The sequence below is a fragment of the Helianthus annuus genome, chromosome 8 (assembly GCF_002127325.2).
Source record: "Helianthus annuus cultivar XRQ/B chromosome 8, HanXRQr2.0-SUNRISE, whole genome shotgun sequence".
In the NCBI taxonomy this organism is placed as follows: Eukaryota; Viridiplantae; Streptophyta; class Magnoliopsida; order Asterales; family Asteraceae; genus Helianthus; species Helianthus annuus.
This window is the reverse complement of record NC_035440.2, coordinates 81,516,113-81,660,291: the sequence shown is the minus strand read 5'-3', so window position 1 is coordinate 81,660,291 and position 144,179 is coordinate 81,516,113. Positions and strand designations below refer to the sequence as shown.

Sequence of the window (144,179 nt, the reverse complement as noted above, 5' to 3'; positions counted from 1 at the left end):
AAAACTGGTGGAAAAGTTGAGTTTTTTTTTATACAAGGAGTGTATATATTTTTTTTAAAATGAAAATCTTTTTTTTTTTTAATTTGTGATGTTGGGGTCCAACGGCTACTAACCACGCCAATAGACAAACGCCACGTCAACCTAATCATTGCCTCGACGCCGGTGGAAAACGGTCCGCCCACACACAACGCCGGTCCCAAATGGTGTGTACGGCATGGAAAGGCATAAACGCCCCCAAACCTTGCCCATACCGTATAGTCTAAGAAAGTAATTATATACTCCAAATTAAAGTGGATAGTGTCTTAAGAAATTACGATAGTGTGTGTATAGGAGAAGTCGAATCAAACATCACAAATTGCAATGATAGTGTGTGTTGGAGAATGTGTTTTCTTTTTTTTCCTTTTGTGGTTTCTATTCATGCTTTATGTTTCTTTGGTGTGTTACATTATAAGTGTATGACATAAATTCGATTTACATTACATTTTGATTCTATCGTAATACTTATATAGGTTATACAGGGTTAAACAGAGTACGCTGAAACATATGTTTTCATATGGTTAACGCTTGGATAATCTATTTGATGTTTGCAACGGCCCGCCGGCGCATCGCTCGCGAGTCATAGTACTAGTTGTATTTATTAACTTTAAATTAACAACTTTGGCTGTGATTTGTAGGTTTTATTAAGGTTCAAATTATCTACGTAGCCTATTTGCACACCCTCTGCGTTGTATATGCCTCGTATAGGCCTATACGGGGCGTATAGGGTTACATCAAACTCAGTGTCTGACTCATGTCAGCTCAGGTTTGGCTGCTCCTATACGCCGCGTACACGCCTATACGTCAGTGGCGGACTTACAATGTTATTAGGGGTAGCACGGGCTACCCCTCAACCCCGTCTCCGTAGTGTAAAAATACTCATTAACTCCGTTTCCGTAGTGTAAAAATACCCCGCAACTTCGTCTATGTTATACAAAGGATACTCCTGGTCTAAAAAATAAAAAAAAATTAGGATACCCCTAAATTTTTGGGCTATTTCCGCCGCTGCTATACGTGGCGTATAGTACCCCTCGTATAGGTCTCGTATATAACTCTTGCCCCATATATGCCACGTATAGGTTATTATGGGTGTATATAAGGTTTTTTTACAAACATTTTATACAATATTAACGTTTTAGCAAACTTTTATAAAAAATAAGTTTTCTATTAACAAGTATAGGATATGATATAACGCCTGTATAGGCCTATACGAGACTTATATTATACACTATATGATACGATACGACAATACGATATCATAGGATACGATACAACACACGTATAGGCCTATATGTGTAGTATAGTTCCCGTATAGAATTATAGGTGTGATTTTTGTCCCGTATATGCCTATACAAAACCTATACGATACGATACTATAGGATACAATACAACACCCGTATAGGCATGTAGGTGTAGCATAGGTCCCGAATATGCCTATAAGCATATACAAGACCTATAGGGGACCTATACGAGACTTATAATATACATTATACGATACAATATGATACTATAAGATACGGTACAACACCCGTATAGCACTATAGGTGTAGTTTAGGTCACGTATAGGCCTATACTCTTATACAAGATCTATAGAGGACCTATATAAGACCTATACTACACTATATGATTCAATACTACATCCATAGGCCTATACAATGGCTATACGAGACTTATACTACACTATACGATACAATACAATACAATACGATACGAGACTATATGATAAGACACAACACTCGTATAGGCCTGTAGGTGTAGTATATGCCTCGTATAGGACTATAGGTGTGGTTTAGGTCCTGTATAGGCCTATAGGCATATACAAGACCTATATGGGACCTATATGAGACTTATACTCTACAGTATACAATACGAATGTCGTCCAAAAGACCATTATAGCCATGTTTTGTCCCCGGTCTAGCCCAAACTCAGGGGTATAATAGTCTTTTAAGCAACCCTAGACGTCCAATTTAGCCCTGTATGCGGCGTATATTTTTTTGTTTCTCTTTTTAATATTAGTGTTATTGATATTAAAAAAGAGAAAACAAAAAAAATAAAAATATATGCCGCATACAGGGCTAGACTGGGCGTCTAGTGTGGCCCAAAAGACCATTATAGCCCTGTTTTGCCCCCAGTCTAGCCCTAACTCAAAGGTATAATGGTCTTTTAAACAACCCTAGACGCCCAGTCTAGCCCTGTATGTGGCGTATTTTTTATTATTTTTTTTTTGTTTTCTCTTTTTAATATTAGTGTTATTGATATTAAAAAGAGAAAACAAAAAAAAAAAGAAAAATATATGCCGTATACAGGGCAAGACTGGGCGTCTAGTGTGGTCCAAAAGACCATTATAGCCTTGTGTTGCCCCTAGTCTAGCCCTAACTCAGAGGTATAATAGTTTTTTAAACAACCATAGACGCCCAGTCTAGCCTTGTACGCGGCATATATTTTTTTTGTTTTCTCTTTTTAAAAGTTTGCTAAAACGATTAAAAAATAATAAATAAAATAGCCCTGAGACACCCTCAGTCTAGGCCTAACTCAGGGCTAAAATGGTAATTTGCTATTTATAAAAGTGTTTAAAAAAAAAAACCTTTATAGACATACGCCTCTTATTTATAGGCCTTTACTAGACATATAAGAGAGGCAAAAAAGACAAAATTACCCATGCGTACATCCCTAAATCATGGGTAAAATGGTCTTTTTCGTCTATACGTCCCATAAAGGCCTATACAAGGCATATACGGGGCATACAAGACAAAATATGACATAATCAAAAATTCTCTTGAAAATTGGAAAAGGTTATACGCGACATATAGACCTATACAAAGTGTGTATGAGGATGTGTGAATAGACATTTGGGTGTGTGAATATATACACCCTTTATTTGACTTTGGTAAAAGATTCTTTGAGACTTGTTTAAAAGTTAAATAATTTGATTAAATTATTCGTCTTGTGAGACTTACTTTTGGGAACTAAAAGTAAGTTGCACTTTAACTTTCGTTCAAATTTAAAATAAAAAAGGCTATAACTAAAGCAGGCTTTAGAGCATTCACATCCAAAGAACCAAATTGTGAGTGTGGTGTTTTTAAAATATAAAAAGTATAAAAAATGGTTGTGAGTGGAGGAGAGAGAAAATGTTACTGTTCATCTGTATATTTGGGGCGGCACTGTTCACCCACTATAATTTTTTAATATATATTGATAGTGGTTGTGAGTGAAGGAGAGAGAAAAATGTAATGATAAAGGTATAAAAATATTATTTAATTGAAAAGGAGAGAGAAAAAGTATTTGTTTTTAGTGGAAATATATTGATATATGAGTTGTTTTTTAGTGGAATGTATGTATAATTTTAGGGTGCTGGATGTGAATGCTCTTATGTGTTGGGAATATTGGTGATACAACAAGAAAATACAAAAGTGTAAAGTGTTATAGTGATATCGTTTGCAGTTTTGCTTGCAAAGTCTTGAAATAAGAAACAAATGGAAGATTTAGGCTTGTGATATATTACGATTATTTTATGATAGATTCACATTTTTTTTATTTCGTTTGAGAATCATATAGATATACAGCATACTACAATTACAACTGTTTTAATAAATTATTACATGAACTAGATGTGTATTCGCTCTACTATAAAATATTATTTGTTTAATTAAAGAAAACATGTATCCACTCTATTTTAGAAAATTTAAACACGTGATGAGGAAAGGAAAACTATATCTAATGAAGGTGGCTTCAAAGATTATCATAAATGAGCAAACAACATATGTGGAAGGCATAATATCTTTTATGGTCACATGATGGTTAACAAAGTTCAAACCTAAGTGAAAAAGACAAAAAGAAAATGTATGTTATTCAAGGTGGATTTTGATAAAGCGTTTTGACTCTATTAATTCAAGCTTCCTCTATTCGGTAATGAAGCAAATGGGTTTTGGGGAAAATGGGGAAAATGGCGAAAAATGGATTTTGATAGTTAGGGTGGAGGGATCACTCACAACATGAGATGAGGTTGATGAATTGTAACTTGGGTACTCATGTGAACACCGTCCATCCCTCTTGGTACTGAGAATTAAGAGTGTTCAAAAAAATCCGGATCCGAAACCGAATCCGAAATATCTGAAAATCCGTATCCGAATTATCCGAAATTTCGGATAATCCGATATCCAACAACTATTTTTTTATAGATATATATAATATACGAGCCTTATATTTAGTTTGAAATCTAGTAAAAAATAATCGGATTCAGATGTGGATTTATGAATGTTTTAGTTATCAATGTTGGAAATTTGTATCTTCTTAGCTTCCCTCCGGATTTTATGTAACAACCTTTCACATTTCAAAAAAAAGTTGTTGAGAAGAGGAGATGGAGTTGGAATGGTTGTTAAAAACAATGATTGATTTCAGGCGTTTTCATTTGACAATACATTAATCTCATGTTTGTCTTGTTTATATGTTTGTAGGTCTCGTCATAGTTTTGGTTTGCTTTTTTTAATGTATATTCCACCCACGTTATGTACTACTACAAATTACATTCAACTCACATTTGAACTCCACCGTACCTATACACGTTAAAGAGCCTTTGCTTATAAACCTTTTATTATATATTCGTTTTAAACTTCTTATATACGCTTTAAAAAAATAAAACATATGTAGTAGCACCATAAACAAATCGGTTTACAATAGAGATTCTGTTGGAAACAATAAGTTGTTTGTTAATTCAGTCGCAAACATTATTAGTTTACAGGGTTCGTATATGGTTTAACTTGTTGTGTGTGTTTCGGGATAATGTTGAACAACTCTAAAAGTTCAAGGGATGTGTTTGATAGTATTCACAAAATTAAGGGTTGTAGTTGTGTTTACAGGAGTCTTCAAGGGTTGAAGTTGAAGTTCTTACTCATCATCTTGTGAAAAGATAGTTTGTATTAGTTGTTTCTTGTTACAATGTATGGGTTAATAAACTTGGTTTGGGTATTATCTTGTGTTAATTTCAGAGTTTTTACATAGTCTAGGCTCATTTAGGATGGCTTAAGGCTTTCGTTATATAGTGTCTAACAAATTATGGGATTGTTATTGGTTTCTTGCATTCAAACACCAAAGAAACAAAAGGCTAAATAGCCGATACAAAGAAAAGTAAACCAACTAAAAATAGGAAGCCAAATAATCTAAAAGAAGAATGATATAGGACAGGAGGAAAATCGGGAGAAGATTAAGGAGAACCAAATCTTTCACTCCCCCTCAAGTTGGAGCGTGAAGATCGCGAATGCCCAACTTGTCCAGTAGGTTCTTCAGAGCTTAAGTTCCGAGGGCCTTGGTGAGGAGATCAGCAATCTGTTTCTTTGACTCAACATGGATCGGAACAATTTCATTGGACTCCACGCGTTCCCGGACAAAATAACAGTCCATCTCCACATGCTTTGTTCGTTCATGAAACACGGGATTATTTGCAATATGTTTGGCAACCAGATTATCACAATAAAGGGGGGGGGTGGCAAGAGTTTGGCACACTCCCAGTTCAGCGAGAAGCCAACGGACCCAAAGGATTTCGCTCACCGTGTTAGCCATGGCTCTATATTCTGCCTCTACAGAGGATCGAGACACAATAGTTTGTTTCTTAGTCTTCCAAGAGATGGGCGCACCCCCCAAAGAAAGGAGATAACCGGTTCTGGACCGTCGGGTCATGGGGCAGCCCAACCAGTCGGCATCACAAAAACCCGATAAGACCTCTCCCCCGCTATTAGGTAGCAGAATACCCTGACCGGGAGTGGTTTTAAGATATCGAAGCACACGATGAGCCGCTTCCATGTGCTCCTCTCGCGGGTCCGAGACAAATTGGCTAAGCACATTAACTGAGTAAGCTAGATCCGGGCGAGTCACTTGGAGATAAAGAAGACGACCAACAAGACGTCTATATAAGCTCGCGTCAACCCTTTCACTTTCTTCGCATCTTCCCAATTTTAGATTTTGTTCCATGGGGAAGGGGCTAGGACGACAACCAAGGAGACCACTATCGTCAAGGATGTCCAACGCGTACTTTCATTGGCTCAGAACGATTCCTTCATTCGTCCGCGCTACCTCGATGACTAAAAAATACTTTAGTGGGCCCAAATCTTTAATGCTAAATTTTGCATGCAAATATGCCTTTGTTTCTTCAATTTTGACAGTATCACTTCGGGCAATTATTACGTCGTCGACATAGATCAAGATAGCAACGAATCCGTTTTTGGTTTTGTGGGTAAACAAAGAGTGGTCAGCTTTGGATTGACAATAATTAACTTCCAGGAGAGCCTTGGTAAATTTTTGATACCAGTTTCTAGAAGCCTGCTTGAGGCCATACAACGACTTTTTCAATCGGCAAACTCTCGTCTCGTTTTCTTTGGCAAAACCTTGTGGTACCTTCATGTACACCTCCTCCTTTAATTCGCCATAAAGGAAAGCGTTATTCACATCGAGTTGGTGAATAGACCAGTCTCGTTTCACAGCAATAGAGAGGAGGGTTCTTACGGTTACAAGCTTGGCGACCGGGGCGAACGTTTCATGGTAGTCTACACCCTCCATCTGAGTGAAACCTTTCGCAACTAAGCGGGCCTTGAATCTTTCCACTTCTCCATTCGGTAGAAACTTTATTTTATATACCAACTTTGAGTCGATTGCCCGTTTCCCGTGAGGAAGCTCCTCGAGGGTCCAGGTCTCATTGGCCTCGAGGGCGTTTATCTCCTTTTGCATGGCGTCTCTCCATCTCTTATCCTGCATGGCTTCACAAAAATTTTTCGGCTCATTGGTTTCACTAATGGCCGCTAAATAAGTGCGATGAGTTTCAGTAAAATTTTCGTAAGAGACATAGTTGGCAAGAGGGTGTACCGTCGAGGACGATTGATCGGCTGTAGGACGATTATGGTCTACCGATGGTGGCAATTTTACTTCATACCCTTCAAGCCGTTTGGACGGAATTCTGGTTCGTTTGGTAGGAACGGGTTCCTCATTGAAAGTTTCACTTTGAATCGGAGGATCGACGACGTTTGGAGCCGCGTTATCCATCTGATGGTAATCATTTTCTTCGGCAATATGAATATCACCATCCATATTTGCATTGTTGGGCTCACAGTGGGTTTCTTGATCAATATCACTTGGCCCAATGGGAAAATGGTCCATATTGCTTTGGTTGATTGGGCCTATGGTCGGCCCAGACTCCTCCTCTTGATTGTTGGAATTGGAACTGTGTTCCATAACAGAAGGTTCTTGATTTACAAAATTAGTTTCTTGATCTTTTAAGAAGTCTTCATATGGAGGGACCTCAAATGTAGATTGGTCTTCGACTCGAGGTTTTACTCCTTCGAAAGGAAAGCGGTTCTCGACAAATGTCACATCACGAGAGTTAATGATTTTCCATGTTCAATGTCGTATATCTTGTAACCCTTCGTTCCCGTGGGGTAACCGATAAAAACTCCGGGCCTCCCCCTGAATGCAAACTTGTCTCCCCCCGTTTCGGTGCTCCAATAGTACACAAGGCACCCAAGAACCCTTAATCGATCATAGTTCAGTTTCTCGTTGAGCATGATCTCATAAGGAGTTCGATCGTTTATCGCCTTGGATGGGAGCCGGTTGATCAGAAAAGTGGCACCTTGAATACATTCTCCCCAAAACTTCTTAGGTAAACTTGCTTGGAACATGAGGGCGCGAGCCGTTTCAAGAAGGCGGCGATGCTTTCTTTCTGCCACTCCGTTTTGTTGCGGAGAATGAGGACAACTCGTCTCTAACAGGATGCCTTCATCGGAGTAAAAATTCATCATTTTGTTGGAGGTGAATTCACCTCCATTGTCACACCGGACCCTCTTTATTAGCTTCCCGAACTGTGTCTTCACGAACCTTTGAAATTCAATTAAGCACTCACTAGCGTCACTTTTGTGCTTGATAAGATAGGTCCAAACGCCTCGACTATAGTCGTCAATAATAGTTAGAAAGTAATTGGTGTGAGTCATGGATTGCTTTCTGTATTTGCCCCAAATATCACAGTGTATAAGATCAAAACATGCAACGGTCTTTATTGAACTTTTCGGAAAAGGTAAACGAGTTTGTTTTGCTTTGCAACAAGCATCACAAAAATTGTCTTTAACATGAAAAGAAATATTTTCAAGAAAGCCGATTCTACATAATTTATTATAAGATGCATGACCTAATCTCTTATGCCACACTTCAGCATCCGTCTTGGACATCATAGCCTTCCTTTCTTCTTCGACCACCATACCCATACGGTAGAGACCATTCACGCACCTACCCACGCCAATCAACTTCCTCGAGTGTAAGCCCTGCATAAAGCAAAATTTTGGAAGGAAACAAACAGAACAGTTTAGATCCTTTGCCAATCGGCTGACGGAGAGTAAGTTGCAATTAAAATTCGGGATATAAAGAACTCCTTTAATTTTTATATTTTTTGTTAATTAGCATTCTCCTTTGCCCTTAACGGAGACGTTTTGGCCATTTGGAATCATCACAGGGGTCTCGTTTTTTCCATCAATGATGTTGTTTAGCATGCAAGGATCACAAAGAATGTGATCGGTGGATCCCGAATCAACAATCCAATAATTGGTTTCGAGGAGTTTACCTGTCATGTTGGCCTTAGGGATCTGTTCACCTGAGTTATCGGCCCCCTTTGAGTCCCCGAAGTGTTTGAGGAGACTCTCATAGTGTTCCTCACTGAGTCCGCCGATTCCGGGTTGCTTGGCTTCAACACAGCTAGCCTTTGGCTTTCCCTTCTCTCACTTAGCCTTTCCCGGCCACCACTCGGGATACCCAACGAGCTCAAAACAGCCCCCTTTGTCATGACCCGTTTTCCCACAATGAGTACAAGTTTCTTTGGAATTGGTAGACTTGTTTCGCTGTTGTTGCTGCTTCGTATCACGTCCATAGTTCGAAAGAAAGGCAACACTTTCTCTGGCCGGTTTCATTCCCGCAGCCACTGATCTCTGTTGTTCATCTTCCGAGACGAGCCGATACGCTTCTCTTAGTGTTGGTGGTGGTTTCATGGCTAGTAATTGAGTCCTAATGGTTGAGTAATCTGCATCAAGGCCCATTAGAAACTCGTATAAATTTTCTTTTTCTTTGTGTTCCACCATCCTTTTCTCCATCTCACAAGTGCACCCGTCACAGGAACATGTTGGTGCCGACAACACAGTGTTTATTTCATCCCAGATACCTCGCAACTTGGTATAATAAGTGGAGATCGAGGCCCCTTCTTGTCGCGTCAACGTGAGAGTTTGTTTGAGCTCATAGGCTCTGGGGGCGTTTTCCTTTTCGAACCTTTCCTTCAAATCGTTCCAGATTTCTTCGGCGGTTTTAGCATACTTTACACTTTCTCTAATGTCTTTCTCCATGGTCGTGATTAACCAGCCTTTGATCATGGCATCGCATCTGATGTGAGTAAAATGCAACATATAAATTACATCAAACGAGGCATAAAATTAACCCTTTTTAAGTACTAAAGTTGGAAAAAGTGTGCTTTTGTCTTCCTTTTGTATTTTCAGGGTTAAAAGAGCTTAAATGAACAAAAGAAGCAAAAATGCAGCCAAATCCAACATAAATACAAAGAAAAGGAAGAAACGTGGCATGCCCGACTCCTCGACAGCATCTCCCAAAGCAAAACAAGAAGAAAGCTGAGCATGGGGTTGTGCCAAGCTGAGCATGGGGCTGTGCCCAGCTGAACACGGGGCTGTGTCCAGCGGACACGGGGTGTGTCCAGCTTAACACGGGGCCGTGCTCAGCGAGCACGGGGCCGTGTCCAGGATGGTCAGCCCTGGCAGAAAAGACAAAAGTGATAGAAGCTTCTGTTGCCCACCACGGGGCCGTGCCCAGTGAACACGGGGGCGTGGCGAAAGTACTGCAGGCGCATTAATTGTAATTGCGAATTACAATTAATGAGGAGAGAGATTGTCAGACGGGCACGGGGCCGTGTCTAGCGGACACGGGGCCGTGCCCAGGCTTCTGTTCAGCCTATAAATAGGAGTGATTGGCCTCATTGCTACTCATCCCTTGGCACACCACCTCTCTCACACTTCATCCACCACCCACCACCACCATAACACCATAATCCACCACCATCATCCATTGTCCATCGTAGAGTGTGTGAGTCGTCTTGGTATCCAAGATTGATAGTAAGAGTTCTTGACAATCAAGGCCATGTTTGCCTAAGTCTCTTACATCACTTGGTGAAGACAAGTGTTTAGTATAATACTTTTTATTTTTAATCTTTTGCACTTTTTATTTGGTTTTGTATTAATGACTTTAATAACTAGTTGCTTATGTTGAAGGTGATCTTTCCTTATCGTTTGTCCGTGGTGTCTTGGCATTATTTTACTGTCTATATAAAATAAAAGATTTTCACCATTCATATCTCCACGGTCTATATGGAGGTATGTTGGCTACCTGGTCGGGGGTTAAGGGAACGGTTTGGTAAGGGTCTTGCCCTTGTTCAGCGTTTAGAGGTCCTGCAAGGGACCTGGGTCAAATTTAGTAGGATCTCCTTCAATACCCATAGGTATTGAATGGCGGGGATCCAAACTCTTTGACCCCCTCATAAGTTAACTACTATTAATACTATAACCCGACTATTTAGGACTGTATCCCTGCTGACTCAGACTACTTAGCCGAGGGTAACGTCACCGCCAAAAGCGGGGCCTACCACAATTTGCATTAATAACTTAATTCATTATCTTCCAATAATCCAACCCTTTAGGATTGTATCCTTGCTGACTCAAACTACTGGGTTGAGGGTAACGTCGCCTTCAAAAGAGGGGCCTACTACAATAACTAAGATAATCTCTTAAACAAGTGCGAAAATAATCAAAGGTTATACTAATACACGAGTCGGATCCAAGTGATTCATCTTGTCTATCTGTTTTTATTTTATTTTTATTTTTCAGCATTTAGTTAGTTTTTATTTTTCTAGTTTAAAAACATTTTCTAACTTTTTGATTTGATTAGACGTTGAGGATAAACCGGTACTAAAAGCTCTTGTGTCCTTGGACGACCTCGGTATCTTACCAACACTATACTACGTCCACGATGGGTGCACTTGCCCATATGTGTGTTTAGTGTTAGTGAATATCGTGTTTTATAAATTTAAAACTTGGCTAAAAGTGTAAAAGGGCTTAAAATATACATCAAAAATATAACACACTTCACGCACATCAAGTTTTTGGCGCCGCTGCCGGGGACACAAGGATTTTAAGAAAGCTTAAAATCGACGGCCTAATCAGTTTTTCAAAACCTTTTCAAAAACGCGCGCACATTTTTCTGCATTTTAGTTTAGTTTGCATTTACAGTAACCTGAACACGGGGCCGTGCTCACTGAACACGCCCTCGTGCTGCATATTTTTAGAGTAGATACCCAGATACAGAGTTTGAACACGGGGCCGTGCTCACTAAACACGCCCCCGTGTCCAACGTGACCAGTAACTTTAATTAAAACGCCCAGATACAGACCCTGACCACGGGGCCGTGTTCACTGAACACGGGGCCGTGTCCAGCTTCTGTTTCCGTCTTTATTTTTGTTTTCTGGTCCCGAGACTCAGTTGTGGTCTGCTGAGTGATTCTTATGGATCAATACTCAGGAGGTTACAACTACACCTATGATGAGGATGATTATAGGGGTAATTATTGCACTAATTGTCGTAACACACGCTCAGTTCAATATAATAACTCATATCAACCATCCAATTCATACAACCATTATGAGGAACCCAGGTACGAGCCATCAACTTCATACACACCATATGAAGACCAAAGGTATGAACCTCCTCCCTCATACTCGTATTTTGATGAACCAAGGTATGAACCTTCATATTCATACTTTGAGGACTCAAGATATGAACCAACACCTTCATACTCTTATTATGAGGAACCATGGCGTGAACAACCCACCTCATATGAGTACTATGAAGAACAAAGTTTCGACCCTTATCCATCATATGCTTACAATGAAGAACAATGGTGTGAACCATCTACTTCATATGAGTACTATGAGGAGCCAAGGATCGAACAACCGGATTCAAGCTTTGAGGATCCCAATTCTTTTTCTCTCACCGAAGTGACCAATAGGATATTAGAACACATTAAAACTATCGAACGTTGCATAAAAGAATCTCGCGCAAGGGAAGAGGAGTCCCGCGCAAGAGAAGAATTAAATTGTAATAATAACGTAGAGATAGTTGAAAATGTAAAAATGGAAGAACAAGAAAGTGAAAAACCGACACATGAGTTAAACAACGAAAAAGGTGAGTCCGATAATGTTAAAATTCAAGAAGAGTCTAATTTTGAAGAAATTAACTTGTTACCTACTTTCGAAAATCATTGTTTAGTAACCCCTCATGCCAAGTTTTTAAAAGAGTTAAACACTAGTGCTAAAATCAAAGAAATGGTAAGTGTTAAGTTAACTAATGATCAAACCTCGCTAATAAAAGAAGATCCTTTTGAAATTAACATAACACCGGTTCCATGTTTCTTTCAAAATTCATTTATTAGTAATATCACCATTGATAAAGATCTTTGTGTTAACATAATGCCTAACTACATTTTTGAAAAATTAAGTATTAGTGATTTTGCTCCACTTCAAATACCCATTTTTCTATCCGATCGGAAAGTGCTAAAATCAATCGGTGTAGTTGAAGATGTTTTGGTTCAAACAAATCAAATGGTAATCCCAGCCGACTTTGTCATCCTCGATGACGCTCCTTTAGTCTTGGGAAAACCTTTTGTACAAACTCATAAAGCTTTGAAAAACCGGAAATTCAACAATCTACCTCTTCAGTTAGGGGCATTCAAAAGGAGCATAGATCTTGAGCGTTCAATGAAATATCCTTTTGGCAATAATGACCCCCTAATTGAAGATGAGCCAGAACCACCCGATAAGGAGGGTCTAGCCAAGGACCCTTATAAACGTGGCGCACCCCGGAGGCATTCCGCGGAACTATCCTTAGTTTTAGATTAGTTTAACCTTTATGCTTTCTAGTTTAGTTTTAATTTTCAGGAATAAAACACACTCGGGATGGTGAAGGATGCTAAGGGAAGCTTGAACCAACACCCCATGCACAAAAACAGAGCCTCTCGACAATTTTTCTTCATTACAGCAAGTTCAGCATGGGGTCGTGCTCAACCCAACACGCCCCCGTGCCCAAAACTCTGCAGAAATGCCCAGTTCAGGTATCTGGACACGGGGCCGTGCTCACTGAACACGCCCCCGTGCCCAGCCTTCTGTTTACTTTTGGTACTGGCAGTCTAGACATGGGGCCGTGCTCAGCCAACACCACCCCGTGTTCAGCTACCCAGTACCACAAAATCTTGTTTTTAACCCACTTTTACACATTTTAATCAACTGAAAAACTTATTTTTGGGACACATTGAGGACAATGTGTAATTTAAGTGTGGGGGGATGCTAAAACCTTGAATTTTGCAAGTCCTAATTACAAGCCTTACACAAAACTCTATTGGAACCGCTAAACACCCCAAATTTTTTCAAAAACTTTTCATTTTTTTACTTGTCTTGGTTTAACTTGGGAATAACAAGTTCTAAAAAGGTTATATTTTTACAAATTTACAACCGATAACGTCGTGATAAAAAGAACCAACATAAGAAAATTATGAAACGGCATGACAAGCCTAGTTAAAATTTGATTATATATACTTGATCACATAAAAACTCATTCCCACAAAAGTGAGTTTTGAGCCTTTATTGAGCATACAAATATACATCTTTCAACTAAATGCTCATTTTTTCGTTTCTTGTGTGAATAGCCGCTTGGTTTCTTACGACTCTAGAACTTGCCACGACGATACATTCCCGGTCCTTACCAACTTAAACCCGAGTAAGTAAATGATGGAGGCATTAGGACTAACCCCTTTTTATTTCTACACCATTATTTTTCTTTTTTTTACCACCTACCCAAAATCCCCCTAGTTAACCCCTTTGAGCCTAAACCTTTTCATTTCTTAACCCAAAACAAACACCCTTTTTCCCACCAAAACCCCTTTTTTCATTTTAAACCCTTTATTTTAGTAACAAAGCGCGGTTTTTCTTATGACTTCCTTATCAAAAAAAAAAAAAAAAAAAAGAGAGAGAGAGAAAAATGATGATAATGAAGCCAAAAGAAATAAACAAACAAGGTTATCAAGAAGAACTTTGTTTGAAAATTGCTTCATTAAAATAAAAAGTCAAAAAAAAAAGTCTTACGAAAACCGACGCTTTTTACGCTTTTCACCCTTTTACTAACCACTAACCCAACCACCTACCTTTAGCCCAAGCCTAACCCTTCACCCCAAAAGTCCTCTTGATATTTACAAAGGTTTATAGTTAAAAAGGAGGAGGATTGATTGCTTGGCAAGTGATGTGTGTAAAATGCAACATATAAATCACATCAATTAAGGCATAAAACTAACCCTTTTTAAGTACTAATGTTGGAAAAAGAGTGTTTTTGTCTTCCTTTTGTATTTTCAGGATGAAATGAGCTCAAAATCACAAAAGAAGCAAAAAGACAGCTAATTCTACCATAAATACAAGAAAAGGAACAAAAGTGGACTGCCCGGACCCTCAACGGCATCTCCCAAGGCAAAGGAGAAGAAACAGAGTCTGAACACGCCCCGTGTCCAGCGAACACGGGGGCGTGCCCAGGAAGCAGCAGAAAAGACAAACCAGTAGAAGCTTCCATTGCCCACCACGGGGCCGTGTCCAGCGAGCACGGGGGCGTGGTGAAAGTACAGCAGGCGCATTAATTGTAATTCGCAATTACAATTAATGAAGTGAGAGAATGTCAGACGGGCACGGGGCCGTGTCCAGCGGACACGGGGCCGTGTCCAGCCTTCTGTTCAGCCTATAAATAGAGGAGCTTGGCTTCATTCTCTCTCATCCCTTGGCACACCACCTCTCTCACACTTCATCCACCACCCACCACCACCATAACACCATCATCCACCACCATCATCCATTGTCCATCATAGAGTGTGTGAGTCGTCTCGGGATCCAAGATTGATCGTAAGAGTTCTTGACAATCAAGGCCATGTTTGCCTAAGTCTCTTACATCACTTGGTGAAGACAAGTGTTTAGTATAATACTTTTTATTTTTAATCTTTTGCACTTTTTATTTGCTTTTGTATTAATGACTTTAATAACTAGTTACTTATGTTGAAGGTGATCTTTCCTTATCGTTTGTCCGTGGTGTCTTGGCATTATTTTACTGTCTATATAAAATAAAAGATTTTCACCATTCATATCTCCACGGTCTATATGGAGGTATGTTGGCTACCTGGTCGGGGGTTAAGGGAACGGTTTGGTAAGGGTCTTGCCCTTGTTCAGCGTTTAGAGGTCCTGCTTGGGACCTGGGTCAAATTTAGTAGGATCTCCTTCAATGCCCATAGGTATTGGATGGCGGGGATCCAAACTCTTTGACCCCCTCATAAGTTAACTACTATTAATACTATAACCCGGCTATTTAGGACTGTATCCCTGCTGACTCAGACTACTTAGCCGAGGGTAACGTCACCGCCAGAAGCGGGGCCTACCACAATTTGCATTAATAACTTAATTCATTATCTTTCAATAATCCGACCCTTTAGGATTGTATCCTTGCTGACTCAAACTACTGGGTTGAGGGTAACGTCGCCTTCAAAAGAGGGGCCTACTACAATAACTAAGATAATCTCTTAAACAAGTGCAAAAGTGCGAAAATAATCAAAGGTTATACTAATACACGTGTCGGATCCAAGTGATTCATCTTGTCTATCTGTTTTTATTTTATTTTTATTTTCAGCATTTAGTTAGTTTTTTATTTTCTTAGTTTAAAACATTTTTCTAACCTTTTGATTTGATTAGACGTTGAGGATAAACCGGTATTAAAAGCTCTTGTGTCCTTGGACGACCTCGGTATCTTACCAACACTATACTACGTCCACGATGGGTGCACTTGCCCATATGTGTGTTTAGTGTTAGTAAATATCGTGTTTTATAAATTTAAAACTTGGCTAAAAGTGTAAAAAGGGGCTTAAATATACATCAAAAATATAACACACTTCACGCACATCAAGTTTTTGGCGCCGTTGCCGGGGACACAAGGATTTTAAGAAAGTTAGGAATCAACGGCCTAATCATATTTTTATTTTTCTTTTATTTTTTAGGATTTTTTCTTAGATTTTTAGCTTCTGCAGAGCTCAACACGGGGCCGTGCCCGCTGAACACGCCCCGTGCTCAATCATTGGAACTGGCAATCCTGTTTTAAATCAGACAGTAGGCTGAACACGGGGCCGTGTCCACTCAACACGCCCCCGTGCCCAAGATTCAGTTGCTGAAAACAGAACCGTTAGATCCCGGCGGTTGGTAATTTCTGACACAAACATGAGTGATAGTAATTCTTTTTACTTTCGGCACTCTTATGGTTTGTGGTGTCGAATATGTGGAGGCGAACATGAGGAATTAAAATGTTTTTTCCTCACTTATAGGCCCCACTATATAGACCCACCGATTCCTTGTAACCTTAAGAGGGGCGAAAGTAAAAATAAGCACTATTTCTCCCTCGAATGCGCCCAGCCAGATATTCTAGGAGAAATGCTCCTTGATGAGTTATTTCAACTAGAAGAACTACTTCTCAATTGGTCATAAGAACTTAGGAAGGATTTTTTAGATCCATCCCAAGATGATGACCATGAGGAAATGTTGGAACCGCATTCCGACAACCTCGTTGCTCCCGAAAATACCTTCTTACCTAGAAAAGACGCGGACGATAGTCGTCCCTGTGCTGATTGTGCCGTGAAGGACTCCCCATCGACTTCGTTCGATGCATACATAGACCTGAGCGATTCGGCATACACCTTCTTTAACGAGAGCCCGGGAAAGGGTTGGACTTGTCCACCTAGAATGAAAATAGGAATTACCCTCACCGACAACCTCTTGCGTTCTCGCCTTAGTATAGGACAATTAAGGTATCTTAGGCACTTTGGGGTTGTTCCAACAAGTCAAGAGCCACCCGATATAGATTAGCTCCTTAGTAAAGACAAAACTTCATAAGACAGCTTTCCGACACGGGGCCGTGCCCGGCCAACACGCCCCCGTGTCCACCAAAAGATTCCCCTCTGATCAGAACGTCAGAATACGGACAAACTGTGTCAGAATCTTATCTGCACACGGGGCCGTGTCCAGCGAACACGGGGCCGTGTCCAGCAGGCTATCGTTTTCTATAAATGCAGCCAAAAATCCTGCACATTTGGACCAACTTGGGGACAGAGATTTGAAGGAATCTTCTCTCAAACAATCCTAGGTAAGTCTAAAAGAAGTTTCCAACAACCCATCTTGTCCTTTCCTCTTCTAGACATTTCCTTCTTCTTCATCTTTCTTCAAGAACTACCATGAAAAGTTTGAATTTTCAATCTTTGTGGTAGGAAACAATGAGTTTTGATCATAGAATCTTGGTAAAAACATGTTATGTAACATTGTTTAGAGTTATTTACTGTCAAAAAGCTTGCATAAACTCAGAAAATAACTTAAAAACCCAAGATTCCTTGCTCCAAAATTCTGCAGAAAGATGAACACGGGGCCGTGCTCAATGAGCACGGGGCCGTGTCCAGAAACTGTTTCGTCATATAAACTGCTTTTGGTTTATTTTTCGTAGAATGGCGAGTGAAAACAGCGAAACATCATCCGTTCATTCCTCAAACAGCCGAAGGGGAAGGAGGCCCTCCGTTGAAGCTACACTTGTGCACTACGTGATAGCGCTAAGAGAAGCTCTCGACGAAATGAGTCAGTAGAGGAGGTCCTCATTGACCGTATTAACGATCTTACAATGGGACTTGAAAGCAGCTTCCAAGAGATTAACCTTTTGCACCAAAGGTTAAACATTTTGGTGGCACCCCCTATGGAACCAGTCCTTCCACAACAAGACTGGAACTTGGCACTCGGTGTTAACAACCCTACCGGGTGGGGAGACTTTCCTGCAGAACCTCCTATGGAAAACCCACAAGAAGTTCCAGCGGAAGTTGAAACTCCTCAAACCAATGCGAACGAGCCCTCTTTTCTCCTTCCAAGGGAGGTAGAGGAGTGGCTTGCCGACATATGAGGAGAACCACACCCGAGAGGAGGAGTTCTACAAAGCCTTACCTAACCAAGATTAGTAGCTTCTTGGAAATTTTGCTAAATTAAAATAAAACATAGGGCTAGAACTCCATAAGTCTAATATTTATGTAATTTTTATATTTATGTAATGTCTCTCTATTAGCAATGTTATGATGGTTTTTAAGATTGATGGTTGTTTTGAGAATAAAACACACTCATGGTGGTAATGGATGAAAAGGGGAACGAGAAAAATAGAACCATGCACGAAGAACAGAGCAACCCGACAAAAATCTCCATCACAGAAGGCTCAACACGGGCCGTGCCCAACCAACACGGCCCCGTGCTGAGCCCCTGCAGAAAATCACCCAGTTCAGGTAACTGGACACGGGCCGTGTTCAGCGGACACGCCCCCGTGTCCAGGCTTCTGTTTCAATTCTGCAATTTTTGTTACTGGCACTTGACCACGGGGCCGTGCCCGGTCAACACGGGGCCGTGTCCAGGATGGCAGTAACATAAATCTTTGCTTTTTAACACACTTTTATACATTCTAATCAACCAAAAACTTTATTTTTGGACACATTGAGGACAATGTGTAATTTAAGTGTGGGGGGGGGGGATGCTAAAACCTTGAAATTTTGCAAAATCCTAAACACAAGCCTTACACAAAACTCTATTGGAACCGCTAAACACCCCAAATTTTTTCAAAAACTTTTTCATTTTTTTATTATTTACTTGTCTTAGTTTAAGTTAGGGATAACAAGTTCTAAAAAGGTTATATTTTTACAAGTTTACAACCGATAGCGTCGTGATAAAAAAGAACCAACATAAGAAAATTATGAAACGGTATAACAAGTCTAGTTAAAAATTCGATTATATATGCTTGGTCACATTAAAAACCCATTCCCACAAAAGTGAGTTTTGAGCCTTTATTGAGCATAAAAATATACATATTTAGATTAAATGCTCATTTTTCGTTTCTTGTGTGAATAGCCGCTCGGTCTTTACAAATCTAGAACTTGCCACGACGATACATTCCCGGTCCTTACCAACTTAAACCCAAGTAAGTAAATGATGGAGGCATTAGGACTAACCATTTTTCTTTCAAAACCATTATTTTTCATTTTTTTACCTACCCAAAATCCCCCTAGATAGCCCCTTTGAGCCTAAACCTTTCATTTCATTACCCCAAAACCCTTTTTACCCACCAAAAACCTTTTTAATTTTTTTTTATTTTTTTATTTTAGTAACAAGTTCGCTTTTTCGTAAACTCACCTTTTTTATGTGACGTTTAAAAAAATAATAATAATAATAATAATAATAATAATAATAATAATAAAAATGATGATGATGAAGTCAAAAACAAACAAAAGCTACAAAAGCTTGTTTGGAGAAATACTTCAAAATAAAAAGTCACTAAAAACAAGGTACTTCACGAAAACCGACGCTTGTTACGATTTTCGCCCTTTTTACTAACCACTAACCAACCACCCACCTTTAAACCCAAGCCTTCACCCCAAAAGTCCTCTTGATATTTACAAAGGTAAAAAGTTAAAAAGGAGGAGGATTGATTGCTTGGCAAGCCTATGGAAGACGTAAGTTCCGTGCCGCTCTCGAGTGATTCACTAAAATATACACCTTCGGCCGAGTGTTGAGTGATCTTCCGTGAGGTATGTGAACTTGTATATATATGGAATTTTAATAAGGCATGCTATGCCCAAATAAGTAATTCATCTTATGAAAAGTTCAAAATAAATCATAACGAATAGGATTGTAAATAAATAAAAATAAAACCTATAAAAACCTTGGATTCCCGACACTCTAGGACAAGCTAAAAAACTTCTCTTCTACCTATTCCATTTGGGAGTGTAAGCCACATTTAAAGAGTTTTGCTTGAGGACAAGCAAAAGTTCAAGTGTGGGGGTATTTGATGTGTGTAAAATGCAACATATAAATCACATCAATTAAGGCATAAAACTAACCCTTTTTAAGTACTAATGTTGGAAAATGAGTGTTTTTGTCTTCCTTTTGTATTTTCAGGATGAAATGAGCTCAAAATCACAAAAGAAGCAAAAAGACAGCTAATTCTACCATAAATACAAGAAAAGGAACAAAAGTGGACTGCCCGGACCCTCAACGGCATCTCCCAAGGCAAAGGAGAAGAAACAGAGTCTGAACACGCCCCGTGTCCAGCGAACACGGGGGCGTGCCCAGGAAGCAGCAGAAAAGACAAACCAGTAGAAGCTTCCATTGCCCACCACGGGGCCGTGTCCAGCGAGCACGGGGGCGTGGTGAAAGTACAGCAGGCGCATTAATTGTAATTCGCAATTACAATTAATGAAGTGAGAGAATGTCAGACGGGCACGGGGCCGTGTCCAGCGGACACGGGGCCGTGTCCAGCCTTCTGTTCAGCCTATAAATAGAGGAGCTTGGCTTCATTCTCTCTCATCCCTTGGCACACCACCTCTCTCACACTTCATCCACCACCCACCACCACCATAACACCATCATCCACCACCATCATCCATTGTCCATCATAGAGTGTGTGAGTCGTCTCGGGATCCAAGATTGATCGTAAGAGTTCTTGACAATCAAGGCCATGTTTGCCTAAGTCTCTTACATCACTTGGTGAAGACAAGTGTTTAGTATAATACTTTTTATTTTTAATCTTTTGCACTTTTTATTTGGTTTTGTATTAATGACTTTAATAACTAGTTACTTATGTTGAAGGTGATCTTTCCTTATCGTTTGTCCGTGGTGTCTTGGCATTATTTTACTGTCTATATAAAATAAAAGATTTTCACCATTCATATCTCCACGGTCTATATGGAGGTATGTTGGCTACCTGGTCGGGGGTTAAGGGAACGGTTTGGTAAGGGTCTTGCCCTTGTTCAGCGTTTAGAGGTCCTGCTTGGGACCTGGGTCAAATTTAGTAGGATCTCCTTCAATGCCCATAGGTATTGGATGGCGGGGATCCAAACTCTTTGACCCCCTCATAAGTTAACTACTATTAATACTATAACCCGGCTATTTAGGACTGTATCCCTGCTGACTCAGACTACTTAGCCGAGGGTAACGTCACCGCCAGAAGCGGGGCCTACCACAATTTGCATTAATAACTTAATTCATTATCTTTCAATAATCCGACCCTTTAGGATTGTATCCTTGCTGACTCAAACTACTGGGTTGAGGGTAACGTCGCCTTCAAAAGAGGGGCCTAATACAATAACTAAGATAATCTGTTAAACAAGTGCAAAAGTGCGAAAATAATCAAAGGTTATACTAATACACGTGTCGGATCCAAGTGATTCATCTTGTCTATCTGTTTTTATTTTATTTTTATTTTCAGCATTTAGTTAGTTTTTTATTTTCTTAGTTTAAAACATTTTTCTAACCTTTTGATTTGATTAGACGTTGAGGATAAACCGGTATTAAAAGCTCTTGTGTCCTTGGACGACCTCGGTATCTTACCAACACTATACTACGTCCACGATGGGTGCACTTGCCCATATGTGTGTTTAGTGTTAGTAAATATCGTGTTTTATAAATTTAAAATTTGGCTAAAAGTGTAAAAAGGGGCTTAAATATACATAAAAAATATAACACACTTCACGCACATCAGCAAGCATATGGTAGAAGTAAGTTCCATGCCGGTCTCGAGTGTTTCACAAAAATACATCTTCGGCCGAGTGTTGAGTGATCTCCCGTGAGGTATGTGAACTTGTATATAAATGAAATTTTAAAAAGGCATGTTATGCCCATATAAGTAATTTCTCTTATGAAATGTTCTAAATAAATCATAATGAATAGGATTGTAAATAGTATAAAAATAAAACCCAATAAAGATCTTGGATTCCCGACACTCAAGACAAGCCCAAAACCTTCTCTTCTACCCATTCCATTTGGGAGTGTAAGCCACATATTAAAGAGTTTTGCTTGAGGACAAGCAAAGATTCAAGTGTGGGGGTATTTGATGTGAGTAAAATGCAACATATAAATTACATCAAACGAGGCATAAAATTAACCCTTTTTAAGTACTAATGTTGGAAAAAGTGTGCTTTTGTCTTCCTTTTGTATTTTCAGGGTTAAAAGAGCTTAAATGAACAAAAGAAGCAAAAATGCAGCCAAATCCAACATAAATACAAAGAAAAGGAAGAAACGTGGCATGCCCGACTCCTCGACAGCATCTCCCAAAGCAAAACAAGAAGAAAGCTGAGCATGGGGCTGTGCCCAGCTGAACACGGGGCTGTGTCCAGCGGACACGGGGCGTGTCCAGCTCAACACGGGGTCGTGCTCAGCGAGCACGGGGCCGTGTCCAGGATGGTCAGCCCTGGCAGAAAAGACAAAAGTGATAGAAGCTTCTGTTGCCCACCACGGGGCCGTGCCCAGTGAACACGGGGCGTGGCGAAAGTATTGCAGACGCATTAATTGTAATTGCGAATTACAATTAATGAGGAGAGAGATTGTCAGACGGGCACGGGGCCGTGCCCAGGCTTCTGTTCAGCCTATAAATAGGAGTGATTGGCCTCATTGCTACTCATCCCTTGGCACACCACCTCTCTCACACTTCATCCACCACCCACCACCACCATAACACCATCATCCATTGTTCATCGTAGAGTGTGTGAGTCGTCTCGGTATCCAAGATTGATAGTAAGAGTTCTTGACAATCAAAGCCATGTTTGCCTAAGTCTCTTACATCACTTGGTGAAGACAAGTGTTTAGTATAATACTTTTTATTTTTAATCTTTTGCACTTTTTATTTGGTTTTGTATTAATGACTTTAATAACTAGTTGCTTATGTTGAAGGTGATCTTTCCTTATCGTTTGTCCGTGGTGTCTTGGCATTATTTTACTGTCTATATAAAATAAAAGATTTTCACCATTCATATCTCCACGGTCTATATGGAGGTATGTTGGCTACCTGGTCGGGGGTTAAGGGAACGGTTTGGTAAGAGTCTTGCCCTTGTTCAGCGTTTAGAGGTCCTGCAAGGGACCTGGGTCAAATTTAGTAGGATCTCCTTCAATACCCATAGGTATTGGATGGCGGGGATCCAAACTCTTTGACCCCCTCATAAGTTAACTACTATTAATACTATAACCCGACTATTTAGGACTGTATCCCTGCTGACTCAGACTACTTAGCCGAGGGTAACGTCACCGCCAAAAGCGGGGCCTACCACAATTTGCATTAATAACTTAATTCATTATCTTCCAATAATCCAACCCTTTAGGATTGTATCCTTGCTGACTCAAACTACTGGGTTGAGGGTAACGTCGCCTTCAAAAGAGGGGCCTACTACAATAACTAAGATAATCTCTTAAACAAGTGCAAAAGTGCGAAAATAATCAAAGGTTATACTAATACACGAGTCGGATCCAAGTGATTCATCTTGTCTATCTGTTTTTATTTTATTTTTATTTTTTTTTATTTTTCAGCATTTAGTTAGTTTTTATTTTTCTAGTTTAAAAACCTTTTCTAACTTTTTGATTTGATTAGACGTTGAGGATAAACCGGTACTAAAAGCTCTTGTGTCCTTGGACGACCTCGGTATCTTACCAACACTATACTACGTCCACGATGGGTGCACTTGCCCATATGTGTGTTTAGTGTTACTAAATATCGTGTTTTATAAATTTAAAACTTGGCTAAAAGTGTAAAAGGGCTTAAAATATACATAAAAAATATAACACACTTCACGCACATCAGCATCTCATCCAGGCCGCATATATCTCGTCCGTCACTTTCGGTTTTGGAATGCTTCTATCAACGAACCCCATCTTGTTTTTTGCAAATAGAAAATTGGCCATCTCCTGCGACCAATCGCTATAATTAACGTCGGATAGGCATTCATTAGTTTGCATCTGCCGTGGTGAATCAGAAGGATGAACGTAATAGGATGAGGATGGGTCGATATTGGTTTTCGGTGCCACGGCACTGCCATCTTTGCCGTCGGTCATGTTGGAGACAATTTGGTGAGAGTTTGGATCAGAGAACTTGCTCTGATACCATAACAAATTATGGGATTGTTATTGGTTTCTTGCATTCAAACACCAAAGAAACAAAAGGCTAAATAGCCGATACAAAGAAAAGGAAACCAACTAAAAATAAGAAACCAAATAATCTAAAAGAAGAATGATATAGGACAGGAGGAAAATCGGGAGAAGATTAAGGAGAACCAAATCTTTCAGTGTCAGTGTGTTTTGAATGTCTTGGTTGTCAATGATTGGAGGACCACACGCTTAAACTTATTTGCGTTGGAAGAGGAAAAAGAAGCTTATTAATGCCATTTTTCAAGTGGTGATTTGGAGTATTTGGAGGTTGAGAAACGAGGTCATTTTCCGACAGGTTGACCCAAATATGTCAACGGTGATAGAAGAAACTAAATCAATGTCGTACCTGTGGATCAAAAACAGGCTAAAATCTTCTAATTGGTCTTGGGGTGAGTGGAGAAATTTTAGTTTTGTAATGTAGTTGGTTTGGAGGATTTGTAGTTTGTATCTGGTGGATTTTGGTGTTTCTTTGTATATTTGGTGTCTGGCTTCTTGCTAGTTCGGTAATAAAATTTTCTGTTGGCCGTTCAAAAAAAAAACAAGACAAAAGGCAAACAATTTTATCTGGTATTTAGTACTCGTGCTTTGCGACGAGACTGTTTAACTGAATAAAAAGTAGACCTCATAATGTTAAACCACACACGCACGTTGCGACGTGTCAACTCTAATAAATTAAACCAAAACGTAAAAATAGAAAAAAAAATAACTAAGTCGGCTTAGCACCCGTGAGTTGCGACGGGGCAGTTAAACCACACAAAAAATTGACGTAAAAACGTTGAACCAAACATGTCCATTGCATCGTGTTCATTTGTAAAATTTAGACCGAAACATAATACAAATTTGTAAACGATGAAAAATATAAAGAACCAAATTTGAAAGCAGACAAGCGTTGGGTTAAAAATGAAATATGTTTGTGACAAATGTGTAAAAGATAAAAAGTTAAGTGAGTTTAAAGTAAAAGAAAACTGAATGTGTGAAGTGACTCGCAATATCATACTCATACTCGACTGACCAAAAGAAAAGACACAATAAAATGCACATGGTACGACCAAGTTTTTCAGTCGATGTATATGGCTACACTTTGGTTTATGTTTTTTTTAAGGTAAATTTTATAAACAACCGGCCGGCCTGGCAAAGAAAAACCAGAACCGCACCAAAGAACTACTTTTTGGTTTATGTGATTGGCTAAAAATGCTAGGAGTTTCTCTAGGGAAAGTTAAGTCGTGAGAAGAGGTGTTGGACGACGTTAAGTCTACTTGTTCCTTTGGCTGAAATGCAAGGCATGGATGAAATGTTTAGATTCACATGTTTGTTCTAGCATCTTGCTAGCTTGATTAAAATTTTCCGTAAAAAATAATAAAAACACACACATGATGGCTACTTTTGTTGCTTAATACTCTTTGAACATGAGTTGTCCCAATCAAATCTTGGTGTCAATTCTTATGCTTCCTCCACTTCTATTCATTAGAACTTACACAACATGGCAACTTGCATATTGAAACCTCAATCATAATCATTGTAATCAGATATATGTCTTTTATATTAAGATGCGTATAATTATGAAAACGAAAGAAATGAATGTGCGTTACAATACATGCTTCATGGAAAAGATTATCATAGGTCTAAGACGATGGATTTATCATGGGATAATTGGCGTAGTTTTGATATAGCCTATATGGGCGTGTAATGTTTTTATCTTTCGTGTGTTATTCTGATGTGATTAACAGGTTTTATTGATCCATTATTTAATAAAGTTCTTAGTTGGTCGTTCAAAAAAAGAAAATTCATGTTTCATGGAGTTACAAGCGCAATTTGAATATATTTTTATCAATTTTTAATGGAGTTACTGGCGGACGATTGGAGTATTATCGTGCCACTAGCGGAACCACCCGATCATATTCATCTGCGCCAGGCAATAATGCATATACATCAATTCAGAAAGAAATAAAGCTGTGAAAACTCACTTGTGGTATTCGAACCCAAGACTTAATGGCCGGTCACTAAGGCTTATCTCATCCTTAAGATGTTACTAAGCTATAACTCGGAAGATTTACACATCTAATAAACATTTAAAGAAAAGATTATGATATGTAATAAAACGAGATATAATAATAAAAAGGAGAAACAATCAAACATTTAAAAAAAACAGATTTTTTTGAACGAAAAAAGAAGCCAATTTTATTCAACATAACAACCCACTCTTACCAACGATTACATCGCATAAATGCATCTATAGATTATTAGAGATTAAGGGGAAGGTTCAAATGAAAACCATTAGTGAAAACTCGAAAACTAACTAAAAAAGCCTAAAAAACATATCAATTTTTTTTTGCAGGCCAATTTTCGCTATTTAAATTATATAAAAAAAACTTAAAAAAAATTTTTGTAGTGCACATATGTGTAATATTACACATGTGTATGTGTACTACACATGTGCACTACAAAAAAAAATTTTGAAAAAAGTTTTTTTATATAAAAAACCTACGATTTTTTAATAAAAAAATTGAAAAAAAAATTGTGTGTTTTTTAGGTTTTTTTAGTTAGTTTTTAAGTTTTCACGATAAAAGTGGTTTTCATTTAAACCATCCCTAAAGATTAAAGACACAAACACATATAAAAAACAAAATACCTAGCTAGATGTTTGCAGTTTTCTAAAAACCTTGTAAAAGTTAATTGTTGATTGACGTATGTTCGGATCAAAATCGGTGTTTTGCCCTAGCCTTGGATGTGATCCGGTAAATTGATAGATACTAAACGATAAATCATAAATATATACAATTAAAAAATTTACCACGTGTGATCAAATTAAATTTGAAAATAAAATGAGAGAAAATCAAATATAGAAAGAAAAAAAAGTAAATTGTTTGAAGTTTTTCAATTGAATATGTAAAAAAAATTTGAAAATAAAATGAGAGAAAATCAAATATAGAAAGAAAAAAAAAGTAAATTGTTTGAAGTTTTTCAATTGAACTAGTAATAAGATCCGCGCGCGTTGTGGCGCGGGTACTTCGCAAATATCAAATGGATTAGTCCAAGCGTTATGTGATGTGTTAACCATATGAAAACGCACTTTTTGACATATCCGATTGAACTCAATATATCCTATAGTTGCATTGCGATTGGATCAAAACGTAACGTAAATCGAATTTATATCGTGCAATCATAACGTATTATACGCGACCCAACTAACTCGAATTTATATCGTCAAGCCAAAAACCCTCGAGGGGGTAAAAGTGGCATTTACAAAGTTCATAAAAAGTTAAGTGGTTAAAAATTGCATTTCCTAAACTTAAGGGCTAAGAAAGGGTAAAGATAAAATTTGATAAAGTTTTGGGGTAAGAAGGAAACTATAACAAGGTTGGGGCTGAAAAAGAAACTACCACAAAGTTAGGGTGTCAAAAGCAAACAATTTGTAATATGGAGTAGTAGTTTAGGGACTAAATTTGTCATTTTATGAAACTTTGAAGGTACCAAAGTCAATGGACTAAAATTGCAACATCGTGAAAGTATGGAAGAGTCAAAGTAGCATTTACAAAGTTCATAAAAAGTTAAGTGGTTAAAAGTTTCAATTCCTAAACTTAAGGGCTAAGAAAGGTTAAAGATAAAATTCGATAAAGTTTTAGTGTAAGAAGGAAACTATAAAAAAGTTGGACCTGAAAAGGAAACTGACACAAAATTGGGGTGTCAAAGGCAAACTATTTGTAAAATGAAGTAGCAGTTTAAAGACTAAATTTGTCATTTTATGAAACTTTGAATGTACCAAAATTAAGAGGTTAAAAATGCAATATCGTGAAAGTAGGGGGATGGGAAGGCAAAGCCGGTGGTGTTTCCACCGACTTTGTCCTTTAAGTAGTAGTAGAATATATAAAAGTTAGTGGATGATGGTGTATTTCCGATTAAAAATTCAGTGCTCGGTCTTAGGACCTGATGCGATCCAGTCCATTCGCCTAGTCTGACTCACATTCTCTTCTCTAAACTCTCCATATATACATACCTTTTTTTAACGGCAAATTTGGATCACTGACGGACCACTGGAGTATCGTCGTGCCACCAACGGAACCACCCGATTATATCCATCTCCACTAGGCATAATAACTATACACCAATTCAGGAGAAAACCCGATAAATATGGAAAAAACCCCCTTGTGGGAATCGAACCCAAGACCTATTGGTCCTAAAGTCTTATCTCACCCCCAAAATGCCACTAGGCTATAAAGCCATGGACAAAAGTAATTTCCATATATACATACTATTATGAACTATTTGTGAGTGTTGTAGTGAAGGGTTAATATTATGATACTAACTTGGTTGTCAATGGGAGCCCAGCTGGTTGATGCATTGAAAATGATAGGGAAGGACTTTGGTTCGACCTTTGATTAAACCTGAGTTTTCTACTACAGTGCATTTACTCCAGATGGTCGGCTCTTGTGGAGTGTGCGACTCCTGTCATGTGGCAGGAGGCTGGAAATTTTCTCAGGGACAGCGTAACGTCCCTCTCGACCAGGCGTGGGCCCGGTTTAGACAACTACACTGTCCCTCTCGACCAGGCGTGGGCCCGGTTTAGACAACATAGTCCTGATAATGAGTGGTGGCGGGCCTGCGTCTTACGGGTATGAATTAACCGTCTGTTATAAAGTTCACCTGTCAAAAAAAAAAAAAATGGGCTACTTTAAACTTTCATGTCGTACTTCCATCTCAAATTCTCAAACTCATGCCAATGAGTTAATGGCTCGAACCCAGTCACTTCACTGATGGTTCAACCTTGTGAATGTGTAAAAATATCATAATTCAATAAAAATTGATATGTGAAAGAAAGAATTTGCTAGCAATACAAACCAACACACGTATCATCAAGGATAGAACGGACTATTAAATCAACCCTTAGAAATTTGTAGTTTAATCGATTCTCAAGACTGAAGATGTGCTTCTTAGATTTAATGTAATATTTTGATTATAGCTTTTTAACTTAAAAAATCAAAATAAAGCTAAAATCATTTGTAATTCCATAACAATCCAAAACTACTAAATTCTGTTCAAATACATGATAATTATTTGAACGTATGTATAGAATGCTTATAATTCGGATTCTTACAACTTAATTTTCATGGATACAACTTTAAAGGCTTAAAAGAAAGTAGGTACTATAGATAAACGTCATTTTTTTTTATTAAACGTAAACATAGATTTAACTTAGGGGTTGTTTGTTTACCTTTTAATGAGGCTCTTAATGGTTCAGACATCTTACTGGTTCAGCACTTACTGGTTCAGACTGTTTGTTTCACGAGCAGATGTCTGAATGGTTCAGACATTTGACTTTGAATGGTTAAGATTTATATAAAGTCTGAATGGTTAATACCCGTTTAATCTGAATTGGCCAGACATGTCTAAACGGTTAAACATTATAGGCTCTTAATGGTTCAGACCTCTTACTAGATCAACACTTAATAGTTCAGATATCTTACTAGTTCAGCACTTAACCATTTAGATGTTGCCAAACCGTCTCTTACTATTCATAATCTTTATACCTTATTTTTATTGATTAATGATTAATTAAAAGGAAGAGTTAAAAATGGAAATATCATTTGTGGAAGAGGCATGTGAAGTGTGAACTAAGTCAATTGTCCAAACATAAGTTGTAGGCTAGTACTCCAAGAAATTGAGGGTCCATTGTCCCAACATAAACATACGTTATAGCATTGTGTCCCACAACCCTACTTCTACTTTACACGTCTACAAATGATCAAAGGGGTTGTTTGAACATCTGAATGATTAAGTGCTGAAATAGTAAGAGGTCTGAACCATTAAGTACTTAACCAGTAAGAGGTCTGAACCATTAAGAGCCCGTATAATGTTTAACCGTTCAGAGGCAAATGTCTGACTAATTTAGGTTATAGGTCTTAACCATTCAGACTCTATATAATGCTTAACCATTTAGAGGCAAATGTCTGAACCATTCAGACATCTGCTCATGAAACAAACAGTCTGAACCATTAAGTGTTGAAACAATAAGAGATCTGTACTATTAAAAGACTCATGAAGAAGTAAATAAACAACCCCAAACTCTTATAGAATAGGTTATTACTAAAGAAAAAAATGCGAAACAAATATATTATGATGTGATATACATTTAAAAGTTATGTAGAAGTAAATCATTGATATCTCATGTATCGCCCGTTTATTTCAATTACTATCGCCCATAAATGCCTCTCAAAGTGATCTCTTGTCCTCTATCGATTTAAAAGTGTGTATTTTCTATACAACGTCCTTTCAATGGTGGTTACGTGAAAAATATATGAAATGTCAATGCAATAGCGTGCCGCGTGTTGCACTTTCTAAAGACATATTGTATCAGAAATAACACACAACTCATTTGGTGTATGTACATCCCCACTCTCCGTCCATCCCTATCACAGTTAACAAATGACTTTGCATCCCCATTGGAGACCGAGATTTCTGACGAGGGTTAAGAGCATTTTCTCAATCCTCATATAAACTTAAAATTAATTCCAAGTAGCTCATCAAACCTAATAACATCAACTTATTGTTTATTTCAAATTCCTAAAATTTGTTGTTACGCTATATACATTTTGATTCTAAATGATAGATTGATTACTTTTGAATTTACATCGAGATAGTTGGTAAACGGACAATATTAAAAGTCAATAGAACATAGAAGCAGTGCCGGTAAAAGTCAATATTGATCTTCTGTGATTTAAAAACTAGATACATATACACACATACACAAACACACACACACACACACACACACACATATATACATACATAAATAGTGATTTTTAACCCTGATCAATTGAAGAATTCCAGATGAAACCGTGTTGAATAAGGTTATGTCATACCCATCCCCATCCTTCTTTCTTCACTAATACCTCAACGTCACATAACCACCCCCTTCATCGTTCACCTCCATCTCTCAAGCTATTTTATATCCATCTGATATTCCCAGAATGATCTTCTTCACGTTGATTAGACGTCGTAGGAACACAATTTGAAGTGAGGTATCCAACGAATTATGTGTGAAATTGACAAAGGAAAGCTAAATAAACGTTTTATATATTCCACTGAAAATTTGGCAGAACTTCGTTACAATGAGACTCGTTTCAAAAGCTAGGTTTGCAAAGTTATCACATTGGGGCGCATCACACATCTATATATAGACACACCCACTGACCAACGCATCACAGTAAGCGCATAACACCTTGTGCTGCATTGAAACGATGCGCATAAAGTCATGAGGCGTATCACATCATGCGCTCCTAACAAACACAACCCAAAACATAAAACTCAAACAAACATAAACGACAATAAAACTCTGCCATACATTACATAGACTAAAAAACAAAAGACGTAAACAATAGACATTGTGTACCAACAACATTCATCATCATTCACCCTCTTTTCTATTTCTTTTTAATATATATATATATATATATAGGTGGAGGATCCTGTAAAAAGTGGGACTTTTGTGAGAAGTGTGAGAAAAAATTTGGGAATGACAAGTGTCCTTTATCCTAATTAATTCAAAAGGGTATATTAGTAATTTGACATTTTTATCATTTAATTGATTTCCAGGAATAACTGCCAAAAAAAAACTGCCGATGAGTTTTTTAAGGTTTGAATCGAATTTTGAATTAGGAGAAATTTTAGGAAACATTATACATCTGATTGTTTTCTATTCTTCATCATCTTTTAATCGCAACATCTTTTAATCATACATTGTTCATGGCGTGGTGTTTTAAAAAACTGGAGACATTGACTATGATTCAAGTCATGGTGTTTTATCTGGAGACATTGTTCATGGCGTGGTGTTTTATCTATGACTTGAGTCATACATTGTTTATGGCGTGGTCTTTTAAAAAACTGGAGACATTGACTATGATTCAAGTCATGGTGTTTTATCTGGAGACATTGTTCATGGCGTGGTGTTTTATCTATGACTTGAATCATAGATGTTTAAAACACCACGCCATGAACAATGTCTCCAGATAAAACACCATGACTTGAATCATAGTCATGGTGTTTTAAAATCTGGGAATGTTTTGTTTTGATAAAACACCACGCCATGAACAATGTCTCCAGATAAAACACCATGACTTGAATCATAGATGTTTAAAACACCACGCCATGAACAATGTCTCTAGATAAAACACCATGACTTGAATCATAGATGTTTAAAACACCACGCCATGAACAATGTCTCCAGATAAAACACCATGACTTGAATCATTATCCAGTTGTTTTAAAACATCACGCCATAAATCTGATTACAGTTCTCTTTATGATAATGTATGACGAATATGTAACCAAAGACTTCCTACAATTAAGGTGAATTATTAATTCCTATATTTAAGGAAAAAGGAGTGAATGTAGGAGGTTTTGGTCGTGTATGATATGGTTACCATATTTCAAACATTGAAAAAGACACTCTTGCCCTTCAATTTTACATAAGGTCCCTCTAATTAAAACACAATTTACATTTTCATACCATGTTGATCTCAGCCATTAGATCAAATATCCAATGGTTTAAAACACTCCTTACCCTTCTTACATTTTAGACACTTTTTACCATATCCCTACACTATATATATATATATATATATAGAGAGAGAGAGAGAGAGAGAGAGAGAAGCATGATGAACGAGATGGCGATCCTTCACACCTCGTAAACTCACAAGATGAGAGGAGGGGTGTGGGTTCCCCTTCCATTATTTGATTCCACATTACCATCCTGTGTTTCATCTTTCACCCATAACGCATGGCGTAACAAGTTCCTATTAGGTACGTTATATTTTTTTAACATCACTTAGAGTCACATTTTTTTTTCTAAATATGTATGAAAGATGTTCATTAGAAAAGAAAAAAAACATAATAGCATACTGATTTTCTTTTATCGTTCTAACCATTATTATGGTATTTCATTAAATTAAACAAAGCAAAGTATCTTATTATTATATTTGAAAAGCGTTACCAAATTAAGAAATTGTGGGTCAATTACGAAGATTCCCAAAAGAATATAATCGTTGTATCTGGACAGGTTCCGTGCTTGTTACGGCACGTTAAAGATATCTCGAAATCAGTACATATTTCATTGTTATGGTATTTCATTAAATATATATATTATTATTATATTTGTTTAGTTTTTTTTTTTTTTTTGAACGGCTATTATATTTGTTTAGTAAGTTAAAAGATTTATCCCTTTATGCCCGTAGCTTTATAGTCTAGTGACATCTTAGATGTGAGATAAGGCTTTGAATAGGTTCTGGGTCAATTCCACAAGGGGTTTTTTTCTCATATTTATTGAGTTGTCTTTTGAATTTGTGTATAGACATTATGTCTAGTGCAGATGCATATGATTGGATGGTTCCGCTAATAGCACATTGATACTTCAGTAGTCCGTCAGTTATTCAAATTTGCCCGTTAAAAAAAAAGATTTATCCCTTTATGAGTTTTGCCTTTTTGGTATATACAAATGTTTGGGTGTTGGGAGTGTGAAGCATGATTCATTGACTTGTTGACTTATGTAATATGTTCCCACGAGGCTTGGTCAACGGATTGTTTTGGATACTGGGTAGGTTCGAGAATCGTTTTATTTTACTATAATAAAAAAAAAGTCACTTAATTAACATTTGATAATGAAAAAAACCACTTAATTAACATTTGATTCATCATTGTTCAATATCCACGCAACGTATGACACCGTCATCATACCTTTACAGATGCATATGAAAAAACTTCGACATGTTAATCCTTTGATTATAAATAAATCTGAAGTTTGTGTTGTTTTAATAAAAAATAACTAGCTTTGATCAACCTCCGCCATTAATTCAAGATATTTTCTTTTACGTTGAATTTTAAAAACTCACACATTTTTTGTTGTATAGTGTTTTCTTTTAGGAAAAATTACAAGTTTTGTCCTTTATCTTTATACTACTTTTCAGGCAGTGTCCTTTATAATGAATGTTAACAGGCGTTGTCCTTTACTAGGTATTTTGTTGCAAGTTTAGTCCTTTACACCCAACCCAGTTAAAAAACCCTGTTAATTGTTGGGTGTAAAGGACTAAACTTGCAACAAAATACCTAGGTAAAGGACTAAACTTGCAATAAAATACCTAGTAAAGGACACCGCCTGTCAACAATTAACAGGGTTTTTTAACTGGGTTTGGTGTAAAGACTAAACTTGCAACAAAATACCTAGTAAAGGACACCGCCTGTCAACATTCGTTAAAAAGGACACCGCATGAAAAGTGGTATAAAGATAAAGGACAAAACTTATAATTTTTCCCTTCTTTTATGGAATTATATGTTTTTTTTTTTTTTTTTTTTTGCAATATTGTCTTGTGAAATTATATTGTAACCTTTAAATTTGTATACTAATGCAATGCAATATTTTATTGAATCTCATATATTATTGAAAAGCGTTTTTTGTGATTTTTATAGTAGAAAGACCCAAGATGCATCAAATGCAAGATTTCTCGAAAGAGATGATACATACCATACAAATTAATATAGAGTAAACTTTTGTTTTGCTCCCTGTGGTTTGGTCACTTTAACGATTTTGCCCTAAATATTTTAAAATAGCCATTTTCCTCCCTAATGTTTTCATTTAATTGCCAATTTGCTCCATGACTATAACTCAGTTAAAAATTCAGTTAAAAGTAAGGGTATTTCAGTAACTTTAGATTTAAGTATATAATTTTATTCATTATTAACTCTAAAAATCCATTATACATATTACTATTATATAAATAAGAAAAACCATTTCTCTCAATAATCACCTCTCTTCCTCTCTCTCTACCTCTCAGCTAAACCATTTCTCTCATCATCAGACACCACCACCGGACACCGCCACCACCATCAGACATCGCCACCACCACCACCATCTGACACCCCACCACTACCGGGTTTCATCAATCAGATATAAAAGGAGGCAGCGGCTAGGGTTTCAAACCTGAAAGAATAAGGGCTAGGATTTATGCTCAGATGTTTACCGGGTTCCTAATCTGATTATCAGATGTCTGACATTAATACTGAAAATGATTTGAAGATCTGCAGATCTTACATATTCAGATGATTTTATTGATATTGCTTTTAGATTTAAAAAGATGATTTTATTGATATTGCTTTTAGATTTAAAAGAACTGAATTGGGGGGTTTTAAAGAGTGGAGTAATGGCTTGAATATGGAAGGCATGGGAAATAATGGTGAGGAGAAAGTGGAAAAAGCAATGCCCTTTGTTATAGGTAACATAACACACATCCTTGTTTTAAAACCGGTTTAGCAACGGACCAACCACCGGTTTAAGGGGTCAGCGACTGGTGGTATGGGATGTGGCTGGCGGTTGTGACTAACCAAACGAGAGTTGATTTTTTTTCAAATCGATCATCAACATAAGCCGCCGGAGCAAACGCCGCCGCAGCCTCCGTTTTCCTCCGTTTCCGGCATGTTGTGTACTTGTTTGGGGTCAAATTTGGGGGTGAAATGAGATGAATTTTTGAATGATTTGTGGAAATGAGTGATGGGTTTATGATAATCAAGAACGGTTTGATTTTGAAGGTGGTTTGAAATTGATTTTTGAAAGGTTTGATTCTGATGAACTTACCTGTGGTCTGTAGTTTGAAAGAAGAATGGTGTAGAGAGAGAAAGAAAGTGTGTTAAAATAAAAAAAAGAAATTAATAAGTTTGAGTGGAAAAGACTAAAATGCCCCTCATGTGAGGGGCATGTGACTAGTATTTAACTGTTGAATTGGATGGAGTTAGAGGCGGGGAGTGAAATCATGAAAGGCTTCAGAGATCAGGGAGTAAAATGGCTATTTTAAAAAGTTTGGGGCAAAACCATTAAAGTGACCAAACCACAGGGAGCAAAACGAAAGTTTACTCATTAATATATGTAACATACACATCATACAAAACAATATTGTCGGATTTATTCGCAATAAATGTTTTAGCTGTTTAATAGAAACTTTCTAGAAGGTCATTCACCCTGAACTGCTCCCGTTTGAGCAGCTTAAGTACAGAGTTTTTTCTCTTATCCATGATCTTACGCCCAAAATATGTTCGTAACATTTAAGATGTGACATGTCTTATGACTCAGTATCTCTCATATGAATAATACAAAATGATAATAAATTTACGTATACAATCAATGACGTGTTGAATAATGAATAGAATAACTTGTGTGATATACAAAGGTACGCAAATCAGTGAAATCAACCTCTTATCACTCACATATATATATGTTATGAATATAGGCCGGTTGCTGAAAAAAGAAAACTATAAACTATTTATTGTATTTACTTATGGTAGTATTACCATAAGGTTTTAACCATGTTAATAAATATCTTATACTTTACTTAAAAAAATCAAACAAATTCTATCATACATCAAAATACTGAATGCTAAAAATAAAATCACATGTCTTTTTTAGCATTGTTAATTTGTTTTGATATGTAAAAGATATAACCACGTATTTTTTTTTTGGAACAGGTGAACTTTACAACAGATGGCTAATTCATACCCACAGGCCCGCCACCACTCATTACCAAGACTATGTTGTCTTAATCACATAAATAACCACATAAATAAAGTGTAAAATGTCTTATATAAACAATGATTCATGTAATTGTTTTATGATTTCCCATGAATTTTCGCATTGTTTTATATGTAAAAATAAAGTGTAAAATGTCTTACATAAACAATAATTCATGTAATTGTTTTTATAATTTCCCATGAATGTATGATGATTGAGTTCGAAACATCCCACGTGTCACGTGGTTGGTTAAAACTTAAAACATGGAGATGTGGGATGTTTGATGTCATCATGTTACGAGGGATGGTGTTTTTTTATATACTGAAACAAATCATTGAAGGAAATATTCTAATGATTTTATCCCACAGAATTTGTGATATTTGTTATAAACTAGAATTAAGCACCCCGCGTTGCGGCGGAGGCCTAAAACTAAAACTATAACAAATAACATCAATGCCACACCGCTGGTAGCGACCACCAACACTGAAGTTGCGGCGTGTTAATGTGGAAATATAAGACCGAAACATATAACATGAAAAAAATAACTATGTCGATTTAGGACACACGCGTTGTGACGAACTTGTTACATGGAAAAAATAGACGTAAAAACGTTGAACCACACACGCACGTTGTGCCATGTTAACTCGCAAAATAACGTAGAAAAGAATAACTAAGTCAATGTAGGATCCGCCCGTTGCAGCGAACTTGCCAAAGGGGGAAAATAGACACATTGCGACATACCTGTCAAATGTGAAAAAATAGATGAAAAACGTTGAACCACACACGCACGTTGACGTATTAGCTCGCAAAATTTAGAACGAAACGTAAAATGAAAAACTTGCGAAAGATAAAAAGTATGGGGACCAAAGTTGTAAATAAAAAAGTTTTGGGTTAAATTACAAAAGATGAAAAGTTTTGGGTTAAAACTAAACAAATTAAAAGTGTTAAAATATAAATGATTAAAACTTTTGGGTTAAAAATGAAAAATCACAATTTTTTTTGAAAAACCCCCATGCATGAGGTACAACACATAATGCAACAATTTGTTGCAAATTTATATTATGGAAATATTTATATTTATACTTATGACTAGGTGAAAATTAAATTTTTCAAAACTCAAGTGTACATATATATATAAATGAAAAGTGCGTAAAGAATAAGGTATATTAAGTAACGTTAACAACGTCTTGAAAATTAAATACTTATGAAATATAAGACTAACAGGTCCTTCTAGAGGGCCAACCAAAGCTTCTTGTGAAGTAAAAACTATCATATCAAACTTTGACTAAGAAATCATGTCAAATACAATAAAATGGTCATTTTTTATTAACAGGTCTTGTTTGATACGATCTCATCCAGTATTGATGTAAATACTTTAATCAATTTTTTTTCAGATGAGTGGTTTCGAACCAATGGAATGAATTAATATTCAAACCAACGTGATGAATTAATATGGCATAGAAGTTAACACAATTTTGGTTGGATCATACATGCCCTTGTGGGATCTAAAATTTAATTTCGAAACCAAAGTTCACAGAAAGATAGCACAACCCTTCAGGACTACATGAATTTAGCTACCAATTCAGGCCCAGCTTCACAAATCAACATACAAAAGGCTAACATCAATTTGTCGTTTATTGAGACCAATCACCAATGGGTGAAAGCCACAATTCATCATTGAAAGAGTGTAAACGTGCCAGCTCGAGCTTGGCTCACTTAACTTATGGAGTTCAAACTCATCTCGTTTCAAGCCCTGTATCTAAAGTTGTCTTTCAAACTCGAGCTTTCCGTGGGTTCGACCCGTTTATTATTTATTAGTTAATTTATATATATTTATGATTTTTATGCACATTTTGTAATTATAATTTTTATACATATCTAAATATATTATGTATCATTAGTTATTTCATCATAACTGTTTGTATGATAATTATCATATAAATATATTTAATATGTTAAATCAAAAGTATATAAATAATAGGCTGGTGTAGGCTCGAGAGACGCTTGGGGTTGCTTATTGAACTTGCTTATTTTTTAGCTTGTGGGGTTACGCATGGAAATAGTGTGCAAAGTTGGATTAAGTTTGTAGGCTGCTGTGTTCGTGGGTTAAACAGAAGCTGGGCTGCTTGTGGGCTAAGAAGAGCAAGTTCAAGTTGGGCTGTGGACCATGAAGGCTACGAGTTAAAGTTTGCAGTTTAAAGTAGAGGTGTACAAAACCCGGTTTCCACCCAAACCGGTTCGTTTTATAAACCGGGTTGGTTTTTTGGGGTTGGGCCCAAACCGGTTTGGTTTAAGACTTAAGCACTAACACAGAGAAATTAATTAATTAAATCATGAAAATAATCAAAATATATTTACCTGTCAAGTGTCAACACATGAGCCTCAGAAACAAAATCTGAAATGCAAGCAAAAACTATATAAATGAGAGTATTTCCATTAAATCATTCATATATCAAGTCAGATGTTATAAAAAAAATAGAAATCAATTATGAAACGCCCAACTTTTCTCATTCGACTATTAACATAGAAGTTCTTGAAATTTTACAAAAAAATTTGACATGACCCGTTTGTATTAAGGACCTTTCCCCCTGTTTTAACATCATTTTAATTAAGTACTACGACACTTTCATAATAACAAAGTCGTGACCATAAAAGGTTCACCATAACTATTTTGTACATACTACAACAAAAGGTTTAGAAATCCAAACTACTTACTAACATACTAAACCCAAGTTTGACATCATATTACAAAATGAAAACTTTGACCCATTCATAATTGACAACTTGAACCGGAAGCGTGCAAAAAGGTCGACATTGTGTGTTCGGTCCGAAAGCGCCACTATCAAGCCTGGGATTTACCTATCATTCATAACAACAAGACATTTATTAGTTCTACATGTATATGTAATAACACATCCTTTACCCAACTACCATTATCTGACCCATTAATAAATTCATTACATCTTGTCAACGACCATACTACATTTCATTCTCTTATCCTTCTAGCATAAATTTCTTTATGCTCTTCAACATTTCTTTTAGAAACACTTAACATATATTCTACTCAAACCATCCGCAATGGTTTAATACATTCCTTTCATTAAACATGCTTTCGCCATTTTGACCCATTATCCACAAGTCATTTTCTAGTCTTTTCCATTACACCTTCCCAACAATTTACGACCCATTTGGGTAGTCATTAAACACCCCATGTTCTTTGATTACTGTTGAAGCAACAAATAATAGACCAGCGGTAGTAGCAGGACTGGTTAGGCAAGAGGGTTGAAGGGTTTAGCTTTGCCTAACGCAGGTCGTGGGGTCCCCCCACGTTTGCAAGACGTGGAAGGAGGTTCACTAGTTTATTTTTGCTATTTGCTAAGGATCCTTCTCCTGAATATGTTCAGGCTCGGGCGAAGGAGCAAATGGAATGTGTGTATTGGATGTGAAAGAAAGAGAGTCGCATGAAGCAAACACTCAAGATGAATGACCAGAGATTGAGAGAATCAGGGCTGGTCATGAATGTCTTCTGAAGTAAATGAAGTGTCAATTTATAGGAGAAGACATCTCCCAAAGAAGAATACGTTTGACTAGTGACCTGTGCTTGCAGTGGGGGTTTCCCCTTTTGGGTGTTAAAGCCTTTTGACCCCTGGATAATAGCGTGTGCTCTGTAGACCTGCGTTGCTTTTGCGGCTAGCGAGTTGGTGGAGCTGTTCGGGGATATGACTTATTCACTGTTCCCGTGTTGCTTTACTTCATCTCCTCAGCTTTTCAACCGTTGAGCCCTTTAACCCTTTGAGCGTTTACATATTTAGTCGTTTTATTTAGTCTTGGGCTACCTCCGTCATCAGCCCCCCAAGTCAGAGGTTTTTGGGAAATGAGCTCAAAGACTTCTGACTTTTATACGTGTGTTTTTCTGTCCAAAGGCTTCGAGGATTCAAGGGTTGAAACGTTGAAACGGTTTTTGAATTTTGGAATTTGACAAGACAGTTGACAAGACCCGTGGCAGTTTGTCAGGCGGCGGTTTTAAATTCCGCCTGTTTGATAATTATCCCTAATCTCATTTATTTACACATTTTTCTTATTGAAGAACATAACTTGCTCTTTATTTCTCCCAAGTATCCCCCTTTTTCAAAATCAGGTCAGTTCCGTTTTTCTTATTTTCTATTTAATTGTTCATTGTCATGGGTGCTTGTAAGGATATGGCGAAATCCTTTTCTCGACTGACCCAAGAGGAAGTCGATTTATTTTGTATGGAATGGGGGTATAGGGACAAAGTATAAACCGGTTGCACCGGCTTGCGATAAATCCATCAATGATTGTCCTTCTGGTATGATCGCTTTGTATTGTCGTCATTTTGAGTTTTCCAATCTTCGTTACCCGTTTTCAAACTTTGTCTTGAATATTTTGGAATATTATCGAGTGTCTTTTGGTCAGATTCATCCCCTTGGTATGGCTAGGGTTTTACACTTTGAGATTCTGTGTCGGGCTTGCGGGTATGATCCCACTCTTTTATCATTCCGTCGTTTTTTCCGGCTTGCTAAGAATGGTGATTGGTTCACATTTGAAACCAGTCAAGTTGACACTTATTTAATTTCATCCATGGTTTCTACACTCGGGGTTTGGAAGGATCGGTTTTTCTGGGTGTCGGAGGAAATTGTTCCTTTTAAACTTGTTGGAGACACCCGGATGCTATTCTGAATGAGTCGGAGCCCTTTGATTCCGAGATAAACACTCGCTTTTTAGAAATTCTTAGGGAGTGCCCTTCTAGGCTTCGCCCTTTTCCTGAGCATTTGTTGGTGTTGTTGGGTATAAGTAAAGTTTGGGAAAAGGCTAACCGGGATCCGGTGCTTATTAGAGATGGGAAGGGTATGCATTTATTCTTTTCTTGCTTTTTTGTTCCTTTTTCTTTGTTTGCTTATGTGTTTTTTATATTTGTGTTGCAGTTATGTCTGCCCTTGATTTCATTAAAAGCGATGACACCTCTGATGTTGCCTTTGATGATGTTGCTGCCACTCCTGGTGAAAATGCGGTTGTTAAGGGTTCTGATTACAGGTTTGAGGGTTCTGGTTATGTCAATGTTCCGAATGTTAAAGGCTTTACTAAGGTTACTGCTTCTAAAGGTTCCACCCGTCATTCCCAACGTTATCTGAAGGGTGTTGATCAACCTTCTGGTTCAGAGCCCATCGATGTTAGTCATGATATTGAGGTGTCAGGGGATCAGGCTGTGGATGTTGGCAAGGGTAAGGAAAAGGAGTTAGTTGTTTCCAGCAAGAAGAAGAAATTGATTAAGAAAGGTACCCCTCCTGTTGTTCAAGGTTCGTCAGCCAAAAGTGTTGAGAGCTTCGAAGGTTCAGAGGGTCAAGATGTTTACGTGCCTAACTGGGGGTTAAGGTTGGTGATAATTTTAAGGATCCGGCTGTTTGTGCCGAAGCTTTGGCTCATTTTGCTCCTCCCGGTGTTCGAAGTGCCATATCTGAGATGGAGGCTGATCATCTTATTTCTAGGATGATGTTTAGCTCCTGCAACCTTTCTGGCTTTTTGGCTGAAGGTGTTACTCGTTTTGCTAAAGGGATGCAGGAGTATGAGGAGGCTTCCAAAAAGAAGGAGAAAATGAAGGCTTCACTTGTTGCCATGAAGAAGGAGATCGAGATCTTTTCTGAGAAGGAATTGGCTTGGACCAAGAAAGAGGCGGAGTTAACGAAGAGGCATGAGATTGAGATGGGTGATCTCAAGAAGAGCTTTAAAGCTAGCCTTCTGAAGCTGAAGTCTGACCGGGAGGCCTTAGCTGTGCAACAGAAGGCTTTTGATAAGGAGAAAAATGGTCTGAAAACTTTGGTTGCCCAGGCTACTGGAGATAACCAATGGCTCATTGAGCAGGGTTTTCACCAGGTGGTTACCTATCTCTTGCACTCTAAAGAGTTTAACTCCGCTCTTGGTGATGTTTACACTAAACTACTCAATCTGGGAAAACACCAAGGTCTTGTTGCGGGTTATAAGCTTCACGAGTCTGGCCAACCCTTAGAGAAGTCTCCCCTGTACCGTCCTGAGGCTTCCGATGTTTTTAAGAGTTCTGTTGAACAAATGGAGAGGTTGTCGTACCCGTATGTGAGTCAGGTTGCCTCTTGTTATGGTAAGCCTCTCTCTGTTTTGCAGGAACTGAAGCCCGATGGTTTGAATGAAAAGTTATGTGCTGAGATACTTGGCTCCCTTTCGAGGAAACGTTCCTACTCGGGAGATAGTGAAGATACTTTTCCTGGGGAATCTGATGCTCTGAAGGATGCCAGTTTGGAAGGCTCAGCTGCTGAGGATCTGGGTCCAAAAGCTAAAAAGGTTAAGAAGACTAAGAAGGCCAAAGGTAGCAGTTCTGGGGTCTCTAAGCCTTCTACTGATGCATGAAATTCGTAGCTTTCTTAGCACTTGTTTTAAAACAATTTGTGGTTTGTAACCTTTAAACAATATTAGGTTTTTAGGAACCCTTAAGGTTCCTGCTGGTGGTATTCTAGGCCCTTATGGCCGTTTGAACAATAGCTGACTTTGCAAGTTACTAGGACTTGCCTTAACTCTTGTTTGAAAGTCCTTCATGGCTTTCTTTGCTATGGTATGATGGTTAATTATTTTACTTGTGTTAAGTTCTTATACTTATGTCTGTTTTGTTGAGTTAGTTTGGTTGGCTTTAACCCTTCAAGCCTTTTGGCTACTCGTAGGTGGGTTGAAGCCTTCAAGGTTTCGAGTTGTCATGTAGGTGGCTTGAAGCCTTGACGACTCTTTATGACTTGATTTGGTTTGTATTTTTTGTCAAAAGATTTTTCTTTTTGCTTGTATTTTTCCTTAGATAATTTTCATTCTCTTGTAACTTTGTCTTTGTTGAGTTTGTGTTGCCTTTATGTTTTTTACACCTTAAAGGGTTCAGTGCTGCAGACACTTAGCCTTGGTGTTTTTTAACAAGAGGACATAGCACCTATCCTTTTTATTATTTCTTTGTGATTTATTTGACTTCGTAAACCTGTTTGTTGGTTATATTTCTAAGGCTTAAGGAACAGTTGGTGTAGGTTGTTCAGGCCTGTCTATGAGACAATTTTGCTTTGACTTAATAAGTCTCATGGACTTGTATTGATTTAGGAACTCACCCCTTATATAGGTTCATTCAACCCTTGAACCTATTGAGCGATGTGGCCTGGGAGCTCATCCCCTTACATGGCCCTTGCCATGGAGTTTTTTGCTAGGTTCTCAACCTGACCTTAGGATAGAAAGACAAGTTTGACAAAACAACTTCATTCATTTAAGCAATATTTGCTTTTTACAAAAGGTGTATTCATAGTGTTGTTAGGAATACATTTTAATACAAACCAAACTTTCCTGTCTAAACATGGAACCTTCTCAGGGTCTTGCCCTTCCAATGCCTTGGAAGCCTTTTGCCTTCTGAATCTGCTAGCTTGTAGGATCCACCCTTGTGTGCTTCAAGGATGGTATATGGACCTTCCCATTTTGGGCCAAGCTTTCCATGATTTTCTTTTTTGTTAGCTTCATTGTTTCTAAGGACTAGGTCCCCTGGTTTGAATCGTTCATTCTTGACTTTCTTGTTGTAGTAGGCTTCCATTTGTTGCTTATATTTGGCTTCTTGAATTGCGACTTGATCTCGAGCTTCTTCTAGGAGTTGTAAATTCAACATGGTCTCTTTCTTGTTTGTTTCGGGATCCATGTTGACAATTCGTTGGGTTACAACTCCTATTTCAGCAGGGATTACAGCCTCCGATCCAAATACCAAGCTATAAGGTGTTTTCTTGTGGGTTGTTTTTTCAGTAGTTCTGATTGCCCATAGAACACTAGGCAATTCTTCAAGCCAGTTGCTTTCGTATCTTCCTAATCTTGTCTTGATAACTTCTACTATGCTTCGATTTGCCCTTTCAACTTGGCCATTTGATTGCGGGTAAGCTACTGAGCTGAAGATCTGGTTGATCCTGTACTCTTTACACCAAACGCTGAAAGGCTTTTCAGCAAATTGCTTCCCGTTGTCAGTAACAATCACTCCCGGCAATCCATAGCGGCAGATGATGTTTTCCCAAACGAAGTCAATGACCTGTTTGCCTGTGATCTAAGCGAGTGGTTTAACCTCGGGCCACGTGGTAAAATAATCTATTGCCACTAGCAAGAATTTTACCCCACCTTTGCTTGGAGGGAATGGTCCAACAATGTCCATTCCCCACTTATGGAATGGCCATGCCGAGGTTATTGGGACAAGATCATGCTTGGGATTTTTTGGGATTGGTGCATGAATTTGACAAGCATCACATTTCTTCAATTGCTCAGTGGTGTCACGATGCATCGAGGGCCAGAAGTATCCTAGGTTCATGAATTTTGCAACCACCGACCTAGCTCCAAAATGAGCTCCACATATGCCTTCGTGAATTTCTTTGATCAAATACTTACTTTGCTCGGTCCAAAGACCACAAGACCGTGGACTGCAAGAAGATAAAAGATGCTACCTGCTATAACTGCAGCGAGAAGGGGCACATTAAAAGCAACTGCCCTAAGTATGCCAAGAAGCCTGAAGAGGCCAAGAAGAACAATGCTAGAGTCTTCAGGATGGAGGCGAAAGAAGCAGTGCTGGATGACAACGTAATCACAGGTACTTTTCTCGTAAATGATATCTTTGCAAGAGTACTTTTTGATTCGGGCGCTGATAAGTCTTTCGTAGATCATAAATTTTGTAAATTGCTGAATATGCCTGTCAAAACCTTAAATGTGAATTACGAGGTAGAGCTAGCAGACGGCACCATAGAAACCGTCTCCACTGTGTTAGATGGATGTGTGATATCCATTAAGAACCACTCTTTTCCTCTATCTCTACTTCCCTTTAAATTGGCCGGTTTTGACCTAGTGTTGGGTATGGACCGGTTATCTCACAACCAGGCCCAAATCGTCTGCAACAGAAAGCAGATTGTGATAAAGACTCCGGCTGGTGAATCGCTTACCATTCGGGGAGATACCCAGTACGGATTGCCTGAGCAAGTAACCATGCTCAAGGCTTCAAAATGTCTAAAGAAAGGTTGTGCCATCTACATGGCACAAGTGATTATTGAAGAGCCTAAACCGAAGATAGAAGACATTCCCGTCATTTCGGAGTATCCAGAAGTTTTCCCTGAAGACCTACCTGGTTTGCCACCAGATAGGCAAGTGGAATTCAGGATTGATATCATCCCTGGAGCAGCACCTGTTGCTAGAGCACCTTACAGGCTAGCACCAACCGAGATGAAGGAGTTAAGGACCCAGCTGGATGAACTACTGGCTAAAGGCTTCATCAAACCTAGTTCGTCTCCCTAGGGAGCACCTGTCCTGTTTGTGAAGAAGAAGGACGGATCGATGCGTCTGTGCATCGATTATCGCGAACTGAATAAAGTCACGATAAAGAATAGATATCCCTTGCCGAGGATCGACGAATTGTTCGATCAGTTACAAGGGGCTTTCGAAGATTGATTTGAGGTCAGGCTACCATCAACTGAAAGTCAGAGATGAAGACGTACATAAAACCGCATTTAGGACTCGCTACGGCCACTACGAGTTCCTAGTGATGCCTTTCGGGCTCACTAATGCACCGGCTGCGTTCATGGATCTCATGAATCGCGTCTGCAAGCCGTACTTGGATAAATTCGTCATCGTCTTCATCGACGACATTCTTATATACTCGAAGAACCAAGCTGACCATGAGAAACACCTTCGCTGTATTCTCAAGCTGCTACATCATGAGAAACTCTATGCCAAATTCTCTAAGTGCGAATTCTGGCTACGAGCAGTCCAATTTTTAGGACACGTTGTCAGCGAGCGTGGTATCCAGGTGGATCCCGCCAAAGTAGAGGCTGTCATGAATTGGCAAGAGCCAAAGACGCCTACTGAGATTCGTAGTTTCCTGGGGTTAGCAGGATACTACAGGCGATTCATTGAAAATTTTTCAAGGATTGCTGCGCCCTTAACTTCCCTGACCAAAAAGAAGATAAGATTTGTTTGGGGCCCTAAGCAGCAAGAGTCCTTTGATATTTTAAAGCAAAAGCTGAGCAACGCTCCTGTGCTGACACTACCGGAAGGTACCGAGGAGTTCGTAGTTTACTGCGACGCATCACACACCGGCATGGGATGTGTGCTCATGCAGAAAGGCAAGGTTATTGCCTATGCTTCGAGACAGTTAAAGGTGCACGAAAAGAATTACACCACTCATGACTTAGAGCTGGGTGCCATTGTGTTCGCACTAAAACTGTGGAGGCATTACCTGTACGGTATCAAGTTTGTGATCTATTCTGATCACAAGAGCCTTCAACATCTGTTTAATCAGAAGGAATTAAATATGAGGCAACGCCGCTGGATGGAGACCTTAAATGATTATGATTGTGAAATCAGGTATCATCCCGGCAAAGCGAATATAGTCGCTGATGCCTTAAGTATGAAGGAAAGGGTGAAACCCATCCGAATCAATGCCAAGAGCATTGAAGTGAAGAATAATTTAATTGAAAGGTTGTTAGCTGCACAGCGAGAAGCTGTGTTGGAAGCTAACTATCCTAAAGAGAAGCTGGGAGTAAGTGAGGAGCAGTTAACCCTTAGCAAAGACGGAATATTACGTTTGAATGGACGAATATGGGTTCCGATCTATGGAGGACTACGAGATGTTATCCTCCAGGAAGCCCATAGTTCCAAGTATTCTGTTCATCCTGGAGCAGATAAAATGTATCAGGATCTAAAGGCAAATTATTGGTGGATAGGCTTGAAAAAGTCTGTAGCCGCTTATGTAGCCAAATGCTTAACTTGTGCGCAAGTCAAGGCTGAGCATCAGAAGCCGTCTGGCTTGCTACAACAGCCTGAACTTCCTGAATGGAAGTGGGAATGTGTAACTATGGATTTTATTACCAAGTTACCCAAGACAAGGAAAGGAAATGACACAATATGGGTTATCGTTGATAGGCTGACTAAATCAGCGCATTTTTTACCCATCAAGGAGACTTATAGCTCCGACACGTTAGCCCAGTTATATGTTGACAAGATTGTAGCCTTGCATGGCATACCTGTGTCTATTATCTCCGATAGAGATACTAGATACACGTCCCATTTCTGGAAAAGTTTCCAACAATCTTTGGGCACACGTTTGAATTTTAGTACGGCTTACCATCCTCAGACAGACGGTCAGAGTGAGCGTACTATTCAAACGTTGGAAGACATGCTGCGTGCATGTGCTATCGATTTGGGTGGTAGTTGGGATAAGAACCTACCACTAATCGAATTCTCCTACAACAATAGCTACCATACCAGCATTAAGGCTGCGCCTTTCGAGGCATTATACGGTAGAAAGTGTCGATCGCCTGTTTGTTGGGCGGAAGTTGGAGATGTCCAATTGTCTGGACCAGAGATAGTTTTCGAAACGACGGACAAGATTGTCCAGATTCGAGACCGTCTCAAAGCTGCCCGAGATAGGCAGAAGAGTTACGCTGATCCAAAGCGTAAAGATTTTCACTTCGAAGTAGGTGAAAAAGTGTTACTTAAAGTATCACCCTGGAAAGGGGTGATGCGTTTCGGTAAGAAAGGCAAACTAAGCCCGTGATACATAGGACCTTTCGAGGTTATCGAACGGGTCGGGTCCGTTGCCTATAAGCTAAACTTACCGGAGGAGCTCAATGGAATTCACAATGTGTTCCACATCAGCAATCTAAAGAAGTGCTTCGCTGATGAATCATTGGTGATCCCACACACAGATGTGCATATAGATGAGAGCTTGAAATTTGTAGAGAAGCCTTTGTCGATTGAAGATCGACAGGTGAAGAAGCTTCGAAGGAAGCATGTACCTATAGTAAAGGTCAAGTGGGATGCCCGTAGAGGTCCCGAATTCACGTGGGAAGTTGAAGCCATGATGAAAGAGAAATACCCTTATTTGTTTGAGTAAATCTCGGGTCGAGATTTATTTTAAGGGGGTGAGGATGTAACACCTCGAAATTTTGTGTCCAATAATGTGTTAACACGTGTCATGAGTTTACACGTGGTATTAAATATTAAATAAAGGACTAAAATTGACAGACCTTGAAAGTATGTAAATTCGAGGGATATAAATGTTAACAAAGAGTAAATATACTGTATAGTAACTCTAATCGATGCTCGTACCTTCAAACGAATAAATCATGGATCGTACGGAAGCGAAACGCGGAAGAAAGTGAGAGATTACGAGCTGCAGGGGTTAACTGTGTCAACATGTTTAATTATACCTCTGAATGACCCTTTGACGAACCCGAGGCTTTGTAACAGTAAAATACGCTCACTAGACCATACGATATAAATTTCGCGAAGTGCCGTTTTAAAACGAGAAAGTTATGATCAAATTCGTAGGCGAGGGGTTAAAAGCGTCAATTATAAAAGTTAAGGCTTTTCGGATAGTAATTAAACTAACCGGGGGCTTAACAACGCGAGTAAAAGTCATGAGGCCCTTAATCGTAAATAACCGAGGGCCAAATCGCAAAGTTACCCCTTCAAACCCGAAAGGTCAGGTTAATGATTACGAAAGATTTCGTTAATCATTACAAAAGATTCAAAAAATCTTGGAAATCAGACCTAACGGGGGCCGCGTAAAGGTTAGGGGCCAGTTGATGCGGGCCGCGAGCCACCTGTTAATCCGGTTTCTGACTTATGGATTCAGGCGGCCCGCGTACAAGATGCATGAACTCTCATGCGGGCCGCGTGGGACGCCCAGTAACAGAAAACATGGGCAGATTCAATGATTTGGCTTGTAAACGATCTTGTGAGCAATCAATGAAGCATGGGCGCCCTCTACTTGACCCCTATCACCTTAGGACACCTGCTGATCATCCATGAGCAATGTAGGATGTGTTGTAATGATCTTGTGCACCAAACTTTGCTATAAAAGGGCTTTCATAGTGCATAAGTGAAACACACCTCAAACACTGCTCTCAAGTTCATTTCTGGAGCTGTCAAGTGTTCTTCTATCATCCTAAGTCGTGCACAAGCTTCTGTAAGTTGTCTAACCCTTTTGTGGTTTAGTTCTTGCTTAGTTTAGCTTAAAAGTCAATCCGTCGTAGTTAACGATTGACTTTGTGATAAATCACGAATGGTCCAGTGATTTGTCGAATCAAAGATAGTTATGTGTGGGTATTTATGTGGGTAATAAACCCTTAAAAGGGTTCCCCCTGATCACCACTCTAACTAGGTCAAATGTCGAGTCAAACGTGTACTTAAAAAGTCAACAGAAAGCCATTTTTGCGATTTTACGCATAATCTGTAATGTAGATGATATGCAACCTGTTTAAACACTCATAAAATATGATAATAATTGTATTAACGAATCTAAGCTTGTTTGATCCGACCATTTGTTGTTTTGACCCGGTTCGGAGCCGAAAGTCGCAAAAGTTTGACTTTTGCATTGACTTCAGTTCTGACCCGTTAAAGTTTGATTTAGATATGCCTTAGGACTCTCTTAGGACCAGGTTACATGATGGTATAACCCTCTGTGACCGGTTCGTTGTTTGTCCGAGTCTTTTACACATTTCCGTTAAATGCTTAAAAGTTGACCGTAACGTCCTTTATAAATTAAAACGGGAATTTCGGACATGTGAACGGATCATAACCTTGGTTACTGATTTCTAAGCATGTCCCAAAAATTTCACATTAAACCGAGGTCCAGGATATGAGTTATGCTAAATAGCGCAAATTGCGAAACTTTAGTAATTAAATAGCGCAATTAGCATAACGCCTATCTAAACCCGGATTTCGACGCCAAACCTTTTACTCACTAATGTAAAATAATATTTTGGGATTTTTAAAGATTTTTAATTATTTTTAACCTGCTCATAACCTGCGGTTATGGCAACGGTTCGGTAAATACCGAATATGCCCTTTTCGGCCATAACTTGAGTTCTACAAGGTCTTTGGACCCGATTCCAATTGCTACTGAATTTAAATAATAAATAAAGTATTTTAGACTTTATAAACTGTTCGGGAAACTCAGATTTCCTGTAGAACTCTAAAACCTCTTTTATAATCTTTAAAAAGACCAAAATACCCCTACGGGGCATAATATGAACTTAAACTCGTTACGGGCATTACGGAAGGTATCCTACTGATACCACAACCTCTTTAAGGCATGTTGACTTAGGAAAACAGTGTAGGACTCTTTCGGTTACCCGTTGCGCCTTTTGCGCACACGGTTCGGCTTATGTAACTAGTTTACATAAATTAGCCGAAACGGGTCAAACCATATAGTTTGGACCCCAAAATCCAAAGTATGATTATTATACCCATATAAAACAAGTCTTCAAACTTGTTGGGTCAAAATCACACTCCATTCACGGTTTTCGCCTTTCACGCGATTAAACCGTAACTATACTTTGAAACTAACCGGTCTAGGCTACGGCAAATATAAAGACCCGTTAGGATTCTAATAGGTTATTTTAAAACCTTCGTTCTAGAATAGGAGACCAGTAAAAGTTATCTGTGATTTACTCAATTAAGGATTATACTTGCAAAGGTAAATACTTTAACTTATTTTCCGTTATACGGGCTTGGGTTACGGTATCTAAAATACCGCTTGGTCGGGCAATTGACCCCAACTCATTAGTAGTTGGGTATTATCAATGTGACCCGTTTAAAAACTGTTTTGTTGGCTTAAAGCCTTTGGGGGCTTAATGACCATGTCCCGGATATCCTTGGCAGGATTTATGAATGGCCACGACCTTGACATCCCGGTGTAGGCGTACACCCGACATTATGTCTATGACTATAAAAGTATAGCCGTTGGTTACCCGCCACGGTGTTATATGCTATGTGGTGTGTCTATTAAACTTTAACCCGACACGACTCGGGCGACCAAACGCATAGTAACATGTAATTCTTTACAAGATTTGATTATAAATTATCCCAAGTTATAAAGAGTTTGTGCCTTGAGCATTTAAACCAATTTTATCAAACATTTTACAAAAGTGCCAGTTGAATGTATTTACCAGTGTAAACTGACGTATTTTCCCCCAAAAAGACTAAATGCAGGTACTAGGCGTAATTGGCTGGGATTTCTCCTTAGCATCATTAGAAGTCTCGCAAGCTTAAGATGCCTGAAGTCTGTTGAACAATATTTTTGATATTATTATTTGATCCCCTGTGGATTATTATTTCAACAATGGTGATACACTGATATTACACTAAATGTTGAAATACATTATCTTATTGCTTCCGCTGTGCATTCATATAATTGTGTGGTTTGACTATATTGTTGCCAACTACGTCACGGTAATCCCCCACCGGGCCCACCGGTGAGACACGTGGAAATCGGGGTGTGACAGGTTGGTATCAGAGCCAACGCTGAGTGAATTAAACACTAGCCTTTGTGTTTAATCTCAGTTACACAATTGCACATACTTGAGTCTAGACAAGAACATAGACAAATTCTAATTGCTATTCCAAGTTTGTCTTTTCATTGTTATTGTTATTTAAAGTTTTGAAAGCAGGAAATATGCCGCCTGCAATCAGACGAGGAAGAGGAGGAAGAGGCAGAGGAACGATCATTACTCACCATGATCACGAAGCTGGACCTTCAAACACACGAGCTCCTTCCAGTACAAGGAGTGAAGAACCACAGAGACGAAGAAACCTTTTTGAACCTGCGAGACATTCTACCTCGCATAGCTCAACACCCTCATACCGTCAATCGTTTGGACCAGATTCGGAAAATAATCCCAATAACCCTCAACCATCCTTTTTACCTCTACAGCGATCTGCTTCGCAGCGATCTGCTTCGCACCACTCTTACGGCGATCCATCACCTTTCTTCGTAGGACAGTTTAACCCGGCGGATTATGTCCAAGAGCCTATAGGGTATAACCCTCTAGGACCAGAGGATCACTTTTCTGAAGATAATGCAGTGGATATGGACGAGGATACAGACCCCGCCGAGCCTGCTAGGGGAACTCCCACTCATCCAATCGAGATCTCGGACGGGTCATCCTTCCATGGAACGCCCTATCAAGGTCCCGATAGTTACCAGGCGAGGTTTGACCAATGTAATTGGTACTTTACACCTTCACATCATTACTCGCCTCATGATCAACAGCAACAACAGGATCCTTCTGGGGATTCGCGGTTTGTGGCTGTTACGCCACCACCACCGCCACCGGTTCAACCAGTAATTCCAGATCCGCCAAGGCGTAGAAGATCAGGCGCACGGATGTCTACCCGAGGAGGGGAATTCCATTTCAGCACCCCTCGCCACTCGAGTGCTAGTCACTTTCCGTCAGTACCTGAAGAAGGACCTTCAAGTCCAGTACAGGAGGCGAACTCCGCACCAGTTGCACCATCTTCGCCACCATTTGGGTATGACCACCCAATACCTGCGTACACAGGTCCAACGGCATACAACCCGTTCGAACCGTCGTCGCACGCACATTACAATTACAACTATGATCGCGACCCATATGTGATAGCGGCTAGGTATAATGCCCGCTATCCCGACGGAGCTTTTGGAAACCTAGGGATACCGGACTACTCAGCTCATGGGTATCCAGCACCTCCTAGACCTCCAGTTCCGCAACCGGCGCCACAACCACGTTTCTCTTCTCCTGAGCAAGAAGAGATCCTCCACCGATTAAGTCGTGTGGAACAAGATTTCGAGGAAGAACGAAAGAACAACAGGGGATTCCTTAAGGGTCTAGCAAACCTGTTGAAGGGCAAGAAAAAGAAACGAGACCATTAGTCTCTTTATGTAATGTTGTATTTTCAATTTAGTCCCTGCATGGACATTTATCGTATTTCAGTCCCTACGTGGACTTATCTTTTAGTCCCTGCGCGGACATCTATCTTGTGTTGGTCCCTGCAAGGACTTGTTTTTCTACAAACCTCTGCGTAGGTACTTATTTAATTATGAAGTCCCGTTTAGGGCAGCGTGTAATAGTATTTGAAGTTATGGAATGTTATGTTATAAATTTCATTTTTGTGATTACTATATATGAAATAAATCGAAATCATTCCTTTTAAATTTAAATCTGCCTAAGTAAAGAATCTTAAGAGTGAAACCTAGCGAGGTGTCTTTTTGACCCGGCCAAGATGGTAAGACCTGATTAAAAGATTCAGAATTCCAGTTAACCTCTGTAATCATGTTAACGTTCATGGCAGATGTGATTCGTTAAAATCGCACGCATCATTCTTATATAAGGATCCTTCTAAGGATTTCAAAGCCCAAATTAATAATATAATAAATCATGGGTTAAATCATCAATAAAGATGATCGTTTATTAAACATCCATTGGCGATGTAGTGCCTACGGGCCAACCTTATTAAACATCCATCAGTGATGTAATGCCTACGGGCCATAATTATTGTCATATAAGACAAAAGACAGTGGTGGTTTATGACTCCCTGTCAGAAAGGACAAAAGGACTACGGTTCAAACCTTTAATACCTCGATTCTCTGTAATCTCGGCTAATATTATAATAACGTCCGTGTGACTAGGCATTGTGCCAATAACAATATTATTTGTAATTAGGATAAGTATGTCCAAATCCTAAATAAAAATGAGTAACAAATTAACCATATATGGTCTCTGTTACCATGGTTAATGAATTGCCATAAAAGACAATTCTATAATAAACTCCTAAATAAAATTTTCGTTATCTTCTGTAACAAATTCAAGTTACCATGGTTGACCCTACTGGAGAAAATAGCCACTCGAAGGAAGACGAATATGATAACGCCCAGGTTCATCTGACGGGCGCAGAGTTGAAAGCTCTTGTCGATAATGCTGTCAAGGCAGCTCTGGATCGACAATATGAGGAATATACTGAATCTCGGAGCCGAACTATATCCAAACCACACTCAAAGCCGAAAACCCACACAAAATCTCACAGCAAACTGCTGTCCAAGCCTAAAAAGGACGATGATAATCATTCGTCCAATGAAAACAGTGTCCGTCAAGAAAAAGTATATACTGACGCATCTCGCGCCAGAGGCTGCACCTACAAATACTTTGTATCATGCAAACCCCGAGACTTCACTGGGGAGAAAGAAGCGGTCGATTGTATGACGTGGCTTGACGAGATGGACACCGTAGTGGACATCAGCGGCTGTGCGGAAAGAGACGTGGTAAAGTTTGTGACTCAATCTTTCAAGGGCGAGGCCCTGGCTTGGTGGAGGGCGTTGGTTCAGGCCTCGGGAAAGGCTGTTCTATACAACATGACATGGGAGGAATTCGTTTCTCTCATCAAAGAGAATTACTGCCCTCAACATGAGGTGGAAAAGATAGAATCCGATTTTCTATCATTGGTGATGACAAACCTTGACTGCCAAGCTTACCTAACGAGCTTTAACACGATGTCTCGGTTGGTTCCATATCTGGTAACCCCGGAGCCAAAGAGAATCGCTCGTTTCATCGGCGGGTTAGCCCCCGAAATAAGGCAAGCGTGAAGGCCTCTCAGCCAGCAACCTTTCGATCTGTAGCCGATATATCTTTGTCCCTTACTCTGGATGCGGTCCGACAAAGATCGCTAAGGAACAAAGAAGCTGAAAAGAGAAAGCGTGAAGATGAAACTTCACGGAGGTCGAGCAAGAAACACCGTGGAAACGGTGATAACAAGAGAGGGTCAGAGTCAAGGAAAGATGGGCAACAGACTGGTGAGAAGCCCAAGTGCAAGACTTGCAAGAGGCATCACTTTGGGAAGTGTAGGCTCGACACAAACTCGCAGACTCAGTCGAAGTCGTATACATGCGGGTTGTGCAAGTCCAAAGACCACAAGACCGTGGACTGCAAGAAGATAAAAGATGCTACCTGCTATAACTGCAGCGAGAAGGGGCACATTAAAAGCAACTGCCCTAAGTATGCCAAGAAGCCTGAAGAGGCCAAGAAGAACAATGCTAGAGTCTTCAGGATGGAGGCGAAAGAAGCAGTGCTGGATGACAACGTAATCACAGGTACTTTTCTCGTAAATGATATCTTTGCAAGAGTACTTTTTGATTCGGGCGCTGATAAGTCTTTCGTAGATCATAAATTTTGTAAATTGCTGAATATGCCTGTCAAAACCTTAAATGTGAATTACGAGGTAGAGCTAGCAGACGGCACCATAGAAACCGTCTCCACTGTGTTAGATGGATGTGTGATATCCATTAAGAACCACTCTTTTCCTCTATCTCTACTTCCCTTTAAATTGGCCGGTTTTGACCTAGTGTTGGGTATGGACCGGTTATCTCACAACCAGGCCCAAATCGTCTGCAACAGAAAGCAGATTGTGATAAAGACTCTGGCTGGTGAATCGCTTACCATTCGGGGAGATACCCAGTACGGATTGCCTAAGCAAGTAACCATGCTCAAGGCTTCAAAATGTCTAAAGAAAGGTTGTGCCATCTACATGGCACAAGTGATTATTGAAGAGCCTAAACCGAAGATAGAAGACATTCCCGTCATTTCGGAGTATCCAGAAGTTTTCCCTGAAGACCTACCTGGTTTGCCACCAGATAGGCAAGTGGAATTCAGGATTGATATCATCCCTGGAGCAGCACCTGTTGCTAGAGCACCTTACAGGCTAGCACCAACCGAGATGAAGGAGTTAAGGACCCAACTGGATGAACTACTGGCTAAAGGCTTCATCAAACCTAGTTCGTCTCCCTAGGGAGCACCTGTCCTGTTTGTGAAGAAGAAGGACGGATCGATGCGTCTGTGCATCGATTATCGCGAACTGAATAAAGTCACGATAAAGAATAGATATCCCTTGCCGAGGATCGACGAATTGTTCGATCAGTTACAAGGGGCTTTCGAAGATTGATTTGAGGTCAGGCTACCATCAACTGAAAGTCAGAGATGAAGACGTACATAAAACCGCATTTAGGACTCGCTACGGCCACTACGAGTTCCTAGTGATGCCTTTCGGGCTCACTAATGCACCGGCTGCGTTCATGGATCTCATGAATCGCGTCTGCAAGCCGTACTTGGATAAATTCGTCATCGTCTTCATCGACGACATTCTTATATACTCGAAGAACCAAGCTGACCATGAGAAACACCTTCGCTGTATTCTCAAGCTGCTACATCATGAGAAACTCTATGCCAAATTCTCTAAGTGCGAATTCTGGCTACGAGCAGTCCAATTTTTAGGACACGTTGTCAGCGAGCGTGGTATCCAGGTGGATCCCGCCAAAGTAGAGGCTGTCATGAATTGGCAAGAGCCAAAGACGCCTACTGAGATTCGTAGTTTCCTGGGGTTAGCATGATACTACAGACGATTCATTGAAAAATTTTCAAGGATTGCTGCGCCCTTAACTTCCCTGACCAAAAAGAAGATAAGATTTGTTTGGGGCCCTAAGCAGCAAGAGTCCTTTGATATTTTAAAGCAAAAGCTGAGCAACGCTCCTGTGCTGACACTACCGGAAGGTACCGAGGAGTTCGTAGTTTACTGCGACGCATCACACACCGGCATGGGATGTGTGCTCATGCAGAAAGGCAAGGTTATTGCCTATGCTTCGAGACAGTTAAAGGTGCACGAAAAGAATTACACCACTCATGACTTAGAGCTGGGTGTCGTTGTGTTCGCACTAAAACTGTGGAGGCATTACCTGTACGGTATCAAGTTTGTGATCTATTCTGATCACAAGAGCCTTCAACATCTGTTTAATCAGAAGGAATTAAATATGAGGCAACGCCGCTGGATGGAGACCTTAAATGATTATGATTGTGAAATCAGGTATCATCCCGGCAAAGCGAATATAGTCGCTGATGCCTTAAGTAGGAAGGAAAGGGTGAAACCCATCCGAATCAATGCCAAGAGCATTGAAGTGAAGAATAATTTAATTGAAAGGTTGTTAGCTGCACAGCGAGAAGCTGTGTTGGAAGCTAACTATCCTAAAGAGAAGCTGGGAGTAAGTGAGGAGCAGTTAACCCTTAGCAAAGACGGAATATTACGTTTGAATGGACGAATATGGGTTCCGATCTATGGAGGACTACGAGATGTTATCCTCCAGGAAGCCCATAGTTCCAAGTATTCTGTTCATCCTGGAGCAGATAAAATGTATCAGGATCTAAAGGCAAATTATTGGTGGATAGGCTTGAAAAAGTCTGTAGCCGCTTATGTAGCCAAATGCTTAACTTGTGCGCAAGTCAAGGCTGAGCATCAGAAGCCGTCTGGCTTGCTACAACAGCCTGAACTTCCTGAATGGAAGTGGGAATGTGTAACTATGGATTTTATTACCAAGTTACCCAAGACAAGGAAAGGAAATGACACAATATGGGTTATCGTTGATAGGCTGACTAAATCAGCGCATTTTTTACCCATCAAGGAGACTTATAGCTCCGACACGTTAGCCCAGTTATATGTTGACAAGATTGTAGCCTTGCATGGCATACCTGTGTCTATTATCTCCGATAGAGATACTAGATACACGTCCCATTTCTGGAAAAGTTTCCAACAATCTTTGGGCACACGTTTGAATTTTAGTACGGCTTACCATCCTCAGACAGACGGTCAGAGTGAGCGTACTATTCAAACGTTGGAAGACATGCTGCGTGCATGTGCTATCGATTTGGGTGGTAGTTGGGATAAGAACCTACCACTAATCGATTTCTCCTACAACAATAGCTACCATACCAGCATTAAGGCTGCGCCTTTCGAGGCATTATACGGTAGAAAGTGTCGATCGCCTGTTTGTTGGGCGGAAGTTGGAGATGTCCAATTGTCTGGACCAGAGATAGTTTTCGAAACGACGGACAAGATTGTCCAGATTCGAGACCGTCTCAAAGCTGCCCGAGATAGGCAGAAGAGTTACGCTGATCCAAAGCGTAAAGATTTTCACTTCGAAGTAGGTGAAAAAGTGTTACTTAAAGTATCACCCTGGAAAGGGGTGATGCGTTTCGGTAAGAAAGGCAAACTAAGCCCGTGATACATAGGACCTTTCGAGGTTATCGAACGGGTCGGGTCCGTTGCCTATAAGCTAAACTTACCGGAGGAGCTCAATGGAATTCACAATGTGTTCCACATCAGCAATCTAAAGAAGTGCTTCGCTGATGAATCATTGGTGATCCCACACACAAATGTGCATATAGATGAGAGCTTGAAATTTGTAGAGAAGCCTTTGTCGATTGAAGATCGACAGGTGAAGAAGCTTCGAAGGAAGCATGTACCTATAGTAAAGGTCAAGTGGGATGCCCGTAGAGGTCCCGAATTCACGTGGGAAGTTGAAGCCACGATGAAAGAGAAATACCCTTATTTGTTTGAGTAAATCTCGGGTCGAGATTTATTTTAAGGGGGTGAGGATGTAACACCTCGAAATTTTGTGTCCAATAATGTGTTAACACGTGTCATGAGTTTACACGTGGCATTAAATATTAAATAAAGGACTAAAATTGACAGACCTTGAAAGTATGTAAATTCGAGGGATATAAATGTCAACAAAGAGTAAATATACTGTATAGTAACTCTAATCGATGCTCGTACCTTCAAACGAATAAATCATGGATCGAACGGAAGCGAAACGCGGAAGAAAGTGAGAGATTACGAGCTGCAGGGGTTAACTGTGTCAACATGTTTAATTATACCTCTGAGTGACCCTTTGACGAACCCGAGGCTTTGTAACAGTAAAATACGCTCACTAGACCATACGATATAAATTTCGCGAAGTGCCGTTTTAAAACGAGAAAGTTATGATCAAATTCGTAGGCGAGGGGTTAAAAGCGTCAATTATAAAAGTTAAGGCTTTTCGGATAGTAATTAAACTAACCGGGGGCTTAACAACGCGAGTAAAAGTCACGAGGCCCTTAATCGTAAATAACCGAGGGCCAAATCGCAAAGTTACCCCTTTAAACCCGAAAGGTCAGGTTAATGATTACGAAAGATTTCGTTAATCATTACAAAAGATTCAAAAAATCTTGGAAATCGGACCTAACGGGGGCCGCGTAAAGGTTAGGGGCCAGTTGATGCGGGCCGCGAGCCACCTGTTAATCCGGTTTCTGACTTATGGATTCAGGCGGCCCGCGTACAAGATGCATGAACTCTCATGCGGGCCGCGTGGGACGCCCAGTAACAGAAAACATGGGCAGATTCAATGATTTGGCTTGTAAACGATCTTGTGAGCAATCAATGAAGCATGGGCGCCCTCTACTTGACCCCTAGCACCTTAGGACACCTGCTGATCATCCATGAGCAATGTAGGATGTGTTGTAATGATCTTGTGCACCAAACTTTGCTATAAAAGGGCTTTCATAGTGCATAAGTGAAACACACCTCAAACACTGCTCTCAAGTTCATTTCTGGAGCTGTCAAGTGTTCTTCTATCATCCTAAGTCGTGCACAAGCTTCTGTAAGTTGTCTAACCCTTTTGTGGTTTAGTTCTTGCTTAGTTTAGCTTAAAAGTCAATCCGTCGTAGTTAACGATTGACTTTGTGATAAATCACGAATGGTCCAGTGATTTGTCGAATCAAAGATAGTTATGTGTGGGTATTTATGTGGGTAATAAACCCTTAAAAGGGTTCCCCCTGATCACCACTCTAACTAGGTTAAATGTCGAGTCAAACGTGTACTTAAAAAGTCAACAGAAAGCCATTTTTGCGATTTTACGCATAATCTGTAATGTAGATGATATGCAACCTGTTTAAACACTCATAAAATATGATAATAATTGTATTAACGAATCTAAGCTTGTTTGATCCGACCATTTGTTGTTTTGACCCGGTTCGGAGCCGAAAGTCGCAAAAGTTTGACTTTTGCATTGACTTCAGTTCTGACCCGTTAAAGTTTGATTTAGATATGCCTTAGGACTCTCTTAGGACCAGGTTACATGATGGTATAACCCTCTGTGACCGGTTCGTTGTTTGTCCGAGTCTTTTACACATTTCCGTTAAATGCTTAAAAGTTGACCGTAACGTCCTTTATAAATTAAAACGAGAATTTCGGACATGTGAACGGATCATAACCTTGGTTACTGATTTCTAAGCATGTCCCAAAAATTTCACATTAAACCGAGGTCCAGGATATGAGTTATGCTAAATAGCGCAAATTGCGAAACTTTAGTAATTAAATAGCGCAATTAGCATAACGCCTATCTAAACCCGGATTTCGACGCCAAACCTTTTACTCACTAATGTAAAATAATATTTTGGGATTTTTAAAGATTTTTAATTATTTTTAACCTGCTCATAACCTGCGGTTATGGCAACGGTTCGGTAAATACCGAATATGCCCTTTTCGGCCATAACTTGAGTTCTACAAGGTCTTTGGACCCGATTCCAATTGCTACTGAATTTAAATAATAAATAAAGTATTTTAGACTTTATAAACTGTTTGGGAAACTCAGATTTCCTGTAGAACTCTAAAACCTCTTTTATAATCTTTAAAAAGACCAAAATACCCCTACGGGGCATAATATGAACTTAAACTCGTTACGGGCATTACGGAAGGTATCCTACTGATACCACAACCTCTTTAAGGCATGTTGACTTAGGAAAACAGTGTAGGACTCTTTCGGTTACCCGTTGCGCCTTTTGCGCACACGGTTCGGCTTATGTAACTAGTTTACATAAATTAGCCGAAACGGGTCAAACCATATAGTTTGGACCCCAAAATCCAAAGTATGATTATTATACCCATATAAAACAAGTCTTCAAACTTGTTGGGTCAAAATCACACTCCATTCACGGTTTTCGCCTTTCACGCGATTAAACCGTAACTATACTTTGAAACTAACCGGTCTAGGCTACGGCAAATATAAAGACCCGTTAGGATTCTAATAGGTTATTTTAAAACCTTCGTTCTAGAATAGGAGACCAGTAAAAGCTATCTGTGATTTACTCAATTAAGGATTATACTTGCAAAGGTAAATACTTTAACTTATTTTCCGTTATACGGGCTTGGGTTACGGTATCTAAAATACCGCTTGGTCGGGCAATTGACCCCAACTCATTAGTAGTTGGGTATTATCAATGTGACCCGTTTAAAAACTGTTTTGTTGGCTTAAAGCCTTTGGGGGCTTAATGACCATGTCCCGGATATCCTTGGCAGGATTTATGAATGGCCACGACCTTGACATCCCGGTGTAGGCGTACACCCGGCATTATGTCTATGACTATAAAAGTATAGCCGTTGGTTACCCGCCACGGTGTTATATGCTATGTGGTGTGTCTATTAAACTTTAACCCGACACGACTCGGGCGACCAAACGCATAGTAACATGCAATTCTTTACAAGATTTGATTATAAATTATCCCAAGTTATAAAGAGTTTGTGCCTTGAGCATTTAAACCAATTTTATCAAACATTTTACAAAAGTGCCAGTTGAATGTATTTACCAGTGTAAACTGATGTATTTTCCCCAAAAAGACTAAATGCAGGTACTAGGCGTAATTGGCTGGGATTTCTCCTTAGCATCATTAGAAGTCTCGCAAGCTTAAATTGCCTGAAGTCTGTTGAACAATATTTTTGATATTATTATTTGATCCCCTGTGGATTATTATTTCAACAATGGTGATACACTGATATTACACTAAATGTTGAAATACATTATCTTATTGTTTCCGCTGTGCATTCATATAATTGTGTGGTTTGACTATATTGTTGCCAACTACGTCATGGTAATCCCCCACCGGGCCCACCGGTGAGACACGTGGAAATCGGGGTGTGACATACAACTGGGCAGCTAACTCCAAGGGGTGCTCATAACTGCACTCCGTGCCAATGGGAGCACGGACAGGGCTTGTTCCCATGAGGTTGATGTAGAAGCTGGAAAGCTTGTTACCGAGGACTGTAGGAGCTGATCTAGGGTCAGCTCATGACCCAGAGGAGCACCACCCATGACCGGCTGAGATGAAAAGATAGGACGTGTTGTGGGGTTTGCCATTTTAGGCAAATATGGAACAAGGTTTGGTGGATTACTGGGACCGGCCTCATTTCTGGCTGTAAAAGGTGGAATGGGAGGTCCGGGAGATAGCGTTGGTTCAGGTTCATCATAGTCTAGGCGAATCCTCACTCCCTTATCCTTCTCTTTGTTCACATACTGGTTTAGGAGAGACCTCAACTCAAGAAAATTGTTGGCAACCCCTTCGGGGGTAAGCTCAATACGCGTCGGAGTGTCAGAGATGCCAACATTAGGGGAAGGAACTCCGGATCTGGAAAGAGTTAGAGTGTTAAAGGTAAGAAACTCGGGTGTGCTCCCCGGAGTTGAGAAAGAGGTTGGTATAGCCACATGAGCTTGGCTGCGACCCGGGGTTGAAGTGTTTGGAACCTGATTCACTTCACCCGGGGATCCACTTTCAAACATGGTGATTTCAAGAGAGAAGAGCTACACTACTAGGTCTTTTTGAAGAGAAATAGCGGCGTAGCCCCACGGTGGGCGCCAACTTGTTGAAGCAACAAATAATAGACCAGCGGTAGTAGCAGGACTGGTTAGGCAAGAGGGTTGAAGGGTTCAGCTTTGCCTAACGCAGGTCGTGGGGTCCCCCCACGTTTGCAAGACGCGGAAGGAGGTTCACTAGTTTATTTTTGCTATTTGCTAAGGATCCTTTTCCTGAATATGTTCAGGCTCGGGCGAAGGAGCAAATGGAATGTGTGTATTGGATGTGAAAGAAAGAGAGTCGCATGAAGCAAACACTCAAGATGAATGACCAGAGATTGAGAGAATCAGGGCTGGTCAGGAATGTCTTCTGAAGTAAATGAAGTGTCAATTTATAGGAGAAGACATCTCCCAAAGAAGAATACGTTTGACTAGTGACCTGTGCTTGCAGTGAGGGGTTTCCCCTTTTGGGGGTTAAAGCCTTTTGACCCCTGGATAATAGCGTGTGCTATGCAGACCTGCGTTGCTTTTGCGGCTAGCGAGTTGGTGGAGCTGTTCGGGGATGTGACTTATTCACTGTTCCCGTGTTGCTTTACTTCATCTCCTCAGCTTTTCAACCGTTGAGCCCTTTAACCCTTTGAGCGTTTACATATTTAGTCGTTGTCACACCCCCAAAATCCCACACGCGGAGTACCACCGCTTGGAGGCGTGACATGACCAGGATCAAGCCATCAATCATATCAAACATAGCATTTAAGTGTAAGAGTAGAAAATGTATTTCATCGTGACATGACTGATGTTCATAACCAACATTATTTAAGTAGCGGAAGCATAATAATGAAAACCCAAAATAAGTTATAAGTTCAAATATCGTTCACGATCCGTATCCCACAACGACCTGCTCCTCCCTGTGCAAGCTCCATAATGTACCTAAGGTCCTGCAAGGCATGCAGCAGATAATCAACAACTAGTTGAGCGAGTTCACAGAAAGTAAGTTCATAACAGTATTGCGTAAGTTCATCTAGTGGGGGCTTCCCATGCATGTATGTACTAATGGTGGAGGTTTCCCCTGCCTTGTATATATATTACTAGTGGGGAATTCCCACGTTTATCTTTACTAACGGGGGCTTCCCATTATGGTACTTACTAGACTATTTGCAACCATGTGTTCTTCATAAACCGAGAACAGGAATACGTACTAGGTCACGTAGGATTTACGTGAGTGCCCTTCCCCGAGGACAGTGGTATGCGTGGGGTTTACGTAGGATTTACGTAAGTGTCCTTCCGACCCGGAAGACAGTAGTAGGTATTAGTTTACGTAGGTTTTACGTAAGTGTCCTCCCGACCCGGGAGACAATGGTAGATACTAGTTTACGTAGGTTTTACGTAAGTGTCCTGACTATCCTGAGGACGATGGTCTATAGTCTAGTGATTGCGTAAGTACGAGTAATCATTCCATATCAAACATTCCAACCCAATTCCCAACCCGGGAATCCCATGCCTTGGCTGTGTGAACTCACCTTGGTTTGCTCGGCAGATACACAAAAAGGGTTTCTTGAACTATGATTGGCCAACCACGTCCTAACAGGGTTACCACACAAGTCAGGTTTTGACTTCAAGTAATGCACGTATTAAATCATAGCAAACACGTATTGCACGTTAACAGTCAAGAGCACAACATAACCATACTTGTGTGTTCTAAAATATAAGCCCAATTGTACCCGGCCCAACATAAACAATCTAATATTCTTCTCGGCCCAATAAGATTAAACAGTCCAATTAGCAGTCACATAAACTAGTCCATGTATCCGGCCCAATCGGTTGGGCTGGTAGCAGTGTCAGTCCAATAATAAGGTGCCCGTGCTCACAGTCTCGAGTCGAGACCAAGCGGTCTCGAGTTGGGCTGGTTCCGAAGTCTCGAGTCGCAACAAGAATGATCTCGAGTCGCAACTGGACCCGCAACCTCGGTCTCGGTTGGTGCTGCTGTGTGTCGGTGTGAGGTCTCAAGTCGCAACGGGACTCGCAATGTCGGTCTCGGGTTATCATGCTCAGGTCGAGATCACACGGTCTCGACTCGCAACCGTGTCGAGTCTATCAATTTCTAACAGATTTCCTGATTTCATGCTCATGATTTCCGTGATATCAGTTAACAAGTTTGGCAGTTTCTAAAACAGATCAATCAACACAATATCCAAACATACGGTTAACCTAATATCGATCAAACAAGCAATTTTATTACTAATTCGTATGAACCCTAATCTACGAACATGAGCAATAATCTGAAATACTCGACAATAATCATCTAAGGTTCAATTATCAACAACAATCCAATAACCGGACCTAATATCCGGGTTAACATTTAATCAGTTTCATGTTAGCATACCATCCAATTCATGTGAACCTATATCCGATTAACAAACGTCATTCGGTTTTCATACATCAAACAATTCGATCAAACATATAATCATGCAATCATGTATAAACAAAGTATCATCTATCAATGCAAACAACATCACACTAACCGGATTAGGGAATTGGAACCAGTAGGGTCTCGGGTGAACAAGGGGTTTCCGCCGGCTCCAAGACTTCGAGAGAGAGGGAGAGAGGTATTAGGGTTGATGTGTGTTTGTGGTTTTTACCAATTATCAGAGTCAAAACCCACCTAATGGATATGTGTGTTCGCAAAGGGGAAATGGGCCGAACCCTTCACTGGGCCGTCCTCTTGGTCTCGAGTCCAAGAGTTAGGGTGTGCGATTTGGGCTCAATTACTATACTAACATTCAACACACACATAGCATCTAATCATAACATATCATGTATTCATTCAAATAATATGGTTCACGTAAGCATATAACGTTACACAAGGTAAGTCTAAAGTACGAGTTGTCACATTATCCCCAACTAAAAAGAAATTTCGTCCCGAAATTTGGTATGCACTCACTGAGGAAGCTAGGTAAGTTATATCGTTCACTGGTTTTCCTGGGATGTCACATCCTCCCCCCGTTGATCTGGAATTTCGTCCCGAAATTCCGAAGTAGTAGCTTCAGCCTCAGTAGTGGTTGCATTGGTTTCGAATAACTGGGGGTACTTTTCTGTCATCCTGTCTTCGCGTTCCCAGGTGTACTCTGGGCCACGTCTGGAGTTCCAACGAACTCGGACAAGAGGGATTCTCTTGTGTTTGAGGACCTTCACATCCCGGTCCGTGATTTCAACTGGTTCCTCGACGATCTGCAACCGCTCGTCGATAGTGAGTTCCTTAAAAGGAACGATGAGGGTCTCATTTGATAGGCACTTCTTCAGATTCGACACGTGAAATACATCGTGAACTGCACCGAGTTCAGCTGGTAGGTTTAGCTTGTAGGCCACCTTGCCTATTTTCTCAATAATCTCGAACGGTCCGACATACCGCGGATTTAGTTTGCCCCGTTTGCCAAAACGAACCACACCCTTCCAGGGTGAGACTTTAAGTAAAACCCGGTCCCCGACCTGAAATTCCAATGGCTTTCTACGCTTGTCCGCGTAGGCTTTCTGACGGTCGCGTGCTGCCGCCATGCGTTGTCGTATTTGTGCAATCTTTTCTGTGGCGTCCACTACAATCTCTGGACCCGTGATCTGACTATCCCCCACCTCTGCCCAACAGAGAGGTGACCGGCATTTACGCCCGTACAATGCCTCGAATGGAGCGGCTTGTATGCTGGTGTGATAACTGTTATTATATGAGAACTCCACCAAAGGGAGGTGCTTTTCCCAGCCGTTGCCGAAGTCTATAACGCATGCCCGAAGCATGTCTTAGAGAGTTTGGATCGTTCGCTCAGACTGCCCATCCGTCTGAGGATGATACGCTGTGCTCATGTCTAACCGTGAGCTGAAAGATTTGTGCATCGCTTGCCATAGCTCTGACGTGAATCGTGCATCCCGATCCGAAATGATGGAAGTGGGCACCCCGTGCCTCGAAACAACTTCTTTAAGGTAGATGTCTGCGAGAGTGGAGAACTTATCCGTTTCCTTTATAGCTAGGAAGTGTGCAGACTTGGTGAGTCGATCCACGATCACCCATATGGTATCATTCCCACGCTGGGATCTAGGTAGGCCTGTAACGAAATCAATGGAAATTTCTTCCCATTTCCATTGCGGTATCGTGGGTTGCTGAAGTAGACCCGCTGGTTTCTGATATTCCACCTTGACTCTCGCACAGGTCAAGCACTTGCTGATATAGGTAACGATGTGGGCCTTCATGCTAGGCCACCAATAAATAGTTCTGATGTCGTGGTACATTTTATCCGATCCTGGATGTACTGAGTAGCGAGACTTGTGAGCTTCGTCCATCACAAGTTCGCGTAGATTGCCATAAAATGGGACCCAAATACGCCCCGTTACATAGTAGGCGCCGTCTGCCTTCTGTTCTAATCGTTGCCTTGAGCCGCGTAAGGCTTCAGCCCTGACGTTTTCTGGTTTCAATGCTTCTGCCTGAGCATCTCGTATCTGTGTAGGAAGGCTAGACTGAATCGGAAGCTGTAGCGCTCGCACGCGCTTAGGTAGTGTGTCTTTTCGACTGAGGGCATCAGCCACAACATTGGCTTTGCCCGGATGGTACTTGATGGCGCATTCGTAATCGTTAAGTAATTCAACCCATCGACGTTGACGCATGTTCAATTCCTTCTGCTTGAAGATATGCTCGAGACTCCTGTGATCGGTGTAAATTGTGCACTTGGTACCGTACAGGTAGTGTCACCATATCTTGAGCGCGAAAACAACAGCTCCCAGCTCTAAATCGTGCGTCGTGTAGTTCCGTTCATGAATTTTAAGTTGGCGCGAAGCGTAGGCAATGACCTTGTCGCACTGCATTAACACACATCCCAGACCCTGGATGGATGCATCACAGTATACTACAAAATCGTCCGTGCCCTCTGGCAATGAGAGGATAGGTGCACTGCAAAGTCTATCCTTTAAGTGTTGAAAGGCAGTTTCCTGCGTGTTGCCCCAGCGGTAGGTGACACCCTTCTGTGTCAGTAGTGTAAGCGGCTGAGCAATCTTTGAAAAGTCCTTAATAAACCGTCTGTAGTAACCCGCCAAACCCAAGAATTGGCGTATTTCCGTTGGCGTACGTGGTGCAGGCCAGTTCCTGATCGAGTCTACCTTGGATGGATCGACATGGATCCCATCCTTGTTCACTACGTGGCCTAAGAAGTGGACTTCACGAAGCCAGAAGTCGCATTTCGAAAACTTAGCGTACAGCTGTTCCTTCCGTAGGAGTTCCAAAATAAGGCGTAGGTGTTGCTCGTGTTCCTCCTGACTCTTGGAGTAGATCAGAATGTCGTCGATAAAGACAATGACGAACTTGTCAAGATAGGGTTTGCACACCCTGTTCATAAGGTCCATAAATACGGCAGGCGCGTTCGTTAACCCGAACGGCATGACAAGAAACTCGTAGTGGCCATAACGAGTTCTGAATGCGGTTTTGGAGACGTCCTCATCCCGGACTCTCAGCTGATGATAGCCAGACCTCAAGTCTATCTTGGAGTAATAACACGACCCTTGCAACTGGTCGAATAAATCATCTATGCGTGGAAGAGGATAACGGTTCTTCACCGTCACCTTGTTGAGTTCCCTGTAGTCTATACACATCCTGAAGGTACCATCCTTCTTTTTCACAAATAGTACTGGAGCTCCCCAAGGCGAAGAGCTTGGACGAATGGAGCCCTTTTCCAAGAGCTCTTGTAGCTGCTTTGACAGTTCCTCCAATTCTGATGGAGCTAGACGATATGGTGCGCGAGCTATGGGTGCTGCTCCTGGAGCGAGCTCGATTTGAAATTCGACCTGACGGTGAGGCGGTAAGCCAGGTAAGTCTTCAGGAAACACCTGAGGGTAGTCGCGTACAACTGGAATATCCTCCAGTTTCTTTTCCTTCACTGATGCATCCGAAACGAGTGCCAAGATTGCGGTGTGACCCTTCCGCAGACACTTCTGAGCCTTCAAGAAAGAGATGATGCCTACCACTGCACCACTCTTGTCACCTTGAACTTCGAGGGGTTCTTGACCAGAACGTGGAATACGAATGATCTTCTCACTGCATAAGATCTCTGCCTGATGTTGGGATAACCAATCCATCCCTATGACGATATCGAAACTTCCCAAGACTATGGGAATAAGGTCGATGGAGAAAACTTGACCGGCTAAGACGATACTACAACCCCTGACTATCTGCGTGGCTTCTAAACTCTTACCATTAGCTAGTTCTACGACGTGTTCGGTGTTTAGGGGTGTTGATGTACGTTTTAATAATTTACTGGCGTTCACAGAAATATAACTTGTATCCGCACCCGAATCAAATAAAACAGTAACATAAATATCGTCGAGGAGAAACTTACCCATAACCACATTGGGATCGTTCATTGCGTCTCCTCGTCCTAGCACGAAAGCTCGACCCCTTGCCTCGTTGCCATTGTTGTTGTTGTTTCCCCCGTTGTTGTTGTTCCCGTTGCCCTGGTTATTGTTGTTGCGATTCTGGTTCTGGTTCAGTTGAGGGCAATCGCGTTTGAAATGACCTTCAGCCCCACACTGGAAACATCCCCGGTTTCCACGCTGTGGCTGCTGCTGCTGTGGGTTCTGTGGAGCTGGTTGTTGCGGTTGCTGGTTCTGATTTGCAGGCCGTGGGATCCTACAGTCTTTGGCCTCGTGACCCATCTTGAGACATCTTTGACAACGACCCTTGTTGCACTGGCCGCTGTGATGTCTGTTGCAGTTGTGACACTTGGGGTGAAACCCTTGATACCTTCTCTGTCTATGACCACCAGAGGATTGCTGACTAGGACTCTGGTAGTGGTCAGTCTTCTGCTGCTGAGCTTGAGATTGAACTGTTGCTGAACCTTTGCTAGAATCCCCATCCCACTTTCTTTTGTTGTCACTAGGTGTAGTGGGAGTAGTGGCTGATGCGGTAGCACTGATGCGTTTGGGCAACTTGTTCTGTTCCACCGCCTGATCCGTGAGGCGATGAGCAAGACGCTGGATGTCTTGGATATTGTCGAGGTTAGCCGACATAACATGGCTCTGAATTTCTGAGGCTAGACCCTTGAGGTACAGTTCGATGCGCTTGATCGGAGGGTCTACCATGGTTGGACACAAGATGGCCAGTTCGTTCGACCGCTTCGTGTAAGCTTCAATCTCTGACCCCGTCATTTTCAGATGATAAAACTCATCTTCCAGCTTGTGAATGTCGTCACGCGTGCAGTATTCTCGCTTGATGAGTTCCTTGAAATCGTTCCATGGGGTGGCGTTAGCAGCTGCCAACCCTAAAATCTGAACTTGGGCGTTCCACCAAGTCAGTGCTATTCCTTCCAGCGTGCCAGTGGAGTATTTCACCCTGCGAGCCTCAGGGCATTCACACATCTCGAACACAGACTCGAGCTTTTCAAACCAGTGGAGTAGTCCCACTGCTCCTTCTGTGCCACTGAAAGTACTTGGACGACAGTCCATGAAGTTCTTAAAAGTGTAGACAGGCTGCTGCGCTGGTTGACCTATTGTGTATGAATAGGACGAAGTTAAATACGAGAGTTAATGCAGGATCTAAGGATCCTAGTGTGAGTCTATACTGCAGGGTATACTACCTGCTTGAGCAGCTGCAAGTGCCGCAGCAACTTGAGCTTGAACGAGAGCCTCTAGCTGGGCTTGAGTCATGTTAATTCGTCCAGACATGATCTTCATTGTAAAAGTAGCGTAAGTGAGAATGGTTCGCGAGTAGGGCGATGACAGAAAAGCGTAAGCACGTAGGTATTCTCATGTAGTAAAGTCATGTGTATCTAGTGTACTACGAGCAAAGTTCTATATAGTTCTAGCAAGCAGGTAATAAACATAAACCATATTACCTAGGATGTCGAGTCTTGCACGTGGAGCGAAGCGTCGTTGTGGATCGTTGAGAGCACTGTTCTGGTTATAGTCTGGTTTTAATAAAAACGTTTTCCCATATTAAAACCGAGTTCTCTATAACCAATGGCTCTGATACCAATCTGTCACACCCCCAAAATCTCACACGCGGAGTACCACCGCTTGGAGGCGTGACATGACCAGGATCAAGCCATCAATCATATCAAACATAGCATTTAAGTGTAAGAGTAGAAAATGTATTTCATCGTGACATGACTGATGTTCATAACCAACATTATTTAAGTAGCGGAAGCATAATAATGAAAACCCAAAATAAGTTATAAGTTCAAATATCGTTCACGATCCGTATCCCACAACGACCTGCTCCTCCCTGTGCAAGCTCCATAATGTACCTAAGGTCCTGCAAGGCATGCAGCAGATAATCAACAACTAGTTGAGCGAGTTCACAGAAAGTAAGTTCATAACAGTATTGCGTAAGTTCATCTAGTGGGGGCTTCCCATGCATGTATGTACTAATGGTGGGGGTTTCCCCTGCCTTGTATATATATTACTAGTGGGGGATTCCCACGTTTATCTTTACTAACGGGGGCTTCCCATTATGGTACTTACTAGACTATTTGCAACCATGTGTTCTTCATAAACCGAGAACAGGAATACGTACTAGGTCACGTAGGATTTACGTGAGTGCCCTTCCCCGAGGACAGTGGTACGCGTGGGGTTTACGTAGGATTTACGTAAGTGTCCTTCCGACCCGGAAGACAGTAGTAGGTATTAGTTTACGTAGGTTTTACGTAAGTGTCCTCCCGACCCGGGAGACAATGGTAGATACTAGTTTACGTAGGTTTTACGTAAGTGTCCTGACTATCCTGAGGACGATGGTCTATAGTCTAGTGATTGCGTAAGTACGAGTAATCATTCCATATCAAACATTCCAACCCAATTCCCAACCCGGGAATCCCATGCCTTGGCTGTGTGAACTCACCTTGGTTTGCTCGGCAGATACACAAAAAGGGTTTCTTGAACTATGAGTGGTCAACCACGTCCTAACAGGATTACCACACAAGTCAGGTTTTGACTTCAAGTAATGCACGTATTAAATCATAGCAAACACGTATTGCACGTTAACAGTCAAGAGCACAACATAACCATACTTGTGCGTTCTAAAATATAAGCCCAATTGTACCCGGCCCAACATAAACAATCTAATATTCTTCTCGGCCCAATAAGATTAAACAGTCCAATTAGCAGTCACATAAACTAGTCCATGTATCCGGCCCAATCGGTTGGGCTGGTAGCAGTGTCAGTCCAATAATAAGGTGCCCGTGCTCACAGTCTCGAGTCGAGACCAAGCGGTCTCGAGTTGGGCTGGTTCCGAAGTCTCGAGTCGCAACAAGAATGATCTCGAGTCGCAACTGGACCCGCAACCTTGGTCTCGGTTGGTGCTGCTGTGTGTCGGTGTGAGGTCTCGAGTCGCAACGGGACTCGCAATGTCGGTCTCGGGTTATCATGCTCAGGTCGAGATCACACGGTCTCGACTCGCAACCGTGTCGAGTCTATCAATTTGTAACAGATTTCCTGATTTCATGCTCATGATTTCCATGATATCAGTTAACAAGTTTGGCAGTTTCTAAAACAGATCAATCAACACAATATCCAAACATACGGTTAACCTAATATCGATCAAACAAGCAATTTTATTACTAATTCGTATGAACCCTAATCTACGAACATGAGCAATAATCTGAAATACTCGATCATAATCATCTAAGGTTCAATTATCAACAACAATCCAATAACCGGACCTAATATCCGGGTTAACATTTAATCAGTTTCATGTTAGCATACCATCCAATTCATGTGAACCTATATCCGATTAACAAACATCATCCGGTTTTCATATATCAAACAATTCGATCAAACATATAATCATGCAATCATGTATAAACAAAGTATCATCTATCAATGCAAACAACATCACACTAACCGGATTAGGGAATTGGAACCAGTAGGGTCTCGGGTGAACAAGGGGTTTCCGCCGGCTCCAAGACTTCGAGAGAGAGGGAGAGAGGTATTAGGGTTGATGTGTGTTTGTGGTTTTTACCAATTATCAGAGTCAAAACCCACCTAATGGATATGTGTGTTCGCAAAGGGGAAATGGGCCGAACCCTTCACTGGGCCGTCCTCTTGGTCTCGAGTCCAAGAGTTAGGGTGTGCGATTTGGGCTCAATTACTATACTAACATTCAACACACACATAGCATCTAATCATAACATATCATGTATTCATTCAAATAATATGGTTCACGTAAGCATATAACGTTACACAAGGTAAGTCTAAAGTACGAGTTGTCACAGTCGTTTTATTTAGTCTTGGGCTACCCACGACATCAATTACTTATCCATTTTTTCCAATATAAAACATACCACAACCTCTTCTATAAGAAAACATACAAACATACACCTTAACACTAAGGTTTAAGTAGCTAATATAACATCCGTAGACTACATAATAGAAGAATTAAGTTCATATGAACTTACCGGAGTCGTGCGCTCCTAATGCTTTCGCTTGACTTGATTCTCCTCCTTTTTTCGACCCTAAAGGGTGTATCACAATTGCGTTTAGTTTTCGCATTATACATCATTTACACGCATTTACATCATTCACTCTAACGTTCATTACTCATATTCATATTCCACGCCATCATTAAATCTTTTTAAATCTAAAATTCTTCATATTCATACATAATCAATTCAGCTCAAGCATTTCATCGAACACCTTATGTGCATACTACTTATCTAGCGAAATGTACAAGCCTATTAAGCACATCTCTACCAAGTTTTTTTTCTAAAATCATGGCAAAACATCACAAACACATGAATTCTTCAAATATTCAGATTATTATAACATCATTATGCATATATTAACCTTACTCATCAAACTATATCAAGAATTAGCACATACATCATCATCACTAATCATATCATATCATCACAAATTCAAATGGGTTTCTTATCAAACCATCAATATAGTCAAAAAATCAAGCACATTATGACTTCCTTATGTTGAAATTAACTAACATTTATGCTCAATTTCGCAATACATCCATGGATTACACATAACCCATATCATTAAACATCACTAAAGCATAAAATTCAACTTACTTGATGTTGAGCACACTTAGAGGATCATAAATCTGGATACATGCATCTATTTACACTTCAATTTCTCTTCTAATTTGATGGACTAGTAGTATTTAGGGTTTTGTTCTTCTTGCTTCACCTAATGTCGAACACACACATACGTCTGATGTATGTGTTGTGTTTAGAGATTTTAACTTTTATTATTCCACTTTCAACTTATGCACATTTAGTCCCTCAAGTATTAAGTTTTAAATATATATGGTTAAGTATCTATTTGCATACTTTAATGTCTTAACATAACCATAATCATACAAGTACATAAACTACTTATTAAATTCTTTGGGGTGTTACAAATTCAGACAAAATGAACATCTAGAAATCAAGTGAAGTGGATGATTTCCAACCTGTTTGACCTGTTTCCTTTTAACTTTTAAGCTAATGTTTTTTTTTTACCCTTTGACCCATTAGAGACAAAACATATCGAAATTGCCACCTATACACACAAGATTTGAGTACCTTCTTACCCAGAAACTGTAGTAATTGTCTTGTTCATGACCATCACAAATGCATTTGCGCAGGTTAGAAGGGGGGGGGGGGGGGGGGGGTAACCCCCGAACTTTTCGCTCAATAGGGTAATATATGTGGTTTTTATAGAAATTTTTGGGTATATACGTTTTCGACCCCCCCCCACCCCACCCACGCGTCGAAAATCTCAATCTTCGCCACTGCACAAATGTGTCTCCCCATTGTTGTTTCAAATGATCTGGAACCAATACGCGGTCAACATATTATGCTTTTCTTCCATAAGAGTATGAACCACAATTCTAAGAAAAAACACACAAGTGATAAGTGATCAGCAAACATAAGTTGACCAGTGAAGAAGTCAACCTTAATAAGACTGCTTAATTTGAAACCGGTGGAAAGAGTTAACTTTTTTTTCTTTAATTTCTTTTAGTACAACTGACAATGGTGTGTTATTCCACTTTTTTTCTTCTAATGAACATTAAATATCCGTTTTTTAAAAGACAACTAAAATACTGTAAAAAAGTGTGTGCGCACGTTTTGTACGAAAGAATGAACAAGAGAAACTAGAGATGGGAAAATTGGTTGGGCAAACAAGTAGTTATGTACATGTCGAGACGTGTTGAGTTGGATCGGGTTGAAAACACTTTTTGTCCGGAAACTATAAGGCCAGGGGGTGTGGCTTTGCGCCACCCCGCCACCTCATAAAGTTTAGCGCCCTAAACCACCCCGCCTCTGTTAAAGGGGGCGCTATCCTTGGCCTCCGCCAAAGGAATAGCGCGCACGCCAGAGGAAGATATCAAGGGGCCCCACCTTCATCAACCGATCAAATTTTTTTATTTATTTATTTTTTTAATATAGTTAAAAGGGGCTTTATAGTTTTGGAGCCGAGGGTCTCTCTGGAAGCAGCCTCTCTATCCCTAGGGATAGAGTCAAGGTCTGTCTACATCTCACCCTCCCCAGACCCTATAAGTAGCTTTGCTATATGTGGGATTTACTGGGTATGGTTGTTGTTGTTGTAGTTAAAAGGGGCTTTATGAGGGGCGTTATTCCACACCGTGTAAGTTAGCGATAAAGCCCCCTGTTTATGTGTCGCCTATGTGGCGTAATAAAGCGGGCTTTAAACCACACCCTCTAGCCTAAGCTTTTTTAAAGTAACAAGTGTGTCAAGCATGCTTATAAGATTTGCATTATTTTTATAATAATCCTTTTTTTTTTTCAAATGATCAAAGTGTTTTATGAATTACAAGTTCTCTTTTGAGTACTCTTGGTTGCCTGAATTCACCAAATTGCAAATAATAAAACCTAAATCAACTCTTGTAAATGTACACAAAACAAGTTGATGCCGGCCCGCGCGTTGCAGCGGGATGTCAACTATAAAAAAAGCCTAAATTTATAATTCACCCTGAGCCCTAAAAAGATGACCATTTGGGATCGATTGCTACCAAAACTTCCATCACAAAATTAACAACCAAACTTTATATAACCGAGTTTGAGACCAAACTTTCAAAATCCACGACTAAGCCTTTTACGACCGTGTTTGTGACCAATTTTAGCGTCTGATTTTGTCTATCATCATAAATCTCAGTTGCTTGTGTAATATTTTTAGCACAGATATGAAATATTAATCCATAAAAGATATAACCATGATTTTCGTTTGCGTATATCTATATGATATGTAACTGACTGTTGTGTTAAATAAATAGGGAATGATTATATGTAATAAACAACAAATAGGAGATCTTGTAGATGGGATTAAAAATGGTGTAAAGGTTTCTTATTGGTGTGTGATTTGAGTAATTGGGTTTGTAATATGACTCCCCTCGCACAATTCAAATGTCAACTCCTCTTCCTCTTGTTTGTGGAAACCAAGCATTCAGAGTCTTCGATGACCGGATTTGGATGCGGTGGGAGTTATATACGATGTGAAATAGTGCCAAATAACGACGGTTGGAACAACCCGTGCGTTACGGCGGGTTATTGATTATGAATGACTCTTGCATCAGTATATAAAATGCAAAAATTCTTTAAGTTTTTGCAAAACTTTTTTTTTCCATTTGCCTAACATCTACCTAGCTAACAACACCACATTAAGCATTTAACTTAAGACCATCCGTAATGGGCGTGGATTTTTCAAAATTTGCCACCAAACACGCCCACCCCCTGAGCATTATTGGGCGTTATTGTGCAACTCCCCCCCCCCCCCAGGCGTTTTTAAATCACGCTTTGTTCAAAAATTTGAAGGGCCAATCACATTTAACCTTCCTTTTTTTGGCCAATACTTTTTTTTCGTTGGGTTTTTATTTTTATTTAATTAATTCTCTACCCTTTTTTAACATAATGCCCACATCCCAATACATCAATTTTAGAAAAACGCCCAATAATGCCTCTTTTTGACTGTACTGCCACATGGCGAAAAACGCCCAAAGATGGAGACATTATTCACCCTTACCACTACGCATATTCTTGCACCAATTGCACCACGAAAGTTACCATTCATTTTGTCACATAGAATAATGTAATATTTGAACAATGTAATAAATTATTTTCTGGATGTGTAAAAATTATATTAGTTGATTAAAATATAAATAGTTAGGGTTATTGTAGATGATGTAGAATCTCAAATTTTCCAAAGAACACCAAGAAACTTTAGTGCTTTTGTTTGTATTTTTTTTTTATCAAAAAAGTTGTGGATTTTTTTTTTTATTTACAATAGCAACCAATAAAACGCCCAAAATACCATATCTTTTATTATAAACTTATTACCTATCATGTTTCCTTGATTTATTTTAATCTTCCTGAGATAATTTATTCTAAAACACCCAAGAAACTTTACTAGAAGCATAATCACATGCTTTTTACATTTTAACATAAAAAATGGAGTGCATATTGAAAACTAACCTTCAGTTTTAAAACCATGTTCTCCAACTTCCCGGTTTAAAAAACAGTGTACTGCATGTTGTCGATTAAAACCACTAATAATCTGGATTTCCTCTAGCCACTGTTTCATAAAAACCATTTCAAATCCCAAACTGTAAATCTCAATCAGATATAGCCCCTCTCCACCACTGCAACCTTTAATCGACAGTGTCAAACCACCGACTCAGACGGTTGTGGTGGTGGTTCTCAAGTCCGACAAATTTTTCACGCCAAGGGAGTGGAGGATAATGGCCGGCGGTATACCGTTACTTGCCGGAAACTCACTTCAGGCGATTGTTGTGGTGGATCTCAATCGCCGGTGTGATGAACTTTGTGCCAATTAAGGGACAGACATGTTTTGCAAAGTTTTGGAATTCAAGCATAAAAACATATGAAGCGGTTGAATTGAAAGGGAACTCACAAGCTTTGAGGATTATAACGGGCGTGAAACGGTGGTCAATTACGGGAAACAGTGGTGACGATTGGAGGAGACGCGTCTGAGTATGAAGTTACGGCCATAACGGCGCGTCGGTTTGGTTGCGAACCGTACGTAAAGTCACGTCCTTTGGTTGCACACGTAATCATTTGTAAATGTGTCAGTTTTTTTAATATGGTTGAATTTTAATATATATGTCAATGTCAATGTCAATAGATTTTCTAATCAAACGCATTGCTTAAACGAAGGTAACTTTGAATGAAAGTTATGAAACGGTGCCTTTGTATAATATAATCTGTAATAGCCACGCATCATTTGTGAATGAAACGGTGCCTTCTCCGAAGTGCGATGATGGTTAAAGGCAACTTTAAGTTGCTTTTTGTATAAGGGTATATAATATATTATAAAAATAGCTTGAAGGATTGTGACTTTTTGAAAGGGTGTGATACAAACTATTGTGTCTTAAGTTAATTTTTGTAGTATTATATAATTTGAAAATCTATTTGTGTCTTGGTGGAGTCTAGTTAGTTAAAACTCAAGGTGCAAAGGGTGAGCATGTCGTCTAGGCCAATATTTAGTTGTTTTCGACTTGTTTCCGCCTGGCTTAGACTATTTTAACGCACCTTGCTGAACTCAAGGCAGTTTTGCTTCCCTTCAGATGGTTAAAAAAACTTATCTAATTTTAAGTATGCACACATAGTATTTTAGAAATTGTCTATTCTTCTTTGAACACCCTAAGGTATGTCAAAGAACCGATACCAACTGAACTTTGGACGTAATGCGAGCGAGAATTTCACTAGTTATAGTTATTTATGGTTAGGAATAGTCTACTTAGTTTTGGGATTATATCATGTTTAGTCGTCCGCAACATAAAACTCAACTAATTTTACGAATTAAGCTTGTTTATGATCTACACACACTCTAGTTAGAGATTATCAAAATTGATACTTGTTTCTTGATTAAATGAACTTAGGGAATCAAATCAAATCTATACATATAATAAAAGGAATCATGTTGGGGACACATGGCGTTCTATGAGACAGTCTTAATTATTTTTCTAAATATTTATTATGAAAAGTCAAATATTGATAATATTAAATTTAAAATTTGTAAAAGAGATTTTAATGATAAATACAAGTATAACGGATAATAATATATTAATTATTATAATCATATATTAATTATTAAAATCTTAAAAAATATATTAGCGATTTAAATATTTATAAAGATAAAGATTTTATTTAATTGGTAGTTTTAATTGATAAAAAATAAAAACTCACATACATTTCATCTTTAGTAATATTCATTATTCTTTTATTCAACTTATTTCGAGTATTATACCAAAGGTTCAACAGTGGCATTTTTCTAAACTACCTTTTATTACCCTTCGTTAAATTAATTAAAATTTTATTGTATTAAGATGGAAATTCAAATCTATACATATAATAAAATTTTATTGTTTATCTAATATTAACTAAATAAATAATAAATTAATATTAAATCTTCTCATACTTTAATAAAATATTATCCTTAAATCTAAATTGTTAATTTAATATATTTTTAAAACAAAAACCTCTCTTTCCTACTAATCTTATATTAAATATATAAATAATAAATTAATATTAAATGTTATCTTAATTTATTAAAAATATATTTTTTTTTATTTTTTGGTATACAAAATTATATTTATTCAACTCATGTAAAACGTGAGGTTTTTAAAAATATTTTTTTTTATTATTTTACTATTCAAAGTTATATTTATATAACTCGTGTAATACACGAAGTTTTTAAAGATACAACATTTTTTGTTATTTGCTATGTAAAATTAGATTTATTTAACACGTGTAATACACGGGGTTTTTTAAGAATATAATTTTTTCTTTATTATTTGGTAGATTTTTCAACCCGCCTATACATGGGCTTTTAAAGATACGACGTTTTAGTATTTAATATACAAAATTACATTTATTTAATATGTGTAATACACATGGTTTATTAAGATATAACTCTTTTTAGATCTATTCAAGACGTGTAATATACGGGGTTTTTAAGGATGTAACTTTTTATTATTTGTTAGATTTATTCAACCCGATTATACACGGGTTTTTTTAAGGATACGACGTTTTTAGTATTTAGTATACAAAATTACATTTATTTAATCTGTGTAATACACATGGTTTTTAAAGAAATATTTTTTTATTTGATATAAAAAATTGCATTTATTTAACCCATACAATATACGGGGTTCATAAAGATATAATTTTTTATTATTTGATATATAAAATTACATTTATTCATCCCATGTAATACACGGGGTTCTAACCTAGTATGATATAAATCAATTACTCGTTCTCATCACAAGTACTATATGAATAATAATAATTTCATAATATGTTTGGTCACATATCCTTTATTCACAATTTAGTGATATTGTGTCTAATTTTAAACAGATTTATTTATAGATTAAAATCTTGGTTGAATTTGAAGTAGCGAAAAAGATGTACTGGTTACATTTTAATGATAAAGGTTGGTCATTGTGGCTCTTAATTGACTTGGTGTCAAATGTGATCTCCAGCCCATCTTTTAAGACTTTTTTAACAAGGTTGATGATTTTTTTTTATAACGATAAGATATAGTTTATTTTTGTTTAAACCTCACTTGTCTATTGTACACAAAAAATGCATCCTAACCATCTCTTTGTATTCTTGATGTAACGTATCCAAATTCAAAGTATATATTTTTTTTTTAACGGCAAATTTGGATCACTGACGGACCACTGGAGTATCATCGTGCCACCAGCAGAACCACCCGATCATATCCATCTCCACTAGGCAATAATGCATATACACCAATTCAGGAGGAAACCCAATAAATCTGGGAAAAACCCCCTTTGTGGGAATCGAACCCATGACCTAATGGTCATAAGCCTTATCCCACCACCAAGATACCACTAGGCTATAATGCCATGGGTAAATTCAAAGTATATATACTTATGGATCATGCTAATCACACACAGCCAAAATAATTTTCACACCCTTAAGCGCTCCGCTTTGGCCATAGCGCGGCGCTTAGGGCGACAAAAGGTGATACGAGGTTTCGAATGACTGACTGAGTGACAGACTGACAGACATAAAGCTTCCTAGGTTTCAGTCGTCCCGTGAACCCTAAGCGCCGCGCTTTGGCCATAGCGCGGCGCTTCGATCCCAAATTCTGGCTTTAAATCACTGGCCAGACAACAGATTCATCACTCGAATTGTTTTCTGTCGATCTTCTTTGCTCTATTAGTTAAATTTTTTGAAAAAACGATGTCGTGGTTCAGTAACTATCTTTTCGGTGATTATTCTGACGAGTCGGTTGTTCCTGATTCTTACGAGGGGACCGCTATTTCTGACTCGTTTGAGAAACCGGTGTCGTCCAACTTGAGGGAGACAGAGGTTGTATCTGGCATTCGTTATCGTGATAACACGGTGCAGCTGGATTTGAATACCCCTGTGGAGGACCCTTACGCACAACAAGGTTATTTGAATTTCGGTTACGGTGGCGAGTATAGCTTTGTACAGCAGGAGTGTTATCCAAACGAAAGTTACGGTTGTCAACAAGGTTATTCGAATTTCGGTTACGGTGGCGAGCAAAGCTTTGTACAGCAGGAGTGTTATCCAAACCAGAGTTACGGTTGTGAACAGAGCTTTGAACATCAAGTCTATTCGAATCTCGGTGACGATGGTGAGCCGTAGGATGTGTCTGTTGACGAGGAAGGTTGTTACCCGGTTACATTTTCGTTTGATACAACGCAGACCTTTTCGTCACGTAAAGAGTTGGTGCGTTGGGTACAAGACACGGCAAAAGACAATGGTTACCTCATTGTGACAAAGAGGTCGAATAAAAGAGGAGAGAATTACAAGATTTGGTTTCAATGTACTTTTGGTGGGGAGCATAAGAGTGTAGCTACACAGAGGAAAACGGGTAGCAAGAAAATAGGCTGCCCGTTCGAGATGATCGGGTTTTCGGAATCATCCGGAAGTGTTTGGAGGATCGAGGTGACGAAGGCGAAGCATAACCACACTCCTATTGAAAACTTCGAGGGTCACGCGTATGCGAGAAGGCTTTCTTCGGAGGACAAAAAACTGGTTAAGGAGTTGGCAGAGCAAGATATTCGCAACCAAAGTATTTGGCGAACGCTGACAAAAAACAATCCGGCTAGAAAGCTTATTCCGAAAGATATACACAACGCTGTTCAGAAGATCAACGCCGAAAAAAATGTCGGTAAGTCTCCGATGCAAAAACTTGAAAACATTCTTATCGAAAAAAATTACACTTATTACATGCGCACGAATGAGATATCGAACGAAGTTGAAGACGTCTTCTTTGTTCACGAAAAATCATTCACTATGTGGTGTGCCTTCCCGCATGTGCTAATGATTGACGCCACATACAAAACGAACATGTACAACCTGCCATTTGTTCAGGTCGTAGGCATGACGTCGACAAACAAATCGTTTACGGCTGCTTGTGCTGTAATTTCCGCCGAGAAGTCAGAGAACTACCTATGGGTGTTGCAGAGGATCAAGTCTATGCTGGCAGGATGTATGGAACCGCGCGTGATTTTAACAGACAGGGATTTTGCGCTAATGAACGCGTGTGAACAAGTTTTTCCAAAAGCGCATAAGTATCTTTGTCGGTTCCATATTCAACAAAATATTAATAAGAACAGCAAGAAGAAATTCTCTGACAAGGAGTGGAAAGAATTCGTACGTACATTTTGGACATTGTGCCAGTCCACGACCGAGGAAATATACATGTATAACTTGGAAAACTTTGAAGCACAGCTGAAAGAAGCTGACCGTGAACGTGAGTATTTCTTACATAATTATGTTCAAATTTTATATAATAACAAAAACTGACTATTTACGTTTTTTAATTTTAGAGGTTTATGATTATATGAAGAAATCCTGGTTGGATCCGTACCGTGAAAAGTTTGTATCTTGCTGGATTAACCAAACTATCAACTTTCGCCAGACTACGACCAACAGGGTTGAGAGCATGCATGCAACATTAAAAAGTCACTTTCCAAGTCATCGCAACACACTGGATAAACTTGTACTGTATGTTGATCATGTTGTTGCTAAACAATACGCCGAGATTAGAAGTACCTTTGAAACAAGCCTCCGAAAAGTGATGACGCACCACAAGAAGCAGCCCATGCTTGCATATATTCTCAGAAAGGTTTCAATATATGCGATTGAGCTTTTGAGTATGGAACTAAAGCGTAAGGAAGACGGGTTGAGAGCCTACGGTGCAAGCTGTGGTTGCCAACTTTTTACCAGCTGTGGTTTGCCATGTGCCTGTCGTTTGGAAAAGTTGGAAAATAAAGGTAATTATTATTTTTGAACTTTCTCGTTATGATTTTGCCACCTAATTTGTTTTCATCCACAGGTCAGCAAATCCGGATCACACACATAGACGTGTTTTGGAAGAAGCTTGACTTCAAGCCTGCAAGGAATAAAATAGAGGATATTGATGTAGACGCGGAATTTGAAAAATTGAAAAAACAGATCGATCCAACACCCCCTCAAGTGAAAAGGAGCTTCTTTGAAAAGTTTCAGCAAATCCTCAATCCAGGGAACAATAACAAAAAACCTCCTGCTGTTCTGAAGAAAACTCGTGGTCGACCAACATTGAAAAGGCAGGAAGAAAGAAAGGTTGAAGCTGCTAGACAAAGCTCTTACAATCCGTCAGAAGAAACTTGGGTCGATGCCTCAGACGATCTTCCCCGTCACAGCTCGTACATATCAGCCGAAGATTCTTGCAGAGGAAAGAATACCAAACCGCTCAACCTACACCCTGATTTCCCGAATATCAAGCTCGGTCCTAAGACGGATATAGCGATCCGCAACTACGCATCTCAGATTCCCAACGTGATCCATCCATACATCGTTAAAATAAAGGACGTGAAACCAGATGGTCATTGTGGATTTAGATCGGTGGCTGTTGGGTTAGGATTGAAACAAAATTCATATTTGAAGATCCGGGAACAGCGTCTAAAGGAGTTATGTATGCACGAATCGCTTTGGAGGCAGGTTTCGATCCGGAAAATGTAGGACATTATGATGCGCTGGTTAAACGGATCGATTTTCAAGGGGTGGGACGAGCAGGTATCGAAAATTACATGTCGATGCCTGAGACGGGGTTTCTTATTGCCCAACGATACGGTGTGATTGTTCACACCTTCGACATTCGTGGGAGCGATACAATTTTCCCTATGCTGGGCGGCCCAAACGAAGCTGAGGAACCTCACCTGGTAGTTGCGGTTGTGTTCGTCGACAAGGGGCATTTCATACATGTAGAGCTTGAAGGTTGTTATCCAATGCCTCCCCCAAACCTACTCTGGACATCGAACAGAACAGAGCGCGCAGCAGGCTGGCATACATTATACAGGGATCAGATCGACACGTACGAAATGCTTACGTATCGTGCCCCCGACCTTAATGCAATCCCATATGTTCACGATGTATCTTAAATGTGTTTAATAATAATCACGTTTGTGTTTGTGTATCTTAAATGTGTTTAATAATAACCACGTTTGTGTTTGTTCAATATACACGTTACATCACGTTAAAAACCGAATGTCACCGACACGACCCAATCGGATTCAATACGCACTTGTACGACCCGAAATGACAATATACATCATAATACTGCAATTAATGAAAAAATAAGTCATGTTCATGTACGGTAGGCGGATGTTACACATAACACTTCTCACAGGAGTACTTGTGATTTCAAACCTAAATGACACGAGATAACGGAATAAGACATCACACGTAACCGATTTGATCCGAAACTTGCCGTATAGTCCATATATATTAAAAAATGATGTATAAAAGAAAAAACGGCAAATTTAGACTATTTATTGGCCCGTTTGTTAATTAAATACAATTTTAAAAAATTTAAAAAAACACCAAAACGCCCCGCTATGCCCATAACGCAGCGTTTTGGGACCAAAGCGCCGCGCTATGGCCATAGCGGGGCGCTTTGGTCCCTCGTTATACCCTGAAGCGGGGCGTCTTCCCCCTCACTTCACCCAAACAACAAAAAACACACACAAAGTGCGATTTACACACACTCGAGCCATTTTCGTTGATTTTCCGAGCTTTTCAGCCGCATAAAGGTTAGATCTAAAGCCCTTAATCTTTCGTGTATCATTTCATTCAATTTTATGGCTTGATTGTTGTTGTTTTGAGGTTGATCCGCTGCCATTTTGGCTTCTGTTCTTCAGAATGAAGAACCAAAGCGCCGCGCCGAGGCCATAGCGGGGCGCTTTGGTTCATGTTGATTTTTTTTAATTTGTTTTATTAAATAATCTATTTAATTATTATTATTAGTTTATTAATTTTAATAATTATTTGTTTAATTATTATTATTTGTTTAATTATTATTATTTAATTATTATTTGTTTAATAATTATTATTTGTTTATTTATTATTATTTAATTATTATTTGTTTAATAATTATTATTTGTTTATTTATTATTAGTTTATTAATATTTGTTTAATAATTATTTGTTTATTTATTATTATTTAATTATTATTTGTTTAATTATTATTATTTGTTTAATTATTATTATTTAATTATTATTTGTTTAATAATTATTATTTTTTATTTATTATTATTTAATTATTATTTGTTTAATAATTATTATTTTATTATTATTTGTTTATTTATTATTTGTTTAATTATTAATATTTGTTTAATTGATCAACGTGCAGGGATGGATTTATCCGATGAGGAGATTGAGCATATTGATGAGGGATTGGTGGGGGACGAGGAGGAGCCGGCATGTCCGTATCTTCAGTTTCCGGTGGGGTCGCGGGCGAGGAGGAGATGCGCTAGGTTGCGCACCATACCGATTGGGGAGCACGTAGGCATAGACTGGGAGCTGCTATCTACCGTGGGGGAGATCGAGCGGGCGCGTGACATAGTTGGGCTAGATACTCCCTGGTCGCGCCTATTTGAGTTAGCGATGGAGGACTCGTACCCTGAGCTTACGTACGAGTTTTGCTCTACGTTTACATACGCGCCGCATCCGGCGGATTACGTGGAGGACCCTTTATTTCCGGTACACGAGGTTACATTCCGTCTGGCCGGTCAGCAGTTTGAGATGAGTGTGCGGGAGTTTGCTGTCCACACAGGTTTGTACACTGAGCCTGAGCTTGATACTGATTTATATACGCAGGCTGTTACGATGATGGACAGGCAGACGCTTATTAGTTTCTGGAGGGCCATTTCCAGGGTTCCCTTTGGGAAATCCTGGCAAAAGGCCACCACCATTGTAGATCCCTTGTACCGATACCTGCACCAGGTGATTGCGTCGACTATCGTGCTGCGGGGTTCCAGCAAGGAGAAGGTCAACCTTAGTGACCTTTTCTTTCTTTACTGCCTACTACGCCGCCAGCCCTGCGATCTAGCAGCCGGCCTGGCAGAGTACTTTGCTACTGCATACCACCGGCAGCTCCGCGGGTATCTTCACACTGGCTCGTTTATCACCGCCATTGCACGATCGCTAGGGATCGTGCCCTAGCTAGATCCGCTGCTGTCCGATCCGGTCCCGTCATCCAGGTTGGGCCGCGCGTCAGTATCCGCTATGCAGATCACCCGTACCTTTGATGTCGGTCTGCGGTTCAGGGGTGCTGACGGGCTGATTTTTCAGCCAGTGGAGTTGCCGGAGGTCATCCCGGTTGTTATTGAGGTGAGGCCTGGGATCTTAGCCCCTCCTGATGTTCAGCAGGCCGCTCGGCGGGCTCAGCGACAGGCTCTGGGCATCGATGAGCCTGAGGATCAGCCTGAGGGTCAGGCTCAGGCTCAGGCTCAGCCTCAGCCTCAGGCTCAGGATGATCCGGCGCAGGAGGACCGGGTCGAGGAGGTCCACGTACCACCAGTTGGCCAGCTCCTGAGCCTCCACAGTACCCGCAGCACGTTTACGCTGACCTACCTCCGGTAGCGCGTGAGGTGGCTCGGGACTTCGACCGGCGCCTCAGACGTCAGGGCGCTCTCATTGACTGGATGGTCCAGACGCTCGTTGAGCTACGAGAGCTCGCTGCGTTGCCTCCACGTCCCCTCCCACCGTCCCCACCGCACGAGGATTAGTACATTTAGTTTGTTTGTTTAGTGTTTTGTTATGTATTATGTACTCAGTTGTACCTTTTTGTTGTGTATTGTATGTACAAACTGATATATATATATATATATATATATATATATATATATATATATATATATATATATATATATATATATATATATTGCAGTTAATCTTCTATTTACATCACATTTAATTCTTATGGCTTTCTGTATATTTTATTTAACGTGTTCGTTTTATTTAACGCTCGTTGAACTTATGTTATACACCTTCTATAAAAATAATGACGTAACGACGTAATTATAACGGCAAATTTAATAAAATAAAATAAAATAAACAACGTTTTAATTCAAAAAAGGCAACATTCAATCATTCAAAAACAAATAACGTGTTCGTTTTATTTAACGCTCGTTGAACTTGAACTTATGTTATACACCTTCTGTAAAAATAATGACGTAACGACGTAATTATAACGGCAAATTTAATAAAATAAAATAAACAACGTTTTAATTCAAAAAAGGCAACATTCAATCATTCAAAAACAAATTCCCATTCACAACGGCAAATCTCACATAAAATTTTTTTACTACAAAAATCTCTACCATACTAATTCAACCAAAAATCCCTACCAAACTAACCCACATCAACCCAAATAAACCCCAACCCAAGCTGTTTGTCTTTTTTGCACATCCAAAGCGCCTCGCTATGGCCAAAGCGGGGCGCTTTGGCTTGGTCAACAGACAAGGACTGAAGCGCCCCGCTTTGGCCATAGCGAGGCGCTTTGGATGTGCAAAAAGACAAACAGCGTGTGCGAATAGACCCAGCCATACTTATTTAGGATGTGGATAGTAACTTTGTCAAAACCGAATCTAGTTTCGGTTTATGTTATAAACACAGAAACTAATATCAAATTTTAGCAATATTATATCATTTACCATAAATATCACAAGCCAATCTTCATACAGTCGTTACAAAATGTGCATAAGACCATAGGTAATGGTTAATGGCCACTAAGGGGCATTTTTCACCACATCATCATCATAATGCCCTTTTAAAAAAGGTGTAATGGTTAATGCTCATTTCATTTATTACTTTCCATTATTTTTGTTCTCTTTGGGCATTATTATAGAAATGCCCCTCACTCTTCATGCCCCTATAATGCCCATGAGTAATGGTGTAAGGGCATTATCAAAATCTTTCATGCCCTTATAAAGCCCCATTACATATGGTCTAAGATTTCTAGCAAATCAACATGTATAATTTAGGGTAAATTACACTTTTCGTCTTTTATGTTTGTAGCGGGTTGCAATGGATGACCTTTAACTTTAATAATTACAGTCACAATCATTTATTTGCAAAACCTGTTACACCTTAGGTCCTTTGACCCTAACCTGGTTAAAACTTTCAGTTAAGTGAGGTCATGGGCAACCCACATGAGGGCAAAACAGTCATTTAATACAAAAAAAAGAATGTCAAAATTTAAAAACTTCTATAAAATTTTATTAAATGACTGTTTTGCCCTCACATGGGTTGTAAATGACCTAACTTAACTGAAATTTTTAACTAGGTTAGGGTCAAAGGACCTAAGGTGTAACAGGTTTTGCAAATAAAGGATTATGACTGTAATTATTAAAGTTAAAGGTTATTCATTGCAACCTGCTACAAACATAAAGGACGAAAAGTGTAATTTACCCTATAATTTATTTTGAACGGCGAATGATCACGTTTAAAAAAAGGTATCATTTACAGAATGAGTGAGATTATGCAAAAGATTAAAAAATATAGGTTTTCGAGGGTAGGGGTGACAGTTTAAGACGTGTAAAAAATATACTATGTAATTTTATACTTTTTTTAATAATTAAAATTTCGGAGGCTAGGTTTTTTTTTTGAACGACAAAAAATCTCACGTGTAAATCCACCCTACTCAGGGCTATATCCAAGGTCGACTCCTTAACAACCATGAGACCGTTCGTCCCCCCCCCCGATGCGCGGGAACCGGATGAATTCCATAAACCCTCGCCCCCCGTCAGGTTTGAACAAGGGATTAAAGCCCCGATCCATCCCTTCACCCAAATTTCCCTTGAAAATGGCCCAAGTGAGAATCGAACCTCATCTCCACTAGGGAGGATAGACCAATTTACCACTAGACCAAGTTTCTAGACCAAGTTCCTAGGGCAGGAGGCTAGGCTTTATCATTTCTTCTTCTTGGTACATAAAACATATTGTTGGGTTATAGATAGAGGTGTACAAAAAAAAAACCGATTTTAGAACTGAAACTGAGAAAAAAACCAAAACCAACTTTTTTTAACCGGTTTTTTATAACTGAACCGAACCACCGGTTGTTGACCGATTAGAGATATTCATCTTCGATATAACAACCCTCCTAAATAATTTTCGACACCCCTAATATATTTAAAGTGTCCCTATATGTCTTGAAATATACCCCGTACGTGAAAACCGAGCCTAAAATACCATATGTAATTAAAAATTTATTTAAAACAATAAATAAGGGGTGCTCGCGGGGCGCGACCTCCTTGTCTATAAGTCGTCGCGGGCCGCAACAAGCTAGGCCACCAGGACACCTCCGGTGCCGCCACGTGTCGAGTCTAGTGTCCGAGTCGGACGACCTAGGGCCTACCCTAGCCACCCTCGTGGGCGGCATAGCCCTTGGCTACCACCTTTGCGGGGCACGTCGAAGACTAAATGCAGCCCTATAAATTGAGGGCATCGGCTTCAGTCCCAAACCGCTCACAACTTTCTTCTCTCTCGAATTTCTGCATAATTAAAGTAAGGGGTATAATACCCCCTAAATAACAAAGTTCTGCCTCGTTGTAAGTATCATAACCCCGGTTACGTATTAGATACGCTGCCCGATTGATCTAGGGTTCCGTAACGGCTGTCGAGGTTCTGCCTGACGTAGTCATTGGAATGTCGTCTCGGGGAGGGTATTACTAATGTAAATATTGGGTTATTATACTAACGCGTGTGTATTTGTGTGTAATTAATAGATAATCACCAGGAAATCTTTAAGGAAAACCCTAAGACAGCAAGGTGAGTAATCTCCTTTTTGTAAACTGTTTTCACAAAACCTTTATTTATTTTAAAGTATAATTAGCAGTGATTGAGTCTTTATAATTCTTCAATTACTGCCAGTATGTTGGGTTTTTGTATACAAAATGTGGAACACGTTACCATTGGACAAAGAGTTAGCCAATGGGTAATATGACCCACCAGTCAGGATTGACAGTAGTGAATGAGTAATTGTGTAGATATAAACATTGTAATCGCTCTCAATACTGTTAAATGATAAAACTTTTCTTGATTAAGCTGGAATTCACTCACCAGTATTTCCCATTAACAAAATGTTTTTAAACGCGTTTCAGATAACAAAATGTGAAAGCCAAATAGAAGCCAGCTGGACAGCACTAAAGGCTTGGAAAAGTGGCTATAAAAGTTATCTAAATAAAGAGATGTTTTTATTAAATAAAATAGGGCTTATCCCTATGAAAATGTGTGTACTGAAAACTTGGGATTTTCTCATATGTTTAATATTATAAAAGTGTGGTATTTTACTCTGATAAAATATTTCCTAACTACGGTCCTGATGTAATTTCCACTGCCAAATTGATAATCACCGATACCACTAAAACTGGCCGCGACCGCCCGTTCCCGGGTAATTAGGGGACGGGGGTTGCGACATTCAAAGTCGGTTTAAAACCGAATCCTGTTATAAAGAACCGGTAAAAAAACAGCTTTTTTTTTTGGAATACACTGGTTAAAAACCGGTCGTAACCGGTTGGGCCGGTTATTGTTTTGAGTAAAATTAAAACAGTTAGTAACCGAAACCGTTTATGTTTTTGTTTTTGATGAAAAAAACCGGTTCGGTTAATAACCGGAAGCGGATTTGAAAAAAACCGATTTGTACACCTCTAGTTATAGATATGAGGTATAAAATAGTTAAACGAGTCGTATCTTGTTTGATACATATTTTAATCGCGTCGTCTCTGACATGTTAAACCTGATAAGACATGTTTGGCCAGCCTACTTGGGTGTAACTCTTCATTGATCGATAGTACATCATGTATGTAAAAAAGATATCAAATAAATATGCGTTAACCATATAAATACCCATATTAAAAGATTATTATCGAAAATAAATGAGAAAAATACCCATCTTCAAAATTTTCAAGGTAACTGAAAATTGAAAATCGAATTGGACTTCTTAAAAATGAAAAATTAACGTGTGTATGCACGTTTGATTTCATTGATCTAACCCGAATTGAATTTCTTAAAGTCGAATAATAAATAAATTCACTTAGTTCGGTTTTAAAGGGTTTCGACTTAGTTTTGTTTCCAGTTTAATCGATTTGTAACCAAATATTGAACTCCCGTACATTCTAATCATTATCTTTTTAAGATAATAGAAATCGTAGTACTTTTCCTTTTTCCCTTAAAACGAATCACCAATATTCTGTTTCATTGTGAAGGAAACTAACAAGAACTTCAATTTTGGTTTTCCATCGTACAATATCAGTACCTAAAAATATGACAATTGTTAAATTCGTGAGGCAGAATGATCGGATCAAGTTTTGGAACCGTATTCGATAACCGGTCCTACCCCAAACCAGTTAGGAGACCAACCCGATAAACCCACAAAAAGTTGAATCAACCCTACCTCTCACGATCCAATTCTTAAGTTGGATATTGGCCAATTTTTGGTATTGGTTCCCAGGGCTAGTTTCGACTTTCGAGTTTCGTCACCTTACACACACACACACACACACACATATATATATATACATATATATGTTATGAACATAGCTCTGTTGCTAACAAAAACTATAAACTGAATTTATAATGTAAGGCTGCTAACAAAAAAACTATAAAGGGAAAATTACGAAAATAGTCATTGACCACCATGACATTCAAAAAAGGTCACCTCATACATCCTTGGAGCGACCTCTTAAGCACCTGAAGGGTCCATATACAGACCTCCCAAGCACCCAATAAAACTGGACACATGCCGTTTCAAATGTTGCAGGTGGGCACAGACGCGTCCCATGCACTTCCAAACGCATTTTATGCCCTTCCAGACACATCCTATGCACTTCCAGACGCATCTCATGCCCTTCCAAACACATAAATGAAGGGATTTACAAATACACATTTCATCCATGATATGTCACTCTAAAAATACATGAGGTGATCAAATCTGAAAGTGGTTTTGGAGTATGACATTCTTGTAATTTTCCCAAATTAAAAAAAAAACATGAAAGAAATTTAATCATACATCAAAATACTTGAGCTTTATGCTTTTTTAGTTAATATATAAAAAAAACCAATAAAAGAAATTTAATCATACATCAAAATACTTGAGCTTTTTATGCCTTGAGTTAAACTTTATTGTACTTTATTTTAGTTAATATATAAAAAAACCCAAAAAAGTCTAGAAAGTCCTATTTAGTGTTCACTTTCATCATCATCGTATCCTCCGTCCAAATCAACCCACTTTAACTTCTTCCTCCACCGCCGCCACCACAACTACCACCGCCATGGCCACCGCAACCGCTTCACTCTCCTTCACCAGACTCCTCTCTTCCGCCACCAAACCCCACCGCTCCTTCACCCACCACCACCGCTCCCTCTCCTTCAAACCCCTCAAATTCTCCACCAAAATCTCCGCCACCATCTCCGTCGGCGACAAACTCCCTGACGCCACCTTATCCTACTTCGACTCCTCCGACGAACTCCAAACCACCACCATCTCCGACCTCACCAAATCCAAAAAAACCATCTTATTCGCCGTCCCGGGCGCCTTCACACCCACCTGCTCCCAAAAACACCTTCCGGGATTCGTGGAAAAATCCGGCGAGTTAAAATCAAAGGGTGTGGATACAATCGCGTGTGTTTCGGTTAACGATGCGTTTGTGATGAAGGCTTGGAAGGCTGATTTGGGAATTGGGGATGAAGTGTTGCTACTGTCTGATGGGAATGGGGAGTTTACTCGAGCCATTGGGTGTGAACTGGATTTGAGTGATAAACCGGTTGGGTTAGGGGTGAGGTCCAGGAGGTATGCTATGCTTGTTGAAGATGGGGTTGTTAAGGTGTTGAATCTTGAAGAAGGTGGGGCTTTTACTTCTAGTGGTGCTGAGGATATGCTTAAAGCTGTTTGATTGAGGTTTGTTTTGTAAGTGGTTGTTGCTTACGTGCTTGTTTTTTTTAGGTTAATAATGTGAGTTGTGATGTTGGATGCTTGGTTTAGGATGTTTGGATTGAGAAATAAAACAAAGATTCATGTGATTGTTCGTTAATGAACATGAATGTATGAAGTATGCTGACTGAGAGTTTAAAACATTCTACTATTCTAGCTTATATGTTAAGATTTACGGTTGGTTGATCTACAAACTTTTTTTATGTTTTTTTTCCTTCTAAATTTACATTTTGATATCAATCTATTAGCTATACGCATATAATGTGTGTGTATATATATATATGTATATATGTGGTGTGTGTGTGTGTGTGGGGGGGGGGGAGGGAGTGAAAGTGCACTAATTTTAACGTTATTTTACTAATCGGTCTTTGTCCCGATTGCTGAGTGTTATGTGCCTTATGTCCAAGGCTTGATGCAAAACTACTATCGAGCTGGGGTCTCACTGGAAGCCGCCTCTCTATTCCTACGGGGTAGAGGCAAGGTTGTCTACATCTTACCCTCCTCACACCTTACCTTTGCTTTGCTATTGGTGGGATTTAGTGAGTATGATGATGATGATATCAATCTATTAAGTCTCCAGTCCACAGTTTATACGGGTCGTATAGGAGTAAGAGAATGTCTGAGTTGTTTGGCTGCACAAGTATACGGACAATATACATGTATACGAGCCTTGTATACAACCCATAAACATATCTATGAGCCTTATATATATACGACTAGTATACATGGATACGAGCTTTATATACGATCCATAAACATACGTATGCTCCTTATATATGACCGGTATATATGTATACGAGTTGTGTACTTACATAACCAAACACACTCAAATATTCCCTTAGACCATGGGTATGGTGGGCGTGGGTTTGGGGGCATGAGTTGACACGTGGAAAACAAACCCAAACCCACACCCATGGGGTATGGTGGGGCTTGGGTTGGGGGCATGAGTTTGGTTTGGCTATTGAGAGCCCGTCATGTCACCTTGCTAGCCCGCCCCACGCCCGACTTCAAACCCAAGCCCCAAGGGCCACGCCCAAACCCACGCTCCAACCCAAGCCCCCGGGGTGGTGACTTGGGCGTTTTCCCCCAACCCAAGCCCCATACCCCCATAGCCTTACCAGTATAAGACCGATATGTATGTATAGGAGCCGTAAAATGATAAACTGTTATGATTTTCATCAATCATATTAGATAACGATAATTAGGCTATAGAAACACTCTCATATGTTCAACAGAAACATATAAAAGAAAACTTAAGAAGCCCCAACACAGAGAAATTGAATCAGGAAATATAATCAACATTGGAAGACAGCATTTACCTGTCAACACATGAGAACTCCTTCCAAAAGATGTTACATAATATAGTCATTTGTAGGGTTGCAAATAAACCAAACGTTCGGCAAATAGTTTGTGAACCGTTCGGCGGGAAGTTCGTTTGTGTTCGTTCATTTATTAAACACACGAACATGAACAGAGTCTGTGTTCGTTCAATTATGTTTGTGAACGTTCGGTAACGTGTTTGTTTGTGTTTGATACTTCATTAGTGTTTTTTGAATATATATATATTATTTAAATGCTTCAAAATTCAGACAAATGATATATTTAATAAGTGTCGGTGTATTATATATTATGTTCATGAAGGCTTGTTTGTGTTCATCAACATTAGTTCATCGTCATTTGTGTTCATCAACGTTCGTCTTCATTCGTTATCTGAAATTAACAAAAGAACACGAACAAGTTCATTTATTTAACAAACGAACACAAACATAAAATCGCGTCCGGTAAGTGTTCATCAACAGTTCGTGAACACATATGTTTCTTAAAAAACGAACACGAACAAGGTGTTCGTTCGGTTCATTTGCAGCCCTAGTCATTTGGCCTCAGAACCATAATCTGATATACAATAAAAAACAATCAACATTTGCAGACAGTATGTCCATTATTAAACCATCACAATCATGTCAAATGTTTTTTCATAAAAAAAAATATAGAAATCAGTTAAGACAAAATGACATGAAGAAATCAAGTGAATTGGGTGACTTCCAACACACACTTTCCTTCCTTCTAAGCTATTTTTTTTAAGTTTATTTTACCCTCTTGACCTGTTAGACACAAAACGTTAGCCAAAACGACTCATTCATATTAGTAAACGAGGCGAAAAGCCGCCTATACAAGTTTTCTCTTTTTACCCAGAACTGTAGTATTATGTAATTCTTACATGAACTCTTTGAACCACAAAAAGGATAGCTGATCAATAAACATAAGTTGACCACTGCAGAAGTCAACCTTAATAGGACTGCTTAATTTGAAAGCCTTGGAAGAACTTTTTTTCTTCTAAAGCTAGTACAACTGATAATGGTGAGAGTTCTTCCACTTGTGCTTTGTGTTTTTCAACTGCTATTTTTTAAGTTTATTTTACCCTCTTGACCCAGTAGAATCCTTTTAAACTTATATTTAAAGTGATCATGAAATACATGTTTCATTCTCCTTCACTTTTAACTCCTTTAATGGCAAGTTGTCTTCTTTTCTTGTTAATAAGTACTTTTTTTGTGGTATGAACACTTGCGTAGTTGTCAGTAGCGACAAGTTACCTATATACTCAGTGGCGAAGCTTGAGATTTCCGACCGGGGGTCGAAAACGTATATACCAAAAAATTTCTATAAAACCGGGGGGTCGAAAACGTATATACCAAAAAATTTCTATAAAACCGGGGGTCGAAAACGTATATACTCAAAATTTTCTATACGAAAATTACATACTCTCCATTATTGAGCGAAAAGTTCGGGGGGTCGGCTGCCCCCTCCTGCCCCCACTATGTTGTGCCCCTATATATACTACGTAGCGATAGCGATGAATTAGCGCCCGCTGTTTCATGTTTAGTGAGAAACAAAAAAAAAATACATGTTATTGATTAGTGGAGATGAGGAAAATACATGTTACAATACCAAACCTGAGGTATAGTGCAGTGGAAATGGGAAAAAATATAAAATAAAAATGTCGTTATTTGCCGCTATTTACTATGTAATGACATATGACCTATACGCTACTTAGCGCGCTATAGCAATCGCTATAGCCGCTTTTAACAACTATGAATACGTGTACAAAGGGGCTATCTTTTCTCCTTGCTTATGTGTCTCATTGTTGGAGATTTTTTACAATGTTTTTTGTATGGGTTTATATTGTGATTATTTACCTAATTAAACGAACTAATACTGTTAGTTAATTATAAATGAACACTGAATAATTTTTATAAGACATATGAATGTCTTTTTTATTTAATGCATTGCTGACTACAAGATTTCTTTTCAATCATTCACACTGCCGGCTTTATGGTGTGTAGGAAGGAACTCCGCACAAGGCAGAGGGACACCTGATTTAAAAAAAAAATCAATATGTATATGTTATTTTTTTAAAATAGTAAACACATACAATTCCAATATAGGCTCATTTACAAATATTTTTTATGGTTTAGAATTTAGCTCACTTGGCGTTAGGTTTATTGAGCCAAATACTAATTTGATTATTATTTTTTAAATAACAATAAAACATTACGGAAGCAGGGGCGCAACTTTGTAGGGCCGGGGGGCGCCCGGCCCCCTGAACTTTTTGCTCAGTAGTGTCCGATATGTAGTTTTCGTATATAATTTTTTAGGTATATACGCTTTCGACCCTTGATTTTATAATTTTATTAGGTATATACGTTTTCAACCCCCCGGTCGGAAATCTCAAGCTTCGCCACTATACGGAAGGGCATATTTTTTCAAGCTCGAACATAGTACGTGAATTCTCGGAGACGTCTCTGATCATCCAATACATATATTTAAGTATTTAACCATATTATTTGTTATAAAATGCATCTTCTCTTGATGGCCAACTCTTTCACCTCTCATAGCCGTTATCTGAGTCACAAAAAAATGAGTAAATTAAAAATTACAATGTAAAGATAAAACCATCATAAACAGGAAATGATACATATATATATTTTTTTTACTTCAGTTTTACTAACTTTAATCAAAAGAGTGAAAAAAAAACCTCTACAAATCAAAGTAGGCTTCTATGGTATTCGTCGTTCAACTAGTTAAACAGGATGACATGGTTGAGGGCCTGAGGCACCATGGTTTTACTTTTACCCCAAAGCCATGGTAACATGGTTGAGGTTTAGGGGCAACCTACGTGCCTAAAAGTAATGTTAACTATGGTTGAGGCACTCTGGTTTTACCTCTAAAGCTCGGGTTCGAGTCTCACCCATTGCACTTTGGGTGGAGGCACTTAACTGGCTTGGTAGTCTTTGAGGGGTTTTACCCAGTTGAACGTCGTGTCACTCTCTATGCCAGCATGAGCCCTATTGTAATAACTAATAAACGGCCGTCTGGCCTTGGTGGGACTGAACCTCCAATGGGGAGGTGCGACGAGTCGATGTAGATAATTTGTCGTTAAAAAAACTAGTTAAACAGGGAACTGATTATATTGTTCGTTTAGTTACAACGTGATCAACACGACTCAAATGAAGCGACAATTTTAAGCAAAGTAGACAAAACCAGAATGAAAATTGGTAAAAAATCATTGATTGAGTGGTTCCACTGATGACACGATGATACTTCAATGGTCCGTCAGTAATACATATTTGCTGTTAAAAAAAGATCATTGATGCTTACCTCATCCAATTTCAGGTCCATTAGTTTTAATCCCGGGCAATTGAGCCTTAAAAAGATATTTGTCATGGTTTTAAATTAAAGAAGGTGTATCATATTTAACTATTTATCTTGTTAAGATTTGTGTCCATTAAAGCACATCATGTGACAGAGGATTACAATGAGCAATTATACATATGTGGGTTTAAAAGAGGCATGCACTTCAGCACTTCTATTGTTTATCATTAGGTAGAAGGGTAAATAACCGTGTTTTAACATGTGTAAATATAAGGTTTTAAGTGTTTATCATCATAAAACATGGTTACTTTGAGTGTGTTTCTATTTGTAGGTACCCAAAGCTTAACGGATGGATATTGAAGCTAAACGGGAGGTTTTCGGGAAGATTTATGAAGGTTAGAAGCTTACACACAAGTTGGGAGTTGAAAAATGCAAAAAATGGTGAGAAACCAATACTTGGCGCAAGAAGAAACCAGTTTGGCGCAACCTGGTGTCAGTTTGGGCGCAATACAGATGCTAATCAGTCAGGGGCGCAACCTTGTGCCAGGGGGGGCGCAACCTTGCGCTGACAGCAGATAGTCATGCGAAAATTCAGGATTTCACTTTATTTTAAGATATCTTCAACCCCAAAACGAGATATTCACTAACCCTAGCCGTTTTCCACTTCCCAAGGACGAATTTTTGAGTTCCCAACCTCAATTTTCATCAATCTTTCATGCAATCAAACATCCAAGACAACCAAGAAGATCAAATCATGACTATGAGTGGCTAGATTCTTTTGTGACCACCTCCGGGTGGATGGTTCATGTATGTGAAACTCAAACCTTGTTTATTTAGTTCTTTGAATTGTTTTTCATAACTTGAAGAATACTTGTGGTTTAGTTTTGTTTAAAAGAATTGTGAGTGTTGCAATTATTCATCTTTTACCATTCGCATTCGGTTTTCTTGCATCGTGAGTAGTTTGGTTATTGGGTGGGTTCTTGGCACTTATGATTTGGTAATTAAATTGCATAGGTTATTATTAAAAACTTGTCTTTGATTATCAATCAAACTAAACCGTTAACAAGACCTTTTGGTATCTATCTAATTAAACAGGTTTGGGTGAATCATTGAACCGGAAATCCGGAGGGGGTTGCTTTTCTTTAAAATTGATAACTTTCTTAATTACCCTCGATCAAAAATCTCGAAACGCAATCAAAGCAATAGTTTTTCTTAGTTTTAGTTAATCTAGGTTTCTACAATCAACACTACCCACATATTCCCTGTGGAGACGACCCTACTTACCCTTACTAGTAAAGGTACTTAGGACCAAATTTTAAACTTGTTTTTGACCGACCTTTCGACATCGATCAGAATCTCGTTCTTCTCCGTTCAGCAGTGAAAACTAAAGCTCAGTCATCAACAGTTGCTCAAGATCTTGAACAAGCAACTCACGAAATGGCTGATCAAGAGCCACAAAACCATGCCCAAAACGATCCAATCTCTCCCATTCCAAATCCACCAATCCCTCAAAACCAAAACCAAAATCAAAATCAAAACCAAAACCAGAATCAACCACCACCACAACCATTTCCACAATTCAACCCAGGCCCACAAAACCAACCTGGAAATCTAAATCTCCGACATGGGGAAATTATTCGTCTTAACCAACCACAACATCAACACAGGCATGATGAGGGTTTCCAACACAGAGAAGGCAGCGTGCATACTTGGGAATCCGGTTGGGAAGATGATGATTATCAGAATCAGTATGACGGGAGATACGCAGATTACAGATACGACGAAGGGTATAATGTTAATCAAGGACACCCAGTACAACAGCATGTCAACCAAAGAAATCACATCCAGCGACCGATTCCACAAAATCAAGTTCATAATGTAGTCCCACAGTTTAATGCGGGAAGAGCTAATAATCGGTTTAGGGGTGATCAGATTCAGTTTGTGGATGGTGTCCCACAAGTCGTTCAAGGGGCACCAATTCAAGGCGTTGAAGGTCATTGTCGACCCATTGTAGTACCCAACTCATCAGCTATAGTTACACCGGTTGGGAACAATAATCGACCTTTCGAGGTGAGGCCTCAATACTTAGGCCATTTGCCAGAGTTTTATGGAAAGAGGACCGAAGAGCCATACTTACATATAGCAAGTTTTGATTCAATTTGTCAAACTATAGGAGGTTCGGGGTTTACAAAGGATGAGGTGAAGCTGATGTTGTTTCAGTTCACCTTGAAGGACAAAGCTCGACAATGGTTCGCGACATTACCTCCAGGTAGTATATACACTTGGCAAGAGATACAGCAGGTGTTTTTGGAGGAATACTACACTATGAATAGAACCAGTGAAGCTCGGGATGCAATCAGAGCATTCCAGCAACATTCAGGGGAAGCGTTCCATGAGGCATTCACAAGATTTAAGGAGTTGCTTAGGAAATGCCCACATCATGAAATTCAGACATGGGAATTAATTAAGGCGTTTTATGATGGGCTACTTCCTGATGATGTAAGAGATCTCATCGCTATCAGTAATGGTACGTTTCTCACCAATACAGAAGATGCAGATTGGGCATATTTGGAGAGACAGAGTGCTACTTCTAAGAGACAGGCACAATCTAGCAAGAGGGCAAGATCGAGTTCAGCGAAGTCGGTTGATTATGAAGCTGAGGAACGGGTCGAGAAGTTGAGGCATCAAAACTTGTTGCTTGAGCGTCAGTTAGCTCAAATGAACCTTGGAAAAAGGGGTGAAGTTAAAACCACCAATACGTTTTCAGTGTGCACTGAATGTGGAGAGTTAGGGCATCAAGTCGGAGAATGTGCTGTGTTGGGTGGTCAGACCGATGAAGTGAATCAAATCGATGGTGAACGAAAGAAATATGATATGAAATCGAATACATATCATCCAGGTTTGCGAAACCACCCCAATTTTAGTTATGGTAATTCTGCTAATCAGTTGAACCCCAATTTTCAGGTACCTAACCAAGGAGGTCAGCATTATCAGAATCAGCAAGGAAATTACCAACAAGGAGGTTACCAGAATCAAGGCCAATACAATCAAGGGCCTCAAGCCAACAACCAACAACAAAATCAAAGCAATTATCAAGGGAGTTGGAGGAATCAAGGCAACCAGCAAGGTAATTCTTCAGGTGGTGGAGGCGACTCGAGTGGTTCGAAGCTAGATGCAATCATGTCATTTATGAAGGATATTCAGAAGGATAATGAGGTTAGAGACAAAACTTCGGAAACAATGCAGAAACAGTTGGGGCAGCTAGCAGAAGATCTAGCTCAACTGAGAAGAGATCCAGGTAAGTTGCCAAGCACTACCACAGTTAATCCAGCACATCAGTCATCTAGCTTAAAGAATGGAAGAAATGTGCACATCAATGCGGTAAGTGTTCGTCCAACTTTTGACACTGGTAGCGTTGAGGTAGCTCCACCATCACAAGTAGTTGAGGAGGTGGTGGAGTATGTTAATACTGAATCAGGTTCTCAACATGATCGGGACCCACCAAGGGATGAAAGGTGGGAAAGCTTTAAACAAGCTAAAATTAATCTACCCTTACTTGATGCGATTAAAGAGAGTCCCGATCATGTTGAGTGTTTGAAAGAGTTAAGTACCCAAAAACGACTTCACAAGTTTCCTAAAAAACTTGATTTGACTACAAACGTGAATGCCGCTTTATTAGGTACCCTTCCCCCCAAACTCCAAGATCCAGGAGCACCCATTATTTCCATACAAGTGGGTGAATTTAAAATAAAAAGGGCATTGTTGGATCTTGGAGCGTGTGTTAGTATTCTACCAGGGAGTCTGTATGACCAATATGATTTTGGTCCGCTACAAAAAGTCAACACCACCGTGGTGTTGGCTGATCAGACTCCCATGTGTCCGAGGGGGATTGTGATCGATGTCGTAAGGTCGGTCAAAAATAAAGTTAAAAGTGTCCTATTCACCTTTTACTAGTAAAGGGCAAGTAGGGTGTCGAATCCACGGGGAATCAGTGGAAAGTATGAAAGTTTGTTGCTTTAATTACCATCTACGTCTAAACTAATTGCTTTTTGAAGTTTTTAGAATGATTGTGAAAACAAAATAAATTAAATTTGTAAACAATTATGAGAAAAGGGACCAATCTCCGGGTTTTCAGGTTATGCAGAAAATCGGTTTACTTAGTTACTAACAATTGGAAATCACATAGACATGATTTGAAAACTTGTTTTGATAAATAATTAACGGACAATATATTTGATTGCAATGATCCACGATCGAAACCGAAAGATTGATGCAAATGAATAGTAATCCAGTTAATCACCAATTTTAGATTTCATAAACATAATCAAGTTCAATGATTAAAGGTTTAAAACAATGACATCCTAGAATTTAATCCCGGTTGTTGATGAATAAACCAAATAATTGATGAACTCAAATGATTACGATAATCAAATATTGTTTAATCGAAACAAAAACAATAAGAATAACTAACCGAAAGATTAATCAATTCTCAATCCAAAAAGTTGTAAACATAAGCAAACCCAATGTTCAAACATAAACCCTAGCCCCGGAGACGGTCACGGGACGACTAGCCGCTCATGACGTTCGAACAATCCGCAATAGCTTGATACGAAGTTGAAGACATGATTCGGCGTTGTGCGGAAGATGTGTGTTGATCGATGATGTTGGATTGAGAGTTTCCCCAAAAGATGTGTAATGGCGGCCTCCCTCCACTCGATGATGATGATTCTCATCCGATGATGTTTTTTTTTCTTTTACTAGGGTTTTAAAAGCCCTCTAAGCCCACTAACCAAAAATCACGTGCAGCCATATCTTATTTCTTGTCTTGATCCGTAAACCTCACTTCAAAACGTAAACCACATGTTGAACTTTCTGTTTCTTTTATTTGTGAACCCCTCATGCAATCCGTAAGCCACGAACATCATCCGTAAGCCACATGTCGATGTCACTGTTTCTTTTTCTTTCTTATGTGACAAGAAGTCTCTGCATGTGCTTCTCAAACAAAGTGCCTAATAATGACCTCCACTATTGTTTTATCATCTTTTTTCTTTCTTGGTTTACCTTGTCTGCGATGATGTGATGTTTGTCAAGAAGTCAAGGTGTAGTGTCACTTAACTGATGATGATGTTTGACTATGAATTAATATCTCTATGGATATGTGCTGCCAATCTTTTCGTGAATAATGAAGGATGAAATGAGAGTTACAAATTAATGTTTAATGGCTGCCATCATCGATCCTTTATTGCTTCGTCGTTAAACTCCGTAACTTCACCGAATTTACTTGTTTTGCCTGTAAATATACAATCACTCGCAATTAATCTATTCAACGCATATAATCACATCAAATCACACAAAACATGTAAGATAAACCCTTAAACACTTATATTTCACACTCTACATCACATCCCCACACTTACCTTTGATTGTCCTCAATCAAACCAATCCGTAACTACTCACCACAGTAACAATACCTTTAAACCCCTATACCGATGCAACAGTTTAAGTCCCAAGTCATACCCGTTTCATAGACTAACACAATCAAGATTGACAGTCCGACAAGCAGTTGATGCAATTTTAAAACTCAAGACTTGTTTACTAAGAACTAACATGCCTAGGATTATAACACATGCTACACCCCCCTCACAATTAACTCTCCTCTCGGTTTAACAACTGAACTAGCGTGTAATGTGCTAGTATGTATAACACTCAAAACCAAACATGCAAATCTGTAATCATAGGCTTGTATAACAATCACACCTCCACTGTATCATATAACACGACACGCATCAAAAGGACTTTTGGTTTTTGGCTTAGGCTAAGGGTAGGAATATTTTTTTTTTGGTTTATATTTATATTTTTATATGGCGAACAAACAAACGACCAAACCGTGACAACTTTATTTGCAACATATAACGAACTTTTGGGTTGGTTTCTACCCAAGAACATAAACGATATTCACAAAACTTTCTTTTTCTTTCTTTTCTATTTTTTTCCTTCTTTGTTTTCTTTTTTTTTTCTTTTTTATTAACCTGTCGTTCACGGTCGGTATCAACAATTCACATTAGGTGGACAAACGGAAGGTAAATAAGCTCAACAGGGCTACTAAGTGTGATGGTTCGGTAAACACAAAACAAACACAACTGTGTACGGGATATCCTAATGCCTTTATCATTTACGTGCAGGTATCAAACCACAGTCTCAGCATGTATCAAATCATACAAGTTCTAACACAGGATAACACGTGGCCTGCTCTCAACAAATGAAGTCATAATATAAATCATTCTATCATTCTACAGGCTCAAAATTCTCACCAAGAAAGGGTAAAAAGGCTGCCGACACGTAGCATATGCAATCTAAAGCATGTTACCCCTAAATAGACATCTCTTTTCACTTTTTTTTTAACTAAAAACACCTGTCGGACCTACTCTCATGAAACTTACAGGAACGACCATGACAAGGGACTATATTAGTTTACTACCGGCAAGGGACCCATTAGTGATTGAAACGTTCGGTTTTCGTATCCATTTAGCTCACTTAAGGCGATGAAATTCTTTAAATTTTTCAAAAGTTTCAGTTTTTTTTCAGTTTTTCATCATTTTCAATCATTTTTCAACATCTTTCAAACTTTGTCCCAAATCTTTCCCTTCCCGGGTTTCCATATCCCCACACTTGGGCGACATTGTCCCCAATGTATAGTGCTTTTAACACAAACCCGGGAATACCAACTAACAAACCTCATGAGCGGCCAATCCTAACACAATTAGCAGAAACACATTCCCTAAACACAAATAGTTTAACACCACCAAGAACACGAATAAAAATGCAATAATAAAAGTGGAACAGACTCCCCTGGTTTAAAGCGTAGAATCCTCATGCGTCATGTTCCACCACGACCGTATAGCATTCCATTCGCGGCCGTGTCCACAAGTACTCGGGTCAATCTCTACAATTATTGTTCAGATCATCCCCATCCAAATGGAGATTGAGTATGGACAGTTTTGACTGAACTCTAATCCGTGCATAGTCCACGACTGCAACTAGAACGTATCGGGACTTCACCAAACATCCCCACACTTGGACCATTGCATCCGTAGAGATTAATAACCTGATAACCTGCAAAAATAATCACGCAAAAAACAAAACAAATACACACTACTCTACATCCTCGGGCTGCCTCCCGAGAGCGCTAAGTTTATAGGTCTTCAGCCAGACTGTACCTGATATACCCTCATGGTGGTCGAGTGGGATGTTTGCGTCCCATGGCCTCTAAGTAGGTACCCCGCCAATGCTCTAGTAAGTCATCCACTGTATTCCACATTGGACCGAATAACTTTAACCTCTGTTTTGCATTATCGCATTCCGGCGGTTTCTTTTCCTTCTTCCTCCCTCGTGGCTTCCCTTTTTCTGTCTTGAACTCCTCATGAGCCACACTTTCCTTTTTCCTTACCGCTTTGCTCCCTGCCATTTCAAACCTGTCAACCATAAAACACTCATGTTTGGTATGAATCTCCTTTGCAGGAGAAACACTTTCTTCACCACTTTCAGCTTTTGAGTGTTCACCTGTAATAAGAGGATCAGTAGCATTTGAAAACACATTTAACTGCAATTCACGGTCACCAAACCTCATACTTACCGTTCCATTAACACAATTGATAATGGCATGAGCAGTCGCTAAGAACGGTCTACCCAAAATGACTGGAGGGTGCGTGTTCTTTGAACTTGTGGCACAATCCAGCACTAAGAAGTCAACTGGGTAGTAACAATCTTCTACCTTCACAATTACATCTCTTACAATCCCCCTCGGACATATGGGAGTCTGATCAGCCAACACCACGGTGGTGTTGACTTTTTGTAGCGGACCAAAATCATATTGGTCATACAGACTCCCTGGTAAAATACTAACACACGCTCCAAGGTCCAATAGCGCCCTTTCTATTTTAAATTCACCAACTTGCACGGAAATAATGGGTGCTCCTGGATCTTGGAGTTTCGGGGGAAGGGTACCCAACAAAACGGCATTCACATTTGCAGTCAAATCAAGTTTTTTAGGAAACTTGTGAAGTCGTTTTTGGGTACTTAACTCTTTCAGAAACTCAACTTGATCGGGACTCTCTTTAATCGCATCGAGTAGAGGCAGATTAATTTTAGCTTGTTTAAAGCTTTCCCACATTTCATCCCTTGGTGGGTCCCGGTCATGTTGAGAGTCCGATCTATTACCAACATCCTCCACCACCTCCTCAACTAATTGTGATGGTGGAGTAATTGTGACACTACCAAATTCAGAAGTTGGAAGAATACTTACCGCGTTGATGTGCACATTTCTTCCATTTTTCAAGCTAGATGACTGATGTGCTGGGTTAACTGTGGTAGTGCTTGGCAACTTACCTGGATCTCTTCTCAGCTGAGCTAGATCTTCTGCTAGCTGCCCCAACTGCTTCTGCATTGCTTCAGACGTTTTGTCCCGAACTTCATTCTCTTTCTGGACGTCCTTCATGAACTTCATAATAGCATCCAATTTGTCATCACTCGAGTCGCCTCCACCACCTGAAGAATTACTTTGCTGGTTACCTTGATTCCTCCAACTCCCTTGATAATTGCCTTGATAATTGCTTTGATTTTGCTGTTGGTTGTTGGCTTGAGGCCCTTGATTATATTGGCCCCAATTCTGGTAACCTTCTTGTTGGTAATTTCCTTGCCGATTCTGATATTGTTGACCTCCTTGGTTAGGTACCTGAAAATTGGGGTTCAACTGATTAGCAGAATTACCATAACTAAAATTGGGGTGGTTTCGCAAACCTGGATGATATGTATTCGATTTCATATCATACTGCTTTCGTTCACCGTACAATTGGTTCACTTCATCAGTCTGACCACCCAACACAGCACACTCTCCGACTTGATGCCCTAACTCTCCACACTCAGTACATACCGCAAATGTATTGGCGGTTTTAACTTCACCTCCCTTTCCGGGATTCATTTGAGCTACCTGCCGCTCAAGCAATAAATTTTGGTGCCTCAACTTCTCGACCCGTTCCTCAGCTTCATAATCGACTGACTTTGCTGAACTTGATCTTGCCCTCCTTCTTGATTGTGTCTGTCTCTTTGAAGTGGCACTTTGTCTCTCCAAATATGCCCAATCCGCAGCTTCTGTATTTGTGAGAAACGTACCATTGCTGATGGCTATAAGATCTCTTACATCATCAGGAAGTAGCCCATCATAAAACACCTTAATTAATTCCCATGTCTGAATTTCATGATGTGGGCATTTCCTAAGCAACTCCTTAAACCTTGTGAATGCTTCATGGAACGGTTCCCCTGAATGTTGCTGGAATGCTCTGATTGCATCTCGAGCTTCACTATTTCTATTCATGGTGTAGTATTCCTCCAAAAACACCAGCTGCATCTCTTGCCAAGTGTATATACTACCTGGAGGTAATGTGGCGAACCAGTGGCGTGCTTTGTCTTTCAGGGTGAACTGAAACAGCATCAGTTTCACATCATCTTTTGTAAACCCCGAAACCCCAATCGTCTGACAAATCGAATCAAAACTTGCAATGTGCAAGTATGGTTCTTCGGTCCTTTTTCCATAAAACTCTGGTAAATGGCCTAAGTATTGAGGCCTCACCTCAAAAGGTCTGTTATTGTTTCCAACTGGTGTGACTATAGCCGACGAGTTAGGCACTACAACTGGTCGACAGTGACCTTCAACGCCTTGAATTGGTGCCCCTTGAACGACTTGTGGGACACCATCCACAAACTGAATCTGATCACCCCTAAACCGATTATTAGCTCTTTGATTTCCCGCATTAAACTGCGGAACTCCATTATGAACTTGATTTTGTGGAATCGGCCGCTGGATGTGATTTCTTTGGTTGACTTGCTGTTGTACTGGGTGTCCTTGATTCACATTGTACCCCTCGTCGTATCTGTAATCCGCGTACCTCCCATCATACTGATTCTGATAATCATCTTCTTCCCAACCAGATTCCCAAGTATGCACACTGCCTTCTCTGTGTTGAAAACCCTCGTCATACCCGTGTTGATACTGTGGTTGGTTGAGACGAATAATTTCCCCATGTCGGAGATTCAGATTTCCCGATTGGTTTTGTGGGCCTGGGTTGAATTGTGGAAATGGTTGTGGTGGTGGTTGATTCTGGTTTTGGTTATTGGGCTGGTTTTGGTTTTGAGGGATTGGAGGATCTGGAATGGGCGGGATTGGTTCGTTTTGGGCTTGGTTTTGTGGCTCTTGATCAACCATCTCGTGAGCTGCTTGTTCAAGATCTTGAGCAACTGTTGACGACTGAGCTTTAGCTTTCACTGCTGAACGTAGAAGAACGCGATTCTGTCGAGCAGTCTTTTCTATCTCTGAATCAAACAAAAGCGGTGATGATTTCTTGGAAAACCTGGTATGCATGCAATATGAAATTCTCCTGCATAGACAAACAAGAAACCAAGCGTAATACGGAACAAAACAAATAAACGACAAACAAACGGAAATATTTTTGGATTTTTTGTTTTTTTTTTTCTAATTTTTATTTTATTTTTATTTTTATTTTTTTTAAGAAAAAACAACTAACTAAACTAAGCGCACCGATTCCCCGGCAACGGCGCCATTTTGATCGATGTCGTAAGGTCGGTCAAAAATAAAGTTAAAAGTGTCCTATTCACCTTTTACTAGTAAAGGGCAAGTAGGGTGTCGAATCCACGGGGAATCAGTGGAAAGTATGAAAGTTTGTTGCTTTAATTACCATCTACGTCTAAACTAATTGCTTTTTGAAGTTTTTAGAATGATTGTGAAAACAAAATAAATTAAATTTGTAAACAATTATGAGAAAAGGGACCAATCTCCGGGTTTTCAGGTTATGCAGAAAATCGGTTTACTTAGTTACTAACAATTGGAAATCACATAGACATGATTTGAAAACTTGTTTTGATAAATAATTAACGGACAATATATTTGATTGCAATGATCCACGATCGAAACCGAAAGATTGATGCAAATGAATAGTAATCCAGTTAATCACCAATTTTAGATTTCATAAACATAATCAAGTTCAATGATTAAAGGTTTAAAACAATGACATCCTAGAATTTAATCCCGGTTGTTGATGAACAAACCAAATAATTGATGAACTCAAATGATTACGATAATCAAATATTGTTTAATCGAAACAAAAACAATAAGAATAACTAACCGAAAGATTAATCAATTCTCAATCCAAAAAGTTGTAAACATAAGCAAACCCAATGTTCAAACATAAACCCTAGCCCCGGAGACGGTCACGGGACGACTAGCCGCTCATGACGTTCGAACAATCCGCAATAGCTTGATACGAAGTTGAAGACATGATTCGGCGTTGTGCGGAAGATGTGTGTTGATCGATGATGTTGGATTGAGAGTTTCCCCAAAAGATGTGTAATGGCGGCCTCCCTCCACTCGATGATGATGATTCTCATCCGATGATGTTTTTTTTCTTTTACTAGGGTTTTAAAAGCCCTCTAAGCCCACTAACCAAAAATCACGTGCAGCCATATCTTATTTCTTGTCTTGATCCGTAAACCTCACTTCAAAACGTAAACCACATGTTGAACTTTCTGTTTCTTTTATTTGTGAACCCCTCATGCAATCCGTAAGCCACGAACATCATCCGTAAGCCACATGTCGATGTCACTGTTTCTTTTTCTTTCTTATGTGACAAGAAGTCTCTGCATGTGCTTCTCAAACAAAGTGCCTAATAATGACCTCCACTATTGTTTTATCATCTTTTTTCTTTCTTGGTTTACCTTGTCTGCGATGATGTGATGTTTGTCAAGAAGTCAAGGTGTAGTGTCACTTAATTGATGATGATGTTTGACTATGAATTAATATCTCTATGGATATGTGCTGCCAATCTTTTCGTGAATAATGAAGGATGAAATGAGAGTTACAAATTAATGTTTAATGGCTGCCATCATCGATCCTTTATTGCTTCGTCGTTAAACTCCGTAACTTCACCGAATTTACTTGTTTTGCCTGTAAATATACAATCACTCGCAATTAATCTATTCAACGCATATAATCACATCAAATCACACAAAACATGTAAGATAAACCCTTAAACACTTATATTTCACACTCTACATCAGATTGTTAGGGACGTAATTGTGAAAATAGAAGAGTGTTACTACCCAGTTGACTTCTTAGTTCTTGATTGTGCCACAAGTTCAAAGAACACGCACCCTCCAGTCATTCTGGGTAGACCGTTCTTAGCGACTGCTCATGCAATTATAAACTGCGTTGATGGAACGGTAAGATGAAGTTTGGTGATCGCGAATTACGGTTAAATATGTTTTTGGATGCGACTAATCCTCCTATTTCAGGTGAACGCTCAAAAGCTGAAAATGGTGATGAAAATGTCTCTCCTACAAAGGAGAGTCAAACCAAACAGGAGTGTTTGTTGGTTGACAGGTTTGAAGGGGCAGGATGCGAAGCGGTAAGGAAAAAGGAAAGTGTGGTGCATGAGAAGTTTAAAACAGACAAAGGGAAGCCACGAGGGAAGAAGAAGAAAAAGAAACCGCCTGAAGTTAATAATGCAAAAAGGAGGTTGAAGTTATTCGGTCCAATGTGGAAGACAGTGGACGACTTACTAGAGCGTTGGCGGGGTACCTACGTAGAGGCCATGGGACGCAAGCATCCCACTCGACCACCATAAGGGTATATCAGGTACGGTCCGGCTGAAGACCTATAAACTTAGCGCTCTCGGGAGGCAGCCCGAGGTTGTAGAGTAGTGTATATTTGTTTTGTTTTTGCATTAGTACTGTTGCAGGTTACTAGGTTATTAATCTCTACGGATGCAATGGTCCAAGTGTGGGGATGTTTGGTGAAGTCCTCGTACGTTCTATTTGCAATTGCAGACAATGCATGGATTAGAGTTCAGTCAGAACTGTCCATACTCAATCTCCATTTGGACGGGGATGATTTGCACACTAATTGTAGAGATTGACCCGAATACTTGTTGGACACGACCGCGAATGAAATGCTATACGGTCGTGGTGGAACATGACGCATGAGGCTTCTATGCTTTAAACCAGGGGAGTCTGTTCCACTTTTATTATTGCATTTCTATTCGTGTTTTTGGTGGTGTTAAACTCTATGTGTTAGGGAATGTGTTTTAGTTATTTGTGTTAGGGATTGGCCGCTTATGGGATGGTTTGGTTGTTATTCCCGGGTTTGTTTTAAAAGCACTATACATTGGGGACAATGTCGCCCAAGTGTGGGGATGTGGAAACCCGGGAAGGGAAAGGCTTGGGATAAAGTTTGAAAGAGGTTGAAAAGTGGTTGAAATCAATGAAAATTGAAAAAATTAAAAATTTTGAAAATTTTAAATCATTTTTCATCGCCTTAAGTGAACTAAATGGATATGAAAACCGAATGTTTCAATCACTAATGGGTTCCTTGCCGGTAGTAAACTAACATAGTTCCTTTTCATGGTCATTCCTTTAAGTTTCATGAGAGTAGGTCCGACAAGTGTTTTTTGGATAAAAGAATTGAGAAGAGATGTCTATTTAAGGGTAACATGTTTTAGATTGCATATGCTACGTGTCGGCAACCTTTTTACCCTTCTTTGGTGAGAATTTTGAGCCTGTAGAATGATAGAATGATTTACATAATGACTTCATTTGTTGAGAGCAGGCCATATGTTATTCTGTGTTAGAACTTGTATGATGTGATGCATGCTGAGATTGTGGTTTGACATGTGCACGTAAATGATAAAGGCATTAGGATATCTCTTACATCGTTATGTTTGTTTTATGTTTACCTAACCATTACCCTTAGTAGCCCTGTTGAGCCAATTTACCTTTCGTTTGTCCACCCAATGTGAATGTGTTGATATCGACCGTGAACGACGAGTTTTGAATAATTGAAAAAAAAAAGAAAAAAAAAAACAGAGAAAAGAAAAAAATATAGAAAAAGGAAAAAGAAAGTTTTGTGAATATTGTGTATGTTTTTGGGTAGAAACCAACCCAAAAATTTGTTATGTGTAAATAAAGTTGTCACGGTTTGGTCGTTTATTGTTCGCCACATAAAAATCTATAAATATAAGCCAAATATCTTCCTACCTTTAGCCTAAGCCCAAAACCGAAAGTCCTTTTGATATGTGCCGTGTTATATGATACAATGGAGGTATGATTGTTATACAAGCCTATGATTACATGATTTCATGTTTGGTTTTGAGTGATATAAATGCTAGCACATTACACGCTAGTTCAGATATTAAACCGAGAGGAGAGTTTATTGTGAGAGGCGTGTAGCATGTGTTGTAATCCTAAGCATGTTAGTTTTGAATAGACAAGTCTTAAGTTTTAGAAATTGCACCAATTGCTTGTCGGACTGTCAATCTCGATTGTGTTAGTCTATGGGACGTGTATGACTTGAGACTTAAACGGTTGCATCGGTATAGGGGTTTAGAGGTATTGTTACGATGGTGAGTAATTCCGTAATGGTTTGCTTGAGGGCAAGCAAAGGTGAAGTGTGGGGATGTGATAGAAGGGTAAATAACCGTGTTTTAACATGTGTAAATATAAGGTTTTAAGTGTTTATCATCATAAAACATGGTTACTTTGAGTGTGTTTCTATTTGTAGGTACCCAAAGCTTAACGGATGGATATTGAAGCTAAACGGGAGGTTTTCGGGAAGATTTATGAAGGTTAGAAGCTTACACACAAGTTGGGAGTTGAAAAATGCAAAAAATGGTGAGAAACCAATACTTGGCGCAAGAAGAAACCAGTTTGGCGCAACCTGGTGTCAGTTTGGGTGCAATACAGATGCTAATCAGTCAGGGGCGCAACCTTGTGCCAGGGGGGGGGGGGCGCAACCTTGCGCTGACAGCAGATAGTCACGCGAAAATTCAGGATTTCACTTTATTTTAAGATATCTTCAACCCCAAAACGAGATATTCACTAACCCTAGCCGTTTTCCACTTCCCAAGGACGAATTTTTGAGTTCCCAACCTCAATTTTCATCAATCTTTCATGCAATCAAACATCCAAGACAACCAAGAAGATCAAATCATGACTATGAGTGGCTAGATTCTTTTGTGACCACCCCCGGGTGGATGGTTCATGTATGTGAAACTCAAATCTTGTTTATTTAGTTCTTTGGATTGTTTTTCATAACTTGAAGAATACTTGTGGTTTAGTTTTGTTTAAAAGAATGGTGAGTGTTGCAATTATTCATCTTTTACCATTCACATTCGGTTTTCTTGCATCGTGAGTAGTTTGGTTATTGGGTGGGTTCTTGGCACTTATGATTTGGTAATTAAATTGCATAGGTTATTATTAAAAACTTGTCTTTGATTATCAATCAAACTAAACCGTTAACAAGACCTTTTGGTATCTATCTAATTAAACAGGTTTGGGTGAATCATTGAACCGGAAATCCGGAGGGGGTTGCTTTTCTTTAAAATTGATAACTTTCTTAATTACTCTCGATCAAAAATCTCGAAACGCAATCAAAGCAATAGTTTTTCTTAGTTTTAGTTAATCTAGGTTTCTACAATCAACACTAACCACATATTCCCTGTGGAGACGACCCTACTTACCCTTGCTAGTAAAGGTACTTAGGACCAAATTTTAAACTTGTTTTTGACCGACCTTTCGACATCGATCACTCTTTCTTACTCATATTCCCACTCATATAAGATCGTCAATGCTTCATCCTTAAAAATCAAAAAGAGGTCAACTTTCAATTTTGACTTGAGATGCGACTTATTTTTTTAATTAAAAAAATCATATTTTTGGGGATTTTGCAAAATATAAACCCAAAAATTAGAAACCATCTACGATTTTGCCAAGAACATAATGATTTCACCGAATTAACGTTCTCGATGTGGAAACCAACAATAAAATCATTCGTATATCCATTTGAATCACTAAATTCCTAAAATGTACATCGTGCATTATTTTGATTGAACTATAAAAAGATCTAACCAATTTCGTAAACAATTTAAAAATAAATTGAGCTAATTCCAGGTTAGAAATAAAATGTTCATATTTTAATAATACTCACATCATATGTGAAGAATCGGCTTCAAACTGCATGATATAATACTTAGCACAACGACTACAGTACTTCAAAGGAACACCCGATCTGTGATTCCACGGTGAAAAGAATGAACTATCATAAAACAGGAATGATATCAACGAGAATAGGTTAAATGTTGTTTCTTGACGCAAATTGACGCCACGATCGCCTTTGCTGGAATTTCTCACCATGGCAATGGATAGGTTGGATTGATGGAATTTGGTACTTTTTCTTTACAGTATCTACCATTTATGTAATTATGAGATGTTTATAAACGTCACGTATATTGACGGGTCCTAATTTAATAATATTTATTTATTTGGGTCGACAAAATACTGAATATACGTAGAAGAAATGTACAGGCTAATATAAGATGTGTGAACAGTGATTGTTGTCCACTGTGTCAAATCACATGTTACACATGGTTTAAGCACATGGTACAAACACATAAGGATGCCTTTTTTTTTTAAAAACTTACATTGTGCCCCCTCTTAAAGTTACATTATTACACCCTCAACTTTATGTAGATTTTATCATTCAAACCTTATACTGATTTACTTTTTTTCGCCCAACCAGAAGTTGATACATGATCCATTCATATATTTTCCTTTTGTAACATTAAAGTTTAAGCTCGTATCGATTCTGTCAGGTAGCTTACGAGCGGCTCGACTCGTTTACATCTTGAAAAAACATGACAATATATACACAAGTTTAAGCAACATAAAAGACACCTTATAAATATATACTCAAACCAAAGCAACTGGATCTTTTTACCATCAAACCAATGCTTAACCTTGTTGTAGAACAACTTACACTCTCTAATTCTACTATTAAACTACACCTTTTTTTTGTTCACCACGAGGAATGAAACCCCACCACTTGAAAAGACAAAACCTTATCCAACATCTTTGCACCGGCCGCACCGCCAGACCAAAGACCCTTTATTAACTAGTGGATATGTAACTTACTAAAGAATATCTGATGTTAGTTAGTATAGTTGAGTTTGTAACAGTACTAATAGGCTGGTTACTCTTAAGGCTAGAGGGTATGGGGAGCCTCATCCTCAAGGGGATGGGCCGCCACATCAGCGCCACGTAGGCTCGGCTTGGAGGGGATGGACCTAGGGGGGTGGGGGATGAACCCCTTTATATATATATATATATATATATATATATATATATATATATAGAGAGATGTGTGTGTGTTAGGAGAGAGGAAAGTAGGCACGGCACATCCGACTGTGGGGAGACGATCTTGCCAAGCCGAGCCCAGGGGGGCGGTGTGGGGGACCGGCGCCGGTCCTAGCCGGGCCTCAGCCGACCCCCATACCCTTTAGTCTAACACCCATCCAAAGACAAGAACTCCAAAGCTGCCAATATTCATGTAAGAGTAAACTTCCGTTTTGCTCCCTGTGGTTTGGTCATTTTAACGGTTTTGCTCCAATAGTTTAAAAATAGCCATTTTCCTCCCTGATCTTTTGAGTTTGTCGCCAGTTTCCTCCCTGATGGAGTTAGAGGCTGAGAGCAAAATGAAGATAAGTTAGAAAAATCAGGGAGGAAAATGGCTATTTTTAAACTATTGGAGCAAACCGTTAAAATGACCAAACCATAGGGAGCAAAACGGAAGTTTACTCTTCATGTAAATTCTTCCAATAATCTCACCTACTAACTAGCCATCCCGACTGTTTTAACTACTTCTAACAACTTCAAGTTAGTGGATCAACTACCAGTGGCGAAACTTAAGATTTCCGACGGGAGGGTCGAAAACGTATATACCCAAACATTCTATAGAACCAGGGGGTCAAAAACGTATATACCTAAAAATTTCTATACGAAAACCACTACTGAGCGAAAAGTTCGGAGGGTCGGGCGCCCCCTTCGCCCCTTAATAGCTGTGCCCCTGTCAACTACCCTTTACAACCATAATTTTTATTCTAGCCAAATTATCCCTTCAAATTCCATGTATGACACCATATTAGATAACAAAATCAAGACATAATGATAACGATCTTCAAAAACTCAGCACAAAAATTATAATCATCCAAGAGCGTTCTACTGTCATTTTGACCCATGTTGACTTTAGCAAAGCCTGAGTTCCTGATACCAGTCAAGACCTCTGCACACAATAAATTAAGATAGTAGCAATTATATGGGTTCATATAAACATAAACATAAGAGATATTTTTTATGTCACTATTTTTAGTAGGTATGTTATGTATGAGTATGGACCCAGATCATATACAAACACTCCGACAAATAAGTAACCATTTAAAAGTATATTTTAGTTCATATTAACACATAAACAAAGGACAAATGTTTTATTTTGGGTTCATTATAGCTATTTTCATATAATGAGACAAATAAAACCACACATTACTAGATTGACACGACAATTTGAAATATTTAAAACTGAGTAAATTACTTTTTGAGTCCTGTGTTTTAGTTGTTTTAACAATTTGAGTCCAAAATCAAAAAGTTTAACGCTCTGAGTCCTTAATCATTTATTTTATAACGTTTTGAGTCCAATTTTGTTCATTTTATAATGATTTGAGTCCAAAAAATTGGACTCAAAAGGTTAAAATTTGAACTCAAAATGACTCAAATGGTTAAAGAAAATGCTTATAGGGACTCAGGTCGTTAAGCTTTTTGATTTTGGACTCAACTAGTTAAAACTACTAAAACACAGAGACTCAAAAAGTAATTTACCCTTTAAAACTAGTAGTCATTTATTTTTTCGTCAACTATTATATTTTACAACAATAAGGAGATTATACTTTATAGGCTGTGTTGAAGGCAGAATCACAAAAAACCGTTTCGTGGCTAGCCAGACTGTGTTAAAGTTAGAATCAGGGAAAGTCACTAAGTATGAAAAAACTTGTGCTAAGAATCAACATGTCTTCATTCCCTTTGCCTTTGATGCTTTTGTGTCCCTTGCTCCTAAAGCTGTCAGTTTCCTGGATAGAGTGCGAAAGGCCGTGCACAACAATTTCTAGACGCCGAAGAACCAGATTTTATTTTCAGTAGAATTGGATTTGCTATTCAAAATGGGTGTGCAGCGCACAAACTGTTGGAATCAAAGTAAGAAATGAAAGTTGCACCCCCTTCAATAAAATTCTCTTGGGCATTTGACAAAGCCTTAACCAAGGCCTGTGCCTCATCAATGGAACACCTTCAAACTTCTTAATACAATGAAATACTTGTTTCTATGCTACTTCACTTTTAACTTATTTAGTGGCAAGTTGTCTTCTTTTCTTGTGGTATGAATACTTGCATAGTTGTAAACAACGAATATCGGTCAATAGCGACAAACTACATATATACTACGTAGTGATAGCGACGAAATAGTGTCCGCTTTTCCATGTTTAGCGATAAAGTAGAGAAACCAAAAAACACATGTAATCGAGCAGTGGAGGTGAGGAAAATACAGGAAAAATACATGTTATAAGAATAAACCTAAGGCATCCAACAGTGGAGATAAGAAAAAAATGAAAACAAAAACATACAATAAAAATGCCGCTATATGTTATATACTATATACATATGACATATACGCTACATAGCGCGCAATAGCAACTGTGAATATTTGTAAAGGGGGGCTATCTTTTCTCCTTGCTTAAGTTATTGTATATGCTTGTATTGTGATTATTAAATGAATTAATACTCTTAGTTAATCATAAATGAACGCTCGATAATTTTCATATGACATATTTATGTCTTTTTTATTTATTTATTTAATCTAAAATTTCTTTTCAATCATCCAATACATATATTTTACCATATTATTTGTTATAAAATGCATCATTATAACTTCTCTTCTCTTGATTGCCAACTCTTTCACCTCTCATAAGCCGTTATCTGAGTCACAAAAAAATGAGTAAATTAAAAATTACAATGTAATCAGAAAACCATCAACCATCATAACAGGAAATGATACACACACATATACATAAATATATACATATATATATATATATGTATATACGGTTAGGATCGTGTGAGAAGCACTATGCTAATTGTGAAACTTAAGAAGCATTCTGGACCACACATTTTCCCTAACCTTTTCGTAATATACACATATGTATAGTTTAAAATTGACTATATACATATGTGTATAATTCAAGATTTGGCAATATACATATATGTATATAGTCGATTTTAAACTATACATATGTGTATAATGCGAAAAACTTAGGGAAATGTGTGGTCTAGAATGCTTCTCAAGTTTCTCAAACAGGGTGGACTTCTCTTAGGATCCCTACCCTATATATATATATATATATTACTTTTGATTATAAGTTTTACTAACTCTAATCAAAAGAGTAAAATAAACCTCTACAAGTCAAAGCAGGCTACTAGGGTATTGGTCGTTCAACTAGTTAAACAGTGAACTGATTATATTGTTTGTTTAGTTACAACGTAATCAATACGACACAAATGAAGCGGCAATTTCAAGCAAAGTAGACAAAACCAGAATAAAAATCGGTAAAAAAATTCATTGATCGGGTGATTCCGTTGGTGACACTATAATACTCCAATGGTCCGTCAGTGATCCAAATTTACCGTAAAAAAAATTCATTGATGCTTACCTCATCCACTTTCAGGCCCATTAATTTTAATTCCGGCCAATTGAGCCTTAAAAAATTTGTCATGGTTTTGAATCAAAGAAGGTGTATCATATTAACTATTTATCTTGTTAAGATTTGTGTCCTTAAAAGCACATCATGTGACAGAGGATTACAATGAGCAATTATACATATAGGGTTTAGAAGAGGCATGCACTTCTACTGTTTATCATTAGCCTTCTTTCCTACTCATATAAGATTGTCAATGTTTCATCCTTAAAAATAAAAAAAAAGGTCAACTTTCAATTTTGACTTGAGATGTGACTTGTTTTTTAATTAAAAAAAATCATATTTTGGGGATTTTGCAAAATATAAACCCTAAAATTAAAAACCATCTACGATTTTGGCAAGAACATAATGATTTCACCCAATTAACGTTCTCGATATGGAACACACCAATAATATCGTTCGTATATCCATTCGAATCACTAAATTCCTAAAATGTACATCGTGCAATGTTTTGATTGAACTATAAAGAAGATCTAACCAATTTCGTAAACAACTTAAATATCAATTGAGCTAATTCCAAGTTAGAAATAAAAAGTTCATAATTTTATAATACTCACGTCATATGTGAAGAAGGAATCTGCTTCAAAATGCATGATATAGTGCTTCGCACAACGACTACAGTACTTCGGAGGAACACCCGATCTGTGATTCCACGGTGAAAAGAATGAACCATCATAAAATAAAAACGATATCAATGACAATAGGTTAAATGTTGTTTCTTGACGCAAATTGACGCCACGATCGCCTCTGCTGGAGTTTCTCACCATGGCTATGAATAGGTTGGATTGATGGTATTTGGTACTTTTTATTTATAATATCTACCATTTATATAATTAAGAGATGTTTATAGATGTCACGTATATTGGCGGGTCCTAATTTAATAATATATATTTATTTGGGTCTATATAATATTGAATATATGTAGTAGAAATCCACAAGCTAATATAAAATGCGTGAACGGTGATTGTTGTCCACTGTGTCAAATCACATGTTACACATGGTTTAAGCACATGGTACAAACCCTTAAGGATGGCTTAAAAAAAACCCTTACATTATGCCCCCTCTTAAATGCAGCGCTTGATAATGTATAAATGTGTGGGTGTTCGGGGGCAAAAGTGAAAGTGCACTAATTTTAACGTTATTTTACAAGATGTGAATACCTTGTTACCCAGAACTGTAGTAGTATTATCTTTTTCTAGATACTATGATGTTCTTATATGAACTGTTTGAACCACAGTTCTGAGAAAAACAACAAGTGATAAGCAAAAACGATAGCTGATCAATAAACATAAGTTGACCACTGCAGAAGTCAACCTTAATAGGACTGCGTATGTTGAAAGCCCTGAAGAACTTTTTTCCTGGACTTCTAGTACAAATGATAATTGTGATTTGTGAGAATTCTTTCACTTGTGCTATATGTTTTTTAACTGCTAACAAAGATCTTAACTTTGTCCTGTTCTCGGCTCATAGTAATAGCGCAAAATATGTGGTCAAAATTATGTGATTTGACTTTCAAATCCAACATCTGCAAGTTTTTTGTTTCCATGAACATTGAATTCTAATTAACTAAGGGGACTCGGGGCACCCCCGTGATCAGCAAGTTTAACGCGTTAAAAAGCAACATAACACCGCCGCCTCTCTTTTCATAACGCGTGGAATTTTAAACGCGTTAAACCCAGCACGCGTTAAACTTTTGAGTTTTATAGGGTATGACTTGTACATTGTGCATTAATACTTGTATATTGGAATCCCCATCACTAGTGATTCCACCCCTAGTCCATTTCTATCACTAGTGATGGAAATTGGATTGATGACATGGCATTAGTTGATTGGATAGTGGGAGTGATGGAATCCATCACTAGTGATTCCACCCCTAGTCCCCTAACGGTATTGGGTTAAAAAAACCATTAGGTGCTCCATCGCATTTAGGTCCCAAAAGCCGAAGCGCGAGACACAAGAAGTGTTTCAGCCTTCAGGTATGCGAGTGGGTCAAATGAACAAGAGAGACTAGAGGTGGAAAACGGGTGGGTCAAATTGTAAAATCTTTTTTCCCCAAAATAATAAATTGGGTCAAGCTTACAAGTGCCACACAGTAGACCGAATATTATCTTCACACACTTACCAACTACTAAACCGTCATTTACATACAAGAAACACGACGAATGTAAGGGATTGTTTGGCAACATCTGAATGGTTAAGTGCTGAACCAGTAAGAGGTTTGAACCATTAAGAGCATGTATAATGCTTAACCGTTCAGAGGCAAATGTCTGACCAATTCAGATTAGAGATCTTAACCATTCAGAGGCAAATATCTGAACCATTCAGACATCTGCTCATGAAACAAATAGTCTGAACCACTAAGTGCTGAACCAGTAAGAGGTCTGAACCATTAAGAGGTAAACAAACAAACAGCCCCTAAGTCATTCCCTCCAACATGACTGACCTTAAATAGCCTTGCATCGATTATATCGAGTAAACAAAAACGGAGAGACAATGTCTCTGTCTCAAACCCCTCTGTAAGTCGAATTCCATAGATGAGACTCTCATTCACCAATACTTACAGAAATCCTAGTAGAATGTAGACACCCCCTAACATATTCAGTCCATTTATGCCCAAAACCCATGACTTTTTCTAAGTAGACCCAACAAACCGAGTCGTACGTCTTTAGAAAATCAATTTTGAAAATCATAAACTGTTTTCTCATTTTCTTTCTTGAACCAGTTAACCAACTCATTCGTCATAAGAGGACCTCAAGAATATGACGACTCTTTATGAAGCTGACTGCTCGGAATTACCAATTGAATCTATCACCTTGGACAATCTATTAGCCATAATCTTAGCTATAGTTTGACAAAGCCTTAACTAAGGCATGTGCCCCTTTATAGGAACGCCTACAAACTTCTTAAACTTGTATTTAGGGCATGTTTGGGTAAGCTTTTTGAAACAACTTATTGACTTATTGGCTTTTTGAAAAGTCATAAGCTCTAAAATGATGTTTGGCAAAGAGGGTGTATGTGAGGGGGAAAAGCCAATAAGTCAATAAGTCACAAAATCCTAACTTTTTCAAGAAGCCAATAAGTCAATAAGTTGTTTCAATAAGCTTACCCAAACATGCCCTTAAAGTGATCATGAAATACCTATTTTTATTCTCCTTCACTTTTAACTTCTTTAATGGCAAGTTGTCTTCTTTTCTTGTTAATAAGTACATTCTTCTAGTATGAATACTTGCATAGTTGTCAACAGCAAATAACGATCAACAGCGACAAGCTACGTATATGTTGGTGCACTTTGTGTCTGTACTTTGTCTATATTTTGTAATGTATAAAACGATGTCTTTTGTCGGTTGTGTTTACGTCCTTTATGTGTGTTTATGTATTGTAATGTGTTGTTTGACCAAGTCAACCATCCTCCTGGTTTGACTTGGCCAAACTTCAACACTTAGTATTTGAAAGATAGAGTGTCACGAAGGATGTCTTCGAAGGATGATGTTTATCCTTCGAAGACTTCGAAAGATGTCTTTCGGAGGATCTTTATGGACCTCGAAGGATACACTATCCTTCGAGGTATGTCTAGATCCTTCGAGATCTTTCGATAGGTTTTCTGGTCGACAGATGATCCTTCGACCAGGACATCTATCCTTCGTGCATGGGAATCTGTTTTGGGTATATATATCCATGAAGGGTTTCACTTTCACAATAGTTCTGATAGTTCTGTCCATAGTGTGTGTTCATTGTAGAGAGCTTTTGTGTGTGAAACCCAGGTCTTTGTAAGAGTGTATTTTCAGTTTGGTCAAGGTCTGTAACCGTGTCCACTGAAATACAAGAGAAAACTTTGATACTTGCTTGTCTACTCTTTCTCTTGTTCACTTTGCTTTCATATAAACTCCGGTTTGCTTGCTAGCTTGGATTCCGCACTTGCTAGTGGGTTAAACATAACAAGGAATAGGTTAAACCTCAACCTCCGAGGGACCTTCAAGTGGTATCAGAGCCGTGGCTCTTTTCCTTGTTAAAACCGGGTTTTTGTGCAAGACTTGGTAGTTTTTGGACAAAAAGTTTCTTGGTTTAGCACCCGTTTTTAGTGTGTTTTCTGGATTTTTAACCGTAAAAACGTGTTCTAAACTAACCGGGTGTGTTACGGGAAGGTTTGGGTAAATTAAAAATCACATCCGATAGTTTTTCTGTTTTCCGGCCATTATTCCGGTCAAATTCCGGTTGCCTTGGTGAGGATAAGAAACTTCTATTTTGGGTGTTATTTTTGAAAGTCAAATCTGATTGTGAAAAGGTGTTGTCAGATCATACCCATTTGCCGAAAGTTGGTCACCTACCACATCAACTTTTCACCAACTTTTGTACCTTCTGTACTTGTGTCAGAACCGTCGAAAGATAACTTTCGAACTCGAAAGATCATCCTTCGAACTAGGAGATTCGAAAGATAGCCATCCTTCGAACATCCTTCGAAGTCAGTAGGTTATCCTTCGAATCAAGGAATCTTTTTGAAAGATCATCTTTCGAGCTACTGTTCATTTCGAAAGATAAGGATCCTTCGTGAAGGTGAATCTTTCAAGTTTATCTTTCGAGATCATCGTTCGAATCTCAACAGTGATCCTTCGACCACTGTTGATCCTTCGAACAGGTGTGATCTTTCGTGGATCCTTCGAGTCTTAATTGTTTAGATTTAACAGTTTGTGAATTTCAGGTCTTTCGATACTACATCCTTCGGCTGCTTGTTATCCTTCGAAACTTTTAACATAGTTTGTGAAAATCAATTTTTTATTAAGTTAATTTTCACAGAATATATTAAAATATAAAATGGGAACTAACAGTCAGTGGGACCCATCCGCATGGACGACAACAACCTTGAATCCACAATCATCCTCTACGCAATCTGCGTCAGATTTCGATAAAAATGCATGGATGCGGGCTATCGCTCCACCTCAAACTGCAATGATAACTGCAAGTCAGTGGGCGTTAGTTACAAATCAAAGCAACAGCATTCAAGCCATGATGCAGAACGATAGTGAAACCGGTACAAGTACAAAACCACCAAAATTGAATCATATCAATGACTGGGGATGGTGGAAGGAAAGGCTAAGAACGTATGTACAGGGGCAAGGTCAAGATCTCTGGATGTGTTTCTTCACTCCATTTGAAAATGAATTAGAAGTTGCAGGATCAAATCCAGAAACGTATAGCACCATGTCTGATGACGACAAGAAGAAGTTTGAATTAGAAAAGAAGGCATTCATGATTCTTACGCAAGCTCTTCATAAAGACATATACCACCAATTTGTTTACTGCACAACGACTAAAAGCTTGTGGGATATGTTAACTTTGAGATGTGAAGGAAATGCTCAATCAAGGAAGATTAAACAAGAGCTGCTGAAGAAAGAATTTGAAGGCTTTACATGCATGGAGAATGAGGGTTTAGCTGAGTTATCTACAAGATTTCACCATCTGCTGAGTGAAATGTTTGCTTTCAAAGTCACTGCCTCCCCACAAGAACTAGTGAAGAGATTTGCTGATAGCTTACCAGCAAAGTGGAGCAGTTATCTTGAAATCCTCAAGGAAAACGGTGTTCTAGATACGATTACCGTTTATGAGCTTATTCAGAAGTTAGAAAACAAAGATGTTGAAGAAAAGCTCAAGGCGAAAAGAACAGTCACTCCTCAGAATCCAGAGATGTATTTTGGGATTGCAGGTGGTATTAGTGGAGAAAAGCCAGCTTCTCAACATGCTAAGCTGCAAACTGCCTTCATTTCTAATTCCGGACCGTCCACAGCAGATCAGTTTGATCCATCAGCATATACTATGATCTCAAGACCAGATTCTTCTTCTTCTCAACAACAACAGTATATGCAACAGACAGCTCAACAGTTCACTCCACCATCTTTCCTAGATCCAAACAAAGCTCAACAGCAACAGGCACAACAACAAGGATTTTATGGAAGTTCTTCAAGCTTTCAAGCTACTTCCAATCCGAACACTGTCAGATTGGATACTTCAAATTTTTCTAAAGTCAGTGTTGAGATAGCCAAGGAACATATGGAGATGCTAAACACCTTGGTTAGTGCTTATTGTGGGATGGTTGCAGGTCAGATTGGAAACATCAATCTAACCAACGAAGATTACCAGCAAATTGACAAAGAAGAGTTTGAGATGATGGATATAAAGTGGGCCCTTGCTAGTGCCATTCGTAGAGCTAAAGAGTTTATGGAGAGAACAGGAAGAACCAGCTTGGAAAGCAACAACAACACCAAGTATGGTTTTGATAAAAATGCTGTCACCTGCTTCAACTGTGGTGAAAAGGGTCATTTCAAACGGGAATGTCAGAAGCCACCCAAGCAAGGCAATCAGAATCCTTTTAGGAATTCAAGACAGCCTCAGCAACAACAGAACAATTCTGACAGACAATTAGTTCCCGTGGGAGGAAATACTTCTGGATCCGCAAACTCTAATCCCCACAGAGGATTAGTTGTTCAAGCTGATGAGATTTGTAACTGGAGTGTTCAGCTTGGAGAAGGAGGTAATGGAGGTAATGGTGGCACAGCTTGTTATGCCAAGGTAGTTGAAAAGGTTGAAGAACCCGTGTCTGCTGGCGAATCTTCAGAAGATGAAGATAGCTCGGGTTACAGTGGAAGTGTTGATGGTGAATCACTTGATACTGGTGATATGTCAAATGATGCTTTAGATCTGGAGGTTGATGAATTATTGGCTGATGCTGAAGCATTATGCAAGAGAAAGTCTATTCTTTGCCAGAAAGCTGCTGGAACTTCTGAGAAGCTTTCTCAATTTTTCTCTGAAGACGGATCTTTCTCTTTTCTTACAGCCTTCATGGCTCATGTTGAAGGACAAACCTCACAGGTATGTGATTCTAAACCTGACTCTGTTTCTGCTGTTGTTGAATGTGCTAAATGTCTAGAATATGCAGAAAAGGAAAGTCTGTTTGAAATCACACAAAAACACAATCAAGAATTGATTGTTGATCTTGCCAAAGCATCTGAAGCTAACTTCTTTTTAACCAAAAATGAAAAAGAATTTAAAGAAACAATTAAGTCATTAAAACATGATGTTTCTGAATTACAAAAGGCTGTTTTGAGAAAACAACATGCTAATAATAACTTAATTGACACAATTGAGAAACAAATGGTGGAGTTAGCTACAGCTCGATGCGAGTGTGATGCAATCAAGCAGAAATTGGACAGTTATTCCAATTCCCGCTTTGTTTTGGATCACATCATCAGTGTTCAAAAGGAAAAGGGGGATAAAAAATGTATTGGATACAAAAAATGTCCTCCCCCAATGAGCCACAATTATTCAAAACAGCCTGATGACGAGGATATGCCCCGTTTTGAACCTACTGTGCCACTTGCGCGAGATGACTTTGCTGCAGGCCTCGGGTTCAAAACTGGTACATCTTCCTCGGAACAATCAGCTTCTGAGAATGTGGAAAATTCATCGTGTGAAAAGGAACAGAGTCCTCCCATTATTGAGGATGCTGACTCTTCAGACGATGAATCTGAAGAAATTGTGAAGCCACAGTCTAACTCGGTTACATCAGACATTCCAATTGAGAATCACATCTTGTGTGATCCACCAGTGAAACCGAGTAAGGCTGAAACACCAAAGGCAATGAAGCCTAGTGTACCTAGCAGTGAAAAGAATAACTTGTTGTATACGCTCAAGGGAGACAGCAAAATTTATTCTGACAGAGATTTTCCAATCAAAAATGTAAATCAAGATTTAATTGAGAAAATTTTTGAAGGACGAACTGATAAGTTTTTGGGAAACAATGGTAACAAAGTCACTGTCACTCAATGTGAACCAGTTCCACGTGAACAAATTAGAAAACAATGTGGAAACCAAAAACTGCCAGTTGAGCGAAAACAACAGGTGAATTCTGGAAAGGGTAAGGGGCAGGTACAAGAAAAGAGGGCTCAGAACAAGAATGTTCAAGCACCAAAAGCTCAGTCGCCTAAGACTGAACAACCAAGGGTTCAACAACCTAAAGTTGAACAGTCTAAGGCTCCACAACCTAAGGTTGCACAACCTAAAGTTCCACAATCTAAGGTTGAACAATCTAAGGTTCAAAAGGTGCAAAACAGGAAAGCCCCTGTTAAGAAACAAAAACCGATAGTGAAGTTTGTTGAATCAAAGGGTACGGACAAACTTGAAACATTTCAAAACAAATCTAACAATGAATTTGTAAAACAAGTTAGAATTTTGAAACGAAATGAGCAAAACAATTATACCCAACACACAAACGGATGTGATTTAGGTCCAAGCACATCCAGATCACAAACTTCAGTGTCTGGTTCTTCGTCTGGTCATCAACACGTTTCTCCGAGGTTTGTAGAGCGGAGAATGTGTTTTGAATGTGGAACAATTGGGCACATCGTAAGATACTGCCCATACTTGAAAAAGTTGAAAGGACAAACAAGTGTTCCCCAAGAAACCAGTTACCAAAAACAATCGGTTTCCCCGAAACAAGACCCACGTGTCTTGAAAGAAAGGGAAAAGAAAGAAAAACAAAAGAACAAAAAGGTAATTGAGAAGGCCTTAAAATCGAAGGTCAAGAATGAGAAACCTGTTCAAGCTAAACCTACAAATGCAAAACCAGTAAATACAAAATCAATTAATTCAAATACTGGTAAACAAAAACAAGCTTGGAAACAAAAACAGGTAATTAAGTCAGGGGGAGCACCAGAAATTTTATTTCCTAATCATCAAGTGATTGAGATCACTTTCCTTGATGATCAAGGACGACCCAAGTCAACAAAGGCTTGGGTCCCCCTCTCAAACTGATGTGTTAATTGCATGTGCAGGCGGCTCCAGGAGGAACTATTAATAGTCTTTGGATTGTTGATAGTGGGGCTTCCAGGCACATGACTGGCGACTATCGTCTTCTTTTCGATGTGAGAAGTATAAGAGGAGGATATGTTGCGTTTGCGGGAGATAAGGGAGGTTATATCACCGGCGAGGGAATGATCTCTAATGGGATTGTGAGTTTCGACAAGATCAATTATGTGAAGCAATTGGATCACAATCTCTTGAGTGTTTCTCAAATCTGCGACAAGAAGTTCACCGTGCATTTTGATGATGCCGGTTGTTATGTGCTGAAGCCAGGTTTCAAGATCCCCCCAGAATGGATTCTCTTATCAGCTCCAAGGGTGAATGATTTGTATGTCCTTGATATGAGCCAAGCAGTAACGAATTCCAAACAAGTTACTTGCTTTGTTTCAAAGGCCACTGAAAAGGAGACAATCTCTTGGCACAGACGAATGGGTCATATTCACCTCAGAAAAATGAATCACCTTGTCAAAAACAACTTGGTGAGAGGTGTCAATGTGAAACACTTTCAACTTCAAGATGTCTGTGTGCCATGTCAAAAGGGAAAGCAGACCAAGAAATCTCATCCATTGAAGAAGGTTAACACTGTCAACATGCCACTCGAGCGTTTGCATATGGATCTTTTCGGCCCTGTCAAACACAAGAGTGTGCACGGAGAAGTTTTCTGCTTGGTAGTTACTGATGACTACTCAAGATTTTCATGGGTTGACTTCATGGTCCACAAGAGCGAGACTCCAGAAATTCTGAAGAATTTGATCACCCTGTTGGAAAATCTGTATATTCTAAAGGTGAGGCGAATTCGAAGCGACAACGGTACCGAGTTCAAAAACAGGGTTATGGATGAGTTTTGCACTGCAAAAGGAATCCTTCATGAATACAGCTCTCGGTACACGCCACAACAAAATGGAGTCGCTGAAAGAAAGAACAGAACCTTAATAGAGACTGCAAGAACCATGTTGGTTGAGTCTCAGCTTCCAGTTCGATTCTGGACTGAAGCTGTTGCCTCAGCTTGCTACACGTTAAACAGGGTTCTCACAGTGAAAAGACATGGAAAAACGTGCTTCGAACTCCTACACAAGAAGACTCCTGACTTGGAATATCTAGAACCTTTTGGTGCACCATGTACCATGATTGAGCCTGACGGGAAGTTTGGTGCCAAAGCTATCGAAGGTTATTTCCTTGGGTATGCTACTCCTAATCTGCGAGTATGGAACCTGACTACCAAAAGGATTGAAGAATGGGGTGAAGTAAGAGTCCAAAGATATTCTAATCCTCCGAAGCCTTCTGGTGAACCATGGATGTTCGATTATGATGGTCTTTTCGACTCATTCAATCTGCCTACATTTGATGATGATAATGCAATTGCTCAAATGTTGTCTGAAAGCGAGAATGCGACTGGCTCTCAGTTAGCTCGTCCAATCATTGTTGACTCACAAGCGTCTTCTTCTGTCAACAATCTCGTTTCAAATGAGGTGTTTAATGATGCTGTCGATTACAATCTGTCATCGGAAGATGAGGAGTATGTTGATGCAAATGATGGTGAAGCACTGCGTCCCGTTCAAGGTACTTCAGAAGCAACGGATCCAGTGTCTGCGCCAATTATCCAAGAAGAAAATGCATCTTCTTCTACAACTCACCAGCTTCAGAATGATATCGGGAATTTAAATATTACTAACTTGAGGTCAAATGTTGAAGTTCCTCAAGTTACTGAAACCCGAATTCATAACATTCATCCTCAGCAGAATATAATAGGTGATGTTCTCAGTGGTGTAAGGACAAGAAATCAAATCAGAAACAACGAAAATGCTGGCTTGTATGCTGAGATACGAGAATCGGGACAACAGAATCAATGGTCCTTTGCCTGCTACGTTAGCCAAGAAGAACCTAAATCTTGGAAAGAGGCACTGAAGGATGATTCCTGGGTGGAAGCAATGCAAGAAGAACTTCAGCAGTTTGAGAAATTGGGCGTATGGAAATTGGTTGATAGGCCCGATAACTACAAAAAGATCGGAACTCGCTGGGTGTTCAAGTGCAAAAAGGACGACCGTGGGATTGTTGTCCGAAACAAAGCAAGGTTGGTTGTCCAAGGCTTTAGTCAGATTGAAGGCATTGACTACAATGAAGTGTATGCTCCTGTTGCTCGTCTGGAGGCTATTAGAATCTTTCTAGCCTATGCATCTTTCAAGAAATTTAAGGTGTACCAGATGGATGTCAAAAGTGCTTTTCTACACGGAGTAGTCGAGGAGGAAGTATATGTCGAGCAACCACCGGGGTTTGAAGATCCATTACATCCTGACAGGGTTTTACTTCTAAACAAGGCGTTATATGGTCTTCATCAAGCACCTCGGGCTTGGTATGAAACGTTGTCTACCTATCTGCTCAGCAATGGTTTTAGACGGGGTTTGATCGACTGTACCCTCTTCATCAAAGAGAATGGTGAAGATCTTCTGTTGGTACAAGTGTATGTCGACGACATTATCTTTGGTTCTACCGATGATAAGTTGTGTAAAGAATTTGAAAAGGTGATGCAAGATCGATTCGAGATGAGTGCGATGGGTGAAATGACGTTTTTCTTGGGCTTGCAAGTAAATCAATCCGAATCTGGAATTTTTATTCATCAAACCAAGTACGTCGGGGACATCTTGAGCCGGTTCCAGATGTCCGATTCGAAGCCAATTTCTACTCCTCTTCCTCAGAATCATGGAATTACTCCGGATGACGAAGGAGATGCTGTGGATTCTTCACTCTATCGTGCTATGATTGGATCTTTAATGTATCTCACCGCATCAAGACCCGACATCATGTATCCAACTTGTCTTCTCGCTAGGTATCAAGCGAATCCGAAGGTCTCTCACTATGCTGCTGTCAAAAGGATCTTTCGTTATCTGAAGACTTACCCTGACACCGGGTTATGGTATCCTAAGGATGATAACTTCGATCTTATAGCTTTCAGTGATTCTGATTTCGGCGGCTGCAAGAAAGATGGAAAATCAACTACAGCAGGATGTCAGTTCTTAGGCAATCGCCTAGTCACTTGGCAATGCAAGAAGCAGACATGTGTGGCTACGTCTACATGTGAAGCAGAATACATTGCTGCGTCTAGTTGCTGCTCCCAGGTTCTATGGATCCAACAACAGATGCGGGACTACGGTTTTGAATTCCTAACTACTCCTATTTATGTTGATAATGAGGCTGCCTTACAGATCACTAGAAATCCAGTACAGCACTCGAAAACGAAGCACATCGATATTAAATATCACTTCATACGTGATTGCTTTGAAAAGAGACTTATCGATGTGGTTCATATTCATACCGACCACCAACGTGCCGACCTTTTTACCAAAGCTTTCGATAAATCAAGATTTGATTACTTACTTTTGGTAAACGGCATTAAGGTGAAGCAAGAGTAACTAACATCAGGAAATCGTTTTTGTAAATATTTTTCTAAAAATCAAAAATCCAAAAATATTTTCATTTCTTTTTATTTTTTGAATTTTAGGGGGAGAAAATTTCAAGAAAAATACAAAAACATTGAAAAATCTCAAAAATACAAAAATATGTCTTTAATTTATTTACTTTCTGCATTTAAGGGGGAGAAAATTCAGAAAAACACAAAAACAAAAAAAAAAAAAACAAAAATGAGTTTCTTGGCAATATAAGAGAAAGTGATATTACATCAGAGGTCGGTTGAAACATGTTTCCAGAAATCAAAAGAAAAAGAAAATGATAAGTAGCTCTACTAATGATGTACCGGTAGACTCACGATCATTTTAAAGTATGCAGGAGATATAAACATAACAGACTGAAAACCGCGTGGGAACCGTTCATTGGCATATGGTCTTGGTACCGAAATTTCGTTTGATAGATTGCCGAGGTTCTGAGATATTCGGGGTTTATGCTGTTTATCATCCGGGTATCATGGTTGCTTCTATAAATAGACTAAGTCTAAGTTCTTCCATGATACCATACATACGTGTACATATCTCATACTGCATTCGACCTCAATAAGTGATAAACAATCACATGTCCAAATCAAATAAGTGATAAAATATCACATTTATCCGGGAGTCAAGTTCGTCTCTCTGCTGTACGGAAGTACTGACCTGTTCACGGACTTGCTCCTGTGCCCTCATGCATCGAAAATCAAGTTCCTCATCAATAAGTGATTCTATCACATAGGGCTTGTTTTCAAACTCAAATAAGTGACTTGTTCACATTGTATATATATACGTCAAAAACGGATGATAAACGGTATACTCTCCAGTATGATGAATTCTCGTGCATACCTTGATACGGGAATGTGTCGTGAATGGATGAACACCGGTCGGTAAGTATAAATCATAGCTTAAACGTATCTCATTGTATTATGATTACACCTGATCGTTGAGTTTAAGTGGACAACAATATCGGTAATTGTGGTAGAATACTTATCCGCTTCTGTAAAAGAATTTTAAAAGGGAAGTGTGTTTTGACAAAAGACCGCAAGCTAATATGATTCTCTTCGCCAGAAACTCGCAAAAATATTGTTGTGTTTGTACATATTTACTTTCTGCTTAATTTACTGCTTTAATTTTAAAACAGTTTTTGTCGTTTGGTGCATATCAGCACGACATTAGCGGTGATGTCGTTTGATAACATTCAAAGGATTTTAAAATTGTTGCCTTTTATTTTTATCAAACTTCAAAATCCAAAAAGATTTTCACCTTAACTTTATTTTTGATTGAATGATGTTGGTGCTCGATCCGATACCTGACAAGCCGAATTACTTCATAAAATTAACCTTGCTAAACTTCATAACGGACAACTTTTCAAAATGGTCTTTCATGAAAAACCTCAAAATTTGAAGGGTTAAATTGGAAATTCCCCAAAAATCCAAGTGTTGGTGGAAATCTGATCCTTCGAGGAAGCAATGGCCCTCGAAAGATCAGATGGTCAAGAAAGTCAATGAAAGTCAAACAGTCTCATCGAAAGATGCTTGGTCAACGAAAGATTTGACCAAGTGATCCTTCGAGTTGACCAAAACTTTTTGAAAGATGATTTCAGATCGAAGGATATCTTTCGAAGGATCCATAAATATCTGGCATCCTTCGATCCAGATCCTTCAAATATCTGGATCCTTCGAGCAATTTTTGGATCTTTCGAACAAAAAGGGATCCTTCGTGATAGCTGTCCATCCTTCGAATAGGTTTGTGTCTTTCGAGACGGTTCAACTTTCAAGGTGGAATATAAATAGGTGTCTTCTTCATCATTCATCCTTAACAGCTTTCAAAAACCCAAAACCCTCTCGAAACTCTGCCAAAATTTCAAAAACACTTGTTTGTTTACCAGGATTTGATTACATTATTGGTAGGATGATCATACTTTGATTTTTAAATCCAACATTCAAACTCTAACAACATAAACATCTAACTTGTCATGTTTTTATTCTCAAATGTTCTTGTGTTTGAAGTTTTGAAATCTGAATATGTTGTTCATATATCTGTTGATGTGTGATGTAGTGTTGTTGTATATGTTTGTATGTATCATCTGAGTATTTGAACCTTGTTTTTTTATATGTTTGTGATTGAATCATTTCAAGGGTTTTGATGTTGGTTAAAATAGGGGAGGTTAGGGTTTGGGTAAAAGTTGAAGTGTTGGCTTGTGGTGATGATCCGGGTTGGTTAAAATTCTGATGTTTTTGAAAATGGTAAAAATCTTGATGATGTTGGTGTGTTGATGTTGACATAACACATAACAAAATCATTTAAAATGTCACCGGAAAATCAATTAAGATCACCGGAAAACTCACCGGAAAAATGAACCGATGAACAGTAACCGGATGAGATCGAAGGAAGATGATGAGTCATCACCTCGAGAGATGTGCCAAATAGCATCCTTCGAGGTGAAGCTCGAAATATGGTGGATATCTCGAAAGATCATCTTTCGATGGATCAAGCCTTCGAATGATCAGGATATCTTTCAAAATATTCAATCATTCGAAAGATCATCCTTCGACAAGTTGACATCTTTCAAGATAAATAAAATCCTTCGAGCTGAATCAACAGTCTTCGACTCATTCATCATCCTTCGGACTGTTTTTCATCCTTCAAGCCACATTTCATCCTTCGATGGACATAATGTATCCTTCGATAGTTTAACACTTAGGAAATTTTCAAGAAATTGAAAATTTTTCTAAGTGTGAAACTCAATGTTGACTGTTTGACCCGTGCTTATTACGTGCAATTGTGATGTGCAGAAATGGCACCAAAAGTTAAGTTTGAACGGGCCAAACCCACCAAGAAAGTGAAATCTGAACTGGAAGCTATGTCTGAATCTAGACATAATATGGTGGCATACTTACAACAAGAAGGAGGCATCAGTCCTGAGTTTGCTGGGATTATGGAATATCTTCATCGGGCGCGAATCAACTATGCTATCACCACACAGCATGTCGCCTATCAATCACATATCAAGGCATTCTGGAATACAGCTAGGGTGGAAACAGTGGATAATCAGGAAGTAATCAGGGCAATCGTCGCTGAAAAGCCAGTAGTTATTACTGAGAATTCTATCAGAGAACGTCTTCGTTTTGGTGATAAATCTGAAGACCCAACCTCTATAGATTTGCAGTGTCAACGTGGGTTATTGTTAAGGATCAAGTACAGCCAGAACGTCCTTACCAATCAAATCAACAAGAAATACCTACCGCTTAAATACAAGTTTCTTCTGCACATCCTCATTCATTGCCTAAGCAACAAGCGCTCTGGGTATGATTTGTCTCCTATTGATCTGACAGGATTGTTTACGGCGCTGATTCTGAACAAGCCGTTCAACATTTCTCGGTATATTTTCAACAATCTGAAGGAGAACTCTCAGAGGCCACTTCCGTCCGATAAGCAGCGAACTAACACCAAGTTTTGGTTATATCCTCGCTTTCTGCAAATGTTGATAGACGATCAGATTCCTGATCTTGCTAAAGCCGAGGCAGATGTATTTCCAGTGAATCCTATGAACGAGCGCACACTTCTAATTGTCAAGTCTATGGGGGTTTACACGGGAACGCATCCGGATAGGAAAATGATTGGTCATCTTGATGCTCCTGAGTATGAGCCTCCACAGAACAACAGATGGCGACGTGAAGGAAGTGTGTCTGACGATGAAGAACCAAGATTGATTGCTATGGCTGATGAGCAACTCACATCTAAGCATGGAATCAAAGCCACTAGAAGATCTGCTGGCAGTTCTGGTGCAGCAGCTAGTGCTAAGGTTGATGTGAATGTGACTGCTGAAGTGGCTCAGGACATGCCTGTTGATCCTGATGTTCCAGTTGTTTCTGGTGGTGATGTTGGTGCTGGTCAGTCGAGTGTTGCTGCGACTGACAAGGGAAAGGGCAAAGTGGATCAGCCGAGAACACTTGTTGATGATAGCAGTTCATCTTCTGAAAATGAAGCAGGTGGTTCTGGTGATGATGATGGTGATTCTTCGCCTGATGATGATAATCCTACTCCTCCGGGGTTGAGGAAATACAAGGATAGTCGTGGGAATACCAGGTTTGAGAAAATCAAGAAGACGGGTGGTACTGGAGACTCAGATAAGGATGATGAAGATTATACGCTCACATCTCCAGGCTTTATTAGGAAAAGGAAGGCTCAACGACAGGGTGGTCGTGGATCAAAGAAATCTACTGCTGACACTTCTGTTCCAGTGTCAGTTCAGCCTTCATCTGATCCTGAGCAGCAGCTTCCTCCAATTGGCGATCAGTTAACTGCTTCTGAGACAATTAATCTTATGTCTTCTCCACAGAGGTCTTCGGGAGCTCATCAGGTGTCTGTTGATCAACAGCCACCTGAAACTCCCACCACAGGTACACAACCTCGACCTACTCTTGTTATAACTGGTCCTTCAGGTGGTTCGGGTCAGGCAGGTCAATCTGGTTCATCGAGACCTGAGCCCTCCAGGCCATCTCTGGCAGAAACCTTGTCAGGTTTCTCTGAAGCTGATAAGGTACAGTTCTTGATTGAACAAATCAGTGAACTGGGTGATATAGTTGGTCGACATACACGAACGATTGAAGAACATCGTGTACAACGAGTGAAGGATGCAGAGGCTCACAATCAGCTGTGTTCTATTGTAAATGCTCAAAGTATGAAGATCAAAGAACAAGCTGAAGAAATTGATAGATTAAAGAAGGCTAACTTGGCAAGAGATAGAGAGGTGGAGATCATGAAAAGACACAGTACTAATCTGGAAAATTCAGCAAAATTGTTAAGGGAAACAGTTAACAGTCGTGATGAAAGACTGAAGAAAGCATTCCAACCTATGCATGAAAACTTTGGTAGGGTTCATAAACAAGTTGGGATATTATGGAGAGAGAGATGCAACGCTCAAGGGATAGTACTCCCAAGACGTCAAGATGATCAGGATGATGATTCTGCTAATCCAGATCAGACAGCAGCCTCAGGCTCCGGTGCAGCTGCATCCGGTGCTGCAGGCGGATCTAGCACTGCTCAAGATACTCCATCTGCTCCTCCAGTCTCTACAGGGCCAACAGAACAGACCGAAACATTGGAAGTGTCTGTAGATCCTTCTCAGATCAGTCTAGATCCAGAAAACTTTACTGAAGATCCTCCTGAATCGTCAAGTGCTCAAAAGTTTCATCCTATCACGGGTGAAGCACTAGAAGAGGGAGAGTTTGTATCTGAGATGACAGATGAACAGTTATCAAGGTTGTTTGAGTTGAATGATGTTGCTGAAGGTGTGATTGATGCGACTCCTCTGGTACAGGATCAGACTGATTTCTCAACAATTGATGAAATCTTCATCAGTTCTGATCCTGAACGTCCTGTGTATGTTCGAGAGGACGATGCTGAGCTGAATGTGCCTGATGATGAATTTATTGCTGCAAAGACTGCTGAGTTCGACAACACTTCTTCTGATTCTCCTACTGCACAAGAAAGCCGTGAGAAAACTATTAAAGAATGGCGAGCGGATTTCCTTGCTAGGAATCCTCCTCCGCTCGCCCCGTTGGAGCAGGCAAACTATATGGTTCTGGAGAAAAATCAGGCGCGGGGTCGAATCATCAGCTGGATGTTTGTGAAAGATCTGCATTGTATGGTTGTGAAGAGAGAATCTGGTCTTCAATACTTCGGGACTCTCCTGAGTATTCTCACACTTCCATATTATGATGTGGCAGTGTTGGCGCAGCTTGATGTGATCAATCGATCTAAAGAGCATATGGTAGATCTCTTTGCGAAGAAAATCAGGCTAGAAAGGCGTTTGGGGTGGAAGGATCCTCTGTACAAGCCTCAATTTCCAAGATACGAGCAAATCAAGTTCACTCTTGATCCAGAGACTAACACTGCTCGTTATCGTCTGGTATATGATCCTCCTAGGGTGATGAAGAAGATTCCGCTGTTGAAGATGAAAACTGACTTTCTTGAGAATTTCCGCTGCTGGGTTTATGATGCGGATACCGGTGAAGCTGTGATCTTGTTCAGAGACAATGCAGAGAACTTCAGGATAATCGATCCGATGTGGATTACAAACATGTCCAGATCGGATATCATTGTGTTGAAGGATCATGAAATCAATTACCTAGTTCAAGATCGAGATCAAGCCATGAAGTTTCAAAGGATGGCTCGCTACTGCTTCAACTTGTTGATCAATGCAGGAAGTGCATGGTCGGCGCATCATGTAGCCGTGGAAAGGGCGTTAGAGACTTAAGACTTGAAGACGAAGACAAAGCTACAGCCAAGGGGGAGTTTGTTGGTGCACTTTGTGTCTGTACTTTGTCTATATTTTGTAATGTATAAAACGATGTCTTTTGTCGGTTGTGTTTACGTCCTTTATGTGTGTTTATGTATTGTAATGTGTTGTTTGACCAAGTCAACCATCCTCCTGGTTTGACTTGGCCAAACTTCAACACTTAGTATTTGAAAGATAGAGTGTCACGAAGGATGTCTTCGAAGGATGATGTTTATCCTTCGAAGACTTCGAAAGATGTCTTTCGGAGGATCTTTATGGACCTCGAAGGATACACTATCCTTCGAGGTATGTCTAGATCCTTCGAGATCTTTCGATAGGTTTTCTGGTCGACAGATGATCCTTCGACCAGGACATCTATCCTTCGTGCATGGGAATCTGTTTTGGGTATATATATCCATGAAGGGTTTCACTTTCACAATAGTTCTGATAGTTCTGTCCATAGTGTGTGTTCATTGTAGAGAGCTTTTGTGTGTGAAACCCAGGTCTTTGTAAGAGTGTATTTTCAGTTTGGTCAAGGTCTGTAACCGTGTCCACTGAAATACAAGAGAAAACTTTGATACTTGCTTGTCTACTCTTTCTCTTGTTCACTTTGCTTTCATATAAACTCCGGTTTGCTTGCTAGCTTGGATTCCGCACTTGCTAGTGGGTTAAACATAACAAGGAATAGGTTAAACCTCAACCTCCGAGGGACCTACAGTATACTCTACGTAGCGATAGCCATCTTCCACCCCCAGGGGCGTTTTTTTCAAAAAAATTGCTTTTGGCGTGCTTTTTTCCACGCCTTACTTCATTCGTTTTGGCCTATCACTATTGATCTTCTTTTTGTTTGTCCAATAAGATTTTTTGATGGTTGTTTTAATTTAATTTTAATTTTATTACCCCTCTTTTAACATAATGTCTCACAATGCTCACATCCCCACTACACCCATTTTAGAAAACGCTCTATAATGCCCCATTGCTGACTGGCTGCCACATGGCGCAAAACGCCTAATGGTAGGGGCATTACCACTACACATGGTCTTAGCGATAAAGTAGAGAAACAAAAAAACACATAGTGGAGATGAGAAAAATATATGTTATAAGACCAAACCTAAGGTGTCGAATAGTGGAGATGAGAAAAAATGAAAAGAAAACATAAAATAAAAATATCACTATTTATCACTATATACTATATAGCGACATATGACCTGTACGCTAAGTAGCCCGTAATAGCTAGACTATTGAAAACTATGAATACCGTAATAGCTAGACTTAAAACATTTTTAAGTTATTGTATATGCTTCTATTGTGACTATTTACCTAATTAAATCAAGAGATTTTTACATATTTCCCCTTCCTAAGCCTTTTATTACGTATTTCTCCAAACCATAAAATGAATTACAAATTTCCCCTTTTTTTAAGAAATTACCTAAGAGATTTTTACATATTTCTTCTCCACACCAAAGATGACATTCATCTTCTTCATCAGGTTTGTTCAAAAACTCGAATCTTGTTCATCTATAGGTTGTACAAACATTCTATTTACAACATCGACTGTGTGTGTTTTTTTTCCGACTGTAACTGGTGTTCATCGATTATAACTTGTGTGTTTAACAGGTCCGATTATAACTGGTTCGATCATAATTGGTTCGATCATAATCGATTATAACTGTTCATCGATTTTAACTGGTTCGATGCTTGTGTGTTTGTTTTCATCGATTTTATTCAGTTACAGTTGATTATCGATTGGTGATGTTCGTTGTTTTTTTTTTTTTTTCCGAAATCATTCTGTTAGAATAGTGTGTTTAACTAGGTCTCAAGAGAAACCCTATACATTTCCCCTTTTGGTGTTTGCAGTGAGGTGTTGTGTTGAGAGAATATGGGATGAAAATGAGGACTCTATCTAATAAAATCATTGAGATGTTGTTGATGTCTTTGGGGGTTGATTTTGAAAAGAAGTTCGAACCCGAGTTTTCTAGCTCCGAAGGGTATTTGAGGATTAATAATTACTCTCCACCTGAAATCATTGAAAAAGATGTTGAAGGGCTCGGTATGCACACTGAAATCGGCGGGCTTCAAGTGAGATCTAAAGAAGGAAAATGGATGGATATTGAGCCGTGTTTGTAAATATTGGAGACTTGATGCCAGCTTGGAGTAATGGGAAGTTAAGGTCATCTGAGCATAGGGTGTTTTAAAGGAACGAAAAAACCGGTTTTTGCTTGCTTTCTTTTGGTGTTTTGAGGATAATAAGGTTGTTTTTGCTCCTGATGAAGTTGTGGGTCAGTGGGTGAGAAAGGTTTGAGAGGCTATAGACCCTTCTTGTGTGGTGATTACATGAAATTTAGAGAAAACCGTGAGAAAGGGAAGTTTGAAAAAGTTGGGTTCACTGTTTTGCAAGTACTGCATTTGTGCAAGTACTTGACACACTCATCATATATATATCTGGTGCATGATTATAAATACATGTAATATTATTATGAATTGCATGGACATTGTGCAATTGTGATTATTTGTAACAGGTTCTCTAGTAGCAAAGTCAAAGTAGAACTTGTTATTTTTTTTTTAAATTGGACAGTTTGGTTATATTTTATATGTGCAAAGTGTCCATTGGATTTCGTGCATATATTAGACCAGGTGACGAGCCTAAAAAACAACAAAAATGTCCACAATGTGGTGAGTATAGACACTGTGAAAAGACATGCAAAAACTCAACAGCACCTGAAGATCCTACTCAACATCAAGCGTCAACAAGTAAAAGGGGACGGGTAAAGAGTACAAAAAATACGTGAAAGTAGAAGAATTGGGGTTTGAACGGAATTTATGTTTTTATTATGAGTATTATGGTTTTGGGTGTATTGTTTGACAAGAGTAACAAGTAGAAGAATTGGGGTATATAATCTAGGTAAATATGTAATTGATTTTAAATATTAGGATGGGGAAATATGTAAATATTCATTTAATAAGTCATTAAGGGTAAAATAGTCATAAATAAGAGTCATTTAAATGAAAAGCGGAAATATGTAATATATATGAGTTAGGGAGGGGAAATATGTAATTGATTTTTTGGTTTGGGGAAATACGTAATAAAGAGGCTTAGGAGGAGGAAATATGTAAAAATCCCTTAAATCAACACTCCGTAATTTTCATATGACATATTTATGTCTTTTTTATTTAATGCATTGGTGACTACAAGATTTCTTTTCAATCATCCAATACATATATTTTACCATATTATTTGTTATAAAATGCATCAATATAACTTCTCTTCTCTTGTCGGCCAACTCTTTCACCTCTCATAGCCGTTATCTGAGTCAGAAAAAATAAGTAAATTAAAAATTACAATGTAATGTAGTGATAAAACCATCAACCATCATAAACAGGAAATGGTACATATATATATATATATATATATATATATATATTTTTTACTTACTAATAAACCTCTACAAGTCAAAGCAGGCTACTATGGTATTGGTCGTTCAAACTAGTTAAACAGTGAACTGATTATATTCTTCGTTTAGTTACAACGTAATCAATATGACACAAATGAAGCGGCGATTTTAAGCAAAGTAGACAATACCAGAATAAAAATCGGTAAAAAAATTCATTGATCGGGTGGTTCCGTTGGTGGCAAGATAATACTCCAATGGTCCGTCAGTTGATCCAAATTTGCCGTAGAAAAAATTCACTGATGCTTACCTCATCCACTTTCAGGTCCATTAATTTTAATTCCGGCCAATTGACCCTTAAAAAATTTGTCATGGTTTTGAATCAATGAAGGCGTATCATATTTAACTATATATCTTGTTAAGATTTGTGTCCTTAAAAGCACATCATGTGACAGAGGATTACAATGAACAATTATACATATGTGTAATTGGGTTTAGAAGAGGCATGCACTTCTACTGTTTATCATTAGCCTTCTTTCCTACTCATATAAGATTGTTAATGCTTCATCCTTAAAAATAAAAAAGAGGTCAACTTTCAATTTTGACTTGAGATATGACTTGTTTTTTTAATTAAAAAAAATTCATATTTTGGGGATTTTGCAAAATATAAACCCTAAAATTAAAAACCATCTACGATTTTGGCAAGAACATAATGATTTCACCCAATTAACGTTTTCGATATGGAATACACCAATAAAATCGTTCGTATATCCATTCGAATCACTAAATTCCTAAAATGTACATCGTGCAATGTTTTGATTGAACTATAAAGAAGATCTAACCAATTTCGTAAACAACTTAAAAATCAATTGAGCTAATTCCAAGTTAGAAATAAAAAGTTCATAATTTTATAATACTCACGTCATATATGAAGAAGGAATCGGCTTCAAAATGCATGATATAGTGCTTCGCACAACGACTACAGTACTTCGGAGGAACCCCCGATCTGTGATTCCACGGTGAAAAGAATGAACCATCATAAAATAAAAACGATATCAATGACAATAGGTTAAATGTTGTTTCTTGACGCAAATTGACGCCACGATCGCCTCTGCTGGAGTATCTCACCATGGCTATGAATAGGTTGGATTGATGGTATTTGGTACTTTTTTATTTATAATATCTACCATTTATATAATTATGAGATGTTTATAGATGTCACGTATATTGGCGGGTACTAATTTAATAATATATATTTATTTGGGTCTATATAATATTGAATATATGTAATAGAAATCTACAAGCCAATATAAAATGCGTGAACGGTGATTGTTGTCCACTGTGTCAAATCACATGTTACACATGGTCTAAGCACATGGTACATACCCTCAAGGATGGCTTAAAAAAACCCCTTACATTATGCCCCCTCTTAGACGCAACGCTTGATAATGTATATATGTGTGAGTGTTCTCGGGCAAAAGTGAAGGTGCACTAATTTTTACGTTATTTTACTAATTTCGTGAAAATAACGTTAAAAGAGAGGGATGGTTAATCATGCATCATGTGGTGGCGTTGATAGCCGAAAGACAAGGGGTACATGCACCAACCGCCCTCTGTCTCAATTGCCGAGTGTTACGTACTTTATGTCCAAGGCTTGATGCAAAACTACTATTGAGCTGAGGGTCTTACTGGAAGAAGCTTCTCTATTCCTACCGGGTAAATGTAATTACATCTTAAACTCCTGACGCCCTACCTTAGCTTTGCGATTGGTGAGATTTACTGAGTATGGTGATGATGACGACGACATTATGCCCCCTGTTAAAGTTACATTATTGTACTTTACCATTCAAACCTTATATTGTTTTACTTTTTTTTTGCCCAACCAGAAGTTGATACATGATCCATTCATACTTTTTTTCTCTTGTAATATTCAAGTTTAAGCTCGTATCGATTCTCTCAGGTAGCTTACGAGCGGCTCGACTCGTTTACATCTCGAAAAAAACATGACAATATATACACAAGTTTAAACAACATAAAAGATACCATAAAAATATATACTCAAACCAAATCAACTGGATCTTTTTACCAACAAACCAATGCTTAACCTTGTTGTAGAACGGCAACTTACACTCTCTGATTCTACTATTGAACTACACATTTTTTTGTTCACCACGAGGATCGAATCCCCACCACTTGAAAAGACAAAACCTTATCCAACATCTTGGCACCGGCCGCACGCTAGGCCAAAGACCCTTTGATAACTCGTGGATATGTAACTAACTAAAGAATATCTGATGTTAGTTAGTATGGTTGAGTTTGTAACAGTACTAAGAAGCTGGTTAGCAGTTTGAATTCTTCATCTTACCCTTAACTCCCATAGTCCCATTGTAACAACTGTCACTAAAATCCATAATTAGGACGATAATTAGTCAACAAGAAAACCCTAATTGAGACACCCAATTAATTCTGCACTAGCCCTAAAATTTTCAGGACAATCAGAATTAGGATCAGGACCCCTAAAACTCGAGGGGGGCAAACCCTAATTGAATATTTATCTATTAAAATCGTTGTTGAAAGCTGATTGGCCAAATGTTTTGATTCACCCAAGCTAGTCCCGAGCCTAGGCAGCCTATAATTAGACTGCTTAGCTTACGGACCGTAAGGGATCAGGCATACGGTCCGTAAGGGAGCCCCAAAAATTAGTATAAATAGCAGACATTGGGACTTGAACAGAGAATTGAAAACGACGCACAAACTCTCTGTGTACGTCGACTTATTTCGAAAACAGTATAATAAACACACACACGATCACGAGGTGCTGCCGCAATCAGGGTAATAACTCGATCGCTATTACGATTCAACGTCCGATCGATTATAACTATCCAACGATTGTCCGAGTGCTGCTCAAATTGAGCTTGTACTTTGTTATTCATTGTGATTTCAACTTGAATGTTTGAGTGCTGTTCGAATTCGGACTATGCTCTGTCATTCGATGTGAATCCATTGGATTATTAAGTATCGCACTTGATAATAGTTGTGAGGGTTTAATCTCGTGAATTGACGTAACTGCTGAATTAGTTACTAATCCCGTTTGTGTGTGCATTGTTATTTAAATTAGGTTAGAAGGCTAATCAGTAAAGCTTATACTCTGCTCGTAAATCTGCAAAGTGAGTCATTCTCTTTTTATCAACTGTTTTACAAAACTCCAAATTATTTTCAAAGTTATAATTACAGGGATTAAGTCTTTGTAATCACCAAGTTACAGCCGGTATGTGGGGTTTTGTATACATTACTTGATAATCTTCAACATTGGGGCAGCCAATGGGTAATATGACCATAATCACAGACACCACTGGACAGGTGGGCCAGTGGGTCGAGTGGTAAAGTACCGTGGGTAGTTGGTTTGATAATCAGAAACATTGTAATCGCTCTTAATACTGTGAATTATAACTAATGTGTCGTTTTAGTAAAATGAATGATTCACTCAGTATTTCCCCGCTGACAAAACCTTTTTCAAACATGTTTCAGGTGATATGTTGTGAGCAAAGAAAGAGAAGTGCCATGAAGCACTCCCAGCTTAGAAAAGTGGCTCAGTGTAAATAAATAAAAGAAACATGTTTTGAAAATAAAGATTTCCCGGAGAAATCACATTATTG

At 39.2% G+C, this 144,179-nt stretch overlaps 2 protein-coding genes, 1 long non-coding RNA gene and 1 pseudogene across 3 annotated transcripts; 2 read left to right on the top strand and 2 right to left on the bottom strand.

Annotated features, from left to right (window-relative positions):
• Positions 1 to 5,322: 5,322 nt before the first annotated feature.
• LOC118480995 (secreted RxLR effector protein 161-like) lies at positions 5,323 to 6,000 on the bottom strand. The gene has a single exon (XM_035976059.1). It carries the CDS (start codon positions 5,998 to 6,000, stop codon positions 5,323 to 5,325), a length of 678 nt encoding a protein of 225 aa, XP_035831952.1.
• Positions 6,001 to 39,355: 33,355 nt separating this feature from the next.
• LOC110871245 lies at positions 39,356 to 74,152 on the bottom strand. Its single transcript, XR_002553583.2, has 3 exons — positions 74,019 to 74,152; positions 73,395 to 73,451; positions 39,356 to 39,566 (listed from the first exon to the last, which is right to left on the bottom strand). It is a non-coding gene; the product is annotated as an uncharacterized LOC110871245 (long non-coding RNA).
• An 18,287-nt stretch (positions 74,153 to 92,439) lies between these two features.
• On the top strand, positions 92,440 to 93,411 carry LOC110873190 (peroxiredoxin-2E, chloroplastic). Its single transcript, XM_022122119.2, has one exon. It carries the CDS (start codon positions 92,563 to 92,565, stop codon positions 93,181 to 93,183), a length of 621 nt encoding a protein of 206 aa, XP_021977811.1. The 5' UTR covers positions 92,440 to 92,562; the 3' UTR covers positions 93,184 to 93,411.
• Positions 93,412 to 138,581: 45,170 nt separating this feature from the next.
• On the top strand, positions 138,582 to 139,800 carry LOC110870247 (annotated as a pseudogene).
• Positions 139,801 to 144,179: the final 4,379 nt, after the last annotated feature.

Coding starts and splice junctions, on each gene's coding strand:
- LOC118480995 (XM_035976059.1), bottom strand. CDS start 6,000: ATGGAACAAAATCTAAAATTGGGAAGATGCGAAGAAAGTGAAAGGGTT.
- LOC110873190 (XM_022122119.2), top strand. CDS start 92,563: ATGGCCACCGCAACCGCTTCACTCTCCTTCACCAGACTCCTCTCTTCC.